This window comes from Notechis scutatus, chromosome 3, assembly GCF_049901735.1.
Source record: "Notechis scutatus isolate UNSWTSFEM ecotype Mainland chromosome 3, rNotScu1.2, whole genome shotgun sequence".
In the NCBI taxonomy this organism is placed as follows: domain Eukaryota; kingdom Metazoa; phylum Chordata; class Lepidosauria; order Squamata; family Elapidae; genus Notechis; species Notechis scutatus.
The window spans coordinates 120,861,784-121,005,962 of NC_142011.1; the positions used below are offsets into that span (position 1 = coordinate 120,861,784).

Below are 144,179 nucleotides of genomic sequence, written 5' to 3' on the forward strand. Positions count from 1 at the left end.
GGGTGTGCTTGGTGGTCATGTGACTGGGTGGGCATATGCTTGGTGGTCATGTGACTGGGTGGGTGTGGCCAACTCAATGTCACATCAAGGGGTGCCTCACCTGGCCCCTCCCCTCTCAGCCATTCTTTGTCACCCAGCCTCAACTTATCTATAGTTCTGTAAAAATGGTGTTCACCTTTTTTGACTTTATTGTCTGCATACTATAGATGTACTTTCATGGACCACTGAAAGGAGAAAATGGCTCACATGCTTTACTCAAGAGTGTGATAGGAAACAGGCTTTTAAGGGGCTGCCACAAAGAAAGGGGGGGGGGGATGTATTTTCCAAAGAAGCAGAATGCAAAGAAGAAGCAATGGATGGAAACTGAACAGAGAGAAGCAACCTAAAACTAAGGAGAAACTTCCTAACAGTGAGAACAATTAACCAGTGGAACTGCCTGTCTCCAGAAGTTCTGGGTGCTCAATCACTGGAAGTTTTTAAGAAAAGACTGGACAGCCATTTCTCTGAAATGGTATAGGGTTCACCCCAAGGTCCCTTCTAAGTATTATTCTGACACCTTTCCCAGGATTTCTACTCAGAGTTTGGCATCCTCAGTTTTGTTGCCTGAGCTGGGGGTTGGACTAAAAGACCTCCAAGGTCCCTTTCAACTCTTGTTAAACACATGTGTATTTTATGCTCTGGACTATTGACATTGAATGCATATAAACCCTGAAAAATATGTGGTAGCCTTGGGCAAAAGAAAGGCAGAAAAATCACTCTAGGTGTAGAGACAGTGTAAAATATTAACACATGATAAATAATGGGACAATTAAAAATAATAGCACAGAGTTTTATCTCTCTCTCTTCCTATTTTTTTTCTTTCTTTCTCTCCTTTTCTCTTCTTCTTCTTCTCTTCTTCTTCTTCTCTTCTTTCTTTCTTCTTCTTCTTCTTCTTCTTCTTCTTCTTCTTCTTCCTCTTTCTCCTCTTCCTCTTCTTCTTCTTCTTCTTCTTCTTCTTCTTCTTCTTCTTCTTCTTCTTCTTCTCTCTCTCTCTCTCTCTCTCTCTCTCTCTCTCTCTCTCTCTCTCTCTCTCTCTCTCTCTCTCTCTCTCTCATACATACACACAGAGCACTTAACAGACAAGATTTGGAAGCAGCTCCTTTAAATTTCTCCAAGGCTGGAGTGGATTCCCCCACCCCCTCTCTCAGACCTTGTTCCTTCTCACTCCAGGCACTTTACTCACACGAGCAAAGCGATACTTGCAGCGTCCATGCCTTTCTTCCTTTCCCCCGGGGAGAAAGAGGACATGGGGAACAGAAAGCTAGAAGAGCTATTGCAAGTGAGCGACCGGGCAACTGGGTTGGGGGCGTGGCCAGCCAGGGGTTGTCACCAGTTCGGCAACCCATGCCAAATAACCGCTACCGGTTTGCCCAAGTAGGTGCAAACCGGTTGAATACCACCTCTGAACATGATGCCGTGAGTTTGACACCCATGTTCTAGAATCATCCAACCGATTTGTGCTAAAGTAATGATAATGTTTATACCATTGTAATGGCTGGGTGATGCTCTATAGATGCTGTGTGTTACTATTGAGTTAATAGTCCTAGCAGACGATCACTTAAACATGAGTCAGCAGTGTGCAACAGCTAATACAATTGGTTGTATAAACAGAGGCACAGAATCAAAAACCATGTGAAGCACAGTTTCATACAGGCTTAGTAAGACCACATTGGACTACTGCATCCACTTTTTGTCACCACATTAGAAAAAAGATGTTGAGATTCTGGAAAAAGTGCAAAGAAGTGCAATTAAGATGATTAAAGGCCTGGAGACTAAAACATGAAGAATGGTTGCAGGATTTGGGTTTGGCTGTGCTAAAGAAAAGAAGGACTAGGGGGAACATGACAGCAGTATTCCAGTATTTGAAAGACTGCCACAAAGAGGAGAGGGTCAATTTATTTTTCAAAGCACCAGAGGGCAGGACAAGAAACATGAAAACTAATCAAGGAGAGAAGCAGCCTGGATAAACTTTCTAACAGTGAGGGGAATTTACCAGTGGAGCAGCTTGCCTTCAGACACTGTGGGTGCTTCCTCACTGGAGGTTTTTAAGAAGAAACTGGGCAGTCACTTGTCTGAAATGATATAGGATCTCTTCCTTGAGCATAGGGCTGGAGGTCCCTTCCATTTCTATTCTGATTCAAATAACCAAACTATGAACAAGCTGAATAAATGCTAGTTTAGCTAAATAGCTGCCAAGAAAAAAGAAGTTAATTTTTTAGAAAAGCTTTGCCCAATGAGGAAAATAAAAAAAAAACCCACAAAATGAATGTAAATTTGTAATAAAATCAATAAGGAATTTGGTGGTCCATTTGTTCAAGACTTAAAGATAACCCAGTATTTATTTCTATTTATCAGGAGAAGGAAGGAAATATGTCTGAAAGTATTTTCAGATACAGGACTTTTTAGTGCTACTAGTAAAAAAGTATTATGAAAAGCTATTCTTTTTCTCCTTTTCCAGTGGAAATAGATGGTAAAATATGGGAAAGTTTATAAGAGAAAATGATGTAATTTCGGCTGCCCTATTTGAATTCTTTCATTGGGGCACAATAATTGTACAACAAAGCCTCATTTTGACTTTATTGGCTAAGGTCTGCTGAGTTCTTTGAAAAATGCATAATGGTTCAGAGATCTGTTATCTATTCATATTTGTTGAGAGATCAACTAGCTATAATAACTAAATAGATCATCTATGTTCAGACGGTAGTGTACCTGTGAATGAGGGCACATGGTGGGAGAAAATGCCTTTATTCTCGACTTTGAAGTTCTTCAAGAGGTCTGATTGCGCTGAGCAATGTACTGGAAGATGGATCTTCAGCCTGGTTTAAGCAAACACTTCATAGATTATGTTACAATGCATACTGGAACAATATCCTTTTTGTGAGATGAACTGTCTCACATTGTTATAAAACAATAATCCGTTTTGAATCTATCAGTTTGGTAATTCAGTAATCCCACATGAATGATACATAAGAGCCTTCTCTGGCCTCCAAACTGTGACTCATAATCAGTGCAAATTGCTCTTATTCCTCCAGGACATTCCATAAACAAAATTACTTTAGCAGGAGATACTAAAACTATTGTAACAACTATACCACTCTGTGTAAGTGACATAATACCCAATTATAAGAGTTAAAACGGGGATAGGCTTATTATGACATTAAGGGAAAAATGAGAGTCAATTCCTTGAGTGTCCAATGTGCTTTTTTTTTTTTTGTCCCTAGCTGCCACCATCTCTTGCCATCATCTTTATTTCTGGGTGGCTTAGCCCCGAAACCAGCTGGCTTGGGGCGCTCCAGCGGCGAGCCCAGGCAGAAACCGTGCACGATCACGGATTCCTGTCGCTGAAGCTCTTCAAACCGGAAGTTCGCCATCATCTTTATTTCTGATGATTGCTATGAGCTTCCCATATGGGAATTCCTAAAGGGCATTTTACAGGTCCAATTGCTCTTTACCATAAATACCATGAAGGATACCATTTTCAGTGGCAGCTACTTACTATCAATGGTTACCAGTTGTGATGCTTAGGTGCTTCCTTACACTTGAATTAAAATTCTATCCACCAGTCCTTGCAGAGAACTATAAAAATTAAGTTTATTGCCTTCATTACTGGTCTTTAGCCTGTCACAGGTGCTTCCCTTAGTTACAGGATACTTCAAGCTCAGTTCCTAGGGGTTTATTTTCCCTCTCTCCAACACAGTCAGCCAGCAAGATTCAGTACTCTCTTTGAGGTAGGCTTAGAAAAGATTTGCCTGTCAAAACTTGCTTTGGTTTTTTGCAAGTGTTTGGCATAGGTGCCTTCAAGGAGAGCACAGTTTGAGCTGTGCCAAGTACAGGAGAAAAGCCCAGGTGAGAAGAATGGATTTTCCCATTACCTGAAATAGAATAGTCGTGGAAGATAGTGCAGAGAGGAACCAGGGGACAGTGGGCAGATGGTCATTAGTCTAAATGAGTATATGCTAGGCCAGTGGTGAGTAACATTTTTGGGCTCCTGTACCAAAAAATTGTGTGCGTGTTTGCGCGTGTCCGCTCGTGTGCCAGCATTCAGAAGGCAATGCACGTGCCCTCCCACATGCCACCCCCTTACCTGCACTGCACCTCCCAGCTGATTTTCGGCCTGTTTGAGGCCTTTGTCGGCCTCCCAGAGGCTTGAGGAAAACTTCTGCAGCCTTTGTAGACTGAAAAATTGGCCCGTTTCATCACTTCCGGTATTTCTGGAAATACAGGAAGTGATGAAATGGGCCTACTTTTCGGCCTGCAAAGGCTTTCCTCAAGCCTTTGGGAGGCCGAAAAAGGCCTCAAACAGGCCAAAAATCAGCTGGGAGGTGCCCGCATGCGCAGTAAGGTAAGTTTGCCTGTGGCTCGCGTGCCGGCACAAATGGCTCTGCTTGCCACCTGTGCCACGCGGGCCATAGGTTCGTATTACAGTGCTAGGCTGATTGCTCCTTCCAGGGATCCCATGACTGTGATACTGACTAAACAGCATACATAGCAAAGTGGCTATGGTTTGTTGTACTCCTAAAATGGACAAGAGGACTTGAACTCTCCAATTGCAAAGGATGACTTTAGAGCATGGGTGTCCAACTCTCAGCATATGAACCATGATGGTGCAGTGGTTAGAGTGCAGTACTGCAGGGTACTACTGCCAGCTGCCTACAGTTTGGCAGTTTGAATCTTACCAGGCTCAAGGTTGACTCACCCTTCCATCCTTCTGAGATCAGTAAAATGAGGACCCAGATTGTTGGGGGCAATATGCTGACTCTGTAAACTGCTTAGAGCAGTGGTCGCCAACCACCGGGCCCCGGACCGGTACCGGTCCATGGATCATTTTGTACCAGGCCGCCTATTTTGCTTGGGTGCCGCCATCTTGTTTCAACGGCGCTTGAGAAAGTGCTTCCGGGTGAGCTTGTCGGTCGTCGGTTGGAAAGCAGCGTTTGGGTGCTGAAGGAATCCTCGTGCCTTAGTTTTGTCGAAGGGGGGGGCAGCTTCGAACGAAGAGCCGTCCCGATGGCGGTGGAGTCTCGCGTTACTCAGGAGGAGATTAAGAAAGAGCCCGAAAAGCCCATCGACCGCGAGAAAGGAGGAGTTGAAGGTGGCGGGGAGAAGCGGGGGACGGCTGGCTGGCCGGTTGCTCGGCTCTCCTTGCCTTGGTCGTGCGTGTTGATGCCGGTACCAGTCCGTGGATCGGTCTGTGGATTGTACCGGTCCGTGGTACAAAAAAGGTTGGGGACCACTGGCTTAGAGAGAACTGTAAAGCACTGTGAAGCGGTATATAAATCTAAGTGCTATTGCTTTCATGTTGCTGTAAAATGACGTTTCACGATGTTTTTCCCCTTCACGGAGCTAGGCAGGGCATGGCCTGTACGTGATGCATCCGGCCCACAGGCTGCCAGTTTGAAAACCCTGCTTTAGAGCCGGTTTGATCTAGTGGTTAGGCATCAAGCTAGAAAGCAGGGAAACATGAGTTCTAGTCCCACTTTAGCCATGAAAATCAGCTGGGTAGTAGTTAATAACAATATAATATAATATGCATATTAATGTAAAATAAATGTTAATAATGAAGTTAGAAGGGAAGGACTGTTGATATTGTGCACAAGAAGATTTATACCGACCGACACACTGTACAATGGAAAGAAGGTTTTATGTTTTGTGTTTATGTTTGTTGTTAAAAAAAAAATAATATTAAAAAAAAAAAGAGAAAATCAGCTGGGTGACTTTGGGCCAGTCACTCTCTCTCTGCCCAACCCGCCTCACAGGATTGTTGTGAGGAAAATAGGAGGAAGGTGTTTTGGATATGTTTACTGCCTTGAGTTATTTGTGAAAATAATAAAGGCGGGTTATAAACAGATAAAATAAAATGATTTTATGTTACTTCAGGTATAGATTGGGGATGAAATAAGATGATTCTTTAGGTTTTTTTCTTTATGGCATACAATTATTTTACTCAGGAGGGTGCCAGATTTGTAATATATCCCCCATTGCGCAAATATTTAAATGTCCCAGTAAGTTACCTTAAAATCAATTGGGAAAATGCCACAAACCATAATGGAATTTGGTTTTGGCTTAGTGCAGGAGTTTTACAATACTTTAACTCCCTAAAGTAGTAAATCAATATAACTGACCCCTCCAGGAATAGAACAAAGGATTTCTTTGAGATCAGTGTTGAACAAGAAATCAATATACTTCTTTTAATCATTAATTGCTATATGTCAAGCAAAAAGTGAATACATCTTACTAAAACTATAAAATAAGACCATTTTATTGGAAATAGGCAAACCCAATCAAATGTATATACATCTTTTTAAAGAGAAGCACGAACTTTCTTACTTTTGTATATGTTTTGTAATTGTTTGTTCCATATTTATTTTTTATCAATATTTGCTTTTTAGAACAGCAATTCTGAGATAATTCTTATTTGATTGATTGATTGATTCATTCATTCATTCATTCATTCATTATGTGTCATCAAGTCATTGTCAACTTTTAATAATCACATAGATAGATTTTCTCCATTATGATGTATCTGTCCTTAACCAGGTCTTTCAGGTTTTCCAAAAGTATTAGCACAAATAAAATGTTGGCAATGAAATCTGCAATAATCTAAAATTCATAATGAGATCATGATAGGAATTTTCAGAGGTCTCAGAAGTTTGATCAATTTTTTTTTTACTTTTAGTAATGAGTGTACCAGCTATGAATTTAGTATCAACTAAAATAACAGATAAGAATACTGAACTTCATTAATACATAAACCTCTACAGTCTACAACTATGCACCAGAAACGCATGGATATTTCTCAGAGAAACTGAACCTCGTTATTGATACTATCAATGGGTTTCCAATATCTGATAACAGCTGGTCACATGTGAGTTGTTAGTTGTTCCCAACTACAGAAATGAAAGTTTTGTCCATTATACTTGCATTAAAAATCCCATTCCATGAAATATTTACAAGTAGCCCTTGTTTAATGTCCACTCATTCAGTGATCATGAAAAAGTTATGATGGTGTTGAATGAGAAGTAGTTATGATAGGTCTTCTTAATTACAGCCATTGCAGTGTCCCCATGGTCATGTGATCACAATTTGGGCACTTGGCAACCAACTCATAATTACAATATTCCCAGTGTCCTGCAGTCACACCTGTAATCTTCTGTACTGGCTTTTAGCAAACAAAGACAATGGGGAAACTGGGAGGAGGTTGCAAATGGCAATCATGTGACCACAGGATGCTGCAATCGTGGGTTTCACCAAATGGTGGCAACAGGGACTGCTGCAGCTGCCATTGTTAGTCAACATAGTGATGTTGTGCTATATGACTGATTGATTAGTGACGGAGTTCTCCATTCTAATTATCCTTAGTAAGTGAGGACTACCTCTATATGTTAATCACAGCAAATTATTAGTTTTTGATGTAAAGACATGTTTTAAACAAATTAAAACTTAACAAGCCAACAGATCATTGAACAAATCAACACAAAGTTGTCCCCTGAGGTGCAAATGAGCAGGCTCAAATTATGATACTTTGGCACCTTATGCAAAGACTTAGCTCTTGGGAAAAGGGTCTAATGCTGAGAAAGGTGAAGAAAATACTGGTAGAAAAGGATGAATAGCAGCTAAATGGATGGGCTCAATTACATGGCCATAAGTACACCTAACCTGAAAGGTTAGGGGCAGATAGTCTTGGAGAAAATCTATGTGGTTATCTTTTCTTGTCTCCTCATTCTCTATCTTTCCTTGTGATTCTGGAGATGCGAAGCCATTTCATTCTCTGTTTCTTCATCCTTCTTCCTCTTTGCCACATCCTGACAACATTTGGTGTTATCTCTTAACCATGATTTTGCCCTCTTTTTCCACACAGCAGAATTATGCTAATATTTTAAGTTAATTAATTGTTTCACTGTAACTATCAGTATTGTTAATTTTATTTGCCATCCATCCCACGGTTCTAAGCAACTCTGAGTTCCAGACAGCATACCATGATGTTGTATGTTATATGTTGCTATTGTCACCTCAGAACAGTTTAGAATTCCTTCCAGCCATTGAGTTGTAGGAAATTGTCAGAGACTATTTTAAAATAGGATCATATGACCTCTTAAGGACTAGAGTAGGATTGGTCCTACCTCATTTCCAATGGCTGAAGGAGGGGACAGTCTATACTCAGCTTCAGAGTAGGAAGCAACTGAAAAATAAAACAGGATGGGCAAGGACTAAAATATAGCGCCAATGTATTTGACTGGCACCAGAGAGATCTAGTTTCTACTCCATCTTCAGTCAAGTTTGGACTTCTAGTAGCTTCATAGACACATGCATATAGTTTTCTCACAGAAAATATGAAAGTGATTAACCATTGCCTTCTTTTGGATTTTTGTTAAAACAACCTACAACACTAGAATTTCTTGTGGTATTAACAGGGTCATACTTTGCTTTTTTTTCTTCAGGTAGACCAGCTTTTCATTAGTAAAAGGAATAAACTATTTAGTAAATATGTGGAAAGAAATTGTGAGTTTTATAAACTTAGCCTATTGAAGAAGTTTGGTTTTGATGATGACACTGTCTCTTTTCAAGAATTTTATTTGGATATTTTTTTTTTAAAAGGGGGTGTTTTTTTTTCCTAAGAAAGGAGAAAGTAATGTTTAGATTGGCTCCCTGCCAGCATCCCAGAAAGCTTCTAGTACAATTGAAACCACACACATAGAGCAGGTATAATATAGAAGAAGGCCTGGGCTTCAGGCAACTAAGCCATGATGCACCCCAGCAGACAGCAAGAAATGGTATATTTATAGCACACTAATGAGAATTCTGTGGGGCTAAATATTACTGCTTGATTGGCCTTCATTTCATTTCATTTCATTTGCAGTCCCTTGTATGCTGAAGGTCAGTCATCTACTAAGTCTTCTAAAGAGTTTCCAAGCCCAGAGGTCAGGCGAGAAGGCACAGTTGCTATAGGAAAGAAAGAATGATATTATATTGACACTTATCAAGGGTTCTGGACGGGTGGGCTTCAAAATTTTTAGCAAAGGTTGCTCAGCCCAGTAGCTGGATGGGCGTGGCCAGGGTGGGTATGGCCTAGTCGGCCTCCTGCACCATGACAGGGGGGGCATTTTTGCCCTCCCCGGGCTCTGGAGGCTTTCCTCAAGCCTCTGGGAGGGCGAAAACGGCCTCCCCGGGCTCCGGAGGCTCTCTGGAAGCCAGAAATGGGCCCATTTCCAGCCTTCCCAAACTTTTGGGAGGCCCGTTTTTCACCCTCCCCAAGCCTCCGCGTGCCCCCTGCACTTACCTATATCCAAAACAGGCCACATGGGGACTCCTGGGAGGGGCATGGTGGGGTGGGTAGGGCTAGCCAGGAGTGGGATTTGGGGTTCTCCAAACCACATAGAATCTTAGCTAGGGGCTGTCCCGAACCCCTGAGAACCACCAGCAGCCCACCCCTGGTTCTGGAAGAGAAATAGAACAACTTTCTCTTCCAGAACAGAATGTGATCCTGCATGGAGGATATCACTGAATCAATTACTCATGTTCTGCTGAGCTGCCCATTGATCCACTCATGAATTAATATTAGCCTTCCTTGTAGATCACTATAGCTGTTCTATTGAAAACAAGATATTCAACTGCCATAGAAAGGAAGGCATGAAGCATATGAAATCGTGGTTCCTATTCTGTTCTGAAACAAGTCTGGAAACTGTACTCCCTTCTCCATTATACAGCTGTCCACACATTACCAAACGGAATAGCATTAAGAAGCTGTTGGTTCATGGTAGTTCACCCAGCAACGTAGTACATGGACTTAGATGATGAGTTTCTGCATTAATTCACTCTTCTCTAGATCTCCTGCACCAGATTTGTGAAAAATTATGCCACCTAGTATTTATGTGTCATGTGATTTTGATTATGTTCAGGCTTTTTGACTTCCTTGTTACCCAGACTTCTTCAACCCGGAGCCCTCCATATATGTTGATTATCTATTCTAGCAAAAGATGAAGAATGTCCTGGCTTGGAAATGATAGATTAAGTCCAAGACATCTGGAAGGCCCTAGATGGGGGAAACTAGAGCCTGCATTACTGTCTCTTTTTCACAGAGTCTATTCTAGTGCTTAAAAGATTTATGATATTTGAAAATGTATGATCATTGTGTTTATTAAATATCTTGAAAATGTAATGGATTGGCTTTTAAGAAACCACAATATTTTACTTCTGCTGAGAAGCTGAATGCCTACCACTGAATTTATGAGTCTGACTCTATGATAAAATGCCTCAATTGAAATAAATAAATTGCAAGACGTTTCATTTATTGCTAGGGAAAGAATAACATCAGAATGCTGGGTTTGAAAGTTTATTCTCTCTTCATGGCCAAAGCTTAAAAGTTAAGAGGTGATAGATGCAAGTCGTATATACTTAATTCTGCTGGATTTCTTTCCCTATAAAGGGAATATATTGTGGTAAAAATAAAACATTGTCCTGTCCACAATAAATAGAAAACTGGCAATAGCTTGATTTTTGTATAAATGGTTTTTGCAGAAAAGCCAGTATCTCTCAAGCAGATATATAGCGTATCGGTTTATGCAGAGAAATTATGTCTTTTTGACAATGTTATTTCCAGCAGTTGTAGAATTTCTAGGTTGATCCACAGGTATCCCTACAGAAAACCCATATTGACTTTTTCTTCAGTCCTTCTAAAGCAAGGGTGTACAACCTTGGCAACTTTATGATTTGTGACCTTCAGCTCCCAGAATTCCCTAGCTAGCCATGATCAGAATTGAACACAAAATTTCTGCAGCTAAGCAAGGCAATTGTTAAGCGAATCTTGCCTCATTTTATGACCTTGCATAAAACAAAGTTAAAGTTGTTAACTTGTCTTGACGTAGGGGAAAGTCATTTCCTTATTTTCTGTAACCCCAAAGGTATGACTTGTTTAAGACTGTTGGAAATAGAAAAATAACTGGGTCGGTTTTATTTTTCCAATATGTTATATTACGAATTTATGCAGATTTCTCTAGTCAATCTAGAAACACATCAAGAAGGCAAGATAATGCTTATAAAGAAGTCCTGATAATTCAAGAATCCATATTAAGAGGTTTTTCATCCATTCAGGTGTGGTGCTCGTTCTAATTCTCCTTAATTTTATATTGCAGCATTTATAGATCATTTCTTAATGATCTAAATAAACATCACACAATGTTAAGGGATCCAGACAAATATGTGGCTTCAAACAAAACTGATAAATTAATACTTTTTTCAAATTTTGAAGAGTAGTCTACCTTAAGGCCTTCCTTCCTTCCTTCCTCCCTCCCTCCCTCCCTCTCTCCCTTCCTTCCTTTCTCCTACCAAAGGGATGCCTGAAAGTATGGGGGCAATATTGAAAATGAAAACAGCATGGGAGATGAATTGTAATATTTGATTTTCATTTTGAACCTGCCAGATCTTATAATCCCATCCTGTTATAAATCTAAAACTACAAATATGAAATAATATAAATCAAATGATTTATTAATGATATTAAAATCTGTTGCTTTTATTTTAATCATAGTAAGTGTCCTGGCACAAAATGTGGTGAACTAATGAATCAAAGGACTGAAGCATTATTTATACTTCAATAGAGTTAATGATGCAGGGACATGGCAGGTTCATGTAAGCAGTAGCAGCAGCCATAAGGATTGCAGAGCTGGAAGTATGGTATGAATCTTACAATTAGGAATCAGACAGAGTGAATGTGACACCTTTCACAGCAATAACTGAAAAACTGGCAGCTCCATTCAATTAATCAAAATCTTAAAGAAACAATACATGGTATTTGTTTCATTAATGTAATGAAATAAAAATGTATTAGTACATTTGATGGGGTAAATTTTTGGAAATATGCCTGAAATGGTCTTAGACTTGCTCTAAGATAGCTTTTAATGAAGTGCAGGGATAAATGGAAGTATGAAGTATAAAATTACCTGCATAGGATAACTTTGATGTCTCTATTGTACTAATGGCCCATTTTGTTTGAGATTATGGAAGTTAGAAGAAAGCAAGTCAAAATAAGAACTGCGAAAGAGTAAATGTTGACCCATGTAATTATTTTTAAATGAACACAAGATAAAATGGTTACAGGTATGGGGAGGAGGGAGATCCTAATTTTGTACAGATATTAAATTTCTAAATTCCATGTATGATCCTTGTTGTATGCATATGTGCATGTGTGTGTATGTGTGTGCGTGTGCACACCACATATGCACTAAGTTGGTACAGCACAACAAGAATCATGCATACCCAAAGCGGATAAGGCCAAAATCCATCTTGAGGATATGGGGTAAATTTGGAGGTGATAATGATGTCTACAGTTTAAGTGAAGCTCATCCCTTTAATTATAATTATCATCCCTTTAATTTTAAGTGGGCATTTAAAAATGCCCATTTTCTGACTGCATTGTCCTAGGAGGCTCTGGGGGCTGCAAAAAGGATTCAGGCAGGGAGCAGCTTTTCCTAGCAGAGCTCTGTACAAATAAGTGTGTAGATCAGACCAGGGGTGGGATTCACATTTTTTAACAACCGGTTCTCTGGGCGTGGCTTAGTTAGTGGGCGTGGCTTGGTGGTCACGTGACTGGGTGGGTGTGGCTTGGTGGTCATGTTACTAGCTGGGCGTGGCCAACTCAATATCACTCACATCGAGGCACGCATCTCCTTGCCTGGCCTCTCATGACTGTGGGGATGCTGCAACAGTCGTAAGTGTGAAAAACGGTCATAAGTCACTTTTTTCAGTGCCATTGTAACTTTGAATGGTCACTCCACACAAGCAAAGGAGGGGGAAAAAACTCCAGAGATGTTACTGAGACAGGAAGTTTAGTCCTGCCAAGAATGTAATAAGGGTTAACGGAGAGGCAGTTTCTGTAAGCAACACCAGAATGTTTCCTTCCTTCCTTCCTTACAGGATTAGGCCAGTAATTTCTTCTAACAACCAGTTCTCCGAACTGTTTAGAATGTTAACAACTGGTTCTAGCGAATAGGTGCGAACTGGTAGAATCCCACCCCTGGATCAGACCCACAATATCCTCAGAAGGACATTACAGCAGGTTGACTTATGCTCCAGGTCATAGAAGCTGATTCTTCCACAGCATGCTCTCTTCTTGTCCTCCTTTTTCTCTATCTTGTTTTGCAAGAATCCAGCTGTAATGATAATCTAGGCCGTTCTGTATTTGTGTGTGTGTGAGGGGGGGAGGAGAGAATCTGTGCAAGACTACTATTGAATTGGGTTCTTAAGCTTATTAAACAGGTCTAGACTGCACTTTTTGCTACTGTCACTTCTTTACCTTGTCCCTAGCAATGTTGGTTGAAGAAGGTCTGCATGGAAGGGCTGTTTCTAATTTTAAAGGTTGCTAAAAGTTGCCTCTGTAACTGAGGAATAGTTTCTATGTGTGTCCTGACTACTGCAAAATATTTTTCTTTTTTTTTCCTTTTGAATAAAAACAAGTTTTAAATACTTAGTAATAGATAATTATCTCTGTGTTTGGAGAGAAGTGGAAAGATTTCCACTTTCCCCTCCTGACCTTAGCCATCATTTAGCTATTGCAGGATTCCAACATTTCCAACAGAATAAATAGGGACAGGACCTGAAATGACCACAAAATGATGAGAGCAGCAGAATTCCTCAACTACAGAAAGGTATTCCCTGCCAAGTCCTGAAACTTGGGGGTGGATGAGTCAGATGTTTACATAGGAATGGATTCAGAAACGCAAGCTAGCTGGATTTCATCTAGCTGGGGTTAAGATGACTTTTTGTTCAACTTGAACATGGTAAATGCTCTCTAAGAATTTACTGCTCCTGCAACTGGGTCATTGTGTCTGAGATGTCCAGTAGGCAATGTCCCTTGTCTCCTAAAGCAGGTACCTTAGCAAACTTTAAGATGCAAAGGAATTCTGGGAGTTGAAGTCCACAAGTCTTAAAGTTGTCAAGGTTAGAGACCCCTAACCCCTAACGAGGGGTTGCAAATTCTGTTAAGTTTGGCTTAAATGATTTGCTCAAAAATCAATGGCAGGGAATCCGATAGTATATAAATTATAAAAAGGAAAATAATTTCCTCTTAGCAATATACATTTTTGGCAGTTATTTGGCAGTCTTGTAATTTCTCTGTAGCCGCTACCACTTTCGCTATAACAAATTTAAATCCATGATCACCACTGCGATGAGAACCTAATATTCATGAAGTGCTGGTTAGTAACCAATGGATTAATGTGGTGGAGGACAAAGTCATCATGGATTAAGTATAGTACTACTACTGAAGGAGTAATATAAATATTAAACCAATGCCTGCAAGCCAGCAAGGCCTCTGAATTCAAATTAGCTTCTCTAATACCTTGCTCAGACAGTTACAGAGGTGAGATCATGATTTATTTCAAAATAGCACTGGATCAATTTTTGATGGGAAAATAGGAAGTAAGGGTTGGGCTTCAGAGTTTCTTGACATTTCACTGGCAACTGTGGCTGGCATCTTCAGAGGCAAAGTGCCTCTGAATCACCTCAGCAGGGATGGACTGGGTTCCAGTCTAATAGCCAGGTGTCAGAACCTGGAGCGTATACATGCAAACAAAAGACTACTGTACAGGCTAGTATGTATGTATCTGCATATCAGTAGTGGGATTCAATTTCTTTTACTACAGGATCTGTGGGCATGGCTTAGTGGGCATGGGTTGACTTGGTAGGTGTGGTTGGCGTGGCAGTGGAAGGATACTGTAAAATCTCCATTCCCTCCCTACTCCTGGGGGAAGGTTATTGCAAAATCCCATTCTTTCCCCACTCCACTAACCTGCTTTCCAGCTCCATTCTCCTGTGCAGGGCAACAAAAGAAGACCCAGCCAATCAGCTGGGACTCAGGAGGCAGAAAATAGATGTGGGTGGGGCCAGTCAGAGGTGGTATTTGCCGGTTCTCCGAATTACTCAAAATTTCCTCTACTGGTCCTCCAGAACTGGTCAGAACCTGCTGAATGCCACTTCTGCTGCATAAGTATGTTTATGTGTGGTATGTAAGTGTATATGCATAGACATACATACACGGATACCTACAGAATATCTTATATTTTAAAGAGAAGATGGATTTTAACACACACACACACACACAGACAGAGATGCTACCAATTTGCCCAGAGGTTCTTAGATGGCAAAAAGGAGGTTCAGACCACATGTAGTCCATGAGCAACATGAGAGTAAAACAGGCAAGAATACTTTAATTTCAATTTAGAGAAGCAACATGTTAGCCCTTTTTCCAGATGCATGTAACCTTCTTCTAATATCCTACTGGATTCATTGTATGGAAAAATTAAGCAATCTGGATTCTGTCTCTAATGTTTATGCCAATGTGATTTAACAGTAACTTCAGGGTACATGTGCATGCCTATGTGGTATAGTTTTGGAAAAACACTAGCACTGGAAAAGTATTAAGTGTTCTTTCCCACACTGCATTGTTTATTTAGTAAAAAAAACTGAAACCCCCCTTCTCATGCAGGATAGCTTAGCAGGAATAGGGGATGTTACATAATAGAGTTTCAGAAGTGTGAAATGTTGAACAGTAGAAAACTTCTAGTGAATCACGGTAGGAGACAGTTGCTAGGCAGAACAGAGGGAATTAGAGGTCAGAGGAAAGAAAGGGAAAAACTAGAGGGGGGAAGGAGAAATAAAATATGGGACTCCTGACAGGCTCTCTGTAATCTTCTGCTGAGATTATAAATTTGATTATCAATCTGTCATGGCACAAAATGAGAAGATTGGCAAGCCTCCTACATGGAAAACCATAAGAGCAAATATCTGCATGCAAGGATCAGTTTTTACCAGTCAGAAACACTGAACATGCACAGCAGTAAAAATTAAGAACAATAAAGAGATGATATATTTGTTAAGCAATGGAAAATGGGAACTTTGTTCTTACTATCTTAAAAATATAAAGCTGTATTTCCTGGGACACATAGGTTCACCTTTCCTATTATAAAGCTGTTATATAAAAATGTAGCTCTTGTCACAAATGCCCATTTATATGAATGTTCCCATCTGCTATGGATTTTTTACAATGGGGGTGGGGGAAGGATTTTTTAAAAAACATTATTTTTATACTGTTTCTATTCTAGCCTTCCAATCAAGCAAGAATTGCCTCCGAACCAGTGTTGAAAAACTTGGCTGAATTTTGGTGGTAGGGTTTTTTTTTTTTTTAACGAAGAAGCAACATAGGTAATGCTCAAGTTACAACAATTTGTTTAATGACTGTTCAAAGTTACACTGAAAAATGTGACTTATGACAGGTTTTCATACTTAACGTCCTGTTGGAAGAAATATCCATCTGGGTTCAGTTCCAAGTGGGGAGAAAGGCACTGGAAACATGGAGCCTGATTGGAAAGATGGTTTAATGGTGAAGGAGAACCACCAAGCATGTGTGATTCTGGGTAGCCGACCACATGGAATGGAGAGTGAGGGTCAGACCAAAGAACTATCTGCAGAGGTAACCTTCCTTGCATATAAAAATTACTGTTTTATTATGTATTAGATTTTTTATTAATTATACTGGATTTCTGATCAACTGCTGAAATAAAGTTTTGATGGATGGATGGGTCCTTACTATATCTTCCATTGTTTAATAGATTTTCTGACACATTTTGCAGTGTACGTGCTATGGAAAGCCAATTTGTTGTTATATTTAGCTGAATGTGGCTTTAATATTTATAAGTTCTACTTATGACTAATATATGAATTATACATTCTCTATTTGTTAGGTTCATCAGTTTTGTCTGCACTTTCTGCCAGCTTTTATATGATATTTTATATGGAGCCGTGGTGGCGCAGTGGTTAGAGTGCAGTACTGCAAGTTACTCCCACTGCAATTTGGCAGTTCAAATCCCACCAGGCTCAAGGTTGACTCAGCCTTCCATTCTTCTGAGGTGGGTAAAATGATGAGGACCCAAATTGTTGGGGGAAATATGCTGGCTCTGTAAACTGCTTAGAGAGGGCTGTAAAGCACTATGAAGAGGTATATAAAGTCCAAGTGCTATTGCTATATATTCTAAGCAAGGTGTTGAAATGTAACCTAAAGGATAAGTAACAACTTTTCTTTTTGCAGCCTTCTAAATCTCAATGGTCATGCTTACTGAAAGTTTATTTTCTTTTCAGGCTGGGTATTGATGAAAACCGAAATACCTTAAAATAAAGATATCATAGTTAAAAAGCAACAAATAACAAATGTCTTTACATTTGTTTCCACCTTTCTTACATGTCTGATATTGCTTCATTTATTTTGCAGTCCTTAGCCTGCTCAGAAGTTTTAAATTTGACTGTGAAAATCTTCAGCAATCCTGTGGCCTCTGAATATCTTTGCAACAACGAGGGGTAGAATTTTCTCAGTTCAAAAGGAGATTCGAGATGGTTGGCTACATTTTATTACTTTATTAGTTTAATCTTTTCACTTTAAGCAGCTGCAAATCCTGCCTGTTTTTTTTAAACCCTCAACTGAACCCTCAGTAGAAAAGCTTCTATAATATGAAGAAAGCAAAGAACCAAACTGCAGCATAAATGTATACATTCTGTTCCAAAACCCTTGCCACATATTTGATGTAATATGTAATAAGGCTCAGGAGATAGATGGGTTTTAGTATAGATTTTCACATACCTTTTAAAAATGTTTCTCATATAATTGTGCTGTTCCAGACCTTGGTAATCCCACAACAATGACAGTGCATTTGAGAGCTGGGCTGATTTATTTCTGGCTCAGTTGCAGTATATTTGAAACCAGAATAAAGCTAGAGTTAGTTTTCCTAAGGCCGAGCAGGTCTGCTATTTGCTATAATTTCCAGCATGTCCTTTTAGTCCTGGACTTCAGGTCTTTCAAGTAGAAGGGCGGCCTGTGGTCTTTTCAGCTTTCCCTCACAGGAACCTCTAGGATTTTATTAATGGCTTAGCAAGACAAATTAACACAATTTGAAGTAATTATCTGGATGGGAAGGGAAGCTACAATTTCTTTCAGCTCCCTTTTGTGTGGGGTTCAGGGTGAGAGATATTTGTTAACATGTACCAGTTTGGGTGGAGTGATGTTTCTTTGATTGCGGTGCAAGAATATAAAGCAAGATTACAGCAGATAATCTTCAAAACTCAAACTTTCAGGAATTATGAGTAGGAACTGAATATTCCAGGAAGAAATATATTTATATGTACTTATTAAAGAAAACAAGTTTTGTGAATTTACATCTACATACATACACAATTGCTATTAGATAAAAGATAAACCCCTTCCCCCCCTATGACTTCAGTTTATTTGGCCCCATAATAATTACTGAGCAACATGTTTCAATTTGTCTCTACGTCTGTATTATTCTGCCATGGATTCTGGAAGTGGGACTGGAAATGGGATTTGATGTTCACAGATAATAAATGAAGCAAGAAAATGAATACAGTAATGCAAACTTAGTATCAGAAATAAAATGGTAAAATATATACTTCTAAATGAATCTTTCAATATGATCAATGAAATAAATAAAGAGATAATACTGAAACATTTTTATTAAATATCAGGTAATATAAATTTTCAAATTCCCATTTTCATTGGCAGAACCAAAAAGAAGAAAAAGTTGTTTTTTTAAAAAAAATTGAAGACAGCACCAATAAATCTGGACAAAGAAAAGCACCAATAATTCTGGATAGAGAAAAGCACCAATAATTTTGGACAAAGAAAAGATGATTTTGCTTATGTGGATCTAAGTAGTCCATATTTGTATTTTTAAAAAACTCTGTCAATTGTATTGAGCTTTCATTAATTTCTGTAATGGGGTTGGAAATTGAAGACACATTTTATTCAATTCCACCAGCCATTGAGTACCAAAGATTGTGTGCATGAGCATTTGAATATTCCTTTATAGTCATGAGGACTAGAAACTTGCTTTGTTTAGTGAAAACTAAAATTCTCAGTGCTGTAACTAGTATTCTATGTGTTCACATTTTCTTTCAAATCGCAAGACACCTGTTTTCTAACATTCATGTTCTGTGTAGTTCTAAATTTGCAAATAATTTCTGGTTATGCTGAATAGGCATTATAACCAGAAAAGAAGAGGGAAAAAAAATCCATGGGTTATTATGCTATTCTGGTGCTGAAATCTAATATGACAGTACCTTGTGTTGAAATACAAACAGCATACTTTTGGTATAATCAGCCATTTCTGTAACACTGATAGAACACTCTTTTTATACTTAAGAGTAAAGCATAAAATAAGAACATTTAAATATGATTGCTCATTTGACAGTGATGAATATAAAAGATCTTATTATCCAACACACACTGAAAAGGCAAAAGGAATCTTTAGGCTTTGCCCTGTTTTTCTCTGCATTCAACAAAAGCTTCAGTTAATTTTTATTTATTGGCAGTAGTGCCTCAAGCACGTTTCAATTGCTGCAATCTGTTACAGTATTTATTCTTATCGTATCTTTGTAAACAGGAACCTGCAAATGAATCATGCAATCTAGCTCTAGTATCTTCTTTACAAGGTTCCAACAAAGTGGCTGGTACAAGGCCAATAATGTTGGGGACTTTTGTGAGAGCCCCACTAACATGCTCCTCTACAACAGTGTACTTGGAATAGCTCTTGCTAATTTCCACAGGACTCACGTCACAAAAACCTGCTGGTGGATGGTTCCCAAAGTATTTATTGAGCAGGAGAAACTGAGATATAAAGAAAACTCAACCCTCAGTCTCCACCAATAGCTCTGTTATTATTCAGAGACATTCTTCTCTCATCAGCTCCTCGAAAAAATTGATTATATTTTCAAGGATCAGCTTCCTTCCTATAATATTCAACTTGGGGGAAATAAACCATGCCCTGTTTACGTTAAGCACCCCTTCTTTTGATTTACTTTAAGAACAAGGTATCCACTCAGGTCACATTGGAATACTGAAAAGGATGTGGGATATGACCTCCTCAATACACGTAGTTCTTGGCTATGTGGGATTTTTTTTTTTTTTTAACCTGGGGTCATATTGCTTGCTGAGAAGGATTCTTCAGAGCATCCCAGTCGCTCTTGAGATTCTCTTGTTTATTCAGCTCAGATGCCAGTTAAGAAGTGAAGCTCATTTTGCATTCAGAGCTATGCCTTATATTTTAGAGGTGATGCTCACAAATTAGAATTGATACAAGACCTGCAGCACTGCTTCCCATAGAAACTATGACTACAAACGCCGTGTTGGGGAACCAAGTGGCACCAGTTAAAATAATCCTTACAGAAGATATCTAGAAATATGAAAAGAAAAGACACAGTGAATGTAGTCAATTGCATTGAATGAAGAGTTGGCTTTCCGAGTATATTGAATAAATATAAATGTAGCATTTAGAATATTTTTTTTTATTTACTTGAAACTTGGAAGATAGGATATTTTAATTCACTGACCAATGTTTTTATTTAAATGGGTTATGAAAGTAAGAGAACAAAGTGTATAAATGCCTATATGTGATATAACATTACATAAGTATAATAAAAATGTTGCTAAAGAATTGTTGAAAAACATAAAACTATACTTTAGACCAGGGGTCGCCAACCTTTTGGACCTCAGGGACCACCAAACTCATAATTTTAGATCCCAGGGACCACTAACTGGTTTTGTGGGCATGGCCTAATTTGTGGATGTGGCTTGGTGGTCATGTGACTGTCTGGGCATGGCTTGTATCTAAATATAATCAATATTTATATAAATATTGAATTTTTTATAAAAAAACAGAGCAACTTTTACCCAAAATCAGGCAAAGCAGGCAGATTGAGTTGCTCACAGAATCATTCAGTGATCTATCTATCTGCCATCGGGTAGCTCAGTCTCTCAAATTTGCTTGCCATGAGTCTGCACTGAATTTGCTTGCAAGCAAACCTTCAGTTTTAAGGGAGGTTCGGCTGTGCTTAGCTAGAAAGCAAGAAATCCAACCATTTCCTGCTTCCTAGCTAATCTAAATCTCCCGGCAGAGCAGAACAGATGATGGTCGGAAAAAGGAAAAATAGCAACTTAGCAGACAAGTTTGCTGGGTAAGGAGTGAGTGGGCGGGAAGGGTTCCCGCGGGCCATGTGGGCTGAGCAGCCTTGTGTTTCTGCGCAGCCTGGATTAATTGCTTTGGGGCGGGGTGCTCTGGGCGTGAGATTTCTCTGTGGCCCACCAAAATTTTCTCATGGCCCACGGGTTGGCGACCGCTGCTTTAGACAACCATATAAGCTTCCAGACCTGTGATGTGATTGAAAATGAGTCATATGTATCTCATGACATACTGCGTCAGTATTTTGTGTGTGTGTGTGTGTGTATGTGTGTACTGTGTGTGTGTGTGTGTGTGTGTGTACTGTATAAGTATTTGTGTGTACATGTGTGCATGTATGCCCCAGTTCTCATGATATATGTACATCTCTTGATGGAAAAGATTAAAGTGCTCACATACATGAATTTATCTCTCTTTCTCCCTGAATATGCTTGAGATGCTGTTTACTTTGCTCTGTGCAGAAGTTCATCCACTTGACAAGTAAAGTAATTTTAGACTGATCTTCACAGTCTGAAATAGCTTCTTGAAGAAAGGAGAATCTCAGGATTTTTTTTTTCCTGTTGGGGAGCTCATCTCAAAATCGTCTCCATCTTTCTTCAAATAATAGAAAGATGTTCTCTAATTCCCTTTGTTTTAAACTAAATCGTTCTGCAGCTAATTACGTACATAACCTACTTTTTCCATTTTTTCCCCTATCTGAGATTCTGGTTTTGGATTTGCCCTTGAAGGTTATGATTGTACTTGAAGTCTCTAAAAGCTCTTTGCCAAGCAGTCCTCGTGGAATACTCACAATATCTATAATATTGGTTCAGCAAGATCTCTAGAACCAAATTTTAAGCAGCCCTCTTCAATCTGACCCTTTTCATATGTGTTGGGATTGCACATCTCATGATTCCCAAGTAGCATTCAAAAGATATCCTATTGAGGAAGGGCTCTTTTAAAGACAAAAATGAAATTATAGAAAACTGTTTGACTCTACCTTTTGCTTCTGGAAGAGGACAGAAGTTTATATTACAGGCTTGTGATGCAATGGGCTTCTGATGCAAGAGGCATCCGGTGGATGATCTCCCATTTGCTAGGCACTGAACAGACCTCACTTGTATGCCACCTCCACAGGTGACTGTGCACTGCAGGGTAAAACAAAGTTAATCAATATGGCTAACTACAACTGGACAGAAAGTCTTATGAAGATCTCCATATGGAAGTGGAACAACCAGTACAGGATCACAAATCTCTGCTGCGTTCACCAATGCATTTCCAGTAAGAGGTTCTGGACAGTATTCAGCTATTTGTTCACAATAAAACCTTTTCATAAGAAGCTCAATCTTATGTATGTTATCACATAGATAGGCAGATAGGTCCTGAGTGCGCAATTACTGGTTGGAGTGCCAGCTGTCTTCAAAAGTACCTGCATGGTTCAATTTCAGATATTAACATTTGCAAACCTATTAAGCTGTCACTTAATAAAACAAATATTGAACAACTAATCACATGGGTTTAAAAGAAATCTCTACAAATTAGCACACATCTAAAAGAATCCTTTTGAGGAAAAAGAAATATTCACTGAAGCAAATGCATCCATCTGTCTTAGAAAAAAAGATTAAAAGAAAAAAGATTCCTTTTCCAGAATTTCTAATTTGTCAATCATTGACAAATGTTTCCTTAGAATATTTGAATGGGAATATATGACTAAACCTAGAACCTCCTTAGATTAAACTGATTTTTCTTGATATTACTTAGTTAAAGTAATGCTACTTTTCTTTCATATGCTTACTTATTATGTCCTTCCAAGCAAATATATCATGAAACCTCAAAATGTACACTGCAGGGATCCTAAAAAAAATGAATCCCTTTTCTCTTGTGAAATCTATGTGGTTGGAATTGAGAGAAACTTTTCTCCAGTTTTCCTATATCCATTCTCCACCTAGACACAATAACCACAATCACAGTGCTCTGCAGCACACAGGTGCTTCCTCTTCTTCTAGTACAGTACTACCAAGCCAGCTATTCCATATCCCCCTTCTGCTGTATCACAGTATTATTTTACAACACACACACAAAAACACAAAATGTAGGTCACAATTTGTGAAATTCTGTAAATGAAACAGGATAATCGCACAATATATCTCGAGTCTAAAATTATCATCTTTAAGGTAATAAAGGTGATGAGGATAATGTATTGGCAGAAAGTGAAAGAGGGAAGTCAAAAGTGTTATTAAATTATATTAGTCAAGGCACAGATGTTGCCCTTCCCAAACAGATATAAGCTGCCTTAAGTATTTCCACACCAGGACTTTCAGTCCTGCTTAATTGCATTGTTTTTCTTTAATGGAATGAAATGAAAATGGAGAATCTGCACAGTGTTTAATATAAAATTAAGTTAACCTGCATGCTCTTCTCCATGGCAGGATTATTTTGTAATGCTTATTTGTGTAAATTTATTCCTGGGTAATAAAAGGGTAATGTTTGAAGCCTCAGACAGATTTAAAGTTTCTTATTGATCCAGTCTAAAGGAGTAGTGTTTTCTGTGCGATCTGTGTTAAGGAGAATTCTTTAGATCAAATAATCTATTATTTCACAGAGAAGGGGAATTATTTAATTATTTAATTAACTTTGCTCATTCTACTGCAACAACTTTCAAGAAAACATGGGGTGCAACGATTCCTATGAGCCCTGAATAACAAAATAAAAGTCAGCAGCTTTGAGCCAAACCTGTCATTGTATGAGGTGAAGCTAAATCTCATATCAGACCAAAGTCAAGAGGTTGGGGGATGATTCAATTCTTTAGAAAGCCATCTGTTGAGTTGATAAACAGCCAACTACATTTTTAAAAAACAATAAATCCAAGATTGGGAAGTAAAGGAAGGGAGAAAGATGGAATCAAATTACTGACAGTTCTTATTTTTTAATAATGAAAAATTGTTCAATGGGTCTTCTAATCAGAATTCTTCAAATGAATAAATTGCTCAAAAGAATGCTAAATGTATCTCATCTCACATCTCATAATGAAGAAGATTTAGGAACAATGTCTAAATCTAAAGGTTCATCATAGTTAAACCAACCTCCTAGCAATTCAGTTCCATCCCTTCAGTGATCCTAAGCAAGATGACTTGAGGAAAAGCAACATTTCCGCTCTACATCCAGTGATCTTCCAATACCAGAGATATACCAGAGGGTGTTGGTATGGTGGTCCCTGTCATGGGCTGAGAAACGTGTCTCCTCTCTGTAATCCATCAGTATTGCCCACTTACAGTAAGTAAGGAAATGGGAAGATTCTTTTATATGGGAGTCTATCTTCCTTCGCATAATGCCTCCCCAATTTGTTTGCTCAAAATGTTAGAAGGTTTAATAGTACTGGAGCAACTATAGCTGCAAATAGCATATAATTCTGGTCAGAGTTAACAATGTTGCAAGCATAAATAAAGTGAAATAATAAAACAAAATTTACAGATAATCCTCAATTTATGACTGTTTACTTGATGATTCAAAATTACAGTGGCCACAAAAAAAGTGTTTTATGGTTTGTACTTGCACTTTACCGGTTCTGCCTGGTTCTGCTGAGCCGGTAGCAGCGCTGAGCAGTGGAGACCAAACCGGTTCTCTCTGCTGTTCTGCTGTTGGGTCCACCCACCTGGGCTCCCATACTCACCTTTATCCTCTGCTTTTGAAGCGCAGCTGCTTTGCATGGCACAGAAGAGTGCTGCACGGCAGCTGCTGAAGTGACCGGGATCATGCAGGCTTGCAGGAGGTGAATTAGAATGCCTCTACATCTGCGCAAAGTACACATTTGGTGTGCGCACGCACGCAAAGTGTGTGCACGCGTGCAAAGCACGCCCACCAAGCCAGGGCCACCGAACCGATGGTAAAAATATTTGAATCCCACCACTGGGTAACAGGATTGTAATTTGAGTGCTTGGTGATTAGATTGCATTTACAAATGGTTGCAGAATCCTGTGATCATGCGATAGCAATTTGCAACCTTTAAAAAAAAAAGTCTATTGGGAAGCTGGATTTGCTTTATGACCACATCAGTGCTTAATGACTGAGGTGATTTGCTTTGTGATTGCCAAAATAATAATAATCATAAAATCGAGTTTGGTCATGTGATGACCACAGTTACAACTGCACCAAATTCTGGTTCTAATTGTGGTTGTAAGCCAAGTATTATTTATATAGTATAACCAAAACAGAATCTAAAAGAATCTGGTTTTAATATTGCCGCACCTGTTGCCTTGAAACTGGACACTCTTTATCCTCCAGAATTACATATTGCTCCTATAAAGGAAATCCTATACTTTGATACCCCACCTCCACAAAAAGAGAAAATATTAGAATAATTTCTGGTGGCCTCAGACTGATTTAATTCATGTGTTTACCTTGATTCAATCCTAATTAAATAGGTTTTTCTCCCCAAAGTGCAAATGAATCCCATACTGAATCTTGGAATCAGAACTTACCCCTAAAAGCCAAGCTAAGAATAACAAAACAAATATAACTTATCTTTGTATTGTTCTTAATTTTTCTTTTAAAGAATACTGGAATAAGGCTCAATATTGTCTCATACTTGGCAGATATCTTACAAATATGACTCGGTCTCCTTTATTGCAAATAAGAATGAAACCCAATGAAACATTTGGCCGACTGAGGGAAAGCCAAGATTGTAGTCCCCCTCTTATATCTGACAATAGTTTAAATGTAATTTGAACATCCCATAGTAGATTGAACATTTGAATAGCCTTCCTGTGAATGAAAATTTTCATCTTTGCTTGATGCTTGGCAGCTTTGAAGCCCAATAGTTTAAATAGCTGCCAATTCTAGCTTGAAAGTAAATAAATCTTACCTTAACTTACAAAGGCAAATGCTATATATCATAATGTTGAAAAAATGATTTGGATCATTAGCTATACAAACTATTCAAAGAAAAAATATTCACTAATACCATGTAAAATAACTAAATTAGCTGAATTGCCAAGAGGAAATGTTTCACTTAAAGGCACATGATTCTCCAGAGCCCTTAACAGCATTTTGCCTACACCATATAGGAAAGGGTGTTGCATCTTATTCTATTTCATATATAAAAAAAAATGGTGAATGAAAGTGATGACAGTTCTTGGGAAAAGCGACATTTATTAGATTTTGATCTGCACTCCAGCATTGAATATCTAACGGAACAGATTCGAATGAGCTCCCTCCAGTGGATAATAGCCATCACCAGGCTATGCTTCCCTCTCAGTTTGAGCCTGCCCCTCAGGTAACCTTAAGCTAAATCAGAGGGATCCAAACATTGGGATTCACAGACTGGTGACACGCACAACTCCAACTGGTTTGTGGGAGGACTGCTCCTTCCATCTGCCCACAGGACCATTTCTATTTCTACTTAATATCCCCAGGAAACTACCCCACTGCTACTTTTAGGTCCAACTAGCAACATTGTCCTCCTGGAATACTTGTGGCTATTTCTACCAATCACATTTTTGCTGAGTTTATGCAAGGAATAAAATCTAGGGAAACAAGAGATCCTTCACCCTCCTTTCTCTACCCTTTATCTCTGCACGCCAGCAACCTCTAATAGCTGGAGCTTGAATTGAATCCAGAGTAAATTCAGTTTGAGCAAGTTTTAGGATTTTTCTTTAAGCCTCCTGCTTCTCTACGCATATTCTGTATAGCTCAGTGGGAAAGATGATGCTACATGTAACATAGTTGATGGTATCTTTACAACATTATTGTTATATGTTAGACTCTTAATGCTTTATATTTTAAATGGCTGTGGCGAAAGAAAGCAAAGATAATACCATCATAGGTAGGTTCCTTGATTGCAATCCCAAAACATTTGGAACACTGCTTGAACACCATCTACGTTGACAAAATCACCAGTCAATTGCAAAAGTCAGCTTTACTCGCTTACTTGCAACGATATCTTTAACAGACTCAAACAATATCTGCCTATCCCAGGTCCATGGGAAAGAATTGCTAGGTAGTTAAAAATGCCAAATCTAGTCTAAACATCTGGCTGACTCTGTGACAAACTGTAATAATAATTAACTTAATCTGAAGAAGCAGTAGTCTTCCTCAAATATTGCAGCAGCACACAATTGCCTAACAGCATCCAAAATATAGCCCCAAATATCCCCTCTTCAACTATTTGTCTGCAGTGAGTTTAGGACAAATGCTAAAATCCAACTTCCCTTGCAAGCAAATAGCAAGTAATTAATTCAGTTAAGCTGCCTGTGTTGATTTTATTTAGAATTCTGTTTATATAATTGATACTTTACTGTACTTTATTATATGCCCCCTTTCTCAGTAACCCCTTTTATACAAGTTGATTTGGCTAAAAAGTAAAATTCTAATGGAAAATTTCCGCATCGGTTTTCCCACATGCAAAGTACAAGATTTGTTTAGTTGTTACTTTTTCTTGAAGTGGGCTGAAGGGAGAAATCTTTGGTAGAAGGGATAAGAAGTCTGCAGTCAGGCAGTAAAGAATCTGTCCAAAGGTTTAGCCTGATGGGACAGCATCCTATAAATACCTTAGCAGAATTGTTGCCAGTGAAATTTCAAGTCAACCTTTCCTGGTCTTTTCATTATTCACTTTGGTAACATATTGAGTCATCAACATGCCACCTGGAGCCCTGAAGTAGGGCTTGCCACCAGTAGTCTCCAGGCTGAAAAAGGTCAACAATTTATGTACCATATCATCCTGACCAGGATGGCAGAATTGTAATCCAGTTCAGTTAGAGGATAATAGTTAAAGAAAATGTCTCCTGCTCCCCAACTGATGAATCAGATGTCTCCTGACATTTACAGTCTTAGCATATATTAATTCTTCTTCTTCTTCTTCTTCTTCTTCTTCTTCTTCTTCTTCTTCTTCTTCTTCTTCTTCTTCTTCTTCTTCTTCTTCTTCTTCTTCTTCTTATTATTATTATTATTATTATTATTATTATTATTATTATTATTATTATTATTATTATTATTATTATTATTATTATTATTATTATTATTTCTTTTATTATTTCTTTTATTCATTAAACATGAAACTCAGTCACCCGAACATTCAAAAATGCATCACAAATACCATTGATTGGTGTTAATGGTTGATACGGGTTGCTGCCAGCATTCTAGATATCAACCAAGTACCTTCTTAAGGTGTACGATGTTCTGAGTAGCACACTGGTGTTATTGCAGGAAGCAGCAATTTCTTGATGTGTTTTGTAAAATTCTTGGACATGGTACCAAGTGCCCCGATAACAATGGGTATCACTGTTACATGTTTCATCCATAATTGAGTAATTTCGATGGCCAGGCTGTGATATTTTGTGATTTTTTCCAGTTCTTTTTTTTAACTCTAGCATAGCAATATCAATAAATTGCATGCTTTGGCCCTCGACAACTGTAATAACTGGCATGTTGTGTTCCAAGTAGTGATCCGTCTGTATTCGACAAGATCTTCACTGTCTCATTCTCAACAACCTTTTCCACTTTATGTTCCCATGACCTTTCGGATACAGGTAGGGTGTATTTTTTACATAATGACTAATTTAGCAACTTGATCATGTCTGGCTTTGTAGTCAGTTTGTGCGATTTTGCTGCACTCACATATTAAGTGTAAAACAGTTTCAACTTTGTCATTGCAAAGTCAGCAGTTTGGATTGTCAGTGGATTTTTGTATCTTTGCTTTCATGGCATAAGTTTGTAGTGCTGGCTCTTGAGCAGCAAGTATTATGATTATTGATCATTGCATAGTCAGCCAGATGTTCGGACTGGGTTTGGCATTTGTTATCTATTGAGTCCTTACCAAGGACCTGAGATAGACAGATCTGGGTTTGATGGTATTACAGATATTGTCTCAGGATGGAAGCCATTCCAAGTAAAGCCGCAATTGACTGATGGTGAATTTGTCAATGCCAATGGTGTTCAAGTGGTGCTCCAGTTGTTTTGGGATTATACCCAAGGCACCTATTACTATTAGTACCACCCTTGCTTGCCTGTGCATAGTCATTCTGTTTCTATTTGTAAGTCTTTGTATTTTGTTATCTTCTCCAGTTCTTTCTCTTCTATTCTGCTGTCTCCAGGCAGTGCCACATCCACTATGCAAACTTTTTTTGTCTTTCTTATGGACAATTATTCAGTCTGTGGTGTTATGTGACAGATGCATTGTTGTAATTTTTGTTATTGTTATTTATATACCCTGACTCTGAATTTGGAAATTATACAACATTGCCAATGGTTTTTAGTAAACTTCTACTTCATGAATTGTGGATGTTGTGGACTTCTGCCTATTTCTGCCCATGCTCCATTTCATTTGAACTATATGATTATGAAGGAACTATAGGTTTATGAAGAATATATTTGCGCTACAGGTATGAATCTAGGACATTGGAACCATTGAAAGAAAAAATGATAAATGTGACTTAGCATGAAACTTAAAATATTTCAGAGTTACCTATATCCTTTACCTGAGACCAAGAGGAGGAAAACCAGCTGCCTTGATTTATTGATAAATATGCAGAGTACATGTAACAAGGATGTAGGATGCAAACTTTTTCCATCTCTATGTTTGGTTTCTGAAGATAAGAACATTTTTTAGCAGCAAGTTCTCGATACTTTCCAGAAATATATTTTTCAGCACAGTTCAGTGTTCTTCTCTGTATTCCCTTTCCACATGTCACAGAGCACTGAAAAGAGAATTTAATAACAACAATTAGGGAAAAGCAAGATAGTCCCTTGTTTCATTCCATGTCAAGCATTGTGCCTTTTCAAGTCAATATAAATTTTATTTTATTTTGACTTTGATCAGACATATGGGCAACCTGAGAGTGATTCCAAATTCAATAGGTTACTTTTCAATTCACTTAACTGGAGTTATCTATTCCAAACAACACATCCTCTTCTAATATATTTCATTCCAGCTGTTCATCCTTTGTTCTTTTTCAATTCTACAGCCATTATATACGGGTCATAGTAACTGGCACTTTTTCTTTCTCACGCGAGTCTCAGTAGAGGTAAAACCAAGTTCCAAACACAGGAGGATAATGGGCGTACAACAAAGATTATAGAGCAAGTTTCTTAAAACTTTGGATTGTATCGTTTCCAGAGTTCAATTCTTTTTAGAGGCAGAGTTGTGGTTCATATAATAGGAAGCTAAGCAGTGGTGGGATTCATTTCTTTTTACTACTGATTCTGTGAGTGTGGCTTGGTGAGTGTGGCAGGGGAAGGATACTGTAAAATCTTCAGTCAGAGGTGGTATTTACTGGTTTTCACTACTGGTTCTCCATAACTGGTCAGAATCTGCAGAATACCACCTCTGAAGCTAAGCACCTTGCTCTAAATAGTTTGGCAGCAGCTGGAAGCAAACTGTTACTATTACATCTGGTGAAGTTTATCATATTTGAAGACTTCTGAGCATGTATTGAATTGGCATTTGCTTAATATTGTTATACAGTGGGCAAAGTAGATTCCTAAGTACAGCTAGTCCCCAGTTTAAGAATGAGATCCATTCCCAAGGTCTGTCCTTATGTCAAATTTGTATATAAGCAGGAACAGTATTATACCACAAGGTTGTGTAATCAGCTTGAACCATTGTGTATTTAACAAATTTTGCTACAATAGGCTCTGTTTTAACTGGGTCATTCTGAACCAGGGTATTCTTAACCTGGGGATAGGCTATGTTTAAATACCTTAGACCAGCTGTCCCCAAGCTTTATGGCTTGGCAGCCCAACTGGGGTGTGGGGAGAGGGGAACCAGACCACTGCTCGTGCAAGTTGAGTTGCACATGTATATGCTGGCCCACTATTTGCGCAAGTCAAACTGTGTATGTGCATGTATGTGCCAACCAGCCGCTCGCGCAATCTGGTAGTGGGTTGCAGCCCGGCGGTTGAGGAGCCCTGCCTTAGACTGTTGCTTTTACATGCTATTGATGTTCCAGTTATAATGACCGTTTGCTCGGTATACAGGACAAGTTTGGTTTGGAATATTTTTTTTCTTTTTTTCATTGCAACAAAATGTTGGAATAACAAGCAAGCTTCACTGGAAGTTAGTGAAAAGATTCAAGGAACGTTGACACATAGTGAGATGGAAATAAGAATGTTGTTTAGCATTAATGGGTAAAACTCTCCCTTGGACAGGGTTTTCAGGATGTTAAAATTAAACAAATATGAGACAAAAATACATTCTTGTTCTAATAGAAGAGAATATGCATACCTCAGGATTGAACTGTTACCTACTTGAGTAATGAAATTTCTGCAAGAAACAACCAAGTTCAAGAACACCAAGGACTCCATAGTTATCTTCTCATGAATGGAAGAGATTGTATATGTGTATTTTTTTACGGTAAAAAAAGTTTTCTCACCTCAGTCCATGCAGACACAAACCACTGAAGTTTCTTATTTTTATAGCATCGTTTCATGAGGCAGGTTTCTTGCATCTTTGGTTTCAGTTCTGCGGCACAAGCAACATCGGGTAGAATTTGATCCCAGCGAGAGGAAGAGAAGCTTTTGCACAAAATGGTTCTTTTCCTCCAGCCTTTCCCACAAGTTCGAGAGCACTAGTAGTGTAGAATGGACAAAGAACATGATAGCAAAATGTTTCTCAAAAATAAGAGAAAAGAATTTGAAGTAAATAAAATATGTAGCAGTTTGGGGTGTCTTATATACTTTGCTTTTTCCAGCAGAATATTCTTACGTTCTCATAATATGTAGAATAGAATTGAAGAAGAATAAAATGCCCATTTAGTCCAGCATCATATGGAAGGAAAGTTTGCAAGCATGGCATCAGAACAACAAACCTTCTGCATTATTTCTAAATTCATATTACAGCATATAAATATAAATGATACTAATTCTTATTTCTTAGTCTGATTTCTTTTAAACTGAAAAATGCTTACTTTAAATAATTAAAAAAAAACATACTGGAATTAAATTCGCCATATTAAATTGATCATAGCAGAGTATAGGTGCATTTCTATCTAAAGTGTATTATATTTTAATTGCTGTTAAAAGTTGCAGGTGATTTAGATACGTGTAATATCTGATGACAAGCTACATTTCCAGTAATGAATTCTGATATAACTTTCCCTGAGCTGTCTTTCTCGTACCAGGTGAGAGGGAAAGACCCCTCTTTGCCCACTTCCAGCAGACTGGTATTCAACTCTACCAAAGTGTGACTGGTTATCAATTACGATATAATGAGTTTCAGAAGGTCTATTACAAATTCTATCCAAGAAATCAAAGTTACCCTGAAATACATGTAGTTATTTATTCATGTGTTGGATGTAATTCTGAAGTTTACAAGTGTGAATTTAATGTACCTCAGACCATGGCCCGGTGCTCCATGTAGGTGGACATCTTTGCGTGTTACATAGTTCCCTGGTGACTGGGGCAGGGATTTGACAAAGGGAGTCTGATACCCTTTCTGGATCGTATTGAATTTTTTGCATGCAGTGAACATCCCGAAACCTCTCTCCTCCTCCACAAGTCAAGCTGCACCCACTCCAGTTCCCAACAGACCAGCTAGAAGAGGGTTAAAAAAAAAACACACACACAGAGTTTGCAACTTGCAGATCTGAGCTCGTCTAACCCAGTATAAGGAGAATTTGATTTATTTGTAGGGAATCACACTTGTACCACAGCTTTTCTCCAAACATTTAAGAGCTCTATTTATGGCCACAATTGAGCCCCAAATTTCTCTTGCTGAGCAAGGCACTTGTTAAGGGAGTTTTGAACCTTTCTTGCCACAGTGACTCACTGCAGTAGTTGAGTTAATAATATAGCTATTAAGTGAATCTGGCTTTCCCATTGATTTTGCTGGACAGAAAGTTGCAAAAGATGATCCCATGATGCTGGGGTACTGCATCTGACATAAATACATGCCATCATCCAAATTTTGATCACATAACCATGGGGATGCTGCAGTGGTTGAGGTGATAAGTCACTGTTTTCAGTGCTGTTATAACTTTGAACACTCACTAAAGAAACTATTGTTAAGTCAACGACTACCTGTATTTTATTTTCTCCTTATGATAAGAGAGTAAGCAAAAGACCCCCACGTTCAGTATATTCCATAAGTTCATGAAACCTCAGGTGTTATTTCAGATTGTTTTTAAATTTCCATTGTTTTAATACTCAGTCACATCATATAATTTGGAGAGTGGGGAAAAAGAGAAATGAAAAAGAAGAAAAGAAAGAAAAGAATACAGCAGATACAGATTATTACTCTTTAATGATGGAAATATGTCACGTTTCTAAACATAAATCTGACATTCTGAAATGTATTATGTAAATTAATATATGGCAATAGTGAAATCAATGTAATTCGATTTAAATCATTTGTTTTGTCCCTACCAATTTTTAAATGTTGATTTTGGGGGGCAAGCAGGAAACTTTTGACAATAATTATAGTATAATACCAATCACAATATGTGAAGATACTTTACCACAACGAACAGCAATGTGTACATAATTAAGAGCATGATATAAGAGCCAGACATCCTTGAGACAGTTCCTTCTTATATATGAACTCAGTGGATGATTACATGCTCTGAAAGGATTACATGTCACTGAAAGGATGCCTCAGCAGATGGCAGCAAATGGCTAACCTGGACTAATCTGAAAGCTAAGCAGGGTTGGACCTGATAAGTATGTGAGTGGAAGATTACCAGAAAATGCAAAGTTTGTAGGTTATACTGGGAGTTTGAAAATACAATTCCAGAAAAGACAATAGCAAAACCCTTCTGTATTGCTTTCAAGAAAATCAGAAGACTGTCTCCATGCAACCATCCAAAGCTAGGCTTGACTTGAAGGAGATTGTATCTCCTAACTGGAAAAAAAAACCCAAGGCATTTCTCTTCCTCACATCTATAATATTTCTTAAAATATGAAATATTGTTGCTTTTCTATTAGTGATTTCAAATACAACATCATAGAAACAAAATACAGATTATATTGTTTATGCCTCATCCTAATCTTGCTATAGGAGAAATACAGATAGTCATTATGACCACAATTGAACCCAATATTTCTTTTGCTAAGGAAGGCATTTGTTAAGTGAGTTTTGTCCCATTTTATGACCGTTCTTGACACAACTATTAAGTGAATCACTGCGGTTGTTAAATTAGTAGCACGGTTAAGTGAATCTGGCTTCCCCATTTACTTTGCTTATCAAAATGTCGCAAAAAGTGATCACATGACCCTGGGACACGGCAACCATAATAAATATGACCTGCTGCCAAGCATCCAAATTTTGATCATGTGACCATGGGGATGCTGCAACAGTCGAAAGTGTGAAAAATGGTCATAAGTCACTTTTTTCAGTGCTGTAACTTTGAATGGTTTACTAAATGAACTGTTGTAAATTGAGGACTACCTGTAATTCAGTGCTGACAGAGCTTTCACCATATATTGGTAAGTAAATTTACCAGGGTTCAGACTTGTTTTGCTACCTATAATAGTCTCATCCATGTTTTGCTTTTGCTGCTGTATAAAGGAATGAATATGCAATTGCAGGGGAAAAAAATAGAAGATACACTTTTGTCACATTTTCCCCAGTTCTTCTGTTTGAACAGATGTTTAACTTACTGACCTTAGGGGCAGGTTTCAGACTCCTCCAGGAATCTGCTTATGCTCTTTTCCCTTTTCCCAAGTTACTGCCCAATATCAAACCTTGGCATGGAAAAGACGGGGGTTGATGACAGGTGATTGGCAAAGAGCATGGAAAGACAGACTCCTGGAACAGTAACCCAAGCCCTCAGTTAGTGATCTAAAACATTCCCATCAACATTTTTAGATTCTTCACAATTCCTTTTTAATTTTAACAATTCAGTTCATTTGTACCCTATAATAACTTGATAAAACATGTGAAGGCTCTATTAATTCCTATCAACACATTGTATTTTGTGGACTACAATAATAAACTCAACCCCAAGATTGGAACTGTTAGTATTTATAGATACCACACAGAAGAAACAAACTGGCCTTCCTTACTCCCTCCCTTTGTTCCACCCATCCATCTTTGACACTTAAAATATGTTTTTAAAATCATTGCTGAAGGAACATTCGGATGAGAACAAAGATTGATAGGTACAGCTTTATGTGACCACTGTTCATTCTGGACACTTGCACCTTTTCCCCTTCTAATGGTGGCTAGAAAATGTTGGGAAATGTTGAGATGCAAGAGAAAGCCATCCTGCAATTTATGAGGACAACATAAGGAATTCTTATAATGCAAACTTTGTCACCAATAAATTATGTACGTTCTAAGAGAAGAAGCCATGATATGAGAAGGAGGTGTGCCTCTCTTTCAAGGATAAGGCCCATACTTAGCCTTTGGAAAATGCTGACCAAAAAAATAACAGGATAAAAATTAAATGTGATGCTATGATCACTTACCAATTATGCATTGACTGTTTTCTCTTTTCTAGACTAACGAAAGCTATAGTTTGCTAAAAAAAAAAATGCTGGGTGTGTGTGTCTGAAGGAAGTGTTCACAGCTCTGAGGGCTCACATGTAGTCTTGTGACCTCAGATTGTACAGTTTTCCACTGAGGCTCTAAACCAAAGAGGTCATTAGAAGGGGACTCCTGTTGCTACAGAAAACCTCACACAATACAGGTAGTCCTTGACTTACAATCGTTTGTTTCGTGACCTTTCAAAACTACAACCGCACTGGAAAAATGACTTATGACTGTTTTTCACATTTATGACCAAGGTCATGTGATCAAAATTCAGACACTTGACAATTGACGCATATTTATGACGGTTACAGTCTTCCAGAGTCACGTGATTACATTTTGTGACCTTCTGACAAGCAAAGCCAACGGGGAAGCTAGATTCCCTTAACAGCTGGGTTACTAACTCAACCACTGCAATGATTCACTTAGCAACCATGGCAAGAAAGATCATAGATGGGGTGTAACAAATGTCTTACCTAGCAACAGAAATTTTGGGCTCAGTGTTGGGTGTACGCCATTTGGGAATGCGAGTAAAATTCTGCAATAGAGGAAGGTTCAAACACAATCTATGTTTTAAATACACTGTATATGAATGTACTAAAATGCAGTCATGGCATCAATCACCAGAAGCATAACAATAATGCTCAGTTACTTACAAATTGTTATTCAAGCTATAAGATACCTGTATGCTGAACATAAGAGGAAAAATATTACTGTATTTAAGTGACTTTTAGCATCTATATTACCTCAGTTTCTGATGACTGTATTAGACTTTATGGTAAGTCTAAACTCATATGCATATTTATAAGAAAAAAGAAAACGAATTGAAATTAATAGGACCTACATGATTTTATTTGGTTTTTAATGAAATACTAAGATTAGCGTGGGAATAGACTGACGTGGAAGAAATATGGAGCAGTCAGAAAAAAAGCACCATGTTCTGTCTGGACCTGTAGAATGCAATGGAATACTTGAATATTCCTCCCTTCTATGGGGTATCAGTAATTTAAAACATTGTTTATTTTGGCTTAGAACCAAACAACCTGATAAATTATATGTTTTTAGAAAATATATCTCTCTCTCTCTCTCTCCCTTCCTCCCCCACCCCACCCCGTGTAGTGAAAAATACAGTAATACATATTCAGCTAGGGTACAATAAGAAAAGTATCCAAGAGAGTCATCAGCTTCAAGGAACTTATTACACAAAAGCTTCTCCAGAGTTGTACAAAAGAAATGCAAGGTTACAATAAAGGATGTAGAAAAAGAGCTCTGAAATAGGTTAATACCATTTTAAGTTCAGAATTTTTTTTTTAAAAAATTCCCAATTAACAAAACTGCAGAATGAAGAAAATGGCTGAATTGCTAAATGATAAAAGAATTAAAGGATTAGGACATTGAAAAGAAGCTGAGAAAATTATTTTCATATTTTTTTCTAAATCAGATATGTTGATCATTGGTGCACCACCAGTGACTAGATTCGATGGTCTAAATTCAGACAATATACTAATGCTGAATCCTGACAAGAGTTGTCTGAATGAGAGATTCTTATATCTAGATTTGGACTTCAACCTATTCCAGAAGGAAATGAATTTCCCCAGAAATACCTTGACTTAGTTTTGTCATTTGAGACTTTAGTAGCCTTGATAGCTAGGAATGACTTCCATCAGCCTAGCTTAGTTTGCTAAAGAAGTGATATAGTTTGACCCCAATTATTTATGTTCTCACAACATTCTAATTAGAGAAGCTGATGCATACCACATACTATCATTGCCTTAAATAACTTGAGTTCCACACTTCTGAAGGAGCTCTTCCAGAGGTGGGTTGCACATACTTTAAAACTGGTTCGCCTAGTGCAGAACTGAAACTGTGAGTGTGTGCGCGCACGCCCCCTTCGTGCATTAGAAAAGTTTTAATTATTATAGTATTTACATTTGCCTTTTATTGCTGCTTGCTAATATGGATGTATTAGGTTCATTTTTACACATTTTAAAATTAATTTAACCTTCTTCTGCTGTGAGATGAAGAGCATTATTAAAATACATTCTAAAAATTAGCAATGGATTATAATGTACACATTCAGAATAAGGTTTTCCCATCCTTTTCTACTACAATCCCCCATGTAATAGAAATGGAGGAGTTCCTCACTGAAGCCAGGTCCAGCTAGAATAGAGTGATGCTTTAGTTCCTCTTCCTGTGATGGTCTCTATGGTGAAAATTGCCGGTAAGAAAGAAAGGAGTTCTCAGGAAGAATTAGACATGATGAAATCTTGCCTCAACCTGTGGAGTAGGGGGCAGGAGAAAGTGGAACTTTTTAAATGAACATAGTTAAAATTAGGCTGCAAAATATACACTGGGCAACACAAAAGTAACCCAAGAAAGCTCTGCATGTTTTTAGAGCTGTCAATCATGCACCACCAGCAGCACTAATGGATTTAATTGGAATTCTATCTTCAGCTTGTAATATTATATGAGGAGAACATAACATAAATGTTTATGGTAGACATTTTGGGGGCATGCTCAACAACTAAATAACTGGCTTAAGCCTAGCTAGTGTAAATCTCACATTTATAAATTTAATGTGTTAGCTCAGTTAGTTTAAATGCTCAAAACTGGGATAACGGCCAACTTTGGAGCTTGTGGCCATGAATTCTAAAATATCTTATGCACAACATAGAAATGATGTCTGGAGGTTCCAGACGGTATAGCAATGTCTCTTTTAACTTGACAGACAGCATATAAATGAGGTAACCCACTATATCTGCATAAGGAATTATAAAATAACTGCTTGTGTATTTCTGGTATGTGCTGAAACTAAATAGCTGTTTTGCTATGATGATTCATTGGCTTGAATTCTATGGCATTTTTTGATCTACATTGAGTTAATGAGGGAGACAATAGGGTATGCAGGTAAACAATCTACATTCAGACTAGTTCGTTACCAAAGAAAAGGAGAGATGGAAATCATCCCCTCTGCCAAACAAAAAATGATGTCAAATCTATCAGACTGTATGAGCAGGAGAATTAAGCACAAGAAATTAATGCTTGATTTTACTGAAACCACTATTTCATTTGATACATAGCAATTACTGAAATTCTCCCATAAAACCTATATCTCTGAGCTACACCTTGTAAAAAATAGTATGTCCTTGAATGGTCTCCAGACCTGCCTCTGGTACCTGTATCTTAGTCTACAAAAGAGAAATCTGCCAGTTTATGATATGACTGGGGTCAATTATACTATATGACCTATATTTAGTCTATTCAGATTATAAGGAAAGGCTTTATTGTTACTCATGGATGATTAGGGTATTAATGAACAGTAATCTTTGTTAAGCTTTTGAGTTACAAAAACCATCACAGTCAGGGAAGAGCAGCCCCTCCCCCTCTAACTTCTAAAGATTATTTTTTAACATTATATTCTTATATGGGACTGCAAAAACTGAAAACAAATGCATTAATGAGTAGAATCAATAAAATAAACATCAATTGCAATGCAAAGCCGTAAGATAGCATAGCAATAGAGGAGTTGAAGAGCTAAGTAAAATTTAAGATAGGATGGAACCTAATTTGTTACCCATAGCATATTTAAATGCTAACAGTGAGGACAAAGAACCTTCAGGGGAAGGGGTGTCCTGAGTTATCACTCACAGCTTAGGTGATCTCAGTGAAAAGGTTCTATCCTACATGTAGGCAATCAGCTGACTGAGAAAAAGACGGGGAACTCAAGGGACAAATTGTTAATCCTGAAGGAACAAGCACTAGTCAGAACCAAATGATAGAAAATGAAACTACAGAATAAGCAGGAGGAAGACAGAAAGGACACACAGCACCACAGCAGAGTCAAGAACAGAAAAGGTTCCAGCCTAAGCAGGAAGGTGAATAGAAATGCCACCCTTTAGCGCTTTACAGCACTCCCTGGGTAGTTTATTTTGCATATTGCCCCCAACAATCTGGGTCCTCATTTAACCGATCTCGGAAGGATGGAAGGCTGAATCAAACCTGAGCTGGTCAGGACCGAACTCCATGCTGTGGGCAGAGTTTGCCAGCAATACTGTGCCACCAGGGCTCTTCATGGCCATCTTTGGCATGAATGTTCAGTCCAAAGATTTAGAAATTGTTTTGTTATTGGTACTATAGTCCAGCCTAGACTTCCCAAAGCTTATCACGCCAAGATATATTCCTTCACTTGTGAAAGCCTTATAAGTAATGACCAGGACTTGAATCATGCTTGGAAACAAACTGGAAGCGAGTGCATATTACAAATACATTCCAGAGTTCATTGAACAGATACGTGCAATACCACATATTTTTGAGGAAATATACACTTTGTTGTGCATTTTATTACCTGGGAGGACAAGCTGGCATTTTGCAAGGGATGGTTCCAGTAGCTGGTCGGCTCTTTGGGTCACATAAAGAAGTATCGACTTGTACTTGAAAATCTTTGTAGCAGGTTTCTTTTGTCACTATTTGACCTGCATACAACATAGCACAAATGGCAAGCACAAAATCATGAATATTTGTTTAACATTTGAAACTCCATCTTTTGGTTATCTAAAGTCACAGTGTCCATCCTACACAATCCTGCATAAACAATAAAGACACTTATATGACTACTTCCCATGGTTTGATTCCCCTGGTCAAAGACATACTTTGTGCCTTAAGCATTAACTAATTTCATACTATTTGACAAACAGTTCTGGGGAGTATGATATACCATTTGCTCCTAATTGCTGCTGCACAGTTGTCTTTTCTTTCTGCAGCCTTTTCTTGTTTCCATCCATGTTTCTTGACTAAAATGTAAACTCAGTTGTGTCTACACAAGCTAGCTTGTTGTTAGCTCTATATTAGCAGAAGAAGGATGCAGCTTTCTTTTTCAGTCACAGGGATGTATAATTCAGACCAATGTCTTCAGAGAAAGGAAACAAGGGGATTATTTGGAAAGTTCTCCCAATTCAAATGTTTTGATTTTATTTCTGATTGCTTCCTGTTAATCTATTACTCCATTTTTAAATTTTATTTTCAGACAATGTGTGTAGTATATTACAGCTCTCAGTTTACATTTCTCATCCTATTCTTATATATCATCAATACATACACCTACATACAAGCACTAATTAAATCACAGCACAAAACAGATTTTGTGATCTGATAATGACTGATGTTTTATCAATGATTCTGATAACTTTAAATGAAAAAAATATGAATTGGAAACTGATAATCTGAGCACACACCAATTCTCAAGTATATTGGAAAATAATGCCAAAGGATGAAAAGACAGCAAACTCACAAAAAGGCAATAAAATGAAACAGCATCTCCTAATTTATAAATCAACTAACTATCAAAATGTAGTATGCAGAATTCAAGTACAACTGTATAGATCCTATATTATGAGAACAACTTTGTTGACTAAATTTGAATTAGATAAAAAGTTTAGAGTATCTGATTTGAAAGTTTGCAAATAGGGATTATCTATCTGTCTAGACCAGAGGTGTCAAACTGGCGGCCCTGAGCCACAGGCCACGCTCACTCCAGCTCTGTGAAGGGAAAAATGTTGCGAAATATCACATGATGGCAATGTGATGCCATGAGTTTGACATCTGTGGTCTAGACCAAATATTTCATTGTTTTAATTCAGGCAGCTTGTGCATTTAGCTCAGTGCTGGCAACTGCTTTATTCTATGAAGCTGTGACTCCAATTTAGAGATTTTTTTCTTTGCAAATCTGCGTACATTTTTATGCCTTAGAACAGGGGTCCCCAACCACCGGGCCGCGGACCGGCACCGGGCCGTGGAGCACTCTCTACCGGGCCGCAAAGAATTTTTTTTTAAAAAATGAAGGCTTTCTTCACCTTCGGTGAATGCTGCTGGGATCGGGGATCAAGGACACAAATGAAAGAAGGGGAGGGAGGAAGCAACCAAGCCTGTCCTTCTCTCTGGGTCAGCTCTCTCAGTCTCTCTCTCGCTCCTCCACCAGCACAGGAAGAAACTGCTTCAAAGAAGCAGGGGGCTTTTCCTGTCGCCAAGCGCCCGCTTCTCCCCCACCCCACCCCGTCCGCCCGCCAGCGCGCCCCGCACTGCGCCCGCCCGCGCTGGATTCAACCCAGTGCTCCGTTCTGCCTGCCTGCCTGCCTTCGTTAATGGTTGAATCGAACAGCTTCGCTGAGTAAAAGAGCGAATAGTTATTATTCTCAGCCGAAGCTGCTCCCAAACAACCAGAAACTAAGGCAGGCAGGCAGGCAGGCAGAACGGGACACTGTGGATTGAAGCGGGCGGGCGGGGTGGGGGGTGGGGGTGAAACGGGCGTTGGAATAGCTGCGGCGACAGGAAAAGCCCCTCCCCTTCTCTCCTCCCCCCCCCGGTCCTTGCAAAAATTTTCTGCTTGAAACCGGTCCCTGGTACAAAAAAGGTTGGGGACCACTGCCTTAGAATATACGGAGAGATTACATAGTGATCAACCCTCGTAAAATTTGTAAAAGCACACTGCTAGTCTGAAGGAATGTCTGACCCATTTCATCAATGTGTTTAAATCTACATCCCGCTATATATAGTTTCACAAAGTTTATGCAAACAGCCTCAGGATGAGATAGATGATGGGCTGATGGGCAGAATTATTACCATTCCACTTCTCCATCTTATTCAGCTCCTACAGTTCAAGTTTGTGTTTAATCTTTCAAGGATTCCCACTGCAGGTACTGACCATATTATAGTTACAGAATCTAAGAAGAAGAAAGAAACGATGGGATGGAGCAAGCAATGTTGACATTAACTGGAAGAAAATCAATTGTCATTATTTGGTCCTTTCTCCACAGAGTTCAAGTCCTCTCTAAACATGAATACTCATACTCCCCTGTTTTTTTATCCTCCAAACCTGTTTCAATAGTAAAAATGGCTACCAGGGAGACTTTGCCTGAAGGGAACCACTTCAGATTTCTAAGGTGGGTATGGTGATCCATGTGGCAGGCTTACTCTCACTCTCCTCAGCTTTTATCGTCAACTTCTCTCCTATTGTGGGGCTTTCCCCATTCATACAACCCTTCTAATGAACGTTTATCCCTTTGATAAACTATGAAGTTTATCATCTTCTTTACAGATTTCTTAGTGTATGTACATTTTTATTTCATAACATTTTGCGTGACTGATATAAATTTATATCAATGTACTAATACAAAATAGTGAGTGAGGCATTGGTGGTTCTTTAACATTCAGATGTTTCTACAATTTATGTTAGTTCTATTATCAGCCTCTTTACCAATGTAGTCTCCCGGTGCAGACTCTGATATTTTTGATAGTTACATAATATATGGCTTGCCAGATGTCCAGACGACTTAGTCATGCATTTTATGGACCTGCCCATCACATGCTGTCTGTGCAGTGACTAACAAGAAGCTCAGAAAATAGCTGGCAGCATGTCGTCTTCCCAGCAAGGTGAGTGACTCTGAATTGCCCTGAGAAGCAAGCTTGGGAAGAAGGCAACAGCAACCATTTAGTTTGTCAAATAAATCAGACTCCAAGCTCACATGGGCTCTGCTCATTCGTCTTCTGGACTGAGAAGGCAAATAACAGTATTTAACAGTAATATAAATAATTGCTGCTACTCAAAGAGTTTCCAGTTATTATTATTTATTTATCCTTACAACAGATCTGTGAAACCTAAAAGTAGCTTAGTGCTTTATCAATGTATCTGTACTTTATTGCTTCATAACTGACAGTTCCTCACTAGTAATAACAACACTGAATACAGAACACAAGCATGTAAGGTTTATTGCAGGTAGGTATGCATTTTTTAGTTATGCTACTAATTACTGCATAAAGTAACTTCAAATGTTACTGAAGATGATCAGAAACAGAATAATAGAGTTGGAAGGGACCTTGGAGGTCTTCGAGTCCACCCCCTGCTTAAGCAATTCCAGACAAATGGCTGTCCAATCTCTTCTTAAAACTCTCTAGGGATGGAGCAACTAAACTTCTGGAGGCAAAGCCTTTCCACTGATTAATTGTTCTCCCTCTCAAGAAATTTCTCCTTAGTCCAAGATTGGATCTTTCTTTGATAAACTTCCATCCATCCATTTTTATCCCACCATCAGGTGTATTGGAGAGTAGATTTACTCCCTTAGATGTTGGAAGACTGCTATCATGTCAGCCCTAGCGCTTCTCTTTGCTAGAGACTAGGCATAACCATTTCCTGTAATTGTTCATCACATGTTTTAGTCTCTAGTCCCCTAATCATTATTTTTTTTTGCTGTTCTGTGCACTCTTTCTAGAGCCACAAAATAGTTTTTGTATCACGGTGACCAAAACTGGATACCATATTCCAAGTGTGGTCTTCCAAAGCAGTAGAAAGTATTACTAACACTTCATGCAATCTTGATACTATCCCTCTGTTGATGTAGTCTAGGGCCACATTGGCTTTTTTAGCAGTTACAGCCAAAGAATTTCAGCAAGGATGAATTCTGCACATCTATTACAGGTACACAAATTCTTAACTCTTTGGCATTAAGGTATAAAGAGAATCTTAAAAAGATTTATTAAACCAGAGTGTCCCATGTCTTGAGAGTGGGAGTTGCTGTCCCAATTTATATCTGATCTATGATCATAATAAAAGAATATGATTTATTGTCTTCTCAACTGTCTGGTTTCCAGCTGTAATGGATACATTATTTAAAATATGGCTGGTATGTTGAAACCAGTTTTGCTTTCCCATAGCTGCAAGGAAGCATCCTAATATTTAGAGTAAGTTTTGGAAGGTAGTGATGTATTTTGCAATTTAAAAAACCTATTCATTCATTGATTATTTTATTTATTCATTTATAAAATGTATGGCCTAACCATCTTACCTCAAGGTAATTCTCAAGATATTTGAAATTAGTCTGGGATGATACTGCCAGGTTAGTTACAAATTTCATAAAAGATCACATTTAAGTGGCAATTTCCATACTGGTTCAAAACATAGAAGAAGGGAGAAAAAGGAGGGAATTAACATTGTGAGGAATACTAGGAGTTCCTGCTTCTTACTTTCTTGTTCCATCTGTCTCAATTATTCTTTTAATTATATCTCCTTTTCTCTCTCTCTCTTTCTCTTTTTCTTTAGTATATGTTTTTTATATTCATAAACATTTTGAATGCAATGTATTGTCCGGGCTTGTCATTTACAGAAAAACAAAGTAAAAACATACAGAAATATTAACATATATACTGATAACAATACTAATGGTATAACAGAATAATTTTGACTAGATTTCTCTCTGTATTAGCTTATTTATAGTTCTGTTGATTATATTAGCATATCTATGATTATAAACCCTCTTTATATTTAATTCATACATAGCAGTAATCTTTCTTCGCCTAATTTTCACCTCTTTTCTCTAACCACTCATAAAATCTATTCCATGTTAAGTAATATTTTGTGTTCTCTTTATCCTTTATTTTTAATGTCAATTTATCCATCTCTGTACAGTTCTCATTTTTCCAATATTGTGTAAATACAATCCTTGCTGCTGTCGATACATGAAAAACTAAATATATAATCCCTTTATCATACCCCTCTGGCAATATAACCAACAAAAATATTTCTGGCTACAGATCTATATGTTGCTTAATCATCTTTTCCAACCATGTATGTATTTTCATCCAATATTTACTTGCTTTCATACAAGTCCACTACATATGAACCTGTGATCTGATTACACTTCCAACAGGGATGGGATTCTACCGGTTTGGACTGGTTCGGATGTTAAATTTATATCTAGTTCGTCAAACCAGTAGTTGAACTGCTCGGTTGGCCCCGCTCCCCTCCCCTCCCCTCCCAGGAGTCTCCACATGGCCTGTTTTGGATGCAGGTCCCCATGGAGGCTTGAGGAGGGCAAAAACGGGCTGAACTGGAAGTTCCAGAAGTCCAGAAATGGGCCTGTTTCTGGCTTCCAGAGGCCCTCCAGAGCCTGGGGAGGCTGTTTTCACCCTCCCAGAGGCCCAAGGGAAGCTTCTGGACTCTGGGGAAGGCAAAAAACAGCCGAACCATGTTCTGGAAGTCCAGAAATGGGCCTATTTCTGGCTTCTGGAGGCACTCTGGAGCCCAGGGGAGGCCATTTTCACCCTCCCAGAGGCCCAAGGGAAGCTTCCAGACCCTGGGGAAGGTGAAAAATGGCTGTCCAGGAAGTTCTGGTAGCCACGCCCACCATGGCCACGCCCACCCGGCCACTGGGCAGTGAACCAGTTGCTGGGATTTTTGAATCCCACCCCTGATTTCCAATATTTAGCGGACATATTGCTAGACATTTTTGCCAGTCTTTCCGGTGGCAAATGCCACCTATAAAACATTTTATAGAGATTTTCCTTATATGCAGTAGCCATTTTAGCCAGTTTATATATATCTCCTTTTTTCATTCACTGCATTCATTCATTTATTTAAAACTCTCCAAACCATTTAAAGAAAAGGGAATTCCTTTATCTGACTGATTTGAAGATTCCCCCGCCCCAAAGTATGTACAAACATTCAGGGGAAGAAAGGGCTCCTGAAATCATCAAATATGGACCATCATTTTTAAAAATGATGGTCCATATTTTATGATTTCAGGAGCCCTTTCTTCCCCTGAATGTTTGTAAAATGTGATATAGGATAAGACTACGTTCAAATGAAGCTCCATCTAATAAACTGTAACTCAGTTGTCATCTGGATTCTAGAATTGTTTCCATGACTATTTTTAAATCTAGTGGAGTGATTATGAAGGCCATTGTGTGACTTGTAACTTTTCCTTGTTAAAATTACATGCAATGCTTGCTTAAGTATATCAAAGACACTGCTTTGATTTTAAATAATTCTTAGATGATTTTTTTTAGAAAATTCTGCCCTACTCACTTTCACATAATTGTCACATTCTCCACCCAATGTATCATTAAAGCTGGGAAAACAATACCAGATAATACTTGGCCAGAAAGCAGTATTAAGTGCACCTCTCAGACAACAAAAAAGTTATCCATCTCTATTCTGTCTGAAGTGTTGACTAGAACATCATACAATTATTGAGATGAATGAACAAACAATCTAAAAATGATTAGCACTGAGTTATGCACATTGCTACAATTTGCAAAGGTCAGAATTGCATAAGTGGACCTACGTTTTATTGAAATGAGTAGATCTCTGGAAGCTAAAGTTGACAAAGAAAAAAACAAACGGATAAAATACTTGGAACAATAAATATCCAGCTGTCAGTGTGTCCAGCTGTGCTTCTTCATTGAAGAAATGTGTGTGCATTTAACTCATCCCATTCCATTGTTTGCCCATTGCAACTTCCTACTTGGCTTTGAGGGAGGGGAGGAGATTTTTATTACAATCCAAAACAAATTGGGCTCAAGGTGAAGGAACACCTTTTCTCATTTGCTTTTTGCCATTCTTTTTATACTTGCAGCAGAAATTTTCTGCAAGAACACTGCCTATTAAGCATTTAATTCCAGCCTTACAATAAGTAATTTAGTAATGGTTATCTAATAAATCTATCCAGGTGATATTAACACATACATATAAATAAAAAAAAATCTAAAATGAGATTAAAAAGGAAAGATTGAATAAAGGCAAATGATCACTTTAAAATCTTGCTACAGTTTGACAACCGTAGCTCTCTTGGGTCAAAGGCAGACGTATCTGTATTGAAGCTGCTGAGACAACAATCAGCTTCAGTTTTTAAGGATCACAGTCATTTTGACCTTTACCTTTTACATGACATCACCTCTTCATTCTCCAGATGGCAGATGTTTACACAGAACAAGCAGTGGCAGATTATCTCCCCATAAACAGACAGCTGAGTTGATTCTGGCCTCTAACAATGTAATTTTCATTTTGTCAACCCTTGGTAGTTACCCAGACTAGTCTAGGTGACAGCATCTCAAATGGATAATATAACCATGTATCTTCATGGGGATTTTCCCACCATATTTTCAGATTAGATCAAACTTTAGCTCCCTTCATCTCAGTCCACAAAGCAATGACAAGAGTTGTAAACTAATACATCTGAAAGGCAATAATTTGGGGGATATTACCCTGGAACAGAAGAAAGCAGCTAACTATTTCAGGAGTCATTTTGAACTTCCGGTTTTACCATCTAGTAAAGCTCATCATCTTTTGCATTATTATATCTTAAACAAAACAGAGTCCTTTAATTGCCTTCTTTAGTAACATAAAACAAAAAAGAAAATTGCTGTCTTTTGAAGAATAACAAAAATCTAGTTTTGACCTTGAATCCAAAACTCAAAATTTTGCCCCAGCTAAATAGATCAATAGATACACCTTAGATACATGGTAGGTAGATACAATATAAATAGATGCACATATGAAGTATTTCAGATTATTTCCACTCCAGACCCAGTCAAAGTTATCATTATGTTGAATAAAAAACAACTACTTGTAAATCCTTTTGGGAAGTACTCTTTAGTTTTGGACTTCCAGATAAGAAATAGCAGACTGAAGATTTCTCCATGAAAAGTGGTCCCAACAATTGCAGCAGATGAAGAACTGGCTAGTAAACTGGTTCTTTGAAACCTCTATGGACAAGTGGAGGAATTGAAATCATCCACAAGTGCTCCAGACAGCTCACAAGGAGACCATAAGATCAGTGACCTCTGTGAATAGAGTTCTGTGAGATGAACAATCTTGCTCAAACCAAGAAAGGACACTACTTAGCATATTACCTCCTCTAATCACTTATGAACATTTCTTGTTATTGGAAATACCTCATAGACTTTTTGGCATAAAACAGAAAAATGAAATTACGATTTATGGTTATGTAGGTTAGGTTATAGAAGGAAGACATTCATGATGTAACTTTATATAAAGAGGCAAAAATATAATTGCATTTATAACTGCTCTAAAGAAGATCAGAAGCTACTTATTTTTTTCAATCTCCACATATATATGGAAATTGCGTATTAACTGCTTTTAGCTATTAGAAATCTTTGGATGGATATGTTTGAGAGCACTGGGCGAGTTTTTTTTTCCGTTGACACCAGGACTGAAATGACAATGCTTTGTGGATTTGTTTGTAGATCAGAGATGAGATAGGGAAAGAAGAAACCCTTTGTTGTATTTTAAGACATGATAAGTTACTAAAATTATTTATACTTCTGTTGATGAAGGTAAGAAGTCACTTCTGTATGTGTGTGTATGTGTATTTCTTTACTGTACTGTATTCTTATTTTATCTTCTTTTGTATTTCTCTTTCTTCCTTGTCTCCTTTCTTTTCTGCATTTCTACTTCCTTTTTATTTTTCTACCTTCTTAGTTTGTATTCATTTTTACTGTTATAATCTTTATTAAAAATTATTATGGTATACAGACATTCATACACTGTTTAATTTTTGTCATTAATTTCCCATTCACAAGGTAGTATTGGGGTGGCATGTGAAAATATTTTAAGTTTCTAGAAGTATGGTGCATTGGTATTATCTTTTCGGTTTGTTAACAAAAATGATCAGCATAACAAAATATCAGGTGTCTTCCCATTTGTTTCTAATATTTAAGATAAAACTTCAGAGGTAGTTTAAATAAATAGCTCATTAAGGATATTACTATCCAAGTGGACTATACTTCAGAATCAACGAATGTGCGTGGAAGGCCTGATTTCTGAAAATGGGACAACTTACAGTCTGCAATAAAACTATATTTTAAAACATTTCAGATATACCTTACCTGCTCCACATGAGACTGAGCATTTAGGACGGATGATGGCCCATGTATAGTTGTGTTTTAATATATGTGTTCTTTTGGTTTCCACTTTAGGAAGAGAATATTCCCATGCAATTCCTAGGTTTTTCCCTTGTGAGAGAAGCTGACAAAAGGAAACAAAGGAAGCTATCAGTTCATGGTTAGTGTGTGCTAAATTATAAAAGCTTCCATAATAAGGAATTCCTGGCCAGGTAAATATATACAACATTTGAAAATATCTGGAATGACTCAGGTAGAACTGAGGTGAATCTAGAGAATTATAATATTTGTGTAACTACAAAATGCATAAATCTCTGGAATAGAAATAAGGATCTGATTTTGTCTCCTTTAGTTCAAAGAAAATGGATTTGCTTAGCAAAGTAGGGCAAGTGTGGCTAGACCTGGTCCATCAACACAAACTAGTAAATATCCCATCTACAAATTTTATACTTAAGTATATGTGTATAAAATTAAACTATTTGATCATCATGTGGCTAATCAGAAATGTTGTGGGTGATCCATAAATGCTTCTTTTCATTAGTCTTGGGAGGATGGAATAATTCAAATTGGCAGCAGCATTCTGGAGAAGAGGTACTGACCAGTGGATGAAACTCTTAACACTCAGGATGAGAAAGTTCACCTTACTAGCCAATAACTGCTTGTTAGAGCTTGAGACCATAGAGGGATTCAAATGATATGGGGCAGAAATTTGGGCTCCACATCATCTGACCCTGACATTTTTATTTCACGGGCAGCACATCTTGCCTGAGATCACATCATGACATGGAGAATGTCTTGAGCTATATAAACTACTGTCTTTTTTACAAATAAAAACTTATGTCATTGGAATCTGTCCTGTCTGTTCACAATTTTAGATCTGACTAATGAATTCTTTTCTTCTATTACAGTTCCTCGGTTCATGGGAATGTGTTGAATATCTAATTGGCTATGCCTGAAGGAGGTCATTACCCATAAGCACAGCTTACTCAGTAAGTGCAAGTTTGACTAATCATCCAGTTGTTTAGCACTGAACAAGAAATGGATGGAACTGTTTTTTTACTTTATTTTAGAGGCATTGATTTAGGATATCCCTTCTAATAAGGTAGATTTATTTATAGTCTGCCATTTCAATAAAAGCTATGGCAAGTTGTTTTTGGTATTTAAAGTAATATGCACAACGAAAATAAATGAATTGACAGCAACAACCTCCCAAATATTTGTATTCTTTTGATGATGGCATGCTATGTGGGAATTAGAGTCACGCAGACTGTTGAAGAAATGCATGTTCCAAGGTGACTCAGGACCATTGAAAAGGAATTGGCATAGGAGTTGCTATGCCAGGAGGACAACATGAGATGGAATTTGTGTACCTTGCACAGATAACTAAAGAAAGAAAACAAAACAAGAAAGAAGATTCAGTTTCCAGTTATGATTTAACTACAACCGTTAATTAACTTGTTGGGGAATTTAGTATCAACTATATTATAAGATAAACACATTGTCATTTTAGCAGAATCAATACTGTTGTTTGCAGATAGAAAGATAGTTAATCTCTGAATTGTAGAGCAGTTAGGTCATAAATTAATGATGGTAGATACAGCAGGAATAGAGAAGTATATCCCCTTCCCCAAATCCAAATTGTTTATAAGAAGGACCTAATCACTCCTGAACATTCATGACAGAATTTTAATTGACTATTTCATTAATTACTGAAATCACAACATATCTTACAATATAGCTGCTACTATATTAACGTATTTATCAAACATATTCTGTCATTTTTGTGGGGCACATTTTACTTTGTATTTTTCTATATAAGCTTCTGGGAATAATTTAGGGTCATTTTGTTGTTTTGTTTGGAAGGTGAGGAAAAGAAAAATCAGAAATGTTACTCAGAACTGTGTTTTGGAAAATAATACCCCTGCTCTTGGTTCAACATTTCAGCTTCAATGTTCTATGTTCCCTTGGAATAATATAAGTTGTCCCATACTTCTGGGGATTTTAGAGTAGGAACTAATTCCCTCCCTCCCTTTTTACTTGAATGCTCTTTTTAATTTATCTTTTGTTTGTTTTGAGATTTTGTCCATAGATATCCCCAGTCTTTTCATATCAAATGAATACTGTAAGTATACTCTATTCTATTTAATTGAAATTAAACATAAATTATCATAATGGGGGACAACTTAAATTATTCCAAGATTAACTATTATTCATTAATTGCATTCCAACAACATGTAAAGGCGTACAAACTATCAGATTCCTTTTCTATTCTTTGTGACCTCATTCTCACCTCTCAGTGAGCTTTGATCTAGAAGTAGCAGGAAAGCAGTTAAGTTCTTCTCTAGGTCTGTATAAAATCAATGTAATATTTATAAGAGAACATTAGGAATTGCTGAAGCTTGTATTTTGACTACACTGCAAATTCAGAGACAAAGTCATAATGTCAGTTATAAATATCCATGACTTGCTAGAGTATAGGTTAAGCTGCAGTAGGTCCTCATTTCAGGAAGTAGGAACAGAGCTATGAAGCCTAATAAAATTATGCTCCTTATTCAAAATGTTATATTTCAGTATTGTATTATGACTGTTCCAGAGTGAATCACAATGGAGAGGCTATAAACAGAGATTAGGTTTTGTTAACCTGCATTATCCATGTCTTGGACTTCTCAGTCGACATAATAAAAAAAATGAGTCCTTCAGGAATTCTAATTACTTTTACACAGTGAACAACATTACGTAATAATATCACTTACCTCTATTATAATACTCTCATTTGTGGGTCCAGAAGCACTTAATGTCTCTGGGTTGTTATATGGTCTTCGATAGACAAATAGAGTCCCAGCAAATTTGTATTTTCCAGGCCAGTCAACAGTCCAATAACCATTAAGGTGGTACTTTTTACTGGAAGTGCGAACTGCAATATAGGAGTTGGATACATTCATCTCATATACATTAATGCTTCTTGCTCCAGCAGGGATTGTGACTAAAGTGTAGTACTCTAGATAAAGGAAGAAGAAAGACACTCCATAATGCAATAGCCAGGTCCAGATGAAATTGTGGACTCTAAGAAATAAGTAAATAAACATATATTAACCCCCAATGTAGGTTTCTGCTAGGAATTTGGAGACTTAAAGTGAAGACATCATGATGTAATTATTTTGTAATATTAAATCCTGTATGTAGTCGAGAGTTCACTGAGAGATATACTCAGAACTGCAGCTTTAGGCATGCAGAGGGCCAAAACTGTTGACCCAAGAGAAATGTTTTCCATTCCCTCCCTCTTATGTCCCAAGGACTTAGGGCAGTGCAAGTTTAAATTTCTTCACAATGCTTTCTTCATTTCCCAGGCTTAAAGTAGGTTTTTGTAACTGTTGCTTCACAGCTTCTCCAGAATCATCTCTTTAGCTCAAGAATTCATACAGTATTTCTACTGTATGAATTCAGACATCTTTAAGCATAGGACATTGACATTGATTGTTGTGATTGTTACTGTCCTCCAGATAAATTCCTTTCCAAGAAGATGTAGAGTCTACATGAGGATAAAGGATCTAATAAAATAAATCCTGAGAAATCTATTTCTGAAGTCTTGGCCACATTTCCTCTCACCCCTGATCCTACAGCCTGAAACAAGGACACAGACATGCATATTGAATTAACTTTTTTTCTGAGTTAAACACTGGAAAGCAAAAACTAGAAAGAAGTGCCACATTGCTGGGAAAAATAATCCTCCTTGAAAATAGGCTGTTATCTCAAGTAGATAAACACTAACAATGAGATATAAGCAATACCAATTGTGTTGCAGTGGGATAAACGCCTGCCCTTTGTTTTTTCAACACTGAGACATAGTGTTTCATTTGAGGCCAACCTGACCTAGATTTCTCTGTGTTTTGAAAGTGTGATGTTCTGAATAGGATAACACGCCATCTACTCCTGAAGTTTCAAATAACAGTACTGTAGAGTCATCATCTTGCTGGGCACATAAACTTCAGATGAAACATTGAGAAGAATTCCCATACTGTTTCTGTACCTGAAGAATACAGACTTTTCTCAAAAGGATGCTGGGTCTTGGAGATCCTTGAAAAACAATAGCAAGTCTTTCTACTATCTTAAAGACTGAAACCAACATATAAGCTCATAGCCTATTTTCACCTAAGAAGTAGATAGGACACCAAGCAATGATGTTGGGCCTTGAGCAGTGTTATACAGGGGTGGGATTCTACCAGTTCGCACCTATTCTCTAGAACCAGTTGTTAACATTCTAAGTAGTTCAGAGAACCGGTTGTTAGAAGAAATTACTGGCCTAATCCTGTAAGGAAGGCAGGAAGAAAACATTCTGGTGTTGCTTACAGAAACTTCCTCTCCATTAACCCCTATTACATTCTTGGCAAGACTAGACTTCCTATCTCAGGAACTTCTCTGGAGTTTTTTCCCCCTCCTTTGCTGGTACTTTGCTTGTGTGGAGTGACCATTCAAAGTTACAATGGCACTGAAAAAAGTGACTTATGACCATTTTTCACACTTATGACTGTTGCAGCATCCCCACAGTCATGAGAGGCCAGGGAAGGAGATGCGTGCCTCGATATGAGTGATATTGAGTTGGACACTCCCAGCCAGTCACATGACCACCAAGCCACGTCCACCAACTAAGCCACGCCCATAGAACTGGTTGTTAAAAAATTTGAATCCCCACCCTTGGTGTTATATCAACCACGTTCTTGACTCTTATTCTGCAGGGAAGAGAGGTAAGAACATGATAAAGGACTGACTTCCAAGAGCACTAAGCATCATGTCATTTGAACATGAATTATCTGGAGATAAAAGAAATTTGGAGTCAAGATGTGAAATACAGTAGGGAGACTACAGCATGACATGGGGTCTACAACCTCATAGGATAGCATATTTGATGTTTTTGAAAGCATAATGTGGAATTTCTGCAAAAAGCACTGCCCTATTTGGCTGCCACAAGGATATGATCAATAACAGACCAATTTACAAGAAAGAAAACTGAAAAGGTTGAACCCCATCCTCCTCTCTATTCCTCAGTAGACTCATTAATGTCTTTATCCAGTTGGGTAGTGGGTCTTTGCTGAGATCTTTTACAAGTCATTACCTTTAATCACAGACACACAGTAAATGTAGTTTTCTTGCCTTCAGAGAAGAAAGGCCAAAAAAGTTTAGAAAGCAGCTTTATTGTCAGTTGTATGGAAGTAAATCATATGTGCTGGATGTCATAAAACTGCTCATTTAATTTGTTTTTATCATTCTTATTTATACAGACATGTATGCCTTTTTCTGTAAATAAACACAGAAATATTTTTTCTCTAATAATCTTCTGTAGATAATTTTAAAAGTATTGAAAATATTTTAAAACTTCTTACGATTTGTAGAGTGTTGTTTTGTGTACTGCCCTTTATAGATTCTGCAACTTGAATTATCTCCTTTGCATACTCCACAAGCATCTTCTACAGCACTGGAGCCTAAGACATGATCACAGCCAACTACCTGCAAAAGAAGGACTTCCTTGATGCATGCAAAGTTACGTAACATACAGTAGTTTAATCTAAAGGTTTACAAATAAGGATCAAAACATTTCATTTTGCTGAACATTTTTGTACAGCCTTATACAGAAAAAGCCTGTATCTTTTGTTTACATATTTTTGTATTATGTGTATGTATTATGCCCATTGTTTACATATTTGTTTATATTTTATTAATATAAAACTCTTCATTCGTGATAAATCTAAAACATGGCTTCTCCCTCTTGCTTATAATTTTCGATAACCATCAAAGAAACGTCCTGCCATCCCAGTGGCCCCCTCTTGTGTGAGCAGGTGGAGGCAATGGTTTCCAGAAAGCGTTGGGCCCGACCAATTCCTGGTCGGTGGTAAAGGCTGTTAGCTGGGGTGGACGTAATCGTCCGCAGCTCGTGTCCGGCTCCACCATCGTCCGCTAAGGCCCAAAGGTCTGGCGCTAGGGGCTCTTCTTGGCTTGAGCAGCTAGTTCAAAATTTAACCCGCCGTTCCTTTGATGGGCCGTTGCTTACAAAGAAGTCAACCGAGGTGCTTTTACTGTGCCACATGCCTTAAACACCGGGTTTGAGATGTTGTTTGCAGATTTTGTTCTGCTTCATACCATCAACCGCCGATTATAGAAGCTCAAAGATCTAGATCTCAGATTCTTTTGTTTATGGTAAATAAATTCTTATGTCTTATGTCTTATATTGTGATTCTTTTCAAAGTGTTTACCTGGCTCTTCTTGCCATTTTAGGCTGTCCAAATGTGAAAGAATAATAAAAAAATATAACACACTGTTGAGCATTTTTTTTTTACTGTTTAATAGAAAAATAGTTAATACCTTCAGCATTCCCTGCTCATCCCAAATAACCTCATATTACATGAGTATTTCTCTTGAGTATTTCCCCTCCATCATAATTCATAGTTAAATTAGAGAAAAACATTTGAGGAAAAGGGTTAGCAGAAATGCTATTGATAGAAGAAGGATGCTATTGATCACTTGGGACTTTCAAGAAGAGATTAGACTTCCATCTATCAGAAATGGTGTAGGGTCTCCTGCTTGGGCAGGGGGTTGAACTAGATGACCTACAAGGTCCCTTCCAACTCTGATTATCTGTTATCTGAAGTAACAGAGGGTTCACACTTGCATTTTTTATTTTTAGCCTCTTCTATGTAAAAGTTTGGTGCAGGGTATTGGACATTTAGGAAAGAGCTTAGCTGTTTCCTAAATAACCTCTACTATTAAACATGTAGTAGTTTCACTATTGACTGTTGACCGTTTATATGTAATATTTTATGGTAGGGGTTCTGAAATTCTTTGAAATTGAATTGGACTTTGAATTAGTTAGAAAAGGAGCAGTTTTTGTGAAATAAATGGGAATAACTATTAATTTTAAAGATGAATTCTCTGTTTGTTCATAGAACTACAGAGTTGGCCCTCTACATACCCAGAGAGTCATAGAGCTGGTAAGGGCCACTTAAGTTCAATTCCCTGTCATTGCAGGAATTCATTTTTATTTGTTTTAAATTTATGTTATACCAATTAAGAACAACAAAAATCCAAATCAACACAATTTCAAAGCTGATAAACAAAGCAATTAAAAAGTGAAACTATAAATTAAAAATCTTGGAAAGCAAATCCAAATTAAAGCATCCCAGACAGGTAGTTGTCTAGATTTTCCTTGAACATATCCAATGAAGAAGAATCCATCATTGTACCTTAAATCCATTTCTCTGAGTCCTGCACTCTGAATTAGACAGAATAGGTCTTGACCTTCTATGACATCTTTCAGGTATGTGACAAATGCAATTACATGCCCTCAGTACCCTGCTCCTTCAATCTTTCTTCACAAGACTTAATTTATAGACCCCTCAATATCATTGTTGTCCTTCTCTGAGCCTGTTCCAATTCCTTATAATTCAGTTGTCCTTCAGTTGCGATGCTTAAAAGTTAAACCCAAAGCAGTTTACAGGTAGTCCTTGACTTATGACCATAATGGAGTCTGGAATTTCTGTCATAAACCACAAGGTCATAAGTTGAGGCACTCACGTGATTCGACCTGATTTTCTAACTTTGATTGTGGTGGTTACCAAGTGAATGCCACAGGCATTAAGTGAATCCAGGAGTAAGTAAATCAATGTATTCCTATGGTATTTTTGCTAGAAACCAGCTGAAAAGCCAGAAACTGGCACAAACCATAGTAAATCACAGTCATGTGACTGTTGAACACTGCAACTGGCTATAAAGGTGATCTAATTGCCACACACCTTAAATGTAGTAATGTGATTGCTGGGCTGTGTGCAGCCATTGGAACTCTGAAACTGGGTTGAAAATAGCTTTCGGAGGATGTGTCATAACTTTGAACCATCACTAAATGGCCGGTCATAAGCCAAGGACTACCTATGAAGTGAATGATTAGTTCCCAAGAATTGGAAATTATAATTCTGTTGATCCAACCTTACATTTTTTGCACCTATTCCACTACTGACTCATATTCTCAGTTTGAATCAATTAATATTCCAAGAACTTTTTCCTGGTATCCTCTATATATTTGATTTAACTGAAAAACATCATCTGATCATAGAGATTTGAGCTCTTTCAAAGTAAGAAGATATTGCCTAACCATATTTCTATCCATCTCAAGCTTCACTTCTGCCCTTCCTCCTGCTCTTCATAATTTTCTAGCTACAGACATATTTTTTTCTTGGAGACAACTGAACCAATGTAAGAGTTGAAGAGCTTTGCCTTTTCTTTGTAATCTGTTAGCATTTTGTCTTCTTCGCTAAGCATATATCGATTCTTGCCATTTCCTTTTATTTTGAAAATATTTATGGAAACCATTTTTGTTATTCTCAGTGTCCTTCACCAACTTCAGTTCATTTTAATATTTTTGCTTTCCTAATTCCAGCTTTACATTTGTGGGCTCCTGGTTTCCTTTGTGAGTTGCCTTTATTTCTATTTTGTAATGTTATTTTTATGTAGCCCAGAAATACAATGTCAGGTTGCACTGGGTTGCACAGCAATGATAAACATGAACCAAATATGGAAAAGCCAGGACATCAACCTGGCAACCAAATGTAAGTTGGTCCACTTTATTATGTTCCCAACCTATGGTTGTGAAAGTTGGACCTTAAAAAGTAAGACAGGAAGAAAATGGACTCATCTGAATTGTGGTGCTAGAGAAGCTCCTGCATATTTCTTGGACACCAGAAGTGACTAACAAGCAGCAAAGGTGACTAACAAGCAAGTATGGACATGCAACTAGAAGGCAAACTAACAAAACTGTATCTCCCTTATTTTGGCTATGTCATGTGGGGGAATTCACTGGAGAAAACAATTATGTTTGGAAGAGTTAGCTATAAAGGAAACCAGGCCACCAAAGAACCCAGTGGCTGGACATTATGAAAGCTGACACCACCTAGTCCACAGAAAAACTCATCATCATCAATGTTATTTTTACAACCAGAGAGAGACTTTGGGCCAGACATTTTGGGCTGAGAGAGAATGATTGGCCAAAGATTACCCATCTGTTTTAAGCCTAAGGCAGGACTAGAACTCAACAGTTTTTCAGTTTCTACCCTAGTGCCTAAACACTACACCAAATTGGCTCTGTAAATACTAATTAGAGATATGAAATGCATATTAGCAGCAAAGAAAAGTACCTGAGTTCATCATTACCTCACAAATACCATCAATACAAACATTGCGGCTGTCCTCTGAACAGGGTGTCCCATCTTTTACTTTGTTTGATAAGGAAAAGAAGAAATCAAAACCTTCCGCAATACAGTATAGTTTGCACAAATGCTGTTCTGAAATGGAAAGAGAACAAGAAGCCTTCTGTTATTTTTTTTCTACATCACTAGAGCTGGAAGTAAAATATGAATAAATATAACGTCACCTAAAGTGATCCAATGGGGTAATTTTCACAAGTCTTTCGTTTATTAGAAACTGTAAACCTGGTAACTGAAATAAATTGTATCTGTCTACTTTATTGATTATTTACATTTTTGATTTTTAAAAATCAACATAACTCTAAACAGAAGAAGGCATATATATAAATCAAAGGCCCGATGCAATTAAAAGCTGAGTGTTTATTAATTTATAGATGAGAGATTTCACCTCATGCATATTCTCCAAATGAAATAAGTTTGCTAAAGAAGTGCTTACATTTGTCTGGATTAAGTCCTAAATGAATGAATAAGTGCTTTTATCCTGCTTTCAGTGCTATTTAAATGGAATATCAAAATATTTAAATAAATACATTTAAATAAGGATACATTGAAGTGTTGATTTTAAAATGCATTTGTAATTTTAAAGCTGTTGGGAAAAAGGCAAACCATTACAATGGCATTAACCAAGAAAATTATGCAAATTCATGCCATGTTCTTTCTGGAGAAGAATTAAAACATACGTTTCTTATATATACATTAATAAAGCTTATGCTTTTGCATTGCTTTCTTTCATTCTTTTTCTTTTCCTCCTAGGTTATTCTATTCTTTTTCAGTTTTTTTTTCTTTTATTAAATAAAGGGGAGGGAGGGAGGAAGAGGGAGACAGAGAGAGAGGGAGGGATGGTGGGGTGGGAGGAGAGAGAACATGTGTGAATGCACCTATTTTCCCCTTACTGAGATTCCTGGAAGGCAACAACTTTAACATCCCTAGATTGTGATCTTCCTTCTATGCTTTTCCTTGTGGTGGTGCATTCCAAAACATCCCAAACACTCCCTAAATAGGATGTTTAATATTAGAGGCCATCTTTATATAATACTTTCTCTTGATGTTTAACAATTACATTTGCAAAATGAACCATTTCACAATTTAAAACAGAAATGTGTACAATCTGAAGTCATATGCCTGAATGCATCTGATCTGATTTCTTGAGGTGGAGGCTGGGGCTGTTCCTATCACACGTGCAATTTCATTCTTCTGACCCTTTCAAACATATTTAAATTCACCTTCTACTTGAGTGTATGGTTTCCACTTGTAGTGCCATCCTCTGAACCTCTTGCTGTTGAATTCTGCACACTGAGCAGCTCTAAAGCTAATGCTGTTTAGGGGACACTTCTGAATGTTGCAAAGCTTCAACATCCGAGAGGAACCTTCACAGAATTTCCCTCGATGCGAAGGTCTACAACATTAATGGAAAAGTTATCTCAAATCAGTTATTAATTAATAACATACAAATTAAGTAACCCAACAAACTGAAGAAAATACATGACACATTCATACAGAAGAAGCTTGTGACTGAAATGTTCTTATCCCATCAGCCTAATATGCATATAATTATACTAAAAATCAGTTTTACAAAGTAATTGCTGTCTGCATAAAAGCTACAAGGTTCAGTGTGAGACATGGGACAGTTCCCCATTTGCTCACATTCTGCTCATTGCTTTCCATATGAGCATGCTTAATCTAGAAATAGGCCAAAAAGATTGCCCTTAATTTGTCACTCAATTCACAGGCTGCTGACAGTTGGGAAATTAACACCTTCAAGTGGTGCAATGACAGAGTACTTGCTACAGTCATTTTTCCTTGCCAGAAAACCTCTGAGAAGGACTAGAATACATTTTTTTTTAAACTGTCCATAATTTTCATTTTTTTGAGAGGTGATGTTGGTGTTGCACTACATTGAGAATTTCTCTTTCCATCATGAATTGATTCTTTTTCTATGAAATGGAGAGCCATACACTTCAAGGAAAAATTATATGCAAAATTTTATTCCTGGGCATTGGTTGCGACATTAACTCATCTATTTCTACTCCAGCTAGCTTTACTATGCTCACTGCACTTTCATTAAAATATTCTGGAAACTTGTAAAGCCCAGAAACATTATTTTTGAAATTAAGTCTATGTATATTCTCCAGTTAAGTATGTATCATGATGAGGGGGAGAATGTGTTAAATATTATTCAGCTATTGCTCCTTTGGCCAAGGAAAGCAAAATGACAAGCTTAGTAAAGTGGATTGTGTATTGTATCTTAAGTGTGCCACCTTCAGCTAAAATGCAAGTATTTTCCCCTCCCTATTGTCAGTTGTGTTCTTAGCATTAGGGGGGGGGAGGGAAGGGGGGGGGGGGGGCGTTTCCTTTCCCCGCCACGGAGGACAAGGAAAAAAACAAAACCAATTTATTTATATATATATATTTTTTTTAATGGTGTTTGTTGGAGAGGGGGAGGGAGGGTGAGTAGGAAGAGCACCTCTATGTGAGGGATCCTTAAATAAATAAAAGCAATATGTCTAGGTCTGTTGAAGAGATCAAATTTCTAATGATGCATAGCATAAAATTTAAACAAAGCAGACTCCTGAAATGAAGGATCGGAATGCATCCCTTGAAAATGCAAATAGAAACGCAGCTTTTAAATAACTGTTCACAGAACCTCCTGTGCCATTTAAAGAATTTTCATTTCAGAGATTATTTGGAGCCTATTTCTGTTAATGTGTGTGAGTGCCTCTTTATTCTACCCACACCTCTGAATCTAATTCTTTTCACAAGTAACAATGCATGTGTAGAGCAATGGACAGGCACTTAACTAAGGATAGAAACTTATATTTAAAATTATAGGGAAATATAACAGGGATGCATTTGAGTAGATTTTCAACACAAGAATTTATAATTTAGAGTCCAGCACCAACAATAAATTTGTAATCCTGTGCATCGATCATTTATATGCCTGTTTAGCAGGGGTGGGTTTCTACCGGTTCTGTCCACCTCTGTAGAACCAGTAGCTCTGAAGAGCAGCAAACATAGAACCGGTTCTATGTCTGCGGATGTTTTTGCCCACCCACCCACCTGGGCTCTTACCTGATCTTTATTTCCTGATTTTTCAACTTCAGCTGCCGAATGAGGCACAGCTGCAGTTAAAAAAGCAGGAAAAGAGGCTGCTGCTGACCATTTACAGGTGTGAGGCTCTCAGCATGCAGGGAACCTCATAAATCCCGAACCGGTAGTTAACCCTGTCGTATCCCACCCCTTCTTTTTAAATCATTTTCTCAGATATTAACCTCAAGTCCTTCAATTTCCTTACTGCTTTTTACTTTTGAAAACAGGATTTCTTCATATTAAAGATTCTACCTTTACAAGCCATCAAGTAAAACACTCTCTTCTGTACAAGAGGATCCATGGCCAGATGAATAAACTATTAGTTCAACAAAGAAATAGATCCAGTGCATCTTTTGGAAGTCCAGCATTGTGTCCTAATCCTGGGTTACTTTTAAAAACAATTGTTCATATCATAAATAGTTATGATTAGCTTTAAAAATTTAGATTAGACCCGAAACAAGGAAACACTCAGTCACCTTGGATTAGAACAGTTTCGTTCTCGATGAGATATACCTCCTCCACAGGTTCTAGAACAGGATGACCAGCTGGACCACTCAGACCAATGTCCGTGGATTGGTTTTGGTCCTTCATCACCATATTTCACACATTGGCCACCACGGCACCACTATAACGTATAGCAAGTTTGTTTGTGTGAGAGTAAGCAATTATTAATAGATTGCAAATTCAAATAATATAGGGCCTGGCAGTACTTCGTATTATCTTGGAAACAAAATGGGGGCCTCCAACACTGAACAGTCATGGAATAATACCATACCAGCTATAAGCATTTGATAGCAGATTAGTTACTACATTCAGGAGTAATTGCAGATTTTGGATGTTTTTGAGATGGCCCAATTTAAAGCACATCACGTAGTTTTGGCTATGTAATATGTGAAAGAACTACAATAAACCGAGCTTACTACCCAATTTATAATCATCAGACAGAAGCAGCCAGCCAACTTTATTTGACAAAGAAGCCAGGAAAGTTTGGGTCTGGTGAATTGTGTCAGCTATAAGACTAGATTGGCAAATCATTTTCAGATAGTTATCAAGAATATTAATGAACCCTGTTCCTGAAATCAGGAGTTAAGCTTAATTTAAAGAAGAGTCTACTTTTAAGTTACAATCAACATGCAAGTAGGGTAATTCTACATCTCTAATAAACATACAGGTAGGATACAATTATTTTCATACACCTTTTCCCCACTCATTGGATTTCTCCAGTGAGGTGGCCTTTTCAAAGAACAAGGTCTTAAAAGTATAACTATCTTATTTGGAAAGCCTGCAATCTAATCTAGGCTGGTTTTTCAGCATTTGAATTGTTAATGTTATCTGTGGAAGCAAAACTCTTCAATATTAATTATCTAACATTAAAAAGAACAACAGTTCATAGCAAAGGCTAAAAACTAAGCATACAATAACTACATTTTGTTTGGATCCCAGCAATTACTGTAGTACAAAATTTGACAATTTTTGTACAAATTTTGAAGTACTGATAAATTTAGTAAGAACAAAATTAGTTTATGGAGATAATACAGTTAGAGGGGATATTAACTCTGATCACCAAGAATATGTAGCAATTCAAGAGAAAATGTATTACTGATTCAATTTCAGTGACTGAATATATATATAAAGAACTTGGCAGCGGATGTTAAATACAACTCCCTGTTGACACCCCTGAGAGTGAAGCATTAATATACGCAGTGTAAACAATCTTTATTTGAAGGCATACAAAAGTTGTAAAACAATTTGAGGGTATTAAGAGGCAGATGCATGACTAATTTTAATGAATAGAGTATCAATAATTCTATTCCTCTTGATATCACAATCTAAGGCTCTCTACTTGATCTATGTCCAAGTTTTGCCTAGATCCAGCAGAGATCTTAATAATAAACCTGCAACAAGCCAAATCAAATACAACTTAATTTGTCCATAAGCCTGTCTATCAAAGACAAATTTCTACACTGTTCTTTCTGTCTAGAATTAGTGGAAATAAATAACAATGTAATTATTAGAGAAGTCAGGGACCAAATAAATTACATTTGGATGGTTTGCAGAAGCCCCGGCATTGTTGTGAAACACCATAATTCTCCTGGAAGTCCTAATGCACATTATTTCAATGGCCTTTAATGCCCTTTCATGTGCTTGTTGCCATGATGGATTAATGGGAAGGGGACTAAGTGAAAACAAAGAATTTTCTTTTCAAAAAGTAATAGTTTCTCATACATGGTAACTTTCATTTTAGGTACATACAAAAATGCATCACATGTGAAAAAGTCTTCTGGCCATGCAATTATTAAAAAGATACCAGTTTCTAAATCTATTTCAAATACAGATTATTCACTTCTTGCTATGAAGTAGTTCTCATACACATTTGCAAATGGGGGTGGGGAGACGGGGACAGCTTTATTCTTAGTCAGTTTCCTAAGCAGAACAAAGCCCTCAGTCAGTTATAACAGGGGTCCCCAACCACCGGGCCCCGGACCGGTCCCGGTCCATGGAACATTTTCTACCGGGCCGCCGGTTTGCTGGGCGCCGCCATCTTGTTTTGATGAGTGCTTCCGGTGAGCTTTTCCGGTTGGAAAGCGGCGTTTGTCCTGAAGGAATCCTCGCGCCTTAGTTTCATTGAAGTGGGGGGCGGCTTGAACAAAACTAAGGCGCGAGGATTCTTTCAGCACCCAAGGCAAGGCGAGCCGAGCGACCGTCCCGAAGCCGTCCCGAAGCCCATCGACAAAGGTACAAAGGAGGAGTTGAAGGTGGCGGGAGAAGCGGGGACGGCTGGCTGGCGGTCGCTCAGCTCGCCTTGCCATGCGTGCTGATGCCGGTACTGGGCCGCGGATCATTTTGTGATGCCGGTACTGGGCCGTGGCACAAAAAAGGTTGGGGGCCACTGAGTTATAAGACATATTTTATATAATTGTTTTGTTAATTTTCAAGCATCATTTTACTTTTGGAAATTGCTTCCAGAATAATTTTTCAAAATGGCTTCTCAACTAGGCATTTTTTAGAGTGAGGAAGGAGCTGAAAGCTTTAGAGAAACTTGTGCCAGTCTCTTCCTAGTATGTCCACAGCAGGCCTGAAGGCATGTTGAAGATTGTTACAAAAGAGACGTCAACTAAAATAAAAGCTATACCACTTTTCTACTCTTCATGCATTTGTGATAGAACATGAAAAAGGCTTATTTAATTTTATATTTTATTATTTATTTATTTTGTTATTTATTAATTTTATATGTCATGTTTCTAGACTACCCATCTCTTTCAAGGATGGGTTTACATATAAACAAATAGCAAATATTAATACAAATGTTGGCTGCTAAACATAGTCCTAATATATGCATTATGTTTGGTGATATGTCTATGTTGAGAAAGTACTTCTAATCAACATTCAAAAATTTAAAAGTTCTATACCCAATTTCTAAATTAAAAAGTTTTGAAAAACTAGAGTTCATTTAAACTGATTTATTACAATTCAGAATTCCTGCTTCAGCTGAGCTATAACTAAAAACTTAAGATGCTTGGGGTTTAGTTGAGTTCATTTTTGCAAGAAGATTTATGTTTTCTTGTGAGGCACCTGGTCTTTGTGATAAACTACAGCATGTCCAAGGTCACACAGCTTGTCCAGGGGACAAAACAATAAAAACTTCATTTCTTTTCACTATATCCACACCTTCATTTGAGATGTTACTGCCATTGTCTCAACTTCAGTCATGTTTGGTGCATAAATAGAAGATGACCACAGTGGTCAATGTTGATTTTAATTTCTGTAATTTCTGTATTGTTCTGTATTGTTATTCCGAAACTTAATGCCCAGAATATCAATTCTGGGAAGTGAGAACTGAAAAATAGTACACCTGCATATATCACTTCTAATAAAATGAAATCATTGTTGCTCCACATTATTTTTCTTAAAGACAAATACCTTGATATGCAGCAAACACATAAATGTCTTACTGTATATTATCTAGCTTTATCTTACTGTATATTATCTAACTTTATCTAACTTATTTTATATTATCTAACTTCTAACATATTATCTAACTTTTGCTAAGAATGTAAAAAAATAAACATTTTAAAAATACCAATAAGTGCATTGAAAGAAGGAAAGCAACAACAATTGGGAAAACACTTCAAATGTACATTCATTTTTTAAGGTCTTTAACTATTCAGTGCTGTTGTTATATTTGAAGAGTTATTTCAGTTTAAATATTTCAGGTTTTAGATCACAGTCTAAAAAGAGGTTTTGGTGTTACTGTCAATATCTATATTTCACTTTCCTTTTAGAAAGACAGCTTAGTAGGCAATGATAAAAGAGTTAAATCTTAGAAAATATCTATGTCTCATACAGTTGGTTGAAAATTTGGGGAGTTGAAGTCTCAGCACATCTTTAGATTAGCGGATTGAAAAGGCTGGAATAGTTCATTCCAGTGAGATGTTGACTAGAGTTGATTACTATTAGCCTATTAATTTCAGAACTGTGAGTGATATAAAATAAAATATCAAAATATCAAACATTATGCAAAAATTAAAAAGTTAAGAGTTAAAATTTTAGAATTAATTTAAAAAAATATAAAAATTATATGATTATAATTTTGTTTTTGTTTTGAAAAAGAAAACATGAAATACTCCCTCAAGAATTGAATCAAACATAGAGTACATTTAAAAAACTGTATATGAAAAAGAGCATACACTTAGAAACAGCAATAATATATACATTTGGAATACAAAATGTACATTTGTCATACATTATGAAAAAAATTCTTTTTAATAATAATTGCTGAATGTTCTGCTATTTGACATATAACCCACATTGACAAATTATATTGATATAACCGCCTTAACCAGATTTGGACCAACCAATATTATCCATTACTTGTAATAATAATACCTAGGCATTGAAATAATAAGAATCTTTTATTTCCAGATATACAGTGAATATAGACTGAATACTTTCTGCTTCTTATCAATTAAATGAATCAATTTATATGTGAAATGGGAAAAAAGCTCTGTCTTAAAAGTCAAAAAAGGAAGGAACAACAGAAGGAGCTGGTGGTGTACCATACCTATCTTATTCACCTTGCTGGAAAAGACACTTTTCATTCACAACAAAATAAGTCATTTAACATATTCTTTTTTTTAATTTAACCATTGTTGGGAATATTTTTGATTCTGAACAGAGATAATAAACCATGCAGAGAAGCAGGATTTTGCATGCGTATCAGATTGAATTTGAATGTGATGCACACCTGAATGGGTGCTATTCAGTGTTTGTTTGGTTGCATATTCAAAAGGGTGCCTTCTGAAAAGAGTATAGTTCTGAGAGGCAACTTCTGTATTTGGTGAACATTTAGGTGAATACAGTAGCCTGCTTTCATATTAGATTCATGGCTTTTTTTCCTCCTTGGACCAAGGGACTGTGTTTAGAATCTTATATTTCAAAGAGACTATCTACAGTCATCTTGTCAGATTTTATGTTATTGTTCTAGATTGTATCCCCTTATATTTATGAGAATGATTTATGGCAAGTGACATGTTAAAATAGTAAATGTGCACATAGTAAAGAAAGCAAAGAGATTGTGCATGCTATCTGATTTATAAATGAAGTCATTTGTTTGAGATTGATTGTTCCTGTCTGTTATTCTTGGACAAACACACACACTCACACACAGCACTTCTCTTGGGACTGTCAGTCAGGATTACACCCCATTTAACCTAAAAGTATACACTGGCTTTGATGTGAAAGTTTAAACTGAGTCTGTCTGCATTCAACTTGACATGTGCCTTGTTTATGATATATCCTTGAAATCTTGTCTGGAGTCAAATGACTCAATAGTTTTGTTTGGAAAAAGAGCCCAATATGATATTTCTTCTTCTAAGAACTGAAGCTAAAAATAATCATAATGAAAATGATTGGCTGCTTTGAAATAGACAACCTGTTACTCTTCATGTGATAATGAACTACAGCTTGCATCACTGCTGCTCATTGACCATGCTGGTTGCAGATAATGGGTAACTTGAGTCCAGCAACATCTGAAGAGCAAAAAAAACCCTCCTATCCCACTATTTGTAATGATGTTTACACCTCACAAGTTTAATTTTTTCATTTGTGCATTCAGAGAGGCTGGTTCCTGCCAAGTACAACTCAAAGTACTGACCTATAAAACCTATGAAACTTCTCCATCTGCTCACCTTTGCAATCAGCATGGAAAGCCATTTATATTTCTGGGTGAACCATTGATGGATTGAACAGAATATAAGAGGTTTAAATAAAAACAAAAACTTTATTACTTGACTATTATAGACTTTTTCTCATGCAGTTTCTCTTTGCAAAACTATTCTTTGTTCCACAAAGCCTAGGATTAATCAGTGATACAATATTCATAGATGTGCCTTTCCTGGTACAGCCATCACCAAAAATGACAGGAAACCAACTAGAGCTTAGTTAAGAGGATATTTAAACTTTCTTCCTATGTGACTTCCAAGATCACGGGAGAACACTCCGGATCTTAATCTGATCCCCAAGGGTGCAGTGATTCTAATAAAATGATTTCCCATATAATCTAGTCTATCCTTTGGGGACGACCAAACTTTCTATCACCTGTGGGAAAGCCTGACTAGCATCTTACATTTTTAATATTGGCCTCATCATTGAGGAAAGAGGATTAAAGTCTGGCTCTTCAATACATCAACTAATCAAAAGAATACTTATAATGCATAGGATAATATGAAAAGCTCTAGGTAAGGAAAGGAACAAACATACATCTAAATTCAAATGATTCAGACATACTAAAAGTGATTAACAGATACTGAATGTCTGTATAGCTAATCACTCTTGGCAAAATAAAGTATTTGATTCAATTCAGTTCAGTTCAGTTCAAACAGTGATGCAATGCATTTTACTTCCCATTTCAACTCACTTTCTTCATAGCTCCCACTTGTACCCCACCTAGCAAATATTTTCTTACCATATCATAACCACAGATTGAACCTTCTGCAGCTGGCATAAATTTGGTTTCACATTTTCTGCCAACTCGGTGGCACCACAATGCTTTACAGATATCCTGGATGGAAAAATAGCAATAAGGGAAGTACTGCATCGAGAATGGTTTATTTCCAAATGTATCTATAGTTAGAAACAAAAAATAGCTTATAGAAGAAAAGCAAAGTTGTGCTCTTAGTAGGTACATACCATACAATATCTACATACAGAGTTGTTTTCTCTTGCCTATCTTAGAACATGCAGGGGCAACAATGGCAATGACAGAACTTCTGCATGTATGAATGTATAACATCCATGGAATTCCATGGAGTGACAAGAAAGGTTACTGAAAGGTGGTCCTTGATTTACAACAGTTCATTTAGTGACCGTTTTAAGTTACAACAGCACTGAAAAAAGTGACTTATGACTGTTTTTTGCACTTATGACCACTGAAACATTCCCATGATCATGTGATCAAAATTTAGATGCTTGGTAACTAATTCATATTTATGGCAGTTGCAGTGTCCTGGGGTCATGTGATCACCTTTTACGACCTTCTGACAAGCAAAATCAATGGGGAAGCCAGATTCACTTAATAAAACCATGTTAGTAACTTAATAACTGTAGTGTTCACTTAACAATGGTGGCAAGAATGGTTGTAAAATGGGGACAAAACTGATTCAACAACCGTCTTGCTTGGTTACATTAATTTTGGGCTCAATTGTGGTTATAAATTGAGGATTACCTGTAACTGAGTTTTCTATTCAAATATTGTATATAAGACCAATACAAATGTTTCACATCAGACCAAGAGATTCTTTTCTGGATTTCTATCCCACAAAGCTATTAGGAAAGTCCCCAGGGATGTCAATCCAACTTTGGATTGCTCTTTCCCAGGACACCACTCGTTCCAAAGTCTTTTCCAGCACAAATGAATACTTGGAAATTTTTCATGCTGTTAACTAGTTTTTATTTTCTCCATCAGCTCTTTTATTGCACTATTGTAAGCTGTTCTGAAAACTAGTTTGAATGGGGAAGCCATGTGAAATATGATAGTATGTATTTACATATTCAAATAAATATATAAATAAATAAGAAGTTATTTAAATCAAAATCAGTTTACTAACTTCTAATCTAGGTGCAATGATAGTTCATGAGAATTAGGAGATTCACTATATTCAAACTAATGCATCTCACACTTTTCTGTGGGAATAAAATGAGGAAGAAGATATACATACATACCATATACATTAATCTAGAGCCCCTAGATTAAATAATTTACTAAATTTAATATAGATTAACATTAGATTAAATAAGATATTTTTTTTTACCTTTTTAAAGTCCATCATGCATAGCATAGCTTTTTCTCCAAACTGCCACTTGCACTGAATAGTTGCATCATAAAGCTCCCCTGGAAGTTTTTCAGGATACTTGTATTCCTGCACAGGTTTAGGTTGATCGGCAAGACACAAGGACTGAGGAGAGCTAAAGAGATCCAAACAAGACATCTTTGGTTATATCTAATGCAGATTTAAAAGTGACCTTTGTAACAGTTTGTCATTTCTGAAAGTGGACAGTTTTAGATCACAAACCTCATAGAAATTCTGTATAACATGATATCAGCCTTCCAAGATAGACTAGTCCAGGAAACCAATGACATGTGGATCAGTACTACTTCTATTGTAAAACTATAGTAAGAGAATCTTGCAAGTGTGCTTGCCCCTTTAACCTTTTATCTTGTGAAAACTAGAGAGAGGCTTGTCTGAGACATTTACGCATGTTGCCTTATTGGATCAAGATCAGGCCCATTTTATCCAACCATTGCTTTTCTCCTGTCCTTCAAGGAGACTTTCTCTGCTTTCTACATATGTCCATTAAATGGACAGAAGCAGAAATATGAGGCAGCCAAGCTTGGAATAAGACATATGTAGAAGATGTATGTTTTCTGCTAAATGACTCAGATCAATGCTAGAATTTTCCAGGCAGGAGAAAGAGAAGCTAGCACTTCCATTTAGACTTCTTAGTTGTTTTGCAATTATTGTAAAACTCACATAGTTGTCATTAACATGATGCTAAAAATATATTTATTTATACATAAGAAATATGAGTCTTCTTCATCTGCTGGGACTAAAGTCGCATGTTGGGTGGCTGAGGACATTTATACTTGTAATTTGGAGAGTTCCCAGGAAAGATTGGAGGCATGCAGTCTCCTCCCTCATATGTTTCTTGAATGCAGTATGTTCTTTTCTCCCAAAAAATAAACTGAGGAAATGTAATCCATCAACAGCTATTTTATGGACCATATAGAATCATATTAGATTTATCACCATGTGTAATCTGAAACGCTGAGTCAAACTCACCAGATCTCACTGCATGTATAATCTCACTCAGTACCTACAGCTTTCTGTAGTGAAACTTTCCCACTTTAAGGGGCAAAAACAACTTTTTTCAGAGCTTATGCTTTTTCCTCTCTGAAATCACTCACTTAGCACATGTACCTTAGAAATGTGTAGAGATATTGACGACTACAAGCTGACCAGGAGAAGACTCCATTGTGTCCTGCTAGTGTGGGTGACATAATATTACCTTCAGACTTTTTGCAAATATTTCCTTCTCCATCATGGACCATGCCAAAGCTGTAAGAGGGAAAATGTTAACTTTATACCTTTACAAATACTGTCTCATAATGTCAGAAATTTAAATTGAACAGAAGAGGAATCTCAATTACTGTTATTAGTATTGTGCACAATCTTAATATGGACATATTTTTGAAACACAATGATTTTCCAATATATTTCAAGGGGCCCTTCAAACATTCTATCTAAATAATTTTATTCAGCATAAATGTAGAGCTTAGACTACATAGCTTCATGTATGCTTATCAATGTTTGTGTTCTTTACAGGCTATAATTAATTTAAGGCAGGAAAGAATTTAGATAGATAAGCAGATTGATAAAAGCAAGCTGATTTATTTGCCCCTTCACAACTGTAACCTGCATTAAACTGGGCTGGCCTAAGTTGTTTAATAATATGCATTGGATCCTAAAAAACTGATATCCAATGGTGTATTTAGTGAGGATTAACTGCTGGTGATCACAAAATACATTAACAGGCCAGACTATGGCTTAAAACACTTTCTTTATATTTGCACAAATACAACGGCACAGGAATTGTACACAGAACTATAAGTTGTCATACTTTTTTGCTTTGTTTTCCAATAAATCTGTGGGTGTAAGAGGCAGAGATTTTACATATTGATAAAGTATAACAATTGATTATATATCTAGATCTAGATATATATGTTTAAAGGGCCCCTTGAAATACTATACATACATACATACATACATACATACATACATACATACATACATGATATAGAGATAGATATAGATATCAGTATAAAATTTTAAGATGTTACTGAGGTGTTTATAACAGATTCACTGGCAAATTATGATCATGAGCCAGAACCTATAATCTAAGTAGGATTTTTAATATTTTAGTTATAGGCACTGCATCCACTCTAAAGGACAACCTTGGGAATCTAAATGCTAAGAAGATGGAACATGGGGCAGATCAGCAGCCTCAGTATGTTTCCTTTTATACTTAAAGATCAAACTGTGATTAAAATGTAAGCAGTAATCCTAGTTAGTGGAAATCACACAGCATGATTGAACATCTAAAAGAATCATCTATCATGTCATTTTTGGGCAGGAAGGTTTTTAAATTTAAAACTTTTTTGCTTTTCCCAAAACAGGTTGACAAACTTACTTATGTCCAGATTCATGAGCAATAGTAAAAGCAAGTCCAAGTCCAGTATCTTCATTAATAGTGCAGCTGCGGTATTTACTGCACATGCCACTTATTGGTGCAAATCCTGGAGAGTTTAAGTGAAAAAGGAAGATAATCACAAAAAAGTAGTAAACGTTTATAGCATATAGCTATTGTCTTTAAGTCACGTATTTCCTGTAATCCTAGAAGCTTCAACTATGTTATAAGTCCCATTGGTGCATTAGAAACTGGATCTGTCTTTGAGTAGAAAGATGCTGGCACAGAATATTCTCGTTCATTAATAAAATTGGCATCCTTTTCTATCAGATATTGCTACTCCAAGTAGCATTACAAGGAGAACATGGATAACTCTCTATGTACTTGATATTATTTAGCCATAGTTTGGAACTGCAAACACGGGATATCATTGTACAAACATTTTAAATAATTGGAATGCTGCTTTTTTCATCATCTAAGCATCAGGATTTATATGATGTCTAAGTCCTGCAGATTGCAGGTATTTAGCACCTGCATTTGAAGATGTCAGTCTTGCCAAAAGGTCCTTGGCACATTCGTGGCCCAGTGCAAGAAAAGACTTACCTAAAGTATCACAAGGCTCATTTTTCCAGGAACAGATGTCAAAGCCAGTCAGTAAAATTGCATGGTCATGGCGGCTGCCATCCTTTCCCATCAGCCCAGACTGCCACTGACAAAAGCTACTCAGGGTATGGTCAGCATGGTGATTAATCACAAGGCCCGGCTGCAGACAAGTCAAACAAAGGAACACCTCCGCTCAGTTTTTTTTTTTAAATTGGAAAGTAAAAATGAGCAGGGATTTTTTTTTTTAAAAAAAATACAGTTTGCAATTGAATAAAAACAGACCAGCACTTTGGGGCAAGATTTGAGAAACAACAGAACACCAATATTTTTCTTCTATGAAAGCAGCTTAGACAAAATAAATTGATGTTTCGGTCTACTTTGCAAAATCAACTTGACATTTTTAGGAACTTCAAAGACCTATTGTTAATGTAAACTCATTAGAAAGGATTGTATTGCCTAATGCAACTCACCAGCCAAGGCCAGGCAATCCATCAGAGCCTCCATACAAGAGTTCTTTCTAGGACTGGGAAACCAATATATTTATCAGGCACTTAGTAAAGTACTAGACTTGCCTAGCAAAAATATTTGGTTTGGATGCACCCAGATTGGTAGGCCTGATTTGCATCCTGCCAAGTGATCGATAAATAATGATCATTGATTATTATTGCACAAACTCTCTTCAGCTGACTCGTTAACTCTCTTTTGTGGCTTATCCAATGGCTTATCCAATATGGCACCTTGGAACACAGAATATTGTATTTGTTGTTTTCTCTTCCTGAAATTGCAAGTTAGCAACAGTGTTTCCCACTAGAGACAGAAAAACAAGAATGTAGAGTACTGTTTTTAAATCTCAGCCATTTACTTCACCAAATGACATAGTGCTAATAAGGAAAGGAAAAGGAAAGGAGTCCTTGCAGATTTTAATCTGCTGATCATTGCTGACTATAGCGGGTGGCACTCATCTCCTCCGTTGAGCCAGTGTTGGCTGAAGACTTTTCTGTGGTCATGTGGTCAGCATGACATGGAGTGCGATTTCCTCTCCATCGAAGTGGTACCTATTTATCTACTCGCTTTTGCATGCTTTCAAACTGTTGGTAGGCAGAACTGGGCAAAGACAAGCACTCACTCCATTGCACAACTCTCAGTTCTCGAACCTGGGCTGTCAGCTTTCCAACCGACAAGCCCAGCATCTTAACAACTGAGCCATTGTCTCACCTAGTGCAAATAAGGATTATGAAAAATATGATTAAAAGAGATAATAGATATGAAATTCTAGAATCTTTATTATTTTTACAAGATTAGTGGCAAATCTTCACTTTCCTTAATTAAAAAAAAAAACCTATCCCACCATTTTCAGATGTTTTTCAGAAACTTCTTCCAGAAAACATTTTGACTTTCCAAAGCCATAATTTCATCCTTGGAATTACCAGAGTCCAGCAGATTCTAATTCTTCATTAGTTAATTGTATATGCATAGTGAGGTTTGCGATATGTTCAATTTATCTGGATTGCAGTGGCCTATTGCTTTGTCCTTGGAAGTCTAAGGTGAGGAATTTCCAATAGTCACCAATAATTTTTATAGTAGTGGAGAAGGGACCATATTCCAAAAAATGAAGTGTCTCAGTATCCTGGATATGGCTGGGTGGCATAGAAATGTTGAGATTAGGACCGCTAGAGGGTGGTGCTAATTCCTCTATGCTTTTCTTGTACTCATGGTTCAAGTTTCTGAAATAGTTCTCAAAAACTATATTTAAAAAATCAGAGAACTATTTAAACTATTTGTTTAGGATATCACCCTTCATGGGTGATGGCTTACTATGGTAGCTAAAGCCATTCAAGTTTTACTCCAAAAACTCTGGAAAAAAAACATACTGGGTTTAATATAAGCTCTTCTCTTTTATCTTTGCTGCTGTTCTGTATACCTAAATACCTAAAATATCTGTGATGAGGAGAGAAGAGTGTTGAATGCAGAGAGGATATATGAAGCTGTTTTCATTTTCTTCTCTAATACTGAAGTAAGATGACTGGCTAAGTGGAGAAGAGGTGAAGTGAACTTCGTTTTACCTAGGAATTTTGTTCAAATATCTTGGAAAGCATTATTGCATAAATGGGGTTAATGTCTGCACTTAGGAATAAGTTATAAGAAAGAAAAGACTTTATTAAAGTTAAATAACTTTAAAGGCTAGAATTCCAATAAGACAGATAGACATGAATGGACACTTTATTGATATTTTTGTACCCATTTAAGCCCTTGATACATATCAAATAAGCGTTTTGAGGAATATGATGATATATGTCTGTTTCAGTCACTATCAGCTCCTAAAAGTTGGCAATAGCTACTGCTGGATCTTGTCCACAATATTAGCATAATGTAATTTATATACAGCAAAATCAGTTGCTTCCCAAATGTGTCAACAACCAAACCACCAAGTTCAAAATGTATGGTTTCTGAGCATTAGACTTAATGGTCTAATTTATTATTCATGGACACTGAATATTAATCCGGAAGACATACCTCACTTTAACAAAGAATGTCAAAAAACATTTAATGTTTTTACAGGGAGGAAGTTAGGCAAATCTCTGAAGAGATTATCATATTATGTCTGTCGAGTACTATTTCTTTCTCTTAGAATAACATGTAGGGAGAAAAATTAGGGAAAAACAATGGGAAAGATATGCCAAAGGCATTTTCCTATGTACAATTCCAAGTGATTAATCAATTCAAAGCTGAACTGTAAAATATAGTTGGTTTTAAATTGTAAGTTTTTTCCCATTTGCTAGCTAATTTTTTTTAGCTCTTTTATTCTGTTTATATGATCACTAGCACACATATATGGTTATGGATAGTCTCAAAAGCAACAGAACAGCAAGCAAAAAATTTAGAGGAGTAGAACTTCCAAGCCAGAGATATAAAGGAAAATTATGTCACAGGTGTAAGATCAAAAGATTATTCTTCCTACTCGTTCAGGTTGGACATGGTCCAAGCATGAAAATCTAAACATTCAGTGTAATTAAGCTGTCACGTTAGGAACCCTGATCGCTCAGCACATAAAATGAAGCATTACATTGCTAGAAGAGTTTTCTACTGCACAGGAGTTTGGAATCAATTCAAAAGCTAAAAAAAAAAAAAAAAGGAAAGAATGAGGGAAATAATTGATGGGAAAGTAGAAAATATGCCATCAACATAATTGTAACAACTGGAGAGATGGTAATCTGGAGTTTTTCTTTTGTGGCTTAAGAAGGAAAGGATGACACCTCAAACTAACACATTTAAGTGCCTTCAAGTATTTCATTGGATACTCCAGATATGCACTTAGAGTAAAAATATTCATTAAAGACAATGGAAATAGATAAAAAGATCTGGCTTTTCTTTTACCATAAAGCACATCTTCTGGTGGGGCAATACATATACTGTATAATCCTTCAATTACAATTGAATGGTAGACATAAAATTATTATTTCTTCATTAATATGCAGATTTTTCCTTCATATTTGTACCTGGCTACAGGGTTGTAATAAATTTGAAATTCCTTCATGCTTGTGATGCTACCACGGTTCATCATGTTTCATGACAACTATGGAATATGGTTAACAATTCTGGTTCAAACCAGTCCAGAAGTGGCAATCTCTCATAACCGAGAATGAAAGAGGCCAGAATGGTCCTTGAAATGAGGAGGGACTATGAGGGAATTGAGCTAGAAATCTTGAATCATGCAGAATTTCTGCCAGAGAAGCCTATCAGTCTGACCATTCAGTCAACCAATTGTAAATCTTAACACGATTCTATCACCTCTATGATATTCCAACCTAAATGTGCATTTTTTTGTCTTCTCAGAGAAACAGTCTTTACCTGGTGAAATGCACGTTCCCTTTCTCCAAATTGTCACTCCCTTTGGAACTTGACCCCTGCCCTGGCATTCTCTGTTTCCCTCTAGCTATGCTGAATTTCAGCTGCAGCTTTTGACACTTGATACCTTGCTTGCCTGTTATTGCTTACACAAATTAACTCTTCTTCTTTTTTTTTTTGCTGTGGGCTGCCCTATTCACCTCTGGCCTCACTGGACTGAGATCTAGTTCTCTCTGAACTTTAGCTACATAGAATCTGACCTGGTTGAACCCCTGAGAGATGTCTCTTCATACAAGACACAAAGCCATACTGAGGTTTGTTTGTTCTTGGCTTGACTGGATGTGCAAATATCATACATTGTACTTTAGCCAGAGGTGTGAATCAGTCCCTAATTATTTGTTGACCTGTGGTTAAAAATATTCTGGCTAAACACTTCTGTGAAGCAGCCAATGTGTGACACTGTGGTCTGGCCCAGATCCTTTGAACATCATTAAACAATTTTGCTTATAGTTCCAGACTTCTATGAACAGCCAAGCAGCTTAATTTGTCATAATGGGACTCCTTTATCCTGAAAGCACTTAAAAATTAGTTAAAGGGTAAAGGAGTTTTTTTTAAGTGACAAGCCTGGTGCTCCAGGATCCAGGCTTCTTCCTTTGCAATTATCCATTGCTCAGAGGAATGATCTAGTGCAGCCAATGAGTTAGGAGTTATGGCTACCATACCTGATACTCTGCCTCAATTGGGACAGAGGATGAGGTATTGAGCTTGCAGCATCTCTGAGAACTAGGGCCAAGTTTCAATACCAAATATTCAGGATGTACATTTATAAAAAAGAAGGCAAGTCCTTATGTTGGGAATGAGTAATTTGAAACATACAGATTAATTATACAACATAATAGGGGCATTAAATCAACAAGCACAACCCTGAGCATTCTGTTTCATATGTTTATTCTCTTTAAACTTACATTTGCATAAAGATAAATACAACAATATACAAATACTACGATGATAAGAGGTAGTTTCTCTGAAGCTGTCTTACAGCGTGCATTTCTAGAAATTGTGGTTCGACACATCCGGCAGGCACCAAGCTAAGGAAAGATTGGTTTACTCTTATAAGGCTACTGAAATGCTTCTGCACTGAGATGTCAAGAACAGAACCCAAGATCAAGATTAAACATTAAGTTTAATTATTCTATTTTAAAATATTGAATATACTATACCTGTTCTTCTTCCAAAAGTATCAAGCCAACAATTGCAATGTTGATATTACCTCCAATTGTTCCGTCTCTGAACAAAGCAGAAACCTGAAACATATTTTTAAATCATGGAGCAATTAGACTTTGTTATATGAGTGCCATCAGTGCACTATGATGAGAATACAGGTAGTCCTCAACTTACAACCATTCATTTAGTGACCATGCAAAGTTACAACAGCACCAAAAAAAAAAAACATTTTTCACACTTATGACAGTTGCAGCACCCCATGGTCACATGATCAAAATGTGGATGCTTGGCAACTGGTTCATGTTTATGACAGTTGCTGTGTCCTGGGGTCATGCAAACAGCTTTTGTGACATTTTGGCAAGCAAAGTCAATGGGGAAGCCGGATTCATTTAACAACTGTGTCATTAAATTAACAACTGCAATGACTCATTAACAAATGTGGCTAGAAAGATCGTAAAAGATCGTAAAATGGGTCAAAACTCACTTAACAACATAAATTTTGGGCTCAATTATTATCATAAGTCGAGGACTATCTGTACAATGTTGGATTTTATCCATAGCTATGATGCACTCTCCTATTTTTGTCTTTATTTAAACAGCACAGAAAAAGTTTTTCATGCAACATGTGTGTGTGCGTGTGCGTGCGTGTGATTGTGTACATTGACTGTTATTTAAACATGTGTACTCATAAAATTTTACAAAGCAGTGAAAAAGGTTCATATTTCAGGGTAGTTATTCATACATAATCTCTACATTTCTATGCATTGAAAGATATTTGAGAATATATCTGAATGTGCTTGTGTTTCTGTATCCCATACAGGCATACAGAGAAACACATCTACACTCAGGTTAGCAATGGGAAACATGATGTGTCTTTCCAGCTGAATGATAGCTACAGATGAAAAACCTAAGTTCCTCCTTTTTTTCTGATACTTGTTTCTACCCATTAATATTATGAAGATCCTAGAGATATGATGCTTTCTCTTGGTCAAAGTGACCCTGCAGGTTCTGCTTCAATGCTTATTCCTTGCTTTTCTCAAGGGGAAAAGTAGGAAGGGAGCGGAGGTTTAGGAAGAGTCATTGCAAGAATCTTACTGTGTCATGAGGAATGAGTGAGGAACAGGTCAGTTGTGTGGCTATGTATCAGTTGTGTGGCTATGTATTCAATCAAAGATGAGGTGTCTTAACACAGGGGTCCCCAACCACCGGGGACCGGACCGGTCCGTGGATCATTTTGTACCGGGCCGCAAAGAAAATAAAAATAAAAATAAAAAATAAAATAAAAATGGCGGCTTTCTTCGCCTTGGTGAATGCTGCTGAGATCAGGGATCAAGGACACAAAGGAAAGAAGGGGAGGGAGGAAGCAACCAAAGCCTGTCCTGCTCTCCGGCTCAGTAGCTTCAGTTTCCTCCGCCTCGTTCCTCTCTCAGTCGCTCTCTCGCTCCTCCACCAGCCCAGGAAGAAACTGCTTCAAAGAAGCCGGCAGGGTGGCTTTTCCTGTCGGCGCAGCTCCTCTGAAGCGCCCGTTCACCCCACCCGCCACCCGCGGTTCAATCCAGTGCTCCGTTCTGCCTGCTTGCCTTCGTTTCTGGTGGTTTCGGAGCAGCTTCGGCTGAGAAAAAGAGGCGAATAGTTATTATTCTCAGCCGAAGCTGCTCCGAAACAACCAGAAATGAAGGCAGGCAGGCAGAACGGAGTACTGGATTGAACGCGGGCGGCGGGGTGGGGTGAATGGGTGCTCGGAGGAGCTGCGCCAACAGGAAAAGCCACCCTGCCGGCTTCTTTGAAGCAGTTTCTTCCTGGGCTGATGGAGGAGCGAGAGAGCGACTGAGAGAGGAACGAGGCAGACACCTGAGGGATGAGGCTGAGGGAGGGAGTGAGACACCTGAGGGATGAGGCTGAGGGAGGCAGGGCCGAGAGGTGGGGCTTCTCAGCCATCCTGCAGGGACTTGTCCTGAGCCACGGAGACAGCCGTGGGCCGCCACCGCCCAGCGCTCAGTTTTGAAGGCGCTCCTCAGCCCGGTGCAGTTCCTGAATCTGCAGCTGAAACCCTCCGTTTTAAATGTCCCAATAGAAGAGAATATCTGTCGCTCAGGGTTGCAATGAGGAGGCATTGGCGCTGCCTGAACTTGGTGGTTTGCTGGCAGGCTGTTTCTGTGTGAAACTGGTCCCTGGTACTAAAAAGGTTGGGGACCACTGTCTTAACATACTTGCTAAATGTCACTCATATCCAAGACATGAATGTTGTAGCACACCAGCGATGGGCAAGGGACTCTATTAAAGGCAGCATAGAAATCAAATGTTTCAGTATCACAAGAAGAAGAAACTTTTGTCTGGGAGCAAGGGGAGATTCCTTCTTGTTGGAGGAGCTTTAGACAATTGTAATATGGATTCTGTATAAATGTTCAGTAATCAACTTAAAGGAACATCCGTACCATATTAAGTACAGTTAGAACATAAGTAGTAATATTCTCATAACCATGGTTTTGCATCATCTTTTTGTCAACCACCACCAAAGTCTCAACATTGAATTCTTTGGTCTTATGGGCTTTCAGAAGAGATCGCTTGTTTCTCATCAGAAGGTTATATTCATCTGGCAAGATATAGGTGTCTCCACCTGGAGGCTGAGGCATATCTGCAACAAGAAGACAAAAGATGTCCAAATAACACTCAGTTATATAGGTTCAAATGAATGACAAAATCAAACCAAATCAACAAACTGAAAATAAGCAAGAATATAGGTCAAGGATATTACGATTTCCAGTTTCATAATATCGAGTTCTACATGCACTCCCAAGTTTGTAGCTGCACTAACTTACAATTTTTAACATGATACTTCCTCCTATTATAGGTTGTCCTCAACATACGACCATAATTCGGGTCCAGAATTTCCATTGCTAAGCATTCTTAAGTCATACCTGATTTTTACAACCTTTTTAGTCATGGTTGTTAAGTGAATCACTGCAATTATTAAATGAATCATATAGTCATTAAGCAAATCCATTCTCCCTCATTGACTTTACTTGTTGGAAGCTGGCTGGGAAGGGTGCAACCAACAATCACATGACCTGGAGATGCTACAACCGTTGTTAAGTACATGCTGTTTGTTGAGTGCCTGAATTTTGATCACATGATTGTGAGGATGCTGTGACAGTCATGAGTATGAGGGTTGGTTGTAAGTTATTTTTTTCATTGCCACTGTAACTTTGAATGATCATTAAACAAATGGTTGTAAATTGCGAACTACCTGTAATCTTCTTTCCATCAGTGCTTTGTATATACTAAGTATACAGAAAATCACATTGTGTTTCTATTTATCTTGAATAATATAGAAATGAATGGAAAGTTCAACATTTTATAATATTCCATTGAAAACTGTGGAAAGAAATCTCAACATGCTATAATATTAAAATGAGCCCTATTGGTGTATTCTTAGGTTATGTGAGTAAGGGCTGGTTTGGGCATTTGCAAACCCCCTGATTTTGTTGAATTGTGATTTTTTTTTTTACAAACAGAAATTGCAAAGTAAATTAATATCTTAAATGCTCCCCTCCATTAAACATATGAAATGAGTGAAAGATGAGTGAAAACAAAAGAAAACAAGCCAGGCAAAACCAAGAACTTTTTATACTTCATGCATTAATTGAAATCAACGGAACAGAGACATTTATTAGTATAGGCCAATGGTAATCAATACCATTGATTTAAATTGTGCATATATTTCCCTGGTTAAATCAATGCAGTTTAAGAGTGCTTTATTTGTCCGGGTTGGGACAAAGATGCTTAGATTCAGTACAATTTGATAGTCTGATTTATTTTTTGGGTGATTTATATCTTCTGTCTCATTGGCTGGGGTCTGATGGGATTTGGAACCAAGACATTTTTCATATCAGGTTATTTCCCCCTAAGATTAAAAAAGTGGAAATATGCAGATGTATTCAAAAGCCAACATAAATTTCAACACCCTAATAATAATGAAAAAAATAATAGGAGAAAGCATTGGATACAGCACATCATTGATTGTTTATTCCCAGTTAAGGAGTTAAAGTATTAGGAAAAGAGAATTTTGAACAGTGAAGCCTAACATGATAATAAGTTTACACTACAAACACTGTGATGTCAATTTGCTTGTACATATGATATAGTATTACATTAGAGTAAACCTCTCACACATTACATTACACAAAGCAGTAGCAAATGTTCAGTTGAACTTCATTTCTAGATCACATCTTATGTGTGACACCGTGTATCTGCTGGAAAAAGCAGAACTGAATGTCAAATTGGCAATCTTAAAATACATAGATTAAGTAATAAACAGAGGAAGAGACATTTTTACATACATTTTTTACGCCTTCCACAAAAGTGCTGTTTTTGACGCCACTCAGAATTGAGAGATGGTTGGCTATCTTGAAAGACATAATTGAGAGTCTCTTGCTGACTTGCATCAGTCCCAATTACCTCATTATTATCAATTACTAGTTTAGGTTCAGTCGATCTCTTATACAGTACATGAGAACGGTGACCACCAGGAGCAGAAATGTTATGCTTAAGTGCAATATTTGGAGGTAGTGGTTTCAAAAAGTAATCCACTTCCTGCGTCCTGATCAAGCCTGACTAGAAAAAGAAAACATAGTTAGAAACCAGGGCAGTGGCTGCTAACAATCCTAAAGAAAGTTCCTTCAATTCTTTTCCCATGTTCAGCTTTTAGCAGGCCCTTTTTTACAATTTGCCTAAACCTCATGGTGGTTATATACCAAACCAGTATTTTCAAAGCAGAAAGTCTAGGGATGAATATTGCCTCTTCTCTAAGCTACTTTTTCTCACTATCTTGTCACTTGTAACAATGACCGAGTATCTTTATTCCAATGCTAACCACAATTTATACCAACACAGATTTCAGTAGCTGTAAAGGGGTTATGACTGAACAAGGTATAGTAATGTATATAAGATATCTGGAGCATCATTTAAGCCCCAAATTCCAGTTCAGTCATTGATCTTTGCACTTTGAGGATAAAGCTCTGAGGGAAGTTTATCTGCATTCACCTGAATTCAGTTATAAGTTTCCATGGGACAGGAAGTCTTGTTGTGCCAAACAAGTGTAAACTCTCATCAGGCCATTGCTTTGAATAAGCGAAGATCAGAGCATCCACCTACCATGAATAATTTGGTGCCTAATCTTACTGTAAACAGGAGAGTGTAGTGAGGAGGATATAGTGAATAATATATTCCACTCAACTGGCACCACAGGGACAGAAAAACTGTTCAAATGAGCACTTACAAATCTCCCTTCAAGTCATGCTGAAGGCATGGCCTGCATGCGAACATTGGTAAATCCTTTTTCAGATAAGTCTATGATTTCTAAAGTGATATTAGCCCCTCTCTAATATGTTCTATCCCAAGAACTAAGTCCCCCAAACTGGATTTACAGTATAGGTATCAAAAGTTTGCCCACTGATTCTTAGCCGTGTAATGGAGAAAACAAAGTTTAGCAAGGTAGGATTCTTGTAAGCGTTTAGTTTCTTACAGTGTTCCAAAATGCAAGATGTTCTTTGATGATGATGAAAAGTAACCCTACCTCCATCGTATCCTCAGGTAAGGCCGTGACTACCTCCCAGCAACTATATTCCAGATTGCAAAGTAACTGAACACCAGATTGCAAAGGAACTAAAATGCAGCTTCAGAAATTGTAGAGGAGAAAGAGAAAACATCCATAGCATATACAGGGAAAGGTCACAATGATATTTTTTTATAAATATGTTTAGTAGAGTAGGAAAAACCAAAGTGAAGGCTGCCTTTAGTATAATCATGTCTGTCCTTATAGAGTCCTGATTTTGGCAAATGTCACAAAAATCTGAGAATATTCCAGAGTAGTCTTTCTTGGGTTTTAATCTGCAATCAGAGCAGTTTCAGAATAAAACTCATTCTGTAGAACTCACCTATTATACACTGACTATAACATTTTCTCCAGAATTATAAGTTTTCTTTGTTTTCATTCCATATTAATGCCTATTGATAGTGGGGGGAAAGGAATACTATCTAACATCATTTTCAGGCATGAATTTAGGTCATACTTACATTAACAAGCTCTGCAGAGCAACATAATTTTGGTGGCAGATCTATTCTCCCTTTAATATACAGGACCAGGTAAGATTTATTGCAAAATGTTATTTAATTTTTCCCAAAATTGTACTGGCAGAAATCTTCCTCCTATTATAAAGGCACCCACCTCTGTAAAGTTGGGGTTATGCAACTATTGAGATTTGATTGCCAGGACGCCTTCCAGAATGAGTGGGGGCCCAAATGTACCATCTTTCTATAACTCTTAAAAGCAGCCATGCACTGCCATGTGCCCCACAAAGCTTGCTTTAAAGTGTAGCAGATAAATATTCTTCTTGTGCCCCTGTATGGTGCAAAGGATTGTTTAGGAATTAAATATGAAGCACTGCACGGGGCTATTTAAACAGTGGAAAAAGTGCAGACATCCAATCATTTGGAAATGCCAAAATGACACTGGTGATAGCGTTAAAAATACTATCAAAGGAAAATATGAGAATGGAAGACTGAATCAGTTAATAGGTCTTTTGCACCACTGACCACCATGAATTTATATTTAATAATAATAAGGTCAAGTGTTCTTTTGTCTTCTGGGTCAAACCTGTAGTAGATTTTGGAATTTTCAAGCTCTATTTATCAGGAAAGACTCCTACTTGTTATTGAGTTGCCATAACAACTACAAAACACCATGGATCTCAATGTGCTGCACTATTAGCATACACCTGATGATGGTGTAGGAACACTCAGTGAAAGTTCCATAACCAGGAAAAGTTCTGAGACAGCTCTAATATTTCTAGGGCGAAACAGTCACCCTCAGTTTATATGTCGTATACATAAATATTTGTCCAAAATTTGAGGAATTCACTTTTAACAGCATCAAAAGTAATAATGACAAGATGGAACAAGATTACCTGGACACAGGATTGATTCATGTTAAGTAATAAAAATAGTTTCTCAGATTTTTTTTTGGATATTTTAGAACACTAAACTGCTAGATTTACAAAGGGATTTACTTTCCGGTAGTGCTATAGATGATCCAGGGGTGGGTTTCTACCAGTTCGCACCTGTTCACTAGAACCGGTTGTTAACATTCCAAGCAGTTTGGAGAACCAGTAGTTAGAAGAAATTATTGGCCTAATCCAGTAAGGAAGGCAGGAAGGAAACATTCTGGTGTTGCTTACAAAAACTGCCTCTCCGTTAACCCTTATTACATTCTTGGCAGGATTAGACTTCCTGTCTCTGGACTTCTATGGAACTCAGAAGCTTTTTCTGCTGTATATTTTTCAGTTGGTTCTTATAATGACATGGTATGCTCATTGTTTAAGTTCCACCACCCCCCCGTACAGATAGTCCTCCACTTATGACTATTCATTTACTGACTGTTCAAAATTAAATTGGTGCTGAAAAAAGTGGCTTATAACCAAACCATCGCAGTCACAAGAACACAATTTGGGTTCTGCATTTGTGACAATTGCAGTGACGTGCAGTGACATGATTGCCATTTGTAACCTTTCCAGTTGGCTTCTGATAAGTAAAATCATTAGGAAGTAAGATCCAACCTGGGTCAGTCGCCGGGATCAGAGGTTTAGTCTTTTGAGCTGTCTGGTATATTCCGGTAGAGAGAAGTAAGTTTGTTTGTTTGTTTGTTTATTTATTTCATCAAGCGATTATTAGATAACAGGTATAAGTATAAGCATGGTTATGAATACATGAAATGAATACATATAAGAAAAAATAAAAAGAAACAATAGGACAGGGACAGTAGGCACATTGGTGCGCTTATGCACGCCCCCTACAGACCTCTTAGGAAAGAGGTGAGGTCAATAGTAGACAGTCTAAGGTTAAAGTTTTTGCGGTTTGGGGAAGAAACCACAGAGTCAGGTAGAGTATTCCACACATTGACCACTCTGTTGCTGAACTCGTATTTCCTGAAATCAAATTTGGTTCGGTTTACCATGAGTTTGTATCTATTGTGTGCTCTTGTATTGTTGTGGTTGAAGCTGAAGTATTCATTGACAGGTAGGACATTGCAGTAGATCATTTTATGTACTATACTTAGATCGAACCGAAGGCGGCGTAGTTCTAGGTTGTCCAGGTCTAAAATTTCAAGTCTGGTGGCATAAGGTATTCTGCTACAAGTAGAGGAGTGGAGAACTCTTCTTGTGAAATATTTCTGGACTTTCTCAATTGTATTAATATCAGATATATAATGCGGGTTCCAGACTGATGAGCTGTATTCAAGTATTGGTCTAGCAAATGTTTTGTATGCTCTAGTTCAGAGGTCTCCAAACTTGGAAACTTTAAGACTTGTGGACTTCAACTCCCAGAATTCCTGAGCTAACATGACTGGAGGAGGAATTCTGGGAGTTGAAGTCCACAAGTCTTAAAGTTTCCAAGTTTGGGGGCCCCTGCTCTAGTTAGTAGAGTGATATTACCAGAGAAAAAGCTATGCAGGATTCCCTGAGGATGGGCTCCAGCATGAGTCTGAAAGTTCAGAAGACAAAACCTCTGGTCCCAGTCCAAACTGGATCTTGCAACATTACCCTGGTACATATACGTTTGCCTTTATTCACTGGAAAGTTGTCAGGGAAGGTTGCAAATTGTGGTCACGTGATATCTTCGTTAAAGACCAGGGTAATTTGACCAGGGGCAAAAAAGGCTGTAAAATCAGGTGAGGTCACGATGACCACACTGCTTAATGATGTATATCCAGCCCCAAATACGGTTGTCAATGATGTACTTCACTATCTATATTTTTGATATGCTACAAAATCCTTATTACTACTAAAATGCTAATTACTACATTATGTGGATGTTTCATCACAGATTCACTGACATATTTTTTTTTTCTATCCAAAATGGAGAAAGTCATTTACTTAAGTTGTGAAACTTGTACAAGTTAGCATAAGCCAGTTCCTGGTGTTAATTTTATAATGAATACAACTTGAGATATGTAAGTAGTCAAACTGAGAATATAAACCCTGGGAGCACTAAATTATTTTGCTGTCTTAGAGTCACCAATGAGAAGGAAACACTTGTTAAACAAATGTCCAAGAGTACGAAGGGGGGGGGGGCTAATTAACTGATTGCCCTGTATCAGTGGTTTTGTACTTTGAAAGTGGAAAAAGTCTCAAATCATCTTGAACATTATGTTTCAATAAATAATATGCTAAAACTTAAGCACTCCTGAATATAAATTAGACTTTCTTTCCTGGGTGGAACCTATGGGTGGGAGTAAGGGAGTTTGGTAAAAATAAATAGCATAATCCTGGCATTCTAATAAAGAGACATCATGTTATCTCATGACAAAATATATCTGTAATTAAGTGAAGTCATCTCCCTAAAGAACATTAAATCCATTTCACAAGTTTTTAATATTAATTTACAGATACTTACTGCAGTTCATAAATACACTGAAGAATGACATGCATTAAATGAAGGGAGGGTTTGCTTTTTACATAATGTGGATAATTTTAGAATCTCTTCTCATCTGTGCTTCTTGCATGGCCCATTTTATAATGCCATTCCTTGGGCATTCTAAAAGTAAGATGACTTAGCAAAGAAATAAAGTTTTATGTGTTTTTAAAAACTTTTTAGCTTAAAATATAAGTAACTTTCAGAGCACCAACTTCTTTCCTTGGCTGCCATGGGGTCAATTATATTTTCCACCAGAATTCCAGGAAGCACATGCAATGCAAGGAGACTGAAAGGGGATAACATTTTTGGTTTTAAAATGAATTCATAATTATCATTAAAGAACATGAAGATTTTCCCCACTGACATTTTTTTAAATTCCCCATTTCTGCAGAGGAATGAGAATATTATTTTTATGAAATGGAGAATTTCAATTAAATTTCAAATAGATTGAAAACACATTAACAGAAGCTTACTAAGTAGCACAATGCTGACCCATATCGTGAAAAATGGATGTGCACAAATACTTTAGCCAACATCTTCAATCACCATATATCAAAGTATCAAATAAAATATGAACACAATATTCAAAACATTATATCATTCAGTTAATTTTGCATTACTTGCTAGTCAAATATATCAGCTGAGTCCCCACTAGGATGCACTATTTACTTAGCCTGTGAAATTACATCATATTTGTTTGATGCTCTAGTCATCATCTACATATCAGGATGGTGGTCATGATTGCATCTTCAAAAACATATTCCCCTTTTTATATTCATGTGATGTTAAAAAGCACCAGGCAATCAATCAAGGCCTTAAATTGCATAGTCATAACCACAGCTTGGTGTCAGCATTCCAAGTAAACCCTCGATATAAATCAGAACTCCGAGACAAAGTCCATCAAAGTAAGAATTTATTAGAGAAGTCATGTTGGCCCATCTGGGGAAAACCCGAATCTGAATTCCCGTGTTTCTCCTCCATACACACTAAAACTCACACCCTGCCCCATTTAGTGACCTTCACATCACATGGCCCAATCAATCTCCTGTCTCAGCTGCCGCCAAGTTCCTCCAGGTTCCTTGATCTCTTCTGAAAGAATGTTGTTATGGCCAAAGTCCCTTCGCTATTCTCCCATTCCCACCTCTTGCCTATCCCCCACTGTGGCAGCCCTGAAAATCTGTCCCAAGATAAATTCGGGGCTGACATTTGGTTCTTGGATGCCTCTGGTCATCAAGTAATGAAAATGCATGTTGAAATCCAATTTCAGTACACACAGTATAGACAAGTGTAACCCTAACAACAATACTATTAACAAAATTATGCACAATGAAGAGAAAGCAGGCAAAACCTTCCATCTTTCTCATCACACTTGATTACTTGTTAATTTGAATGACTATTCCGCAAACAGATAAAATAATTACTTCTTTCACTATTGATTTAGGGGATTTACTGCCACAAGACACTCAGTGATGGAAATGGCCTTAAAGAAACTTCAAGAATTTGCTCCATTTAGGATCCACCTACTCAGATCAAGAATATAGCCATATTATTTAATCAGAATGTCAGCATTGAAGATGGAATATATCAAATGCTATGGGTAAAAAAGCAAAATAAGGAATTATGCATTCATCCTATAGGAGCCTCTTAGCACACTAGTTAATATCAAACTTCATCTAAGTAATTGCTACGACTAACCAAATGTAAATAGTGGCCCATATCTGGCCCAGGTTATGCTAGAGATATTCTCCTCTAACTCAAGACATGATACAGAGTAGGAACTGAAAAAATTAAAATTAAACTGCTCATAATCCAGCATTGGGAAAGCCCACCACAATGCCTCTTTTGAACTTACTTTTTTGGGGATGGGGGCAAACTGTAAAAAAAATAAAACCTGATTTCTTTCCCAGTTTTCACTAGCTTAAAGAGATTGGCAGCCACTATAGCAGAACTCTTTCCATATTTAAATGGGAATAGCCAATATAACTTAACAAAGAGTAAGCATGTGTAGATTTGTTTGCTTTCCTGAACTCTCATTTCTACAGTCCCTCTGAGAATATAAATACTTGCAGTTGACAGGATAGCTTTTCTGTGAATGAATGGTTGTAGATATGAATATGGGGATAAATTAATTTTATAAATGGAATGCTATATTTTACAAACAATTAATCTTAACTGACAGTGATTAGTACAATTTATAGTAATTTAATATTTTGTACTGGTGGTGTCTTTTTTGGGAGCATGGATTCTGGCAAGTGTAAGAGTATATGTGCATAGCTCAAATACAAGTAGGTCACATGCACACTTTAATTGGAGGAATAAAATCTCCAGGGCTGGTCTCATAAGAAGTTATGAAAACTAGACTGTTTACAGAACATTTCTGTTTATTTATAAGTTTTCTGGGTGGTCAAATATTTTTATGAGAAATTATCTGAAATTCATGGTTCCTTAGTAAAGCTAGAATTGGAACTTAACTCACTTGTCTTTTTCATAAAACAAATAAGTCACATCAGATGGCTAGCAACACAAAAGGGCTCAGGATGGGAGACTGGGTAACAATAAGATGGAATGACTGATAAAACTGAGTACTTCTTTCAGTCTCCAAGATCTTTGTTCTCCTTCCCACATAAGGTGTTGTGAATGAATGAGTGAATGAAAGTATGTTCTGATGTGAGTCACCATTGAACAACATGGTTACCAAAAAGGATCATTCTTCACAGGAAGTCAGAGCTGTTGTGAGCTAGTTCTCACAGTCAGTAAAAAGCAATGAATGAACCAATCTGATTATTGCCAAAACATAGATACAATGGAAATGAGAGCCAGCTTGCTCAAAAGTGGGCACCAAAGAGTCTACCTGCTAACAGTCCACCTGTGGGCAAGAATACAAAAAGAAAAGCCCTACCTAAATGAAGGCTTGAAACATGACTTTTTAAACAGGGTTAATTTTCAATTGCTACTACAATTCTTGGTTTGTTTGTTTTTTAACTTTTTGGGTGGGATGATGGTGAGCTTATCTAAGTGGATCCAGTCTAGTTTCCAACTCTGAATTGCAGAGTTTCATGGAGGATTCATTACTATTTTTGGTAAAAGGAAGATCTATTCAATATTACTCTATTCTATTTCATGATTCAAATCCTTCTTTGTCCAGTCAGATGCATACCCAAGACAGCAGAGTTCTTAATTTATCACAAATGATTATGTGTATGATTTGCTATTGAAATGCTCACAAATATTTTACCCATATAGAACATTTTCTTTCCAATTTGACTTCCACATAACTTAAATTGTAGCATTTGTCACATCTCTACTTACCAAGCCTCCACATGTTGAAAGTGCTACAGTAGAGTTTTTGTGCAATCGCAAAATGCCTTGATAAAAACAAAAGTCTTCAGATGGGAATGTCTGTACTGTCTTGGTTCTCCCCTTGCCAAGAGTTTGTACTGTAAATCCAGGTGCCATAAGAAAATTGGAGGTCTTAAGATCAAGTTGGAAGTCATGGCCAAATCCTTGGAGATGGAGATGTAACGAATCAGTTGAGCTCCCTGAAGTTGATCGCTTCCTTCTTTCATGGTGTGCAATTGCATGGCTTATATAATCTCCATTTTGGTCTACTTCATATGCTGTCACAATGTCATATTCTGTAATAAGTCAAGGCATAGCATCAGATTGCAAATGGCAGGCCCAAAATGCAGGCACAATTTGAGCATCTACAAATATAATTCAATCTGCAACCTAGCTCCTCAACTAAATTAAAACTAAATTAAAACTCCAGATAACTATCATTGATATATCCATGAGAAGATATATCCATGAGAAGACAGTGATAATAGATGTAAGGGCTAAAGATGAAAGAGTGACTTGCTTAAGGCTATGAGGCCAACCGAGAGCTTCATGCAGCTCCATCATTCAGCTGCAACCAGCAATGCAGATTTTCAAGAAAATGTTCATTTGGAATGTACCCTATATTGAAATATAGTGGACAAAAATATTAAACCACAACCAATTGGTTTAAATAATGTTATATATTAATTAATATATACCTTTAGTGTATATATTTACAGGCAATAGGATCTTGTGTTATATTACTTATATTGAAAAACTTCAATTCTAAACTACTGTAGGAGATACTAAAAATCATTCATATACTATCTTGGGTTTCAAAAGAAGTGTGTGATATATTAAAAATATTTTTCATTAAGTGCAAATGGGTATTTTCAGGTTCACTACTTATTCATTTCATTTCATTTCATTTCATTTCATTTCATTTCATTTCATTTCATTTCATACAGAGATAATTCTAATTCTGAACTCCCAGAATTATATTCTGATTTTCTAAAGGGGCTGTTTGAACTTAACAGGTGTGCTATCTTGCTAATATTCAAATGAAGATCTAGAGATAACAAGATTCTTTGCAAATTGTAGGTTCAAAATTCAAAGGCAAAAAGATTTCATTAAACTTTTGTTGAGATTCACTTAGATGTGCAACCAAAGGTTATAATCCAGAAAATAGGCAATTACCTGCAGTTGAGCCATTTTTGGCAGAATGGAATGAACATTTTGGATGAAAAATTGAAAAAAATCCTGCATAAAGGATGAAACATTTTCTACCTTATGTTGTACTGATTGTATATTGCATGTTATATGAAAGAACATGAAAAAAAAAATCTTGTATGGTTCAACAAAAGTCACAGAATCACAGAATGATGGTGGAAAGGTGGAAGAGAACGTAAGTCCAAACTTGTTCCCAGTTTAATCATGATTTAGTAATTGAAAGCAATTTATTGACTAGTCAAATGCCTCTTGATCCAAAGATAGAAGTGAATAAAGTGAGTGCAAATAAGTTTCCCAAGTGATCATTTACTAAATAGACAATGCTACTCCTGATAGATTATTTTGGTATTTGAAGTAATTTCAGCTTCTATTCATTGAAATACAACTTGACCAATCAGTACATTGCTGTAACCCAAAAAATGTCAGACGAAAATGGCCAAGATCTCGCTCTGAACAACATTGATAATAGAAGAAATAGTATGCACATTTATGTTTAGGCAATATTATGTTAGAGGTTGTCCCAATAAATTCCACATGGCTTACATCTCAGTACATATGTATGTTGTTGCTAATTCAATCATGTTCGTGTCCTTTTTCAAAACAGTTCGGGAGGGTGCATTTGGCTGTTATTAAATGTCCCAAGGAGGATGTGTGGGTAAGATCCAGATCATGAAACAATTTGCTTGTGCCAATATTTTGGGGTGTACTGAGGCAGGAGAAGTAGATATCACTGCAGACAGGAGCACGTCCATTCTCTTCGCAAAGAATGAATTAAGCAGTTCCATTTTCTCCCTGCTGTCTGTCACTCCTTGCCATCTTCTCCCATTATTGAACTAATCATTTCTCTGATCTTTTTCTTGTTTTTTTTACACTGAAAGAAACTTTTTAAAAAATCATTTTTTGACATTTGTTACAAATCTTAATTCATTCTGATCCTTAGTGTTTCTGACTTTATCTTTGTAGATTTGGGCTATAGGATGATATTCTGTCTTAATTACATGTCTCTCTTCTTTTTATACCTCTCCTTTTTGTTTTTCAGTTTATCAGAGAGTTCTTTATGTAGCCATTCTGGTTTCTTCTGGGATCAATGATTCTTTTTCAACGGGATTGTCCTAGACTATAGTCTCATTTTTCAGAGTTTCCCAAGCTTCTTGAGTTGTTTCTCCCTTAAATATTTCCATCCATGGAATCCTGCCCAAGCTCTCTCTAAGTTTGTTGAAATCAACACAAGTTTAAGATACTAGTTTGATTTTGTTCTATTGCTTGTTCCTACATTATGTTGAATTCCAATAACACATAGTCACTTCTCCTAAAGTTCCCATAACTTCAACCCCTTCTTTCATTTCATCTCTTTTAGTGAGAATTAAGTCCAGTACAACCAATCTTCTAGTTCCATTCTTTATTTTTTGGTAGGCAAAGTTCTTTAGTAGATTTATCAGGAATCAGTTTGATCTACAACTACGTGCGGATTTTTCCTCCCAGTTGATGTCAGAATTGTTAAAGACCTCCATTGCTATTGTAGTGAACACCTCCTGCACACCTTAACTGATTAGCAAAAAGTTCTTCTATTTCCTCTGTTTGGTTGAATGGTCTATAATATGACAATGACACCTATGGCAATATTTTTCCTTTTATAGTAACCAAATTCACACTTTGCATCCTCTACTGTTCATTTCTTCTCCATTTGTATATACTGTATTTTCCTTTAATACACCCTAGTAAATTATCATCCGAAGGACTGCAAACTTTTTTTCACTGGTCTGCCTCTTCCTCTTATCAGGGACTTCATCCTTTTCCCCCCAGAAACTCTTATAAAGAAGTGTCAAACTAACATTCTTTTTTTTCAGGCAAGAAATCAAGTATTCCTGCCTCTTTTACCAGCTTACTTGCTTTTCATGTCAAGCACACAGGAAGAGTAAAGATGCAGAAGACATTATCCTTTTATCATCAGTTATGAATTTCTCAATCTCAGCAACTTTAAGATGAGTGCATTTCTATTCCCAATCCAGGCTGGGGAATTCTGGGAATTAAAATCCCACCTCTTAAAGTTGTTGTGAAACCCTGTTTTATATTTAACACAAAGGCAGAACAGATAGATAGCCAAGAAAAAGAGACATTTCCCTCTTGGAGACTTTTCACATTAGGGATCCTTAGCAGAACGCCAATTTTTGCTACGTTGATGTAACATATTAGTGCCATGATTCATAGTTCTGATATTCCCTCCTGTTCTATATTTTTAAGACTGATGTCCTCAGTATGTGTTTATGTACCATCTGCCCAGATAGATGTATCTGGTAGGGGAATTTATACCTACCGTAACACTAGTAGGCACTGAGGTAGTTTAATAAAGAAGGATAAGATATTTGGTGGTTTCCAAAACAGAAGGACAAGAGTGCCTGGGATTAACCCAATTGGGTGGTTTGCCATTGGTAACTGTCTTGAAGGCAATGAATGAATGAAATTAATGAATGAATTGAAATGAATACAAGGTTTTCTGAAGAGAGGATCACTCATATTCATTGGCAATTAAATGGTAATAAGGACAGAATCTAATATGAATCATGGGGCAATGTCTTCCACTGTCTCATAGGACTCATTTGAGTTTGTGGAGGCTGAGAAGTGGATAGGAATCTGCAGCATGAATCAACATGTATTTAGACCCACATCCTCCTGGCTCTTCAGGCATCTGGAAGGCATGCATGCCAGAATTCAAGAGACCATTTTTTTGCAGGGGGAAGAGGGAGGAGGGTGTGATGTCATCAGCCTTGAAAAAAGTGTGTTCTCAAAGAAGCCATACCTCGATATATGTGGTTTCCAATCCCCCCTTTGGTGAATGTTGCTGAAAAAGTTGCAGTGCCCTAATTACAGAAGACTCTAGATGAAAATGATTTATTTGGGATTTTGCCAGGTTTCAGATCAGGACAGAAACAGTATTGGTTACTCTTGTGGATACAGTCACATACTCTCAGCCCAACCCACCTCACAGGATTGTTGTTGTGGGAAAACAAGAGGAGGAAATAATATTAGGTATGTTTGCTGCCTTTACTTATTATCAACAACAATAAAGGCAGGATAGATACCAAAGCAAAGCAAAGCAAATAAATAAAGTATACCAGGATCTCGATGGTGTGAGAACGACCCATTTGACCCTGTTAGATCCCTCAGTGGCTGTTGTTATCATTGATCATGCTATCTTGCTGGATTGCCTACTGGTGTTGGAGATGCTACCTTGTGGTGGTTCCATTTGAAGGGGAAAGCAGCTGAACCAATGAGTGTTCTAATGTGGGTATTACAGGCTTGGTATGCTTCCTACTACATTTCAATATCCACATGGAACTGTTGGGGAAGCTCTTCCACCAGCTCTGGTTGAGGAATTATTGTTTGCTGATAATCCTTGTTTGTGCATCATCTCCTCAAGCCAGGTTCTAGTAATTGTGACAGCTTAACTCTGTCTAGAATTGTAAGGACCTGGATGGGTAGAAATAAGCTCTGACCAAATCTCAAAAGATGTTGTAACTGTTGATCCAGAGGCACCCCAGTTCACAACAATTCCATTGTTAGCTCTGGATGAGGTCATCCTTGAAGCAGGGAGGGGCTGCTGTGGCTTCCATCCCTGCATGAATAGGGTTCAAGAGGGGTAAGACACATGGGCCCCAAAGTAATCCTCTCTGTGGTTAGCCTCACACTCTTGAACTCCTTGCCTCTGGAGACTTGCTTGCTCCTTCTTTATTGACAGTCCACAAACTGGCAAACATAATTCACAGATTGGGTGATATTTTTTAAAGCATTGTTTCATTGTCAGATGTAATGCATACTTTATACTGTGTGTTGCCTTTAATTGAGGACTTCACTATAACTGAGTAGGTCACTATAAAAATACAGTCAGATAACGTTAGAGATATTATGTACCATCAACAGATAAATGCTTTAGGTATTTACGCCAGTCAGGGAAGAAGGAGATTCCATTCTTGTCTGTCTACTCTAAAAATGCTAGAGGAAGACACAACATTCCAACACTTTTTACACCAGAGAAGGAAGACACAGATCTTCTCCTGCATATTCAGTAGAAGAGGGGCCAAGCATTGGTCTCCTCTTTGGAAGTATGTTCACTCACTGGATCAATCTTTTTTGGCACTTAAAGTGGATAGATGAGTAGCCAAAATATTACTATTCATTAATATTAATATCCACTAAGTATACAAAAATATTAATATTTGGTATTTACTGTTATCATTGAGATGGTTTTATTGTTGGGTTTTATTTGCTTGCTTGTTTTATGATTTTAATAAAAGTTGGACTACCTGCTATCCCGGTTGTGAGAAAAGGGTGCATGTTTGTGTTCTCACACAGGACAGTTGCTCACTTATTCTGAAATATTTGCAAGGCAAACAAAGCAAACCACTGATTGGCTTTAATCTTTATTAAGTTCCTATTGCTATGTGATAAGACCTCACTGAGAGCAACAGTTATTCATTAGCTTGAATGTGTGTGGGTGTTATTTCCTCATCCATTAAGTTATTATTGTTAGGTTTTAAGTTGCAGGGCAGCAATTCTAGACTGGAAGAAAGCCAGTAACAAATATATCAGTTTAATTTAAGAAAGTCAAGTCCAATCCTTTGACACAGAGTAATGAAACACATCAAATATAGCACACATTTCACAATTATTACCATGCCAAGTATCAGCAGATAAATTCAATAATTCAGTCTTACTAATAAAACACAGAACTTGGCACCTATAAAAAGCAGCAAGATTTCTTAATAGCCTACTTATAAGCATTTTGTTTGGAATTAGTCTCTCAAAATTCAATATCATTTACTCCCATGTGGGTTTACAACTGGATAAATTAGATTTAACAGGTTAATTGTTTATGCTTTAAATGTTTAGCTTATTATTATTTGAATCCCCACAGAATGATACAGCCAACGTTATGCAAGTTTAATTGACAGCTAGTCCCATTATTTTGGTGGGGCTAAATTCCAAGAAAGTGTACTTCCCTCAGTGATTACAGTGGAATATATTTCTAAACATGCTTATGATTAAACAATGTAAACAACCCCAGTTTTACAGTTCTCCTACCTCTGAAACAGGAGCTTTTGGAGTGCTCATAAGATCATATTAATGTACAAAATCTCAGTTAACTTCTCTCAAAGTTCATACAAAATAGTACAGCACATTAAAATTGCAGTCCTTACACTACTAAACATTATGGCATTCACTTCCAAGTAAACATGCACTGTGATATCTGGAGATGGATGCTATCAGTGAAAAGTTGGTGCATTTGCAAAAGATTGTAAAGTCAAAAAGGCTATTTTCAGGTATTATTCACTGAAATGCTATTCTTGGTTACATAACTTGAGCAGTTAGGAAATTAGTAAAATTCAGGTGCCCTGACAAATATACCAAGTTCTGTTAACTTACCACTATTATCTGTGAAGTGCAGCAACTCTGAATGCAAAGAGGAAAGCAGGAGAGGTTGGCTTCCTTCAGCTGTTTGACCCACACATCCCTATGAAATAATAATAATAAAAATAATAATAATGCAAGAAACCAAGCACCTTTGAAAGAGAGGCAGAGACCAACAATCTTTCCCCCCACCCTCGATATTTTGCAAAGGCTCAGGGAATGCAGTCACATTTTACAAACAAGCAAAAAAAAAGGGGGGGGGAAACTTTTTAAACATTGTTTGAGAGAACATCCCCGAGCTATTCGCGTTGACGTCATTAATGCGGCGGTAAGGGGAACCGGGTCGGGTAGGGTGAGAAAAATGCTTCCGCTTAGTTGCTCTGTCTGAGGCTGGGCGAACGTACCTTAACCTGTATTTCAAAGAAAAGCCAAAACCACAGCCCCGCTAAGCCGTTTGAAGGCATCATCCGGAGAAGTGATGAATTGGAAGCTGTGGGATGAAGCCGACGGAGGGAGGCTGCCTCCTGGTTTGGAAAGGGAAATGGAGCCCTCTTCCAGGGTGGCAAAGACCTGCATCTGCGAGGGGGAGCTGTGCAGAGAGGCAGCCTAAAGCGACTTTATGACAGGAATGAACAGATCCCTCTCCGGTTTCGGCGAAGGCGCCGCGGCGAGGAGAACGCCCAGCGGCTGTTAAAAAGTGCCTGACCCAAAGTGGCGGGGCTGCTGCTGCTGCTGCTGGTGGTGGTGACGGTGACGGCAGCGGGCGTGGAAGGGTTGGAGGCTCCTTGGCGCGCCAGGTGTATCGCTCCAGCCCGTCGCCCCATGGGAGCTTCTGCGAGGACCTCCCGCTTGCCGCACGGGTGAGGGTAACACGCCCCCCCCCGGGCTCCCGCTGAATGACAGTCACTTCGGCCCCGCCCCTCCCGCACCTGCAGCGGCGGCGGCGGAGAAGCGGCGGGCTCGGATGGAGAGGTGGGAGGTGGGCGGGGCTTGGGTCCCGCCGTCCGGCTCCCTCGCCTTTGTCCTGCTGAGCCAAAGAGGCGGGCAGGTAGGGGCAAAGCGGACGAGAGAGGAGTTTCGGGACCCCGGGGGCTCGCCACACTCTTCAGCCCTGCAAGTGCTTTCGAGCAGGTGCAGAGGGCAGACGTCTTCTATCCTTCAGAAAGGACGAGTATATACACCTGACGCGCTCCCCCCTCAAAAGGTGCCAGAGCCATACATTTCAACTCTACCATTCCTGAATGCAAATGTATATGGGCTATGGACTTCTGGGAGGAAATGCGCTTTTTAAAAATTCCCCTGGTGAAAAGTGCTAATAAAACTAGCGCAGAAGAAAGGGTGAAGTCATTCTTTTCCTTCTGAAGGGAGATCCTTGCACTTCGTTTTAATTGAGAAGAAGTGCTCGGAAGAACTTCAATCTCTTGAAACGTTTCAAAATCTCATCTTGATCTGTTGATAAGGTAAAGTCCCAATCACTGACAGCAAAAAAGTTTCATTATTGTCAATAATTGAGCATAGTTTCTTCCTGGTGAATTCAGGTAGGATCTCGTTCTGGCAGCCATTTTAATGTTCTTTCTTCCCATCTGTAAAGGGCCACTAAAACATGCCAGTGTAATTTGCTCTGTCCTGACAGCTAAATACTAATTTCCTTGACAGTGACATTGGTGTAGGCGTGAAAATGAGTAAGATGGCCGAAGTGGCATCATGATGCAGGCACCAGCCTTTCTGTATATGTACTGATGTTGCATGCATGTTCAAAGGGGCATCACAACACTCCACATCCTAGAAGCCACTGCTCCCTCAGAAACAAGGAAGTACAGTGCTGCAACTTCCATGTGGGCCAATAAGAAAATCATTTGCTGGATTTCCCACCTGTAGGATAAAGATCTGTCAGTCTTCCTACCTAACATGTAGAGATACTGGTGTAAAAGTTGAGTTTTACAGAAGTTTAGACTCATGGGTCTTTTCTGTTTTTCCAGGAAGCCTCCATTCATCCACAGATCAAGAACTACAGCAAACATTCATCCTCTAGATCAGGGGTCCCCAACCACCGGTCCGGGGACCGGTACCGGTCCGCGGAACAACTCCTACCGGGCCGCTGGTTGCTGGGCACCGCCATCTTTTTGACGAAAAAGTGCTTCCGGTGAGCTTTTCCGGTAGAAAGCTCACTGGAAGCACTTTTCATGAAAAAGATGGGGCGCATGCGCTTCGGTGAGCTTTTCCGGGTAGAAGGCCATTTCTACCCGGAAAAGCTCACCAAGCATGGCGCCGCATCTTTTGATGAAAAAGTGCTTCCGGTGAGGTCACCGGAAGCACTTTTTCATCAAAAAGATGGCGGCGCCCACCTGGTGCTGGTACCGGGCCGCGGCGCCCAGCTGATGCCAGTACCGGGCCGCGGCATAAAAAAGGTTGGGGATCACTGCTCTAGATCATCTGCAGATTGCTTCTCTGGCTTGCTATCTCTTTCCCTCTTGGTCTTGGTTTCCTACTTAGTCTGTCTTGATTGTTCTCTTACACACTTCTCATTGACTTGTTCTTGCTCATTCTCTCAAACATGGCTGATCAGTGGACTCTTAATAGGCACCAGAAGGTAGACTTCCTGCTACTTCTGCCATCTCCCCTAGCTCCATCTTTGAAATTTGTCTTTTCCACCACTTCTGCTGCCAGAATAGCATTCAGCAGCAACACTCAGTTTACAAAAAAAAAAAAAAAATGATTTTGAAAAGTGGGAAGATTTGTATTGTTCCTATGTGCAGTCTATAACCAGTAAGCAGTTTGACAGAAGCATTTAACAAATGTGAAGAGATGATTTTGCACAGGGCCTTATTCTTTCTCTCCAAAGATTAAACCCCACAGGCTGGGCCTGAAAAATGTGAGTGTCTATGCTGAGTTGAAAGCAGCCACAGAAACTGGGCAGACCCTAGTGCCTGACTGCATCATCACCATGGACACCACCAAAGCACTGAAAAGTGAGCATACAGCAAAGCATGTGTCTGGATAGAAAATGCCACTTTGACATTTGATCAGCTTCGTATAGAATTAGGCAGGGAGCTCATCTGTGGGCTGGATATGAGACAAGGACTACATCATGATCATCATGTCCTTAAAGAATGGTTAGCAACACACGTTTGTGCCACAGTGAGGGCACATGTGGACAAGTCATTTTCAAGATCAGCAAAGATTTGTTAAGTGTTACCACTCTTTCTGACCATTGGTACTTCTTTATTTATTTGAAAAGGCAGTTCTAAAAATGGCCTGAAGTTATAGGTGTCTCTATATATCAAAATTATTTCAACACACACTTATTTGAAATAATTGCTGATTCTTTGACAGAGAATGTAAAAATCCTTCACTGCATGCAAACTGTGGCAACTAGAAGTTGTGGACTAGTGTAGCAAAATAACAAAGAATTTTTCTGTGAATTTATCCTTCTTCCTATAACCAGACACTGGGAATTATTGACAACAATATTTCTGTCTTCATCCCAGTTTATTCTCTATAAATGGCCATGCAGGATCTTCTGTAAGTCTGAAGTCTCCAGATTTGGAGAGTACCTTTCCCATACACAGTACTTACAGTGCATTGGGACAAGAAGGAGAAATTATATAATAAATTATATAAATGCATTAAACTAATTGGAAAGGCTTTGCAATGGGATATGGGGGTTGGTCTGATTTAGTATGAGCTAGATTTAAGAATTTATTATAATGGCAGCGGAAAATGGATTGTGTCTAGCTTTTCCAACTATCCCACTTCAAAACCTTGAGTGAGGCCTATTTCCAAATGCACATTAAAGAATCAGTATAAGATCTGCTACATTGCTGCAGTGAATAGCAGTATCTCTTTGGGTCATTTTTGCCTCCTGCTTTATTTTTCTTTTAAAAAAAGGTTTTTGAGGTTTTAAAACAATTCTTTGTTCATCTACCTATTACTTCTCTAGACAATAGTAAAAAAACATTTAGATATAGGATAATCCTTGGTGCTAACTTGCTATGTACTAATGAAACTCCTTGTTTGCTAGCTTGACTAAATCAAAAACATGAGAAGAAAAAATATTGGCATGCTGTAATGCATGACATAGTTTTCAGTACTGTGACAAATTACATGGTATTTGGCTTCTTGTAGGAGTGAGAACTCACCCAGAAGAGGGAGCTGGGAACTGTACAGACCATACAGTTGAGTCAGCATTATAACTGCTTCTCAGGAGACTTTCTTCCCTAAACTCACAATAAAGCATTAAACTCCTACATATGCTTACAGCTACAGAAAAATTTATATTCTCTATGCCTTCAGTGGAGAGAACAGAAGATGCAAACCAAAGTAATCCAAATGCTCATGTAACATCTAACTGATAGGGAGCCACCCAGAGTTGGTTAGAAGATGGGTGGTTATATAAATGTTTTAACTAAATAAACAAACAAACTCTAAGATTGGAAAACAAATAAAGACCAGAAAAACATTATCCTTCCTTGGCTTACATGACAACTCTTCAACTGAAATTTGCACCAAGGAGGATCTTTAATACTTAATTTGAGGATGGAGAGTTTGGCAAATTTAATAAGACTAACGAAAGCTAGTGATATTCAGAAAGCAAATGTTTAGTGAAAATTAATATTTCAAACTGTATTACCCTAATAAAGGGGTCTACTTGATGGATGAAAGAACCATGAGTTTGTGATGAAAATGAATATGACTTCAAAATTAATATATTATTTTGAGAATAGTTCCTACATTGGTTTCCCTTAAACATTTTAAGTAAATTGTTAAGCTATTGATAAGATGTGAGTTTCTTGATTTTTAATACTACTGTGGGACTAACCTGAGAATTACATTTGACAGTCTTGAAATGCTGGCAAGTGCTTGGTTCCAATATTTAACAAGAAATCCAGAGATCTTCCAGCCCTTAGGCAGTTTGACATATTTGGGCTTTATTGGAAAACAAATTAAAATTTGATATTGATTATTATGAGAAAATGGCACACTGAAATAATTTTAAAATAGAAGTAAATAACTTTTACTTTACCTCTATTTTACATCTATCTTGTTTATTGAAAAAAACAAAAATATAACATGAAGTGAAAATCTTAAGTACTGAGACAATGAAAATTTTGAAAAATATTAAAAAGAATACAATTTTCCTCAAATAGCTGCATAAAAATATTTATCAGATAAAATATTTGTTTGTCTCAAATGCTATTGCAGAATCTGAAACTCTGGTACCTTTGAATATATTACAAACAGTTTTTGTAGGAGTTAAATTTACAATTCAGTATTATCTATCTTTCTGTCTGGATAACGTGCAAGGAATTTGGAACAGCAAATTGTTGTAGTCTATATAAACAATGGCAATGTTCTCAAATTTTAAGGAACTTTAATTACATTTTTGGGGATTTAAAAATTAGGTTATACTTGTTTGAGTATATTGCATTTTTAAAACAGATATTCAAAAATGCCTGAATCTTTCCTATGCTGGAGTTGTAAAAATCTGAAGGGACATTAATGATATGCCTTGGTTATTTCTATTGATAATTCTTTTATGGTTAGTTATGATTACAGCAGTATTCTTGGGAGGAATGCAAAATTTAAAATATTAATGTAGTGTTAAATTAGATTCCCCGAATCTGAATGTCAATGAAACACTTTGGATATATCAATGGATCCCTTCAGGTTTAATCAGGCTCTTAGATGAAGCAGTGTAATTGTGGGAATGAAGAAAATGTGCCTTTTCTATTACAGCAACTGCCCACTAGAACAACATCCTCTTCAAGGATATAGTTCTTGTCCTGATGATGTTCAGAAAATAGTTGAGAACTTGGCTGTTCTCTTAGGTTTTGAATGATGGCTGACTTTTCTCTATTATACAGAATTCCCTCCCTTCCTCCCTCCATTCATCCATCCCTTTTTCTCCAGCATTATTTGTTTCTTTTATTGTTTCTTCTTTTTTATGTCTGTTTATCCATTTTATTCTCATTTAAAAGTTTTTACTGTTTGGCTTTTTCCTATTTTTTAAAATGACTTTTGTATGATTAAAATGATATGTACCCTTTTTGTATTAATTTTTATTATTTGTATTGTTAAAGAAATGTAACAATAATTATAATAAAAAAAGCATTAAGCAATTTTGAAGGGAGTCAGAAGGGACACTTGGAATGTTGAGATCTCTTTCAGAATGGCTGTGATAGGGAAAAGCTTGCCTGAGCTACCATATTTGGATTGAACAAAATTAGACCCCTTATGTTAAGTTCGAAGAATAAGGAGACCAGACATCTGACCAGTGACTTCAACTCTTTAATAATAACAGGAATAGGAATAGAACAGAGCAACTCTATGGGCAGCAGTAACCCTTTTATAGGGTTGGCTGCTACCCTATTAACCAATAACCTTTGTGATAAGTTCAAATAATAACCAATAAGGAGTGGCCTCATCCTGACCAATCCCTGTTTGTTGTTTGAGGACCAATCAGGTGTGTAGGCCTTCAAACCCTACTTTGCATTTTATGCTAGTTACTTTTATTGATTCATAACACTCCTCCCCCTTGGGCTCCGTTTGAAGGGAGCTGTAACAAAATCCTCAAGGTAGACAGGCCGTTTGGTCTGTCTAGATGATTTCCGTGGCTCCACCGGGTTTTGCCCAAAGTCCGGTTCCGGTGGAGCGTTTGGATAGTCTCTATTTTGATCCGTTTCGCTGCACGGTGCTTCCGTGCTGCTTTCGTTGAGGTTGTTTCTACTAACTAATGGTTCTTCGGGGTTTTGCAGTTCGGATTCCCCCAAGTTCAAGTCCCCTGGAGAAATCAACTCCCTCCCCGTTTCATTTGCCGGTCCTTCCCTGGGCCGAAAGGTATCCGTTGGTCTGCAATCCGTCATATCGAAGTCAATTTCCTCGATATTTCCTCCCCCCTCAGTTTGGGAACCCGGGGATCCATGGCCGCTGGGTGGCAATCTCAAACGGAGCTGGTCTATGTGGCGTTTCCACACCCTCCCATCTTCTGTTAGTAGGCGGTAAGATCTGGGCCCTGTGAGGTGGGTGACGGTTGCGGGTATCCACAAAGGGTCGCCGGAAAAGTTTTTTGCAAAGGTTAAATCGCCTACCTTAAATTCCCGGCATTTGCTGCTGGAGCCGAAAGGCTTTTCGGGTGCGTATGCGGGGTGGAGCCGGTCAAGGTGCGATCGTAGTTTCCGCCCCATGAGAAGTTCGGCGGGCGTTTTGTTGGTGACGCTGTGGGGCGTAATATGCTGCAACAATAAAATTCGATTGATTTTTTCATCGATGTCGCCGAATTCCATTTTGTGGAGGGTCTTTTTACAAACTGTACCATGCGTTCTGCACGTCCGTTTGCCGCAGGGTGCGCGGGCGAGGTCAGCGCATGGCGGATGCCCCGATCAGCAAGATACTGTTCAAAGTGTAATGCAGTGAACTGCGGGCCATTGTCCGAGACCAAAACGTCCGGGAACCCATGTGTGGTAAATAGTCTATTTAATCTGCTGATAACTGAGTCCGTTGTAGTTGTATTCATCCGATGGATCTCGAGCCAATTCGAGTAGGCGTCGACTGTAATAAGGAAGGTGTGTCCCCTTGTAGGCCCCGCAAAGTCAATGTGAATACGGGACCACGGTCCCCTTGGGGTTTCCCATTCGGTTGGGCTTGCTTTAGGTGGGGCATTACTGACATCTTGGCAACGTTGACAAGTAGCGACCCAGGCCTCGATTTTCTTGTCGATTCCCGGCCACCAGGCATAGCTTCATGCGAGTGCTTTCATCCGCACTATGCCCGGATGTCCGTCGTGTAATACCGCTAACACAGTTCATTGCAGTTTGTTCGGAATTATAACTCTATCTCCCCACAAGATGCAGCCCTTTTGGGAAAACAGTTCGGTTTGGCGGCCTTTGAAAGGCGCCCATTCAGGTGATAGTTGTTCTGTTGGCCAACCACGCTCAACCCAGCGAAGGATGTGTTGCAAAACCGGATCTCGTTTTGTTTCGAGGGCAATGTCCCTCGCAGTCAATGGCGGCGCATGCAGGGCCTCAATTTGTAGCGTTGTAATGGTCGGTGCTGGATCTTCAACCGATTCTGGGAGTGGTGCTCTGCTTAATGCATCAGCGTGGAGAATTGCTTTTCCTGGGCGGTGTTGCAAGGTGTAGTTGTACGCCGCCAAGAATTCAGACCAACGAGTCATTCTGGGGGACAATATATACGGGGTTGGTTTATTTCCCGCAATAATCCCCAATAGTGGTTTATGATCAGTAATTATTGTAAATGCACGCCCATACACATATTCATGGAATCTTTTAACTGCAGCCACAATAGCTAAAGCTTCTTTATCCAGCTGACTATAATTCCTTTCAGCTTTAGCTAGAGTTCGTGAGAAAAATGCGACGGGAGCTTCTGCTCCGTTTGGCAATACGTGGGCCAGGATTGCTCCAACGCCAAACGGCGAGGCGTCGCAAGTAATAGTCAATGGCAGAGTTTCGTTGTACTGCATAAGTACAGAATCAGAAGTTAGCAGTTTTTTAACTTGCTGGAAGGTGTTTTGTTCCCGTTGCCCCCAAACCCACGTTGCTTTTTTGTCTAAAAGTCTATGCAGTGGTTCAGCTACCGTTGCTTTATTTGGTAGAAAAACGTTATAGAAATTGATAAGTCCAAGGAACGCCTGAAGATCTGCCTTGTTCCTGGGAGTGGGGGCCCTCTTAATTGCCTTCAATTTGTCCTCAGTGGGATGGATCCCTTGGCTGTCCAGGAGGTATCCCAGAAACTCTACCCTTTCTGTGCATAAGTGGCATTTATTTCTTTTGACCTTGAGGCCGGCGTCTTGGAACCTTTGTAAGACCATTCGGAGTCGTTTTTCTAGAATGTCTCTGTTAGGGGCGGCGATGAGTACATCGTCGAAATACGGTACGACCCCTCTTATTTTTTGCAACAGTCTCTCCATTAAGCTTTGAAAGATCCCGGGAGCGACGCTCACCCCGAACTGGAGTTGCATTTGAACACACCCCTATGGGTGACGATAGTTTGCGCTTCGGCAGTGGCAGGGTCTACAGGCAATTGCTGATATGCCTGCACTAGATCTAATTTAGCGAAAAATTTTTCCGCCCCCCAAGGAATGGAGCAAGTGCTGCACTACTGGCACTGGATATGCACTTTGCTGGAGTGCGTGGTTAAGGGTGGCCCGATAGTCTCCGCAAATTCTCAGTGACCCATCAGGCTTGATAGGCGTAACTATTGGGGTTTCCCACCGGGCATGGTCGGTGGGTTCCAGCACGCCCTGTGCTATTAGTTTATCGAGTTGTTCGTCGATTTTAGGTTTCAGGGCGAACGGAACCCGATGCGGCTTAAGGCGGATGGGTGCTACCTCAGGATTCAAATTAAATGATATCGGGGTCCCCTTGTACTTGCCTAGTCCGCTCGCGAAGACGTCTCGGAATTCTTGCACGAGGGCCTCCTCCCAATCGTTGCTCTCGGCCCGGTGAACTCCGGCTACAGTGATCCCGAGCGGCTCGAACCATTGTAGGCCTAAAAGGCTAGGCCGGTCACGGTCAACAACAGTCAGTGGCAGTGCGACGGTGCGGTCCTTGAAAGAGACCTGGAATTGGCGGGACCCAACGACGGGAATTCGATTACCCTGGTAATCTTTGAGTATAACCCTTTGAGGGTTGAGGTCTTGCCGCGAATTGTTGGAATAAGCTGCTGGAGCGTCTTCCAAGATACCATCGAGAGGATGATCCTGAGTCTACCTCCCTCACACAAGGTTTGTTTTCGATCGCGACCTTCACCCGGATTTTTCCGGCGTCTAAGGATGTAGCGTGGCCTATGGTGATTGTTTGGTGGGTTTCTTCCCGTCTGGTTTCTTCGCGCCTGGGGTTAGTGGTGGACGGGTTGTTTCTGTAGGAGTGGTTTCCCCATTGGTGGTTCAGTTTGTCTCGGTGTGTACCGAGGAATCCTAAAGATTGGCATTCGGCCTGTCGGGGTTTGGAGTTGGAGGCTTGTTTACTTCTGCAAACCTTTGCGATGTGACCTCTTTTTCCGCAAACGCGGCAGAGTGCGTCAAGGAATTTGCAGCTGGATCGTGGGTGACTCGCTCCACATCCTGCGCAAAGTCGATTTGAGCGTTGTGTGAACTGGTCTCGTTCAGTTCGGAGTCGGTTGACCTCTTCCTCGTCACTTTCGGATGGGGATTCTAGGTCTTCGTGGTGAGTCGATACCGGGTGTCTCTCAGGGCGAGGCGAGGTATTATCGGCGAGTTGGCGTAGCGGTGCGCTGGTACGGCGCATTCGTGCTGCCGACTTCTTAGTTGCTTCCGCTGCCGAGGCTTCTTTAAGGGCATCGGTAAGGCTGATGTCCCCCTTAGCCATGATTTTGCTCTGGATTGTGCAATCCTCTAAACCCAGAACTAGGCGGTCCCGGAGGGCTTCTTCTAAGTTGGAGAACTCGCAGAGGCCTCCAAGGTTTCGAAGGTCTGCGACGTAGTTGGCAAGGCTTTCACCCTTCCGCTGGCCTCTCTGGTAAAATTTGTGCCTTCTGACTAATGTTGGCACGGTGGGCGCGTAGTGGGCCTGTAGCAAAGGCTCGAGGACATCCCAGTCCATTGCTTTTACTTCGGCTGGCTTGGCAAGTGACTTCGCCATTTTAAACACAGTAGGCCCACAGTGGGTTAGAAAAACAGCTCTTTTTTTGCTGGCCGTTGTATCTTTCAAGTTGTTGGTCTCCAAAAACATCTGGAACCTATCCATGTATGACTCCCAGTCTTCGGTTTCTGGGTTGAATGGAGCGGGTGGTACGGCACCACTGGCCATGATTGCCGTTGATGGTGCGTGTTCGACCACGTGCTCTGTTGGTTGCTCTGTAGATCAGTCAGCTCTTCGGTCTCCGAATCCCATCCTCGTTGCCAGTGTTAAGTTCGAAGAATAAGGAGACCAGACATCTGACCAGTGACTTCAACTCTTTAATAATAACAGGAATAGGAATAGAACAGAGCAACTCTATGGGCAGCAGTAACCCTTTTATAGGGTTGGCTGCTACCCTATTAACCAATAACCTTTGTGATAAGTTCAAATAATAACCAATAAGGAGTGGCCTCATCCTGACCAATCCCTGTTCGTTGTTTGAGGACCAATCAGGTGTGTAGGCCTTCAAACCCTACTTTGCATTTTATGCTAGTTACTTTTATTGATTCATAACACCTTACATGGAAGGAAAGGGTTCTAGTTTTCTTTGATGCCATCTAGTGATCTAGTACTGCCACTTTAGAGAGCCAGTTTGGTGTAGTCATTATGGTATCAGGCTAAAAACCAGAAGGCTATGAGTTCTAATCCTGCTTTAAACACAAAGCCAGTGGGATGACCTTGGACCTGTCACTTTCTCTCAGTCCTAGGAAAAAGGCCCAGTATCAGATAATCGGACATAATTGAACACAAGGGAAAAAAAGTGATATCTTAATATCATAGAGGCTTTTCATTACAAGTGTATTTTGGATAAAAATTAAATCCTTGTACTGTTTGGATTGCAAAACTGGGCGACAAAAACTGCTAAGAAGTAAAACTGCATTTTGTAAACCAGTAGCTTCATTTCTCTCATTGCATATTGCTGTTCCTAATCCTCTAACGTTATTATACCAGTCACCTGGAAAATACCCAGAGACAGAGAGAATGTATAACATTTGTTATTACATGCTGGTTGGAGAAGTGTGAGATTTTCAGATGCGTAAATGGCTCAGAATGTGGGCTTGGGAAAATGTAAGTTACTTGTGGCTAGAGGTAGCACGGGTAGTAATCTTTGATAAAACTATTTCCTCCACTGATTTGTCTTCTATAGTTAAGTTAGTAATCTCCGCTATATTTTGAAATAAAGCTATTCTGAATTTCTTTCTTTTTTTTTTAAAAAAAAAGGGTTTTACACTTCATGTAAGCACAGCACCTCTCAGTTATTCATTAAAGCATATTCTCCTTTTTCTGACTTCAATGCCTGAAGAGGAATGTTTAGAAAAAACAATTTGAAGAGGAACAGTCACCATTTTTAAAATCACACAGCTATGCACAAATGCGTAGAACCAATGTGCCAATTTCTGATCTCAGTTACCCATTTGCTCCACTGAACTCATCTTGCAGCTGCTTCATTTCTCAGATGTGAGATAACACCCTCCCCCCCACCCAATTCCTTGTGCAGTGGACAAATTATTCTATTCATTAGGTAAGAAACAACTACACCAATATCAGCCAACATCAGCAAAACAGATCACTATCTCCAAGGATTTCTGCAAAGGCCAGGTGTAACAAATTCGTTGTGATAGCCATGGGAACTTTAGAAACTTATCATTATGTGAAACTGATCTCACCACTCCCAACTCTCTGTGTGGTCTTACACTTAAATCAGGGGGTGAAGACAAGGAGTTCCCCATTTATCTTGACGGAAAGTCTGTACATTAGGTAAAATCTGCAGCTGATATATGATTCCTCAGGCAGATTGCTCTGTGGAGGGAATTGTTCAGTATTGGTAAACTGAATTCAAAAAAGAAAATTAGTTTTCTTTTATTTCCTATTCTCCATGGAAGGGAAAGCTACAACCGTTTCTCCTAGAGTTAGTTTTGTTGCTAGAAGGAGACTAAACTTGTACCCCCTGCCATGTTACGATGTAATACAGTGCCCCAAGTTGATGTCATCCAGATGTGTTATAACTCTACAAATTCCCTTTGACTATCCTGCTTTTGTGGCATGTGGGTATGGTTTCTTTTGTCCTTCCCAGCAAGTCTAAAATAAACATGCAAAACCACAGTGTTCCAGTATCAGAGGGAAGCGTTATTGATGTGGAACTCAGTGTTTTGGCTAGACGGATGGTGTGATAGCATTGGTGGTATGTATTGTGTTATGGTAATTCCTGAGGTTACATTGGAAACCAAGCAGTGTGAGTAGGCGTAACCATGAAAAGCTTGATTTCAGTAATGCTTCCCTACTCATATGGTAGGTACATTACAGGCCAGTCTAAACCAGGGGTCCCCAAACTTGGCAACTTTAAGACTTGTGGACTTCAACTCCCAGAATTCTCCAGCCAGCATAGCTTTGCAGGTTTGGAGACCTCTGGCCTAAACTGAGTGAAATAAACAGGTTTCCAGCTAAGGCAAATTTATGGTCATGTACCCTTACAAATTGATCGCATGTTTCAAGAGGGTTCTAGATATCTTTTCTTGCCCAGTCATGGGCAATGCTGCAGGCTTCAAGTGAGGTTCCTCTATGTATCAGCAATGCTGCAATGCATTTGATTTTTTCCCAGCATGTCTGCTTTTAATGTAGGTTTCCAACAAATTGTTTAACCCCCTATAAGAAACCCAAAGTACATGGTTTGTGAGCAGCCAATGAGAAGGAAATTAGATGTTTCTGCATTTTCCCATGAATCACTTTTGTGAAATAAGGAACTTGGATCCTTAAACAAAATACTTCAATTCTCACATTCCTCTTCCCGTTAAAAGAAATCTGGTGAGTGATTTTTTTTGCTACTTTGTCAAAGGTGACAAAGCAGTTATGAGCCATCCAAACAAGATCATTGTTTGAAAGAAAACACCTAGCCCCAGTCAAGGCAGGACACACTGAAAATTACCCTGTTTTGTACCCAGTAGCCATACCTAGTTGATGACAATAATACAAAAAAATCTCTTTTCCCATTGATAACAAGTGAATTTACAAGTTACACGTTAGGGTTACTACTTGTTAAAAACTCTTTATCAATCAGCATAATGATTATTGTCTTTTTTTTTTAATCTCAGCAGCTTACATGTGGACTGGAGACATAAATTCATTTTATGATTATTCCTCAGGAGAATGAATGTTTCTGACAGTATTTACTAGTTTTTCCTAGGCTTGTTTCTCTTGCAGAAATTAACTCTGGCTTAAGACAGCAAAACTGATTAGAGCTGTGGTTTGTAGGAGTAAGGTTTATGACCCTCTTCTGACTTATTTTCTCTATTAAAATTTCTATCAGGCTCTTTTTTTCATTTCAGTAGGCCTTTTATTTTGTTTTATTAGCATGCTTCAGGCAAAGACAAAAATTACAGCCAGTAGTTTTTAGTAGAAAATACCAGTGGAATGCCTGCTTATCTGATACTAAATTCCTGAACTCTGCAGAGAATTCTAAGAAAACGATCTAGGACACACATATTTACCCCCACAATAGATGGAGATTGTGTTCACACAAATGGCTAATGAATTCACAGTTTTGATTTGCAGAAACATAACCAAACCATATGTATATGTATTACCAGATATATACATTTACACACGCATACTCTCTCTCTCTGTGTGTGTGTGTATGTGTGTAAATGTATATAGTACACACACAGAGAGAGTATATCTCCTAACTAACGGATAACAGTCATTAAATTTAGTATGTTAGTCAGTGGTGGGATTCAAAATTTGTTACTACCAGTTATGTGGGCATGGCTTGGTGGGCGTGGCTTGGTGGGCATGGCAGGGGAAGGTTACTGGAAAATTCCATTCCCTCCCCATACCACTAACCTGATTTCCAACTCTGTTCTCCTGTGTAGTGCAACAAAAGAAGACCCAGCCAATCAGCTGGGACTCGGGAGGCAGAGAATAGATGGGGTGAGGCCAGTCAGAGGTGGTATTTGCCGGTTCTCTGAACTACTCAAAATTTCTGCTACCAGTTCTCCAGAACTGGTCAGAACCTGCTGAATATCACCTCTGATGTTAGTGATGTCTGCTACATGTGCTGATCAAGCACATTGTGTGAGCATATTCTGAGTGTATGCACACTCTAATCTATCCATCCTGCCACCTATGCAGAGAAAAAAGTGTTGGTAGTCAGCAGGCTGTATATCAAGGACATCATTTATCCATACCTGACCTTTTCATTGAACTTCTCCAAGCAGTTTTAAGGAGCTTTCCTTTGCAGTTTTTAGCTGCTTTTTGAAAAACAAAACCAATTTAAAAGAACAGTAATTGATAGGTCTGCATGTTTTCCACTTTGTAACACAATTTATTCAAAATAAAACTTGATTTGTCAACCATCATGGGAATAATTATATTCCCACTGCAATCATACTTTTCAGGGCCAAAGTACTGAGCCTAATATTTATGTCACTTAAATTTGTGCCTATCATGTTGTAAAAAATTGGAAGTAATCCAATTCAAGTTCTAAGAGCAATATTGTATGTCCCTTGCTGCATGTCAAATGTAAGCTTAAGGCTAGAGCTATGTTGCATATCAATAGAAACCTGCATCAGGATTTTTCAATTGAAATATTAAGTACTGGTAAACTTATTTATTTCATATTGATCTCTATCACAGTTAATCCTTGTCTATGAATTTGACTCATGGCGGGGGGGACATTGCTTCATCCTTGACCTATTGTAGATTTTCAGTTCAATGACTGGGAACACTAGAGTATGAGAGGATTTTACAAGAGAGTAAACACTGTATCTTGGATCTAGACCTACAGAAAAAACAGGAACAGAATTTCTGATCAGTGTAATTTTGGCCTTTGGAACAGGCCCTTATCAACCCTTAAGTATTTATATAACATTATCTTCACTCCTAACAGAAGAGCCATTAGGAATGGAGATTCCTGTTACTGTTCCCAAGCTTAATGCTTTGTTATCAAGGAACCAAAAGAAAGGTATAGCAACATTACAGATCTATTCTTGGGTGAAACGTGGGACTAAATCAGCATTGCATATTCTGCTAAACTGTCCATTATATCATTAACAGTGCTCTGAATTGATACCACTATCAGTTTCTCCAACTGCACCATGAAAGTGAATACATATATCCCTAAACTTGTCTTTCAGGACTCCAATGGTGTACTCATTATTGCTCTACCCGAACCCATTCACTTTACTGCTGGTTATCTTCTCTCTTTCTTTCTACCTTTCTCAACATTAAAGCCTTCTTTAGGGAGCTGGATCTTTACATAATGTATCTAAAGTAGGATAACTTGAGCTTGGTCATTTATACCTCACTGGGAAGTCTAGGTTGATTTGTTTAATGATCCATCTCTTTGTTCTTTGTCCACAGCATTTGAAGAAGTCTTCTCCAATGCTAAAATTTGAACCCATCAATACCCTTCCTATCCTGCTTCCTCAAAGTTCAATACTACTCAGCCCAATTGCTCCTAATAAATTCTGATTATTCCATGTCAAAATACAGTTAGCTGCATTTTCTCTTAATAGTTTGTTGCTTAACGTTTTGCACAAAATGTTGTTTTTATGGGACCATGAATAAAATTTGATCCTTGATCCACATACCTTTGTAACTAACCTGGGTAGCAGAAAAAGTGGTGCTGGGTGATGGCTATATTTCAAAGACATTTATTGGTCACAACTGATCTTTTTTACTGAGAGTTCTCTGATCAGTTTTTAAGAAATTGTCTTTTGAAGTGTACAGCTGAATTTTCAAATAAGCCAAAACAGATGAAAAGAAAAGGTGGTTCCTCCTATTTTTCACTTACCATGTAAGATAATTTACCCTGAGAAACAAAACTATGGAGTGGTGGAAAAGGCAAAGTGTTATATTCTGAGCATGGGTGCAAGGAACGGAGACGAGGCAGTGAACAGTGAACTTCAACTCTTTATTAACTATCAGAAACAGAGCAAAAGCCTTGGACAGCAGCAGCTCTTTTATAGAGCTGGCTGCTGTCCCATTAACCAATGGATTGCGTTGGAGCGTTTAAACTGTGCCCAATGGGAGACGACCCGTTATTAGCCAATCAGATTGCCCAGAAAGGACCAATCATGATTCGCTATTTATGGGCCAATCAGAAGTGCAGGATTACGAGCCTGCTTTTCTAGTAAGGTTGTCAAGCTTTATTAAATGCATTTACTTAGTTCATAACACCCCTCCCCCCTAGGTTTCGTTTGAGGGGTGTGGTGACGTAATCACGTAGATACGCAGGTCGCTTTCACCTGCCTGTTCGATTTGCGCTGTTCCACCGGTTTCTGTCTGCAGTCCGGTTCCGGTGGAACGTTTTCTGAGTTGTCTGGCACGAACGGCTCCGTTTCTCCGAGGAAAGACTCGGCACGGTTATTCCCGTTTTCGCTACTGTTGTCATCCGGGTCTCTTGGGATTGTTTCCGGGTTCCGTGGGCTTGCCTCCATCGTGGTATTTCTCCGCGGCGAGGCAAACCCCCTTCCTGATTCTTCTTCAGTCAGCACGTTTGGCGGTTGTTTTTCCATGATTATGTCATCAGCTATTTCGTTTTTGGCTCCCTCGATATCCCCTCCCCCCCCAGTTTGAGAATCAGGGGAGTCGCGGGAAATGGGTTGCAATCTGGATCGACGCTGATCTATATGGCGTTTCCATACTTTGCTGTCCGCGGTTTGTAGGCGGTAGGATCTGGGGCCGGTGAGTTGGGTTATGGTTGCTGGGACCCACAACGGTTCGCCGGAAAAGTTTTTAGCAAACACCAAGTCGCCTACCTTGAACTCGCGACACTTTCCGCTAGATCCGAAAGGTTTCTCTGGCGAGTAGGAAGGGTGTAAGCGGTCGAGGTGGGAGTGAAGTCTCCGTCCCATCAACAGTTCGGCTGGAGTCTTATTCGTGACGCTGTGTGGGGTGATGTGTTGGAGTAGAAGTATTCTGTTTAGCTTGTCGTCAATGTCCCCCTGCTCCATCTTGTGTAGAGTCTTTTTGACGAATTGGGCCATCCGCTCAGCCCTTCCGTTGGCCGCAGGGTGCGCCGGTGAAGTAAGCGCATGGCGGATGCCCCAGTCCGCTAGGTACTGTTCAAATGCCAGGGCAGTGAACTGGGGACCGTTATCAGAAACTAAAACGTCTGGTAACCCATGCGTTGCGAATAGTTTATTTAGTTTGTTAATGACTGAGTCGGTTGTAGTAGTCTTCATTTTTTGGATTTCGAGCCAGTTGGAATAGGCATCCACTGTAAGGAGAAAAGTGTGTCCTTTGGTGGGTCCCGCAAAATCAATGTGGATGTGGGACCACGGACCCCGAGGGGTTTCCCACTTGGTTGGCGTTGCTCTGGTTGGGCACTGCTGACTTCTTGGCACTTTCGACAAGTAGTTACCCAGGCTTCAATCTGCTTATCGATGCCCGGCCACCACGCGTAGCTTCGTGCGAGCGCCTTCATGCGCACGATGCCTGGATGTCCCTCGTGCAATACTTTTAATACTGCCTGTTGTAGCCTCTCTGGGACGACGACTCTGTCTCCCCATAGAATGCAGCCCTTCTGAGAAAAAAGTTCAGTCTGCCAGCTTTTGAATGGCGCGAAGTTGTCATGGGGTTCGTCGACTGGCCACCCTTGTTTGACCCAGCTGAGAACTCGTGCCAGGACAGGATCTCGTTTCGTTTCGATGGCGATGTCTCTCGCCGTTAGCGGTGGTCTTGCATGGCTTCCTCGAAATTTGAAAACCCACAGAGGCCACCCAGGTTCCGGAGGTCAGCGATGAAATCTGCAACGCTCTCGCCTTTCCGTTGGTCCCTCTGGTAAAACTTGTGTCTTCGGACAAGTGTTGGCACTGCGGGTGCATAGTGGGCCCGTAGAATGGGCGTGAGGGTGTCCCAATCCATGGATTTCACCTCAGCCGGTTTTGCACGTGCTTTCGCCATCTTAAAAATGGCAGGCCCACAATGGGTTAGAAATACTGCTCGCTTCTTGCCAGTTGTAGCGTCCTTTAAGTTGTTGGTCTCCAGAAACATCTGGAACCGATCCATATACGAGTCCCAGTCTTCGTGTGCCGGGTCAAATGGAGCGGGTGGTATGGCGCCACTGGCCATGTTGCCGTTGTAGATGCGCCTTCAGCCACGTGCTCTGTTTGGTGCTCCGTAAGTGTTCAGTCAGCTCTGATGTCTCCGCATCCCATCCTCGTCACCAGTGTTATATACTGAGCATGAGCACAAGGAACGGAGACGAGGCAGTGAACGGTGAACTTCAACTCTTTATTAACTATCAGAAACAGAGCAAAAGCCTTGGACAGCAGCAGCTCTTTTATAGAGCTGGCTGCTGTCCCATTAACCAATGGATTGCGTTGGAGCGTTTAAACTGTGCCCAATGGGAGACGACCCGTTATTAGCCAATCAGATTGCCCAGAAAGGACCAATCATGATTCGCTATTTATGTGCCAATCAGAAGTGCAGGATTACGAGCCTGCTTTTCTAGTAAGGTTGTCAAGCTTTATTAAATGCATTTACTTAGTTCATAACACAAAGATATTGGAATTTCAAAAGGCAGGTAATTTTCGGATTATTTCCAAAAGGCTGGTTTTTAAAAAAAGGCTGGAATTCCATCTATGTGGAAAGTTCTCCTTTCATTTCAAATCCTTGTGTCTAAATAATTATGTTCTTGTAGTTATCTTGGCTTGCCATTAATTTCTTCCATGATATCTTTTTTTCAACTTCCCAATTTATCATTCTGATGTGTTCCGGTGGTCTCCCATATTGTCCTCTTCTGATGCTGCTATAAGTATTGGATTATTGGCTTGGTCTACAGAGTTTAAAGCATACTAACCTGCTATCTTCTAAGGATTGACCTTCTCTCGATTGCTTCATTCCAAGTCACTTCTTTTGATTCCTGTGGATTTGAGCATGTCCAAAATATGTCTATGGGCAGCAGTGATGCTGGTTTTGGCCACTGGGCATCAGTCCAGTCCTCCCAGGTTCATGGCCATAATAACAGTGGCAAAAGCCCTGTGTTGCACTCATTGGCATTTGTAACAAGGCATTATCAATTCAAAGAAAAACACAGGTATCATGACATTATCTTGCAAATGGCACAATTTTATTTTATTTTTTTAAAGTTTATTTAAGTTTCATATATTTAAAACATTTAAAAAGAAACAAACAAACATATAAACAAATATATATATACATATATACATTTTCCAGCAGGTATTGAGCATTGGTTACGTTTTTCTTTTCTTTTTTTCTTTTACCCCATAACATTGACGTGATCTACCTTGTTACAATACCTTCCTCGTTCTTTTAATGTTTTAATTTCACAGAATACTTTATGATTAAACGCACGTCCTTCATAGTTTGATAACTTATTCAGTTGTCAAATGATGCTTTTTCTTTAACCATTCGTACCAACAGTTCCAAACTTTGTAGTATTCACTATCTTTGTTGTTTTTTAGTAATTTGGTTAGGCTGTCCATCTCTGCACACTCGTGATTTTTTTTAATGACTATCTCTGAAGGGACAGTGGACAGTTTCCAATTTTGAGCATAACTTATTCTGGCTGCCATTATAATGTGCAAGATTAAATATTGATTTCCCCCCCCCTATTTTTGCATCTATCATACCCAGCAAAAAGGTTTCGGGTTCAAGTTTTACTTCTTGTTTAGTTATATTTAGAATCCAATTTTTGATATTTTTCCAAAACTTCTGAGCATATGGGTATGTCCACCACATATGGAAGTATGTTCCCTGGATGCAGTTACACTTCCAACAGTTTAGGGGGAGGTTCGGGAACATCTTAGCCAGTCTCGCGGGTGGCAAGTGCCAACAATACACCATTTTATAGAGATTCTCTTTGTACGAGGTTGACATAGTTAGTTTGTAATTTATTTCCCAAATATGTTCCCACTTGTCTAATTCAATACTGTGGCCCACAATTTTTGCCCAAATTATCATTCACTCATTGACTGTTTCTTCTTTTAATTTATAATCCAATAGATATTTATATATTTTACTGATCAACTTCCTTTCCTCTCCATGCCAAATTTTATCTAATTTTTTGTAGGTCATGTTAAAACCAAATTGTTCTTTATCTTTTTGGTAATGCGTTTGTATCTGCACATAGGGCCACCATGCTATCTCCTTTCCTTGAATTTGTATTTGATTCCTACCCTTTAACTCTCCGGTTTGATGTAATAGATCTTTATATCTTACAATATTATCAAAATCTAAAATGTTTGGAGGTGTAACTGCCTCCATTGTAGATAACCACAGTGGGACCTTACAGTAATGTACTTTTTAAAATCTTTTCCCAAATAGTTAGTAACACACTCCTTATATAATGCCTTTGAAAGTACAAGTGGTGTTTACTCTTTCCATCCCACATAAATGCGTGCCATCCAAGTTGGAGATCAAAGCCCTCTAATGTTAAGATCCTTTTATTTATCAAATTAACCCAGTCTTTGAGCCGGGTTGCTATCGCAGCATAGTAGTATGTTTCGAAATTTGGAAGACCAAAGCCTCCTTTCTTTCTATCATCCTGTAATAATTTATATTTTATTCTGGGTTTTTTCCCTTGCCATATAAATTTGGATATATGTTTATTTAGTTCTTCAAAAAAGCTTTTTCCAACTTGACTGGCACTGTCTGAAATAAGAACAACAATTCTATTTCTTTCATCAAAATAGGTATCATTTCCAGGGGATCTTCCACTATAAATGCCATATCGTGAGCAAATGCTTGAAGTTTGTACTCCTCTTTTTTAACTTTTAACCCCCTGATCTCTTGATTTTGTTGGATTTGTACCAGTAGTATCTCTTCTGCTAATATATAAAGTAGGGGAGCCAAGGGACATCCTTGTCTTACACCCTTATTTATCCTTATATTATCTGTATTTTCCCCATTTATTAATATTTTTGCAGTTTGGGTATTATATATTGTTTTAATGAATCCTAAAAATTTTTTGCCAAATTTCATGCCTGTCAGTTGTTTAATAAGAAAATTCCAATTCAAATTGTCAAACGCCTCCTGAGTGTCTAAAAACATCAGTGCCATTGTTTTAGTTGTGTGTACTTCACAGAATTCTAAAACATCCATAATTATTCTTGTATTTGTCTTCATTTGTCTATATGGCAGAAACCCATTCTAGTCAGTATGAATAATCCTACTTAATATTTTCTTTAATCTTTCCGCCAATATTGTGGCCAAAATCTTGTAATCTACATTTAAAAGTGATAGTGGCCTACAATTTTGAATTTTTTGTAGGTCTGATTGCTCTTTGTGAATAAGGGTTATATATACTTCGGTCCATGACTTTGGTATATTAGCACTATCCAAAGCTTCATTATATAGGTCTGTCATTAACTCTTCCAATAACTCTTGAAAGTCCTTATAGAATTCAGACGGAATTCCATCCGGGCCTGGGGTTTTATTTAGTTTTTGGGCTCCAATTGCCTTTCTAATTTCTTCTGTGGATATTTTATTATTTAAAATACATTTCTCTTCATCCATAATTTCCGGTAAATATTTTCCTTCATATATTGATTAATAAGTTCTTCTGGTACTTCTTGTTGATTGTATAGATTTGTAAAAAAAAGTCCTTGGCAATATCTTTCTTTTCCCGAGCCTGAGTACATACTTTCCCTTCTTGGTCTTGGAGAGCTACAATTGTTCTTTTTCTTTGTTCTTTATTTTATTTTATGGGCTAACCATCTCCCTGGCTTATTTGCATTTTCAAAATAATTTTGTTTTACTAATTTAATTTTTCGGGCCAGGTCTTTCTGCATACTTAAATTTATCTTATGTTTTACCAAATCTATTTCTTTATTAATATTTTGATTATTTGGATCAATTTGTCTACGTACTTCTAAATCTTTAAGTTTCTCTCTCTGCACATTTTGTTGTTGCCTTTTTTCTTTATTTTACTATAGCCAATAGTTAAACCTCTCACGTATGCTTTTGTTGTATCCCAGAGAAGGGACGTATGCTCTCTCTTATTTATTTCAAGAAATATTTTCAATTCTTTTCTCACCATTTTAATATATCCGTTATCTTTTAGTATACTATTATTAGATGTCCATCTTCCAAACATTCTCTTTCCTTTCCACTTAATTTGAATAGAGTTATGATCAGCCCATTTGGCAAAATCTCTATATTTTCAATGTTTTCCATTAAGCCTGGGTCCATCCAAATCTGATCTATTCTAGACCAAGAGTGATGGGGATTGGAAAAGAAAGTATATTGCTTTTTAGTTGGATATAGTTCTCTCCACACATCCTTCAAATTTAATTCCCTCACCATGTTATTGAAAGAAGATGGGAATAGTCTCCTTTTATTTTTATTTTTTTTGGAGCTTTTATAGTCTTTGTCCTTGTCTGAAACAGCATTTAAATCTCCTACAATACATACACTTGTATATTCAGTTTCTACTATCTTGTGATGGAGTTTATTATAGAATTCTTTTTGATTTACATTTGGGGCATATACTGTAACTAACAAAATCTTTTTCTGGTTTAATATTATTTCTATAAATAACATTCTCCCTTCATCATCCTTATATACTTGTTTGTGTTGCAGCCAATCTTTTATATATACTACGATACCCCTTTTTCTTTGATTTGAAAGAGCCCAATACATTTTTCCCAAATTGGTATCCTTTAGGAGTTCTGCCTGTTTATCTATGATGTGTACTTCTTGTATACAGGTTATGTCTGTATTTTGTTTTTTAAGTTTTTCAAATGACTGTTTTCTTTTTAATGTTGAGTTTAAACCATTGATATTAACTGAGAATAAGGTGATTTCTCTGCTCATATTACTGTCTGTGTAGAGCGTTTTTTGTTTCTTTTCTTGTTCTGGGTTCTCTTGTACTTGGTCTGTGGTCCTCATCTTCTCTAAGTTTCTGAGATTATGACTGTGGTGCAAGTTCTTTCTCTTCGGAGAGTTGTTCTTCCTGACTTCTTGTATTTAAATCTTCTCCACTTTCACGTTCTTCCTCAGGTCCCAGATATTGTTCGTGAAATTGATGCCCTTTCTCTATTGTATCAATTTTATATTTTTTATCCTGCCATGTTACTAGGAGCCCTTCTGGGGTGAGCCATGTGAATGATATACTGTTCTTAATTAAATGAGATGACAAAAACTGGTAGTTCCTTCTTTGCTCCCTAACTCTCCTGGGTATTTGCTTCAACGTTACTGCTTCATGATCTTTATATATCAGTGGCTTGTCTCTGGTCTTGCCGTATAACATGTCTCGTATCGTCTTTCTCATGAATCTGATGTGGATTTCTTGGGATAGTCTGTGTCTTCGGGTGTAATGGGTATATACTCTGTAATACTCTGACACTCATCGATGTCATTCTCAATTTCCTGTTTGTCTTTCTGTAGGGCTGTTGCTATCAAATTCGCCATTATTTCACATAGATCTTCCTTTTTATCTTCAACAACATTCTGGAATCTCAAATAAAATGATGCTTTTTCTGATTCTACTGCACCTTTCCTCAGTGACTTTTGAATGCTGAATTTGCTTATTTTTCTCTCTTTTCATTCCTGTTTCATCCCATCCCCCCTCCCAAAGACTTGCTTATGGTCCTTAACCAGTAGAAAGAGAAACAATATATAAATACCCGAAGCCGAATCTGTTAAGTAGGGGGTTGATTTAAGAGGCAGGACTCCCATTATAATGAAAACAGCTCTTTATTGGTAGACTGGTACACAGAAGTGAAGTAGCTGTCTGGCAGCTCCCTCTTTTAAAGGGAGCTGTCTGACAGTTCAGCCACTGAGATCCCTTAAATTTCCCACCTGTAGTGTGAACCAATCAATTTAAACCACTAGTTTTCCCGCCTGACTGGTGGACCAGAGGGAAATCTTTACTCAAAGGTTTTCTTCCTCATTATCATATTTAACAGAATCGACAATTTCAGAATAGTTAGGAGAAATGCACATGAAGAATTTTGGCTAAAATCAATATTAAAAACAGAGTGCTCTAATATGCTACAAAAGAGATAAGGGATTAAGATTAGCACTCAGTGTAGTACGAATTATAAAATGGTAGCATAAAATTTGACAAATAAAGCAATGAAATCATCCAGATAGGATTTGAGGATTCTAAACCAGGGGTCGCCAACCTTTTGGACCTCAGGGACCACCAAACTCATAATTTTAAATCCCAGGGACCACTAACCGGTTCTGTGAGCATGGCCTAATATGTGGGTGTGGCTTGGTAGTCAAGTGACTGGCTGGGCATGGCTTGTATGTAAATATTATAAATATTTATATAAATATTGAATTTTTTATTTAAAAAAAAGCAACTTTTTCCCAATATCAGGCAAAGCAGGCAGGTAGATTGAGTTGCTCACAGAATCACAGATTCATTCAGAGATCTATGTATCTGCCATCGGCTAGCTCAGTCTGTCACATAAAATTAACTCACAACACACAATGTATGTAATTATTGAATTTTTTATTTGAGTAGGGATTTTAAAAAATCATTTTCTATCTATGATGACAATCTGCTCTATTTATAGCCTGCAAATCTGCATCTGGCAGTTGTTTCAAGCAGGCAGCCATCTTGCCTTCCTGGGGTAAAAGTTCATTGTGCTTATCACTAATCTTCCTTGGGTTATCCCTGCTCATATTTTCAAGTGTTCATGCCACTGTCAGTTTCATAACAAAAATCCTATAAATACACTGTCTTAGCTTTTGCTAAAGCTCTTTACTTAGAGAGCAAAGAACTTAACCTCCTTTCCATCTAGTGAAAGAAGGTCGGTGTAAAACCATTTTTATGAATCCTTAAATTAGCTTGGTCCTTCAGATGCATGAGATAAGACAACTATTATCGGCTTTACACATCCGAACAGATCCTATCCAACCCACCAGAGATCTAATATCTAATATCACTGTTTGTCCCATTTGCTAATACCTGATGTCAGCTGTTCCTTCTCAATATCCAAAAGGGCACTGAACAACAACAAAAAAGATTTTCTCAAAATGCTAGAGGAATGTTTGCATGCAGTTAAATTAAATAACAGAATTGTTCTGTACAATGGTGTCATTACTGTAGTTAAGTCAGCCATCTAAAACTGTCAGTCAAAGACAACATCAAACAATGTCACTAGAGAGAAATACAGTAAGGAATTCTTTGCATAAAATAGGAGGTGCAGATTTTAAAGAATACTGCAGTCTTTGGAAGTAAATTAAGGATCATGCTACTAAACAAACACTGACATTCTGTAGATAACTTATTTAGAAGTGAAGCCCACTAAGTTCAGCAGGGATAATGAAAGGAAAATGGGCCTAGGACTGTATCTGCAAACTTTGTGCAGCTTAGTGTTGTCCCAAACTGACTTTGAACGCAAACTTTTTGTTTTTTCTTAGCAAAGAAATATCTTTGAAAGGAGTGATTTGGAGCCAGATATGTGTGTATGTGTACTCACATACTCATATGGGAATGTGTCTATGTGTGTGTGGATTGGCAAATACTTTCCCAAGCCTAATCTGATTTGCATAATTTCTAATGTGCATATAGGGCTGTCCAGATTGAGAGAACTAAAATAAGTTAACCATACATTCTCAGGGAATGGAAATGCCTCATGATGTTTGAACTTGGTTGAAATTAGATTCTACCACCCGTTGGAAAAACATCTTCAAACCACTGTGGGCGTTTATAGTTTATGACAGATTTCGGGAACTCAAATTTCTTCAGATTTTGCGAATGGGAAGTTTGCTGTGTGCCTGCTCTGTGCCAAAGCTCTCTAGGCAAAGTGTCCATTTCATCACTCCTGGAGGTATTTGGTGTGTGCACACAAGAATGCTGGTAAAGAACTAACCACTAATTCTTCCTTATCAACACTTATCAATAACCTTGTTGTTAAAACTTGTAAGGAGGAATGAATAATGGGAGGACTAATGGAGGGGATACAGAGATTTAATATAGGAAGATGTGTTTTGTGCTTTTCCACCCCTAAGACTGCATGTTGTTCTAAGCTGCTACCTAAGCACGATCATCCTGCAATGAAACGGAGCACATGCCAGAACAAAACAGACCATGTGGCTTTCTGATATTGGCTGAATGCCATCCAGAAATTATCAGTGTTGTGAATCAATAAAAGTGAATAACCTAAATGCAAATTAGGGGTTGAAAACCTGCACACTTGATTGGTCCTTGTACAATAACTTGGGATTGGGCCAGAACCAGTCCCTGATTGGCCACTTTTGGGACTGTCCTTATTGGTCAGTAGTTGGAACCTGTTGCACATTTCATTGGTTAGTAAGGCAGCAGCTAACCCTATAAAAGGGTTGCTGTTGCCCATAGCATTGCTCTGTTCCATTCTGATTCCTGTTATTATTAAAGAGTTGAAGTCACTGGTCAGATGTCTGGTCTCCTTATTCTCCAAACTTAACACTGGCGACGAGGGTGGGATACGGAGACCGAAGAGCTGACTAATCTACAGAGCAACTAGCAGAGCACGTGGTCGAACATGCACCATCAACGGCAACATGGCCAGCGGTGCCGTACCACCCGCTCCATTCAATCCAGAGACCGAAGATTGGGAGGCCTACATGGATTGTTTCCAGATGTTTCTAGAAACCAACAATTTGAAAGATGCGACAACCGGCAAAAAGAGCTATATTTCTAACGCATTGTGGACCAACCGTGTTTAAAATGGCAAAGTCACTTGCCAAGCCAGCAGAGGTAAAAGAGATGGACTGGGACGTCCTCGAGCCTTTACTACGGGCTCACTATGCACCCGCCGTGCCAACCTTAGTCCGAAGACACGAATATTACCAGAGGACCAACAGAAAGGTGAAAGCCTTGCTGACTATATCGCGGACCTCCGAAACCTTGGAGGCCTCTGCGGATTCGCAGACTTAGAAGACGGCACGATCCAGAGTAAAATTACGGGCAATTAAAAAGGCACCCACTCCGAGGAACAAGGCAGACCTACAGGCGTTCCTTGGACTTATCAATTTCTATAATGTGTTTTTACCCCACAAAGCAACAGTAGCTGAACCATTGCATAGACTATTAGACAAAAAAGCAACGTGGGTTTGGGGACAACGGGAACAACATGCTTTCCAACAAGTAAAGAAATTGCTAACTTCTGATTCAGTACTTATGCAGTACAACGAGACTCTGCCGCTCACTATCACGTGTGATGCATCACCTTTTGGGGTTGGGGCAATTCTGGCCCACGTGTTACCAAACGGAGCGGAAGCCCCCATCGCGTTTTTCGCGAACCTTAGCTAAAGCTGAACGCAATTATAGTCAGCTGGACAAAGAAGCTTTAGCTATTGTTGCTGCAGTTAAAAGATTTCACGAATATGTTTATGGTCGTGCATTTACAATAATCACTGATCATAAACCGCTACTGGGGATCATTGCGGGTAATAAACCAACCCGTATATATTGTCCCCAGAATGACCCGTTGGTCTGAATTCCTGGCGGCCTACAACTACACTTTGCAGCACCGCCCGGGAAATCGATTCTCCACGCCGATGCATTGAGCAGAACACCGCTCCCAGACGCTGTTGTGGATCCAGCCCCAACCCTCTCAACACTACAGATTGAAACTCTACAGGCACCACCCTTGACGGCCAGAGACATTGCTTTTGAAACGAAACGTGACCCAGTTCTGCAACACATACTACGCTGGGTTGAACGGGGTGGCCGACGGACCAAATTGCACCTGAATGGGCGCCCTTCAAAGCCCGCCAAACCGAGCTGTTTTCCCAAAAAGGCTGTATCTTGTGGGGCGATCGAGTCATAATCCCTACCAAATTGCAACAGACTGTGCTGGCGGTATTGCATGAGGGACATCCGGGCATTGTGCGGATGAAATCACTCGCACGCAGCTACGCTTGGTGGCCAGGAATCGACAAAAGAATCGAGGCCTGGGTCGCACGTGCCAACGTTGCCAGGACGTCAGCAACGCCCACCAAAGCAAGCCCAATCGAATGGGAAACACCGAGGGACCGTGGTCCCGTATTCATATTGACTTTGCGGGGCCTACCAAAGGTCACACTTTCCTGATTACAGTTGACACCTATTCCAACTGGCTCGAAATTCATCGAATGCACACAACTACAACCGACTCAGTTATTAATAAATTAAACAGACTATTTGCCACGCACGGATTTCCGGATGTGTTGGTCTCGGACAACGGCCCGCAGTTCACGGCATTGCCTTTTGAACAATATCTGGCTGATCGGGGCATCCGCCATGCGCTGACCTCGCCCGCGCACCCTGCGGCGAATGGACGTGCAGAACGCATGGTACAATTTGTGAAAAAGACCCTGCATAAAATGGAATTTGGCAACATCGACGAGAAAATCAATCGAATCCTCTTATTGCAGCACATCACGCCACAGCGTAACCAACAAAACACCGCTGAACTTCTTATGGGGCGGAAAATACGATCGTACTTGACCGGCTCCACCCCGCTTCGCACCAGAAAAACCTGTCGGCTCCAGCAGCAAATGCCGGGAATTTAAGGTAGGCGATTTAATCTTTGCCAAAAACTTTTCTGGCGACCCGTTATGGATACCCGCAACCGTTACCCACCTCACCGGGCCTAGATCTTACCGCCTGCTAACAGACGATGGGAGGGTGTGGAAACGCCACATAGACCAACTCCGATCGAGATTATCACCCAGCTGGCCATGACTTCCCGGTTCAACAACTCAAGGGGAGGGAGTATCGAGGAATTGACTTTGATACAACTAATAGTGGGTCACGGGAGCCCTACAGCCCAGCGAAGCACCCGTGAAGCGTGGGAGGGAGTTGATGTCTTCAGGGAACTTTAATACAGGGGAAAACGAACTGCAAAACCCGAAGAAACACGCAGCAGCAGAGACATCCACAGTGAATGCAGCACGGAATCGCCGTGCAGCGAAATAGAACTTAACAATGGTCATCCAAACGCTCCACCGGAACCGGACGTTGGACAAAACCCGGTGGAGCCTCGAAATCATCCAGGCAGACCAACGGCCTGCCTATCTTGAGGATTTTATCACAGCTCCCTCAAACGGAACCCAAGGGGAGGGGTGTTGTGAATCAATAAAAGTGAATAACCTAAATGCAAATTAGGGGTTGAAAACCGCTCACTTGATTGGTCCTTGTACAACAACTTGGGATTGGGCCAGAACCAGTCCCTGATTGGCCACTTTTGGGACTGTCCTTATTGGTCAGTAGTTGGAACCTGTTGCACATTTCATTGGTTAGTAAGGCAGCAGCTAACCCTATAAAAGGGTTGCTGTTGCCCATAGCATTGCTCTGTTCCATTCTGATTCCTTTTATTATTAAAGAGTTGAAGTCACTGGTCAGATGTCTGGTCTCCTTATTCTCCAAACTTAACAATCAGGTTCTGAAAATCTTGGGCAACTAATTAAAAGGGACCACTCTGTAAAAGCTGCTTGGCTCAGGACAGAAGCTCAATTGTGAGTTGCATCACACTGGTCGGTCAGATTTAATCCCAACTTGGCCCTTCACTGTATTGTGCAAAAGGCCGTGTTGAAGAGGAGCAGAGGAAACCGAAAAAAAACCTTATTTGTAGCAATGCAGCTAAGTTTTCATCCTATAAATATAATGAAGTCAAAAGTTACAGAAAGAGCTACTCTTGAACTTTTACCATAGGTGACATTTTACACTGGTGTGTTTTACACATAGTCTTGGCTTTCCCTCTTGCTTAATTATTTTTTCTTTTCAATTTCAGGTTTACCTACAGTGCTGTTTTGACTTGGTTTTTTTCTGATTGTTTGTGAATATGCCAGAAATAGGTATATTTCTCTCACTGAATGTGTTTTGAAACCAACATGGAAAAAGTTATGAAGGGGAAGAACAAGAGGAAAAATGAGGCTTCTCTTTATTTTGAGGATACTTCTGGAGACATAACTTTTCTCTGTCAAAACAGCACTGTTTCCTTCTCATGTTCCACTTACTGCAACATGAACTGATGTAACATTTTTTGGCAATGAGCTTCATAGATAAACCACAATGGAAACAGCTGAAAGTCATGTACACCAATTTTAAACTATTGTTTTCCTTCAACTTCTGATATATGTGTGTGTGTGTGTGTGTGTGTGTGTGTGTATACACACACACATGTATGTATGTATGTATGTATGTATGTATGTATGTGTGTGTGTGTGTATGTATTGCCGAATCTGACATAGCTATATGCTTGATGATGTGGTCAGGGTTGGGCTCTATCCATCTACTGTAATGTGAGTAAGCCTCTTCCATCTGATGCTGGGACTTGCCTTTTAAGGTTATTCCTTCATGGAACCCAGAAGAAATCAGACATATGGTTTCCACAGAAACATCTCTCTATTACATTCTTTGTTTGCAGTTCCTGATTGCTGTTTTTCAGAGCACATGTCAATCCTTTTCAAATATTCTTATAAAAACAATTTTAATCACTCTTTTGAAAGAGACATATGTGGGGTGTTTTTTTTTTGCAGCAAGGATTTAATAGGTCCTAAACATGTTCCAATAGAAGTGAATAACTCAGTGTTTAAATTCTGGGTTCATGATGATTTTTGAATTTAATGGTTGTTTACAGACATTTAATTACCAATCTAGGTGGCATCATCATTCTGTGAGAGAGTGGAATTTGCTGGCCATTGATATAGTAATGGCTTTGTGGGGTGTGACTTTCTCCTTGATTAGAGTTTAATTTCCCTTATTGTGTGTCTGATACTATTTCCTGCCTGTTGGGGCTGTTAGAGTTGATGTAGCCTGAGCCCTTTGTTTTCTTCATAGGTTTTTGACTATAATTTTTACATGCTATTTAAATGCAGTTTATCTCTGTGTGTCTATTAATGGTTGATTTGTCTGAATACCAACTTCCAAGAATTTAGTAGCATTTTTAGATTTTCTTGATCTAAAAGGTTCATTATTTCCCAATTGAAACTATGGTTGGGTTTGCATTTTTGCAAAATTAAGAATTTTTGTCATGCATTTTGACAAAATGCCGCTTGGAATTTGTGGATGCAATTTGATAGTGCTCTATCAGTCTGTCCTACATAGTAGCTGTTATTGTCCTTACATTGTATCTTCATTTTTATTTTTATTTTTTGGGCTAAAATGCTTAGGATGGATTTTGTTGATTTACATACTACAGTGATGCTATGTAATTCTAGGTGTCTGCTGATTATCTTGGAAATATTTTTGTTATTCATAAGCATTATCCTTTCCATAGATTGTAAGGGTTGTATTGCAGTGAGTATGTGATCAGATATTTTTATCAAAGTTTTATGGGTATTTGTTCCAACTGGAAGATCTTATATAAGTGGTTTATTTTGAATAAATCAAGCAAGTATGCATACTATTTGAAATCAGAATCTAAATGTAGAGGATGCTGATTAAATATAAATACCTGGTCTTAGAAACTGATGGACAGCAATTATTAGATTAACAAAGATTTTTTTCTTAGAACTAACGCATTTATGAATATCAAATTTCAAGAACTGGAAAAACTACCTCAGAATTCTAACAGTATTGATAATAGCACAAATGAAACAGAAAATTATGAAACAAATGTAATTGCTGAAGAACAATATCAAATTATATTAACTTCTGGGACAAATAATGATATTGAAAGACATGAAAGCATTGAGCAAAAGAAGGATGAACATCAGTTCACTGGCATCTAACATCGCAAGGAAAAATTACTGAATACATGAAAAATTCAAACCATAGAAAAAGGCTTTTGAAACAAACCAGTAGAAAAAAGCAATTAAAAATTCTAAACAATGCAAATTTGGTGGCATAAAGTATCAAAATGAATATATTGAATGTAATTAATATGGTAATTTATTGCACAGCCATACCAATAACATCAGAGTTGGTATATCATGCTATATAACATAGAAGCAACAAAAGCAGTCACCAAAATGAAAAATTTGATTGAAAAGAAAGATCAATAAAGCAGAAGACCATGAGTTCCAGTCTCATCTTAGCCATGAAAGTCAGCTGGGTGACCTTGGACCAGTCACAATCTCTCAGCCCAAATCACCTCAGGGGATTGTTGTTTTGGAGAAAGTCAGAGGAGAATATGTATTAGAGATGTTCATCACCTTGAATATATATGTAAAAATAATAAAGGCAGAATATAAACAAAGATAAATTCATAAAGATAAAAGATTGAGGTAAATTTACAGAAAAATATGATCTTGGCACTAAGGCTATTAAAGAAGGTTAAGCATTAAAATACTTCATAACTATTTCAAAGAAAATTAAAAATATGAGTGTAATATAAATGAACTGTAGACAAAATCAACAGCTTTGAACAGATCAGCATTTGTTTTCTGAAATATTACTGAGAAACAGTATAAACAGATGCTTATCCTGATAAAGATGAAACATTAAAATTTTAGACATCTGGAATGATCCAAATGAACATAAAGATGCAACATGGATACAAGAAATTGGGAGAAACAGCTTGGTCAAAAATGGATGATACATCGATAACTTTAGAAATGGTTTTGAAACAAGCAGAGAATTTAAAGAATGCACCATGAAAAGATGATATACATAAAAATATGAAATATAGATGATTAAAGTGAAAGACAACGAATATTACTAGGTAGTGTTTGTTAAAAGAAACAGAAATGTAAATGATTGTTATTAATATTAATCGCAGAGCTGTACTTGAATAGAATAATTATTCCATTTACTATTGTTATACATATTTACACAGATATATATACATATATACTTTTTTCTTTTAAGAATTTAGTGTGTATTTTTAAGGGAATGTACCAAGCAGAATTTGATTGAAAATAGGTATGTGTTATAAAATAGAGGTTAAAAAATGGATGTTATAACTATAAAGGTGTAACTTAAATTTTTAAACAAGATTTGAAACAAGATACAAAGGTGTTACACTCCAGTCTAGTAATTACAGGGGAAAATTTGTTTTATGAGAAAAGATAATATGAAATTGTAAACAGGACAGACAAAAGTATAAAAATATTGATTAGAAAGATTTTAAAAATTAGAAAAATATATGTAATTGAATTAAGAAAGGAATGAGATAATTTAAAATAAGGCTATAGGAAGTAAAGAAAGGGAAAAGCTATTGAAAAAATTGCAAAATTGTTATAAGATATGGATTAGAATGTATAAGATAAATATGTATTGAGTTTATGTCTGTATGGAGAAGTGATAACCCAGGGCCACGCTGTTCTCAAAAAAAGATATCTTATTTGTATTTATATGTTTTGTGAAAACTTAAATAAAACTTTTATAAAAAAAGATGATATACATAAATTTTGATTTAACCATGTTATCACTCCCCATGTAAGAAAGGCTAATCGATTTAATGAAATATAAACTAGAAATGCTGAAGAATGGATGACAATTAGAAGTAGTAGAACAAGCAATTACATGTCAATTACTTCCTTGCCAACCGTATTCAAATTTCTAATTAGTATATTCAAATTCAAAAAATTCATTGTACCACTTGAACAAAAAGGAAACAGTTGAAATTCACAAGAAATAAAAAATCAGTTATTGATTGATAAAAAAAACTCCAAGTGAAGAAAAACATAGTTTAGATTACACATAGTTTAGATTAAGTATTAGAAGGTATTTGATTCTCTTTCACATAGTTGTATACAGAAATGTTTGGAAATATTTGACATCTGCAATGTCAAAACAATTTCTATGGTAAATGGTGAAAAAGTTAAAAATGTAAACATTGGGAGAGAACTTTTTCTAGGAGATTCATTGTTTTCATTGCTTTTTCACCATCTGAGTGAGAACATTCACTTATATCCTGAATAAAACAAAACTTAGATGTAAATTGTTGAAGGAAAATGGGAAAACATCTCACCAATTATATATGAATAATTTGAACCTATATGGAAAATCAAAATCTGAAACTAAATCCTTAAAACTGTAGTATTTTGCTTTAACAATTCACATCTAACTTTTGTTTTATTCAAGATATAAGTAACCACTGAAATCATTAAAAAGCAATGAAAACAATGAAAAAGTTCTCTCCCAAAAGTTCTCTGCCATTTTCTTTCATTGCAGGAATGAAACAATTCAGTTTTTCATCCCAGACATTAAAATATTTTAATTCAGGAACCTAAATCTGCTTTCCCAGCCTCTCTTTCCAAGCCCAGAGGGCAATCATCATTTTGCCTCGATTTTTTTTTAAAATACAGAGCTTATTTGTACAGTATCAAAGAATTTCCCTGAAGATTGCATTTCTTGCCCTATGTCAATGTATAAAGAAATGGCTAGATGTAACAGAGCAAGTGGAGTGATGTGTATGTAATCTTTTTAAAGATGAAATCATGCACGTCAGTTGCAGGAGGTGAATGTCTTCCTTCCCCTTTCACTTCTTAAATGCTAGGGAATTATAGAGGAAGCACTCATTTTCAAATGATACTTTTCCACCTAAGGACATACTTGCAGAAGTAAGTCTTGAATACTTCTAGCCGAGCTATGCAATATATTCCATAATCTTTGTACCTTACAATTCACACAGTGAACCAATCACTCAATAAACAGATGATGTAATAATGTGACACATTACCCAGGAGGCAGGAGAACAAACATTCCCCATATTTTAAATTGATATTGTTTCTACTATATTCTTACTGAATTTCTAATTGTTCAAGCAATGTTAAATTTGACATAGGTGCTTCAAGCTTTTAAACAAATATGGTCTTCAGACAAACTACAATGCCAGAATTGCTTTCCCACAGTTTAAACTTTTTTCAGCATATGCAGAACATCTCAAATAAAACTTTGTCAGCAGGGGTGGGATTTAATGGTGTTATTACTGGTTCGGTGACTATGTTCAGTGACTACGGTGACACGCGCTGTGCGCATGTGTAAAAAAACCTTAAGTGTGCCACCCGGACGCTGAAAAGCACTGCGCGAGGGTGCACAGCATTTGAAAAGCCTCTTTTTTCCTACTTTTTCAACCTCAGCTGTGCCCCGCAAAGCAGCTGAGGTTGAAAAAGCAGGAAATAAAGGACAGGTAAGAGCCTGGGAGGGCAGGTGGGCCAAACAGCAGCAAACACAGAACCAGTTTGGTGTCTGCTGCTCTTCAGAGCTACTGGTTCTATAGAACCAGGCAGAACCGGTAACATCCCACCCCTGTTTGTCAGGTATTTAAAGGCAGCTATACATAAAAAAATGGGGAAGGAGAAGAAGAAGAGGGGGAAGAAGAGGAAGGTATGAGGGAGGGAGGGAGGAAGGGGAGTCAATTTTTAAAAGTTCATTTAAAATAGATGTTGCAGCCTGTATGCATGGCAGCTGTCATTTGTACATATTTGCTAGACAAATGCACATCTGGATACAACCATTTAAGCTTATTATTTTGCTCACATGATTCCTTTTGAACTAGTGATGTAAGTCTTTACAAGGGTGATAGCATGGATTCAATGTTAAATAAGGACGCTGTGAAATACCTTAGTCCTCACCAAGGTGGCATCCTGTTATCTTTCACCTAGGAGTGTTTTCCAGTTGGATTAGTGGTGGGATTCAATTTTTTTTTTACTACCGGTTCTGTGGGCGTGGCTTGGTGGGCATGGCAGGAGAATAATACTGTAAAATCTCCAGTCAGAGGTAGTATTTGATGGTTCTCTGAACTACTCAAAATTTCTGTTACCGGTTCTCCAGAAGTGTTCAGAACCTGCTGAATACCACCTCTGAGTTGGATGTCTATTAGAAGACAAGTCTTATTGTAGTTGATTGCTTATTTGTTCTCCTTAATAGAAGATCGTTTTATCTGGGGATTGTCACTGGAACAGAGAATACCTTCTAGTTTTCTGTCAGCTATTAAGCAGGACAGGAAGGGATTGAGGGATCTCATTTGGCCTAGCTGTTTGAGTTGAGGACAGGTCAAAGAAGAGGCTGAGAACAAGTAGGGCTACTTGGTTTCTTTCACAGTGTAGAAGCAGAGAAGTAACTAGGCTGAAGCATGGCATTAGCGGCAGCTGCTGCATGTTCCTTTCCTCCCCAAATTTAAGTCAGCTGGTGCTACGTGCTTTAAAACTGGTGGTTGCAATTTTCTGCTGATTGGAAGATTTAAACAGTCTCTTTCAATTTAAGGTTGGTTCCTTGAGAATGGATTGCCTCCAGAAGGTGTGAGGTTTTAAGAAGAGATGGGACAGCCATTTTTTTTAATGATATAGGATCCCCTGCCTGAGCAGGAGATTGGACTAAAAGCAGAGGTGGTATTCAGCAGGTTCTGACCAGTTCTGGAGAACCAGTAGCAGAAATTTTGAGTAGTTTGGAGAACCAACAAATACCACCTCTGACTGGAGATTTTACAGTATCCTTCTCCTGCCACGCCTACCAAGCCACGCCCACCGAACAGGTAGTAAAAAAAAATATTGAATCCCACCACTGACTGAAAGACCTGCAAGGTTCCTTCCAACTCTTGTTATTCTGTAATGGAGCTGCTGTTTCTTAGGTATTATAAAGATTGGTACCTATCCTCGTTGTAGGAATGCAGTAAAGGGTTCACCCTCTATTTTTTAAAACTAGATTTCCTTCTCAGGTGAAAACAGATATTCATGTTTTGTAATAAACTTAAAAACAAAGCCAAGCTTCATTTTTATGAATATCTCTCGAGTAATGAACAGGACTGGAAACAATTTAATCTGAATGTAATCCACAGGGATTTAGATTAAGAATCCCTAATGCCACTGAATTTTTTGGAACAAGGGGAAAGAGTGGGAAAGGGCAGTCTTTCCCAGGACCCAGGCCTGAAGAGAATGGGCAGTACTAGCATCTCTTGGTTTCCTGGGGAAATTTCAAGCATGCCAATTGCAGCCTCTTCTCACTGGCTCCTGCTGCCTGCTAAAGATTTCCCAGGGAATCTGATTCACACACTGATTTGAGAAAGGCATAAGGACTGTTAGGTTCAGCCTTCTCCCACTTCAAATGTGTTTGGAACTGAACCCAATAACATATTTGGAACGGAGGCAATTGGAATCCTATTGATATATACTGAACAAATCTTGGATTATTAATTAAGCTTGTCAACAAGCCATATTTGTAGCAGTGCACATCATTGCAATCTCTCTCTCTCTCTCTCTCCCTCCTTCCCCCGCCCCATGATAGATGGAGATAGATTTTGTTTTGTGATAGAAAGATTACTTACCTGTGGAAAAATCACCTGGGATTAAGAACAATGAGTGTATTTTACATCTGAGTAAATACATATATAACTGCAGTATCAGCTTACTAATAATGAAGAGCAAGACTATACTGGAATATGGATCGCTTCACTTTGACTAACCTTATTGTATGGATTTAGTACATTTTGATGTATTCATTAAACTGTAGTAAAATGTTTTAGTATGATTTGCAGCTGCTTTGCAAGGTTTCAGGAAATACATTTACCTACAAAAAGTTAACCATAAAATGAAGCAAGAACTAAAATTAAACTCCCTCTTTCCAGTAATTTCCAGGTGTGTTGAAGGGAGGGAGGGAAGGTGGGGAGGGAGGGAGGGAGGGAGGGAGGGAGGGAGGGAGGGAGAGAGAGAGAGAGAGAGAGAGAGAGAGAGAGAGAGAGAGAGAGAGAGAGAGAGAAAAGAAAAGCTCTTTCATTGTCTCAGAATTTCACCCCTGGAGCTTTCCAAAGCCTTTTGATTCAATGCTGTTCCCAGGTCTTTTAGTTACACAAGTCTGAAGGAAAACCACAGAGGTCAAGTCTTTCAATTTGATATGCCCCTCCACTCTTTGCCTCCATCCTCAAGCTCTGTTTGAAGTTTTTGTAATTCTTATCCTAAACTTTTCACACTGGGCTATGGTGTCTTTGTTGCTTTCAGGATATCCTAGCAGGCTTTTGACTTTCTGAGTTGAAGAATTGGGTGAGTCATGCTAACCTTACCTCCCATTTTGAGCAATTTGGTGATGAATAGCCTATATTGAATCCTAAAAGAGAAAAACATTGGAACAGGAATCAAACTAATAAGGACACAGTTGCAAACTCATTTAGTAGTCTTCCCTCACTAGTTTGGCTACTTGGTAATCTGAAATTCATTTTTTCTTCTTGTGTTATTCCCCCAATCCTGTATCTTAAGGTTATTTAGCAATGATGACTCTACTTAGGCAATAACCATTGTCATTTCCATGAAATAATGATATTAGGTTATTATTCAGGTAAGAAATCCTATTGATGTGTTTGGGTGAAATATGTGGGCTTAACACAAGGAGGAAATTAGAAATATACAAATAAGCCTCTTTCCTAACATCCAGATGTTCATCAGTTTTGTCTTCCATGAACTATGAGAAATGGGATATGAACCTAGCTTACAAAAAATATTCTTAGCTTGGGAATCCTGAATGTTTCAGATTGAAAAGCTTTTTAAATGCATTTCTCCTTCAGCTCGTTATAATAAAAATCTTAAGGATGGATGTAGAACTGGATCACAAAGGGATGCTCAGGTAGGACTTGTGTATAACTGTCTGCTTTCTCAAGTCTACATACATTCAGCTGGATAGGACCTCAACCTTTCTTCACAAAAGCAGGAGCTGATTGGTTTTGGAGACCTTGCCTGCTAATTTTTTCACTGGAATATTTACCGAAAATTCCATCCTGAATGATAAAAATGGTGAAGATATTGTAATATTAAGAAATCTATTCCAGAGTATGAATATGCACAATGACTTTGTGTCATTAACTGACCACTGCAATTGACTGAACAAGCCCCTGTAGTTTTCTTGGCAAGATATTTGGAAATGGTTTATGATTGCCTACTTCTTAGGGAGAGTGACTGGCCCAGGGTCACCCAGCTGGCTTTATGCCTCAGGCAGTACTAGAACTCATGGCCTCCTAGTTTCCAGCTTAATATCTTTACCACTACATCAAGCATTATAATCTAAGCAGTCCCAGGACAAGCTTTTATTTCTGTTCATGTACACTAGATCTGATCAAGCTCTTTGGAACATTATGATGTCATCTTAATACCTCTTTATACTAAAGCCAGCTCAAGAAAATGATATGTTGCTCTGAAGAACTTTCATTTTCTGGGACACTCAGGAATATTTTAGGAATGATATGAATGCTTTCCAGTTAGTATTCCTACTTTCTTCAAAATCTACCTCAGACAGAAAAAATGTAAAGCTTCAAAGGACAAATATGCAACCTCAGGCATATACGCATTTCACCCTTGCTCACACTAATAAAATGTTTCCGAAGTAGGCAGAATTGGGCAGACTATATGTACTATAATTTATCTTAACTTCAGAAATTACCTACAGGATATGCTTTTGAGTTCCTCAATGTCTAACTGTCCCAAGGTGGAACATATCTTAGTAGCAATATGGGAAGGTTTTGACATTGCCTTTTTCCAGGATGTTTCCAACAGGTCTAATACAGCCCTGGGTTTTTCAGGTGGTTTCTAATCCAGATAAGAGCTAGATCTGATTCTGCTAAATTTTCAATTATCAACCAAGATTGGCCAGATACTGCTTCTTGAGCAGAAAAGAAAATACGAATCTAATAAATCTGCCCATAGTTTAATTTTGTTTTGCTGCATCAGCAATTTTTTATTTGCTGATAAAAGTATTTGATGTTATTTTATTTATTTTAAAGATTCTTAATGATGCGGAATGTATCCATGGGTGAGCAGAGAAAACTGGAATTTAAATTAAAACCTGGTTAATGTTCCTATCTTTGGTCTTATGTAGGCAGTTTTGAGCAGAGGGATTTTGCTTTCTCTTCGAAACATTAAGACTGAACTGGCTATGAAAGGCCTGGCTGGAAAGGGCAAAATGACAGCAGCACTCATGAAAAACTGGCAGTGATATAAACCCACAAGTAGCCTGAGTTCTGCATCTGATGAAATCTTCAGTCAAAACAGAAAGACATAAATACAAATTAGGCAATGATTACTTCTATGATGAATTTCTATGATTACTTCTATGATTAATGAATTTACCAGGGTGTGTGAGGGGGTTTATTTGCTTATTTGTTAGTCCTTTCATTCCCTCCTTTCCTAAGCATTCTGGGGTGGAAAAATTAAATGTGATAGTAATCCTGTCCTAAAATCCAGATGTTAAGAATATTGCAAATATGTGCTTCATAAATTACTGCCATTCTTAGGGTGTGTGGCTGATTTATAAGTGAAACTATTTCTTTTTAGGAGTGGATTTGACAATCTTAGTTATCTAGCTTTTGTGGTTTAGTGGGCCAGTCACTCTCTCTTAACCCTAGGATGGAGGCAATGGCTAAACCATTTCTAAAATCTTGCCAAGAAAACTGCAAGGACTTATCCAGGCAGTTATCAGGATTAAAAATTGACTCAAAGATACTCCTGCAAATCTTACTGCATTTTCATGAGTCCATAATTGTTAGTTTATATTATTTTGTATGAGGTTCTTGTATTATTAGATATTTAAAGTATGCAAGGTACTTGGTATTAGATGATAAAGCCAGACGTAAATCAAATGAATGACTCATTGTAATTCCCATTACTGCAGTATCATCCAGCAGTTTCTCTCCCACTGCATCTTGACTAATTTTGAGTTTACAGAAATGTAGCTTTGAATTAAACTACAAAAAAATATCAGTACAGAACATGTGAGTACATGTCAAATATAGCTTAATTATCATGGCTATGTCTAAAAAGACATGGGAATTAAGAATATGCTGAGAATTCAGTTAGCAATTCCTTGCCCTCCCTCTTCTTAAGGTCTCTAATTTTTAGAGTTCCCTGTGGAAATAAAATGAGAGTTTATAAGCCAGCTAAATTTAGTGTTAGTTAATCATAGAAGTAATCATAGCCTAATATATTCCATCTGTCATATTAACATGTGCTATAAGTCTAAAGTATGTGTGCGGAGATGCTTATTTCTGTTACAAAAAAACTTTGGATGGATTATTCTGTGTTTTCTGCAAGAGGAATTTAAAAAAAAAAAGGATGTCAAAAGGCTGAAAAAGAAATGCTCCCATAGTCAGATTGGAAAAGAAAGGAGATCCTGAAAGTTAGGCAGGAACGTATTGTAAATATATTTCCACTATATTAACTAATTTATATCAAATAATTTAGAAATAACTGGTTAATAATAAATACTCATTAACCAGACTTTAATTAAGGAATCCAAGATGGTTTTAAACTACACAAAACACGACCCACTGAGTCTTCATTTTAGATTTATTTCCTTACCTAAATAGAGAAACAGAATGGCCATGGGTGGGTAAAAAAAAGTTCAAGCAGGAATGACTTCTGACTTCTGACTGGCTTTCCCATTGAGTTTCAGGGACCACTGGAAATATCTGATTGTGGCTGACTGTGGTAGTGTTGGCAGTATGGTAGCACTGAAGCTGCTACAACTTCCCCAAATTTCAATTCCCAGTGGATCCTAGATTTTGGACAAATTCTTTAATTTAGCATAACTGAGGTACATGTAAGAGATGACCAGGCTGAGACCAAAGAAGGGGTCAAACACATCATCAGTCATGAGTTCCTTTGTGCTCACAAGAGATCTAAGTCCAGCCCCCCTTGAATTCCTTCTACCAATTTCCTTTGGCCATTCAGGTTCAGATTCTTGTAGAGAGCTTAAAGTTGCAATACATCTTTATACTCATTTGGAACCACCTAGATCTCCTGGTTTTCTTGGCAGTTTTCCTATCATGCACCTTTTTGCCCAGTTGAAGGTTACAATTAAACAGACACAAGTATCTAGATAAATGATATTAGATGCATTTCATTTCTTAAAAGCTGGGTTTAAATGCATGCTAGATAATAATATTGTCAGATAGATTCATTACAGTTTGTACAGTTATCAGAAGAATGCTTATTAATGGTGCCTCCTCAAGCTGGAAGAATCTGTGGTAGTGGAGATATTATTTTTGGTGTAGATAGGTTTTAAAAATTTTTTATCAGTGATTCAGGCACAAGGCAATAGGGATTATTTTCAAATGTGTGGCTCACATAAAAGTGGGAAACACTAGCATTTTGGAAGACAGTTGATAGATCTTTAAGAATAGCAATAGCACTTATACCACTTCACAGTGCTTTACAGCCCTCTCTAAGTGGTTTACAGAGTCAGCATATTGCCTCCCAAAATCTGGATCCTCATTTTATTGACCTTGGAAGGATGGATGGCTGAGTTAACCTTGAGCTGGTGAGATCCAAACTGCAAAACTGCTGGTGGCTGGTGATCAGTAGAAGCAGCATTCTAACCAATGTGCCAGATCATAAGAATGATCTTTACAGAAAGGACAACGGGTAAAACTAATAAAATAGTAGCAATATATGTGGAAAGGATCTTGGAATTGCCTTATCTTGAAAGGATGAACTCATTGCTGACTCAAGGAACTGGTGTTCATCTCCATTTCAAGGCCATTGAGCCAGTGCTGTTCAAAGAAATTTCCATGGTCATGTGGCCATCATGATATGATGGAGCACTGCTACCTTCCCACTGAAATGCTACCTGTTAACCTACTTGCATTTGCATGCTTTTGATCTGCTAGGTTGAAAGGAACTAGGGCAAGGATGGGAGCTCACCACATCACGTGGCGCTTGAATCTCGAACTTGGGGTGCCAACTCTCCACAGCAAGCCCAGCATCCTAATTGCTGAGCCACCATGCCACCCTTTTGCAGGAAGGCAACCCCACAAATAATGAGAGCTATATAGACGATACCAGCACCATGAATTGCATCTGGAAGACTACCAATAACCATTGTAGTTTGCATTACAGAAGTGTTACATGAGCATATTGAAGCACACCCATAATTCCTGGCAAGACTGCATTTTGGACCAGTTGTAGCTTCCAGAGTAATCTTTAAAAGCAGTCCCAATGGTTTTGAAGACAAGAAATGATAAAAGCATGAGCAAGGCCTGCTAGTTAATATTAAACAGTGGTTGCCATTCATGGCCTAAAAGACTACTCAAAAATTCAGAAAATAAAATGTATTCCATATTCCTTAATTTTCATTCCCAAACCTTGCCAAATATTTTGAAGAAGACAAATCAGAGCTCTCACCTTTGAGCTGTGGAAAACCATGCATTCAACCAATACTAGACTGCAAAACAAGGAATCCAGTCAGTGCAGAGAAGGGTCAAGTTTTTATTAGTTGAGCAGTTACAGAACAATGGGTGAAGGGGTGAGGTAAAAGTTCTGCTCAATGGGAAACTGCCTGCTTCCAAGCCCTAGATGTTTAAGGTGTCTTTTTTTTCCTACTGTGGTGCCATAAACCTTTGTGGTGCCCAACACAAATAATCTTATGGGAATGAGTGGCCTAGTGCTAACCTGTGTGAAAGTACCAGCATCACTGTGCATGAAAAATGGGCCAATATATAAGCCTCCTCTAGAAAAGTGATGCAATTCATCTCATTCCGTATACATGAATTATAATTATCTCTATTAGTTTCAATAAGGTATTCTACATCCATTTTTCTAATTCACAGTAGCTTCTGTTCCTAATGCAGCCATAAAGCATCAGCATTCTTTGATTTTTCCTTTGCGGCAAATATCTCTTGCTAACATTCCCTTTAAAAGGTTTCATATGAACTGACCAACCACTGATTGAAGTCAGTTTGTTTATTTAAAGATACCAAAAATATATTTTTATAAAATTGTTTATTGTTGCCTGTGCACACACACACACACACACACAGAGTCCCCCGAGGCTCTGCTAGGGTCCTTTTGGAGAATCACTGACCCTTGTGCACTTATAAAAATTTCCCCATGCCTTTCACTGAGCATTGGAGACATTGGATAAACAGAGGGAAACCTTCCCAGCTTAGACACAACAGTTTTGCTGCTCATCATTGTATAGCCAAGCCAAAATTAGATGAGGAATCAATTGTTAATGATGCCAAGGAAAAATGTAAAAATAGCTCAAAGGGGAAAAAAAAGAAGAGGGGCCAGGAAGCTTCTAGGACGACATTAATGGTGTGGCTTTGAAAAGACAGGTAGCAGTAATCAGCTCTAGGTTCCTTTGTCAGGATTACCTGATCTCCCATTAAAATCCCTTTCTAGTGTTAGGATGAATAAAGGAGGATACCAAGAAGAGAACAAGAAACTTGCCCTTAGGTTACTTGTGTCAAAATGTCCTTCCCACAAAGCATCCGCAATCTCAAGGTGACTTCAACAGTGAAAACAGAACAAAACAAAAAACCGAGGCATTCAAAGAGCCAGACACTGTTGGACTTTAAGGTTATGCCTGCCAGATAGAGGGTATGAGCACAAGAAGGACCTTGTCCTCCTTTTACCAGACACCTGGCAAGTCTAGGTATGCCCCAACCAAAAAATTTGGGACCCAAGTAGATATTTCAGAACAGCACGTGCTTCAACAAAAGTCGAAGGTGATCTATTTTCACTTGAGGGGCCAATCTGAAGCAGAAGTCATACCTGCAATTGATTAAGAAGAGAGAGAAAAAAATCAAAACCAGCTTTTATGATATTTTCATACAAATAGTGGGTGTCCCATCTTATCCCAGCCATCCCATCCATTTGGCAGGAACATTAAGAATTACAGAAGGAGTAATTATCAGAATATCAGAAAAACATTATTTTAATTTCTGATTTTAGACATCTTTAAATTTTCTGATTCTTTTTTTTTTTAAAGTACCAATAACAGAGAAGACTGCTCCTACTGTGTGAAGAAACCCCACTAAATTTCAATCTGATAGATTCAGGGGGAGGGTAGGCAGGCAATGGGAGGATTTACAAATTGGGCACAAGGTTGATGAATAGCTAGCAAGAAGGATAGCCCAGGCTTTCTGTTCATCCCCATCCCCATTCAAAGTCTATGCTGAAAGAAGAGCAGGCATTTCACCCCTTTTGGAAGGAGCTGTGGCTGTTCAGAGTAAACTAGTGCATCACAATGAGCATCCAGCAACATCCTTTTAATGCAGCTCCATTTATTGCAGACAAATGCCCATTTAAAACCTCTTTTTGTTTTTGTTTTGGAGTGTTTTCGCCACAGTAGTCATTCAAACGTTTATATATACTGACCTTGTAAATTGTCTGTTTCTTTCTTTCTCTTGTCTGTCAACAGACACAGCAGCCTAGCTGTTATTTAATTTATTTCCTGATTCCAACAGTTGGCTTCAATCCAGTCCCTCCGAATCTATGGTCACTGTAATGTGAAGATCACATGACTCATCATACACTTCAGTGGTAAAATTAGGAAAGTCTATTGTTGTCAATTCTATGTTGTTACTAGCATATGTTCTTGAAAGTAAAGATTTGTAGGTTAAAATATTTTTTTTAAAAAACACCCAGAAAAAGAAATTTCATATACATATTTGCCTAGGTACATTTTTTGCACCTTTTTTCTGTAATTTTTGTCATGGGTACCAAGAAAGTTGAAGAGTTAGTGTATCCTCCTTTCTCCACCACTCCCATGTCTCCTCCTTTCCAATTGTCTATTTCCTCCTATATTAATTGTCTATAGCCTCCTTTGCCTGTATTAACTGGTGCCTAAGATTAACTGGTAATCTTAGGCACCGCAGTTACAGTCTTTCTAATATGATATGCAAACCATACTTGGCTTAAATGTGATTGATTAATGGATGGATTTGCACATCACGTTAAGCCACAGACCATTATTTTTAAACCATAAAGGATTTTGTATTTGCATCATTTTCTATGACACAAATCAATCAATTTTCAGTGTGAGCAGTGTCCAGACTCAACACAATGGATACAGGACTACACTACAGCCTTATTTTCCTGATATGCGAAGTATAAAATATGAATTAATCTGTGCTGATCTGACCACGGGAGAGTATGTGTTATGGGTAATACGCATGGAAGGAAGTCAGTATTGGGAGGCTGCCATTTATAGCAAGCCAAATGAATGGTCTACATCTATGATCAAGGGGAGAGTATTTTCTCTTTCTAATAGTATCTTCTTACTGAAGATGTTTTCTTTGTGCTAATCCACAAGGATGACTCTCTTGAGAATGCTGCAGTCTCCCACGCTTCTTAGGAGATTTTATCAAGCCATCAAGAAAATATATTACATCTGAGACCTGCTAAAGCATTGGGTTGTTTGCATTACCATAGCTCAAATCTTATGTGGATGAGAGAGCGGCTTTCTTAAAATGTCTACGGCTATTATTACCCATTGCCCTGACCCATGGCTGTTTGATCTCAATGGCCTTATCTTTAAATGTAATGTGCAGCTGCAAGAGAGAATCTCACATACTCTTAAAACAGCTTGCAAAATAAAAAGTGGAACAAAACCTGGTAGGGTTATTCAGAAGCTCAGAAAGTT

At 38.2% G+C, this 144,179-nt stretch overlaps 1 protein-coding gene across 1 annotated transcript; it reads right to left on the reverse strand.

Annotated features, from left to right (window-relative positions):
* Window positions 1-18,629: 18,629 nt before the first annotated feature.
* Window positions 18,630-98,182, reverse strand: ADAMTS16 (ADAM metallopeptidase with thrombospondin type 1 motif 16). The gene is made up of 23 exons (XM_026672512.2): window positions 97,751-98,182; window positions 97,362-97,449; window positions 90,702-91,027; window positions 82,262-82,535; window positions 80,357-80,556; window positions 77,918-78,001; window positions 72,852-73,011; window positions 72,252-72,357; window positions 70,982-71,119; window positions 69,815-69,968; window positions 68,470-68,565; window positions 61,982-62,130; window positions 59,642-59,814; window positions 58,366-58,496; window positions 54,552-54,675; window positions 51,927-52,171; window positions 49,159-49,297; window positions 39,830-39,956; window positions 32,348-32,549; window positions 31,391-31,585; window positions 29,498-29,716; window positions 22,027-22,174; window positions 18,630-20,264 (listed from the first exon to the last, which is right to left on the reverse strand). Exons 1-23 carry the CDS (start codon window positions 97,811-97,813, stop codon window positions 20,149-20,151), a joined length of 3,657 nt encoding a protein of 1,218 aa, XP_026528297.2. The 5' UTR covers window positions 97,814-98,182; the 3' UTR covers window positions 18,630-20,148.
* Window positions 98,183-144,179: the final 45,997 nt, after the last annotated feature.

Bases quoted from the DNA above. Each gene is read 5' to 3' on its own strand.
- ADAMTS16 (XM_026672512.2), bottom strand. From the start codon at position 97,813: ATGATGCCTTCAAACGGCTTAGCGGGGCTGTGGTTTTGGCTTTTCTTT. The intron at 80,557-82,261 runs GTATGTAAAAAT...TTCTTGTTGCAG, and splicing joins TTGTGGAAGGCGTAAAAAAT to ATATGCCTCAGCCTCCAGGT. The intron at 20,265-22,026 runs GTAGAGTCAAAC...TCATATTTCTAG, and splicing joins TCCTCTTCCAGAAGCAAAAG to ATATCTTCTGTAAGGATTAT.